General features: G+C 28.1%; 3 protein-coding genes across 3 annotated transcripts; 1 reads left to right on the top strand and 2 right to left on the bottom strand.

Moving 5' to 3' along the window:
- Positions 1 to 2,771: 2,771 nt before the first annotated feature.
- Positions 2,772 to 28,717, bottom strand: LOC122268224 (putative pre-mRNA-splicing factor ATP-dependent RNA helicase PRP1). Its single transcript, XM_087152110.1, has 15 exons — positions 28,516 to 28,717; positions 27,179 to 27,223; positions 26,584 to 26,622; positions 25,932 to 26,037; positions 23,076 to 23,243; positions 22,754 to 22,944; positions 21,084 to 21,285; positions 19,991 to 20,167; positions 17,855 to 18,109; positions 16,324 to 16,582; positions 13,909 to 14,100; positions 10,762 to 10,884; positions 6,801 to 6,991; positions 4,264 to 4,433; positions 2,772 to 3,070 (listed from the first exon to the last, which is right to left on the bottom strand). The coding sequence occupies exons 1-15, from the start codon at positions 28,563 to 28,565 to the stop codon at positions 2,950 to 2,952; spliced, it is 2,289 nt and encodes a 762-aa protein (XP_087008236.1). The 5' UTR covers positions 28,566 to 28,717; the 3' UTR covers positions 2,772 to 2,949.
- A 2,944-nt stretch (positions 28,718 to 31,661) lies between these two features.
- Positions 31,662 to 37,475, bottom strand: LOC107446882 (protein BCCIP homolog). The gene is made up of 7 exons (XM_016061658.4): positions 37,076 to 37,475; positions 36,849 to 36,926; positions 35,334 to 35,414; positions 34,613 to 34,714; positions 33,310 to 33,497; positions 33,072 to 33,216; positions 31,662 to 31,926 (listed from the first exon to the last, which is right to left on the bottom strand). The coding sequence occupies exons 1-7, from the start codon at positions 37,175 to 37,177 to the stop codon at positions 31,756 to 31,758; spliced, it is 867 nt and encodes a 288-aa protein (XP_015917144.2). The 5' UTR covers positions 37,178 to 37,475; the 3' UTR covers positions 31,662 to 31,755.
- Positions 37,409 to 78,985, top strand: Nup107 (nuclear pore complex protein Nup107). The gene is made up of 28 exons (XM_043042034.3): positions 37,409 to 37,553; positions 39,553 to 39,656; positions 42,638 to 42,685; positions 44,102 to 44,163; positions 46,355 to 46,390; positions 47,076 to 47,111; positions 47,925 to 47,994; positions 48,206 to 48,297; positions 49,318 to 49,379; positions 50,156 to 50,288; positions 52,359 to 52,427; positions 55,392 to 55,486; positions 55,566 to 55,683; positions 56,389 to 56,451; positions 58,722 to 58,901; positions 60,517 to 60,722; positions 62,986 to 63,034; positions 64,055 to 64,124; positions 64,463 to 64,614; positions 64,849 to 64,945; positions 66,664 to 66,821; positions 70,439 to 70,541; positions 70,635 to 70,720; positions 71,965 to 72,036; positions 72,166 to 72,342; positions 73,450 to 73,518; positions 75,550 to 75,717; positions 78,792 to 78,985. Coding segments are annotated over exons 1-28 (2,679 nt in total). The 5' UTR covers positions 37,409 to 37,551; the 3' UTR covers positions 78,894 to 78,985.
- Positions 78,986 to 124,438: the final 45,453 nt, after the last annotated feature.

Raw genomic sequence — 124,438 nt, 5'->3', positions numbered from 1 at the left:
ATCTGATGCAGACAGAAAATACCAATATATCTACTGCCGTTGAGCTTTGCCTTGATGCATTTAATAGTGAAAATCTTTGCCCTCATAAAAAGCAAATTGATAAAAGGATGAACCAAGCTCTTCTCCCAACTCATTATGGATCCTAATTATATAGTAAAAGATTAACCACTGATATGTTACAAAAAGCTGAGGAGTGGTTAGAAACAGAACACCCAAAATGTTTGATTCCCCTCATGAGCTATAAGCTAAAAAGACCCGAAAATATTTTCTTCAAGCATGTTTAATACTGATGTAATCAAAAAATCCAGTACACCACAGTGGTGGAAATTGGTTGAAATGCTTGTTAATGATAGAGATGACAGATTTTTGCAACTTTATGGTTGCCCTAAGCAAATGTCCAGATAGCTCTGTATTGTTGTATCTGGATGTGAAATTAACAAAATTATTAAGGAATCTTAATGCTGACATAGCGTTGTGTCAGTTTTTACAATTAATGTACTTTCATTTACCAGTTACAACAAAGTAAATAAGACTTATAAGATAAATTAAATTTAACTAGTACAATTACTATTTATAATATAACAATTTGTAATTAACTGAAAATTAAATATAGTTTATTTAAAAGAAATTAAGAATAAATCAAATATCAGATTACATTTAAGAAATAATGGTTACTGCCAATACAACTTACAAATCAGGTCTAACAATTAATCATAATTTTAAATTATTAAATATTATAATATATATATATACATATATATATTAAAAGAATAAAAAAAAAACTTATCTTAATTTTTTAACCATGGTTCGAGAGCGTGGCCGGCCATCACCTCCTGGGCAGAGTGTACTCTTGCTTTTCAGTGGCGCCATCTATGACCAAGAATCCGACTTCTGCCACATCATACGTCACACCTGTTTACAAGGCGGATCCATTCATACATCCACAGATCGTAATTTTGACCTGAATCAGAGAACGATCGCTCTCCAATCCAGTACCCCCCGAGGTATTGATTTGGTAAGGGAACATGGAGGACTTTGCGACTCGACAGAATTTTAATGTGCATCAGTCACCAACTTCGGCCGGCAGGGTTCGAACTCTCGGACATGGGCCCAGCGCCCTGCCGACCAGGCTATCACGGCCCAAGTAATGTAGTATTGATTATTATTTTTTTTAAGCATGAAAAAATTTTTCCAACTGTTACATTATTATTAAATATTAAAATCCAGCCAATCGTTATATTCTTTCAAGTTTTTTGTTGCATTGTTATTATCAATAATTGAATATCAAATACTTGTTTTCTTTCAAAATAAGATATATCCTCATTATCACATAAGCCATGGAGATAACCTGATAACTGGCAATGGGAGAAAAATTTAATAATTTTGAATGGATCTTTATGAATAATTCATTTCCATAATAAATGGCATTATTTATTTTGCTGAGTATTATTCAAGGCAGAATGGGTTGAAACATTTAGTGATTTTATACATGGAATGGTTTTTCTTTATTTTTTTTATTTCTTGCACTTTAAAACCTAATTTAGTTTTAATTATAACTTACTTTTGTTTATTTGCAATTTTCTTTCTTTTTTTGTGGTTATTTTAATCGTATAAATTATTTTCTTTTGTTGATTAAATTTGTTATGCGATAATTTTTAAAATTTGCATTCGGTAACTAATTTAGTTTTGAAAAATTTTTTTTTTAATTTTGATTATAAAATAGTATAATTTTTAAATATCTTTATGTATGTTGAATTTTAATTCTTAACTGTTTGTTTTTCTAAATAGTTTGTAATTTTATTAATCCCACAGCATCTTTTAACATCTGATTTATTTTAATTAGCTTCATTTAATTATGATGCTAAGCAAGCACGTAGGTATAACTTTTCCATGGGGGTGTTCAAAATTGACAAATTGAAGTGAGGTTAAATTTAAAATTAGGGTCTGATACTAATGCTTTATAGATATTTAAATCAACATATGTTGCGTTAAAATATTTAAAACTTAGAAATGCATTAATAAATTTAAAACTAAATTTGATTTCCAACTTGTAATAGAAAATTTATTAACGTTAGAAGATAATACTGAGAATATGAAATTGTTATACCCTATTTTTGTATAGTCCAGTAAAATTGGACTCGGAAATATATATGCCTAATATTTGTTTCAATAGAAAGCTTTTTTTTAAAGGTTATTATAAATGATAATTAAAAACTCCCTTACTTTCTTCTGTCTGCTTCCCTACCTCCTTTTTTTTTAAAAAAAGGAAATAGTGGTGATTTGTGGTGAAGAATTACCAAGCAAGTGAAGCATGTTTTCTAATGTATGTTCTTCCACTGAATATAATTGAATGAGACCTATCCCGGGACGATCAGGCTAATCGATAAGAAGTTATAAGGGTTTTATGTATTAAAAATATACTATTTTGTACTTGTACCTATTTTTGCTATGCAGCAGCCGGATCTATCTTGTAGGTCATTAGTTAAAGCATGTGATGCTAATCATCTGATGGTACAAAATAAAGGAAAGGGCCATATTTATTTAAAATTTTGAACTGAGTTGATTGTGTTAAAATATTCTATCCTACTTGTGAAATACACTTCATTGCAGTTACTGTATTTCTGATTATTTGAATAACTAATAAATACTGTACAATCTTCTGCACTTAAAGCAATTTGTTTTGCCGGAAGTTTTCTGGGTGAAAATTGGAGAACAGAAGGTAAACATTTAAAGGTGTAGAACAAAGAAGTCCAATAAAATAAGTATCAAACTAAATGTGATCTGCCTTTTAATGATAAAACAAAAATGTTCCCATAAGTCATACAAATTCAGAAATGCATAATTAAATAATGTACAAAAAAAGAAACACGTTATGATTCTATATTGTTACAAGTGAGTTCGCCATATGAGTTATTATCAATAAAAACAGTTCTTAAGAGACACAAAACATTAAAATCCTTCTTGGTAATTTCGAGTTGACATCTTGTTGACAAGGAATTCAAGCTGTCTCTTGGCTTCACAAGATGGGAAGCTATTCACATCATAATATAAGGATGCTATTTTCAGTAACCTTAAATAGAATTCACACACGTTAGACGCATAAATTGCAACAAAAGTGATTAAAATCAAATTCTAAAGCAACGGAAAGCTTTGTAATAAACTCAAATGTTCAGATTAAATTTTGTTCAGTTTGCTCACATAGATAAAAGAGAATATATAAATAAAAGAAATGTTTCACCACGCATCATAAAAGGGGGAAAAAACATCTGCAAAACTAATTTGTAAACAAAACGTAAATGAATAAAAGGAAAATAATTAATTATAATGTTTTATAAACTTATTTCGAGTAGATAGAAAAAAATACTTGGCAGAGCACAAAAACAAATTAAGTACATTACTTTCAAAAGACGTGGAAGGAATTTTTAGAAACATTAGAGGTTTATTACAAATCGATGTGCTTTCCTTTTTTATGCAAAGACTAACAATATTAATATTTCAATAATATAAAAATTAAAATGACAATTGCATAGAATCAGTTAAGTGTACTTAAATATTCCTTAACATTTTGAATGCCATGCTAATTTTACACGGCTTGCCCATCTGGCCAAACAGTAAATAACTACAAAATAAATTTGCAAATATTAGACAGATATTGCTAGTTTTTTAAAAGGTTTAGCATGACATATCTGAAAAAAGTTGAATTATATAAGCCTATGAATTGTTTAAAAATAGTGGTAGATAAAAATCTACTAAATTGAATTTATTAAATTAAGAATCACAATTAATAAACTACCACTTGAAAATATTTATTCGCAGTACGGAGCAAGTTGGCATCTCTGTGTATATGAATAAAACTATTTGTGTGTGTTCTATATGACGGAGCCACAATTTAAGTGCCCTACACGTAAGCTAGAATTTTAAACCAACTTTTCTTAACAAATCATGTTGGCTTTAAAATGGAGCAATAAATGTTATCTTTTCTAAAAAATGCCAGGTAACCTTTTAAATAAAAAAAAAATTAGATCACAAATGATTTTCGTAAGCACATGGCTTTTCTTCATTTTGAAGTTTTGTGCCATTTTCAAAATGAGCATAAAGGGCACTGGCTGAAGGTAGGCTTACCTTGCAACCATGAATAACTGTTACAAACGCAAAGCAGTTATGAAAATAGCATATTATTCCCCAAAGTGCGTAATTTCATATAAAGACAGACTTAGAAAAAAACAACCTCTTCAATTCAAAATTGTATTGAAAGACACATACCATTCTGGTTTAATATCTGTGACAGTTCGAATGTAGTTTTTGGTAGTCAAGACGAATTCATTATATACAACCCATTCTGGTTTGTGATCTAGACAAGTGGATGGGTGAAGCTGAACTATTTGATTATCTTTGATTGTAAGGTAATGGCCAGTTCTTTCAAGGTGAGCAACCTGAAAGAAGAAAAAAGAACCCATTAAAATATAACTATTTATGCTGGTTGCACAGGTTGTGCATCTGGGATGCACAACCTATGGCCCAAAAATGGTTCCCAAAGGTTTTTAATTTGGTCCCTGAACTGTCTAAATTATGAATAAAAATACAAAAGAAAAACAGAAAGTTACTAATTTAGTTTATAGCCTTTCTCAAATTATGAGAATGCGAAAATTTAAGATTCATTACGAAAGTTCTATTTATGCAATGGATTCAATGTTTACAGTGAATAATAACTTATAAATTTGTAAATTAAGTAAATAATTTCAAAATTCTAGCAACAGTCATCATATTAATTTGATACTATTCTGAACTATGGTGAAAGTTAACTTTAAGATTGAATGTAAAGTCCTTTTTTTCTTCTTGTAAGCCAATGCCTAGATAAATTTACCATAATTTGATCTAATAAGTATAATAGTTTAAATTTATGCAAAGAGAATCGAACTACTTCTAAACAGAATCTAAGTCTTTCTCACATGTTTATAGTTACAGCATTATCTTAATGTTGGCCCTCTGACTCTGTATTTTGTAGTTTTTACGGCCTACTACCCAAAAATGGTTGTGCTACTTTGCATAACAAGATTTCTAACATAAAATATGCCTCAGTTGAAAATTCAAACCAATAATAGAATTGAATTGATTTATTTTTTTAAAAAACTTTATGACAGTGCATGCTTATTAGATAGATAAATTTTATGGTATAATCACATGAAAATCCAGATTTCTTTGGGTATCATTACCATGAAAATTAAGTACCTGTATTATTTTTTTCAATATACTCTCAGCTATTATTACATTGTTGATTTCGATTATTTTTTCAAATTAAAATCCTAAAGTAAAGGCAGTATTTCGTTGTTATTCCTATGATATTACCTTCATTATGTGACATTTCATGATAAACATAAACAATGTTACAATGAATATAACTAAATTGTTTATTGTTATATTGTATTGTTATTTATGATTACAATTAACAATAATACAATATAAAAATGAACAAATAAGTTACATATTTTTTAAAGAATGCTTAGCCAATATGCAACAAATAGTAAATACAAAATTGTATAACATCATTAAGAATTAACTTTTTAGACTATTAATCATTAAACATTCTAAATTACTAATATAACAATATGATTTTCCCCCTAAATAACCAAAAACTACACAGGAAATTGTAGATGCAATTGTAGTGATATCTGAGTGAATTGATTAGGTTTAAACTTTATCCAAATCCTAACCTAACTTACCTAAATCTGCGTTAATACAATAAAACAGTTTGGGATAATTTAATTCAATACTTTTACATTTAGATGTAGCAATCTGTTTATATTTAAGTCCCAAAATTTGAATTAAACAATCTTGCAGATTTGTGAGCGAAACTCTTTAATGAACGAGGGAAAAAAATAGGTGAAATTTAGAATCACATCAAATTATGTTAATCATAAAACTATTAGCGTTTGCAGACACTATAAGTCAATTCTTACATCACTAACCATTCATTTAAATAACTATATAAGTCAGATTTAACATCTATAGGTTTATTGCATGAGTAACCAATATTAATGTTTAGAGTAAAGATTGTTGAAAAAGCTTTTTTAAACTTTTATCAGGAACAGTAGACTAGACAAATTCCTTAACAATGGAGAAAAAACTACTTTCTGCATTGTTTAAAGTAGGGGTGCACAACCTGTGCCCAAGGGCCACACGTCGCCAACCAACTGCTGATGTGAGCCCCGCAGAAGCTTCTTAACACAAAGAAAATTTTTCCTCCAAAAATTAAAAAACAAAAAAAAAATTATTGAGAATTTTAAATCTCTCTTTTTATAACTTTTTGATGTGCTCAATTTTTCCGCACGGTTTAAAGAAACCCAATATTTTTAGTATGATATTACAATACAAAAATTTCAATTCAAATTTCGTTTTTCTATTAGTCTTCTAGAAGATAAATTTGCAAGCACATTATATCTGCATATTTTACAAATATATTACTAAGTTAAGTCATAAAAAAGTTAGCATTTAGAACACTTATGTTTAATATGTTTGCCTCAAAATATCTAAATACGTGTGCGGCCCTTCGTTAGTTAACCAGCTGTGCACGTGGCCATTCACTGAAAAAGGTTATGCATCCCAAGTTTAAAGAATAAAACTGCTATTAATATGCAAAATATAACAGCATTTCTTAACAATCAAAGTTGCATTTTTTAACAATCAAAGTTCTTAAATTTCAATTTGTATTAGTTAAAAAATTTCTGAAATGACATAACTAAGAAACATTGATAACTAAGTCATCAACCAAAGTGTAGAAAATTATCAATTGAGATACTAACTTGCATGAAGAAGCCAGCAACCAGTGCTTTTCTAATATTAATGTAATAATCTTTGCTGCTGAATTCAGTAGATGTCCTTTTCAGACTGAATCTATCCATAATTCTAGATAATTGTTGACGGACATTATCAGCACTTTTCAAAGATCGATAATTGATGAAGTTGTCGTAGCACCATTGAGGATCCTCATGGTCTGAATTATTAAAAATATATACAATTAAAATATTTTAGAATAGATAAAGAACAAAAGCCGCTTTAATAAATTTCAACTTTAGGAACATTTACATAGTATATATACACATTTTTTCTACAACAAGTTTACATTTCAATTTTTTGACGAATTTAAAATTTTAAAAAAATATTAAACAAAGAATTAATTTTTCATAAATTATCAAAATTAACTACTTTAACAAAATTCAGATTAAATAAAAAAATAGAAAACAGAATAACCACAATCTGATAAATGATTGTAAAATAAATGAAAGTAAATTTTAGCCATATTGATATGAAATTATTAGTGTATAATACAGTAATTTTTTTAAAAATGTAATTAAGTATTGCTCTTTTCTGAAAATTAAAATTTCTAAAATGAAAGACTTATTTTGGTAGTTGGCAAGGCTGAAACCTTTAAACTAAAAACTTAAAATAAAATTATGGAAAAATGTGTTTTACTTAATCTAATAACGTAGAGCAATCCAGAAATGTAACAAATGTTGAATGAAATAATTGAAATTGTTTCAGGTATATTAATTGAAAAACTTAGTGGAAAAAAACAGGTGACATTTTTAGAATATTATAGTTGTAATTTATAATAATTCTTAATTAAGAACTTATAAAAGAACTATTTTAGAATTAACTATTTCAGAAATAAATAACTTCTAAGCTACTTCTTTATATTAATTTTTTTTCTCAAACAAGAATTGTTAATGAAATAAACTTTTAAAAGAAATAACAAATCTTACTGTTTGCAAAGATAATACGTACCACTGAAGGAGTTGAATAGGTATAACTTGTCAACCTTTTGTGTGCAACAAAATAGTTTTATGTGTTGTTGTTGTAAAAAAAACAAATATTAAGCAATACATATAAATAATTTTAAGCCAAATTGGAAATTTTCTAACTGCAAAAAGCCATAAAAAAGTTGAAATAACTAACAAGTGTGGCCATAAGATAAATTGTGAATTTCACAAACTCAATACTTGCAATGCTTTGCAATTATATGTATTACTATAAAGTTAATCTTGTTTATTTATCCTAGTCATGATAAATTTGCACATGATACATAAATTAAAATACAAATCAAACCATTAAGAAATTTTTTGCATTTTCAGGGGTCTATTTAGGTTTTTCTGAGAGGTACCTATTTTGTGAAAAATTAAAAAATTATATTAAAAAATCATCACAAAAATAGGGATTTATCGTTTCTTAAGGTATATAAAAATAAAATTTTAAGAAAGAGCATTTTGTGAAACTACCCTTTTACCTAAAGTTGAATTTGTGAAGCAGTGTTTTCACTACAACGCGAGAATCTCGCATATTTTTTCTTTTCTCGCATTAAAAAATGATTACCGCGAGAAATTCGCGCATTCTATAAACCAATTTCAAAATTCACGAATTTCTCGCATTTTGAAAAAAATTTCTCATTGCACAAATTTAGAATAAAATCCGTTACATTTTTCTTCCTGGATCTTTCATTATTTTCAACATCTGTCCATTATCTAGCTTCCCTATTTACCTGTATTGTTCAGAACCTTTAAGAACAACAGAACACCATCCCTCCGAAACACGAAACCTCTTTCAGAACGCATTTCTCTGCTACCACGCGTTTACCGTAGTTAAGGTTTCTCCATGTAAGAAGTTCAAATTTTTTGCCCATTAATGTAAGATGGACAAATGCCTTGTTAAGGCAATATCTTCTACCACGAAACGGACAAATGAAAATGAAACAAACGTGGGTAGAAACGATCAAAACGAAACAAACACTAATTTGAGTAACCTAATGAGAATAGCTGATGAAAAAGTAGATGTAGAACATTTTGCATATGATGATGCAGCAAAAATATTCAATCCTTAAAAATTAGAAGATGTTAAAAATGTATTATAATTAAAGAAATGATTTTTTTTCAAGTCTCTTTGTGCTTTTTATTTTTAGAAATCTCACTTAACTTTTTGAAATCTCACCCTGTTTTTGAGAAAGGGTGAGAAATTCTCACCCATTTTTTTTCTGCGATGAAAACACTGTGAAGGTACCGCTAAACGGTAGTAAATTCGGCCCGTACGAACCTCTGATTATATAATCATCCCCAAAAGTAAAAGTGTGAAGAAACATATAAAGAGAAAGCTATTGGACAATAAAAAAAGTAGACAGAAATTTCTAAAAAATTCAGAACAAATTTCCTTAAAAAGTTATTATACTGAACAATAATTTGTAATTTAACAAACTAAAAGAAAAAAAATCAAAAATGGAAGCATGAAGTTAGAGATAAATCGTGCTTCAAAATCGTGTGAATATAAGCTGCGAAATGCAATTCAGATTTGTAGTCATGAAGTCAGGTTTGCAATTAATTTCACTTATATGAATTGGAAATATTGTTTACTAATCATTATGTAAGAATTGTAATTAAATCATGCCCATATGAATTATAACTCATGCTTCACAATCATGTTATAACAAATAACAATATGCAAGAGGAGAATCTTATTAATTTGAAACACGATGAGATTCATAAATATGTTAGATCGCAATAATATTGTCACGATTCTGATTCCTCTCCCACGCATTAGATTGACCCCTGACCTGAGGGTCAGGGGGTGAGGGACACAGGAAGTGTCGTTCCCCTAGTGTGGGGGTGGAGTAAGGAGAAGTGAAGGACATTTTTTGTGAGAAAAAAGATTTGAAATTTAGATTGAAGGCTGAGACGAGAGAGACTGGATGCAGAGAGGGAGTAGGGAGCAATAGAGCTCCAGAGTTACGTTATGTAGTTTATGTACCTGTTGATATTTAACTCTAAATATAAAGACTAAATAAAATACTAAATTAAAATATTATATATGAAAAGCTCTTGTTATCCTTGGGAGTAAATAATTGAGCGAACAGAGGTTAAACCATCACACATAAAGGAGAGACGTCAGAAATATGAACTGCCAAGTGTAATTATGCTATCTGAATCGCAAACTCTGACAGTAGGGAACCGATTATCCGGAACGATCGGGACCATCGATATTCCGGATAACTGATTTTTCCAGTTTTCTGAATCGCTACAAAAAGCAGTTTTTTTTACTGTTAAACCCAACTAAAAAAAATAATATTTGGAAATAATCTTAAAAAGAAAAAAACGAAGTAATACACTAATCATTATTTCCAAAATGATAGTAAGGTAAACATCTTTCCAAAAAGAAAGAAAAATCCTAAAATCTTATGAGGAATTATTATTATTATTTTTTTAAATGGCGGGAAAATGTATCGAATTTCGTTCCGGTTTTTTGGTTTTCTGATTTCCGGATAACGGGTTCTGGACTGTACTATAAAATACAAATTATGATTTATTAATTTACTAGTTCTAATTTCAATTTCAATGACAGTCATAAATGCATTTAAGCTTAATAAAAATGGAGATAAAAAAAAGAGAAACATTAATTTACAGTGATAAAAAATGTCGAAATAGAAGCCTCAAGTTATTGTTGCACTTTGTGCAGTTGGGCACTGTACCCATTAAAAGAAAAGGTATTCACATCAACTGAGAATAGAAGAGTTAGCATGCTAATGAAAAAAAAAATTCCTTTTATACTTTCAAACGTTCATTTATACTTCCAGAAACGGGCACATTTTAAATATACATATTTTCAGAAAATAGATTAAACCATCAATTTTTTAGGCTGAATGTATTCCTGCCTTAACACTATAATAGTTAAATGTTTACTGTATAGATAAAAATAAATAAATACATAAAAGAGGAGACTTACTCTGCTTGAAGGCGTGATAAACATTTAGAAGAGTCAGGTGGTCTCCATCGATATGTGCAAATCTCATCTTAGCATCATCTGCAGCTTTCTTTGCTTCATTGGGTCTCACAAAGCACTGTGGAACTAAACAGTGTTGGGTGGGGGGGCCGCACAAAATACAAAGAGGAGCAGCCCCACATCCACTAAACTTAATGTGTATGTAAAGCAATACGCACATACCCTAAACAAGAACACTTGTTTAAGGTTTCTAGAAAAAGATGTCTCAAATAAATACACCTTTTTCAAGCAAACATCACAAAGTACTTTATCTTGAATTAACTCTTATCGGAACCCATTTTTGAGTAAGAGGGTAAAAATATTTTAAAAAATTAAAACATTAATGTGTGGAATGTAAAATTATCCCAAAGAAAAATTTGAGGTCAGATCTTTTAAGCAATGATTCAGAAACATACTTAAAACTTTTTAAAATGAATTTTCTAATAGCAAATCATGATAATTAGTTACGATAATTTTCCTAAATGATAAAATAAATGTATACTCATAGCACACTTAAAAAAAAAAATTTTTTTTTTACTATTATAAAAGCTATTTATATTTCTCAAAGAAAAACCTCGGCCTAAACCACAATTTCATATTAAATCTTAATGCAATCAATTTGTAACATATAATAAGTGTATAATCTAAAAAAAAAAAAAAGCTGTTGCATTTTTGAGTTTCAACTATCTTAACAAAAAAATTAAATGAACAGCCCACATTTAATTTTTAAAAAATGAACACTAAATACAAAAACATATGAACAATTTAATAAAATATTTTGTTTGAAGAAAGATGAAAAAACTAAATAACTAGATTTTAAAATGTTTTTAACATAATGGAAAATAAATCAGTAATTTTAATTCTTGTTTAAAATATTTATATTTATAATAACTGATATATATATATATATATATATATATATATATATATATATATATATATATATATATATATATATATATATAATTTTAAATTGAGAAAGCTGCAAACAATTTAAACTTTAAATGTAAAGTAAAATCTTTTTAACAGAAAATTTTCTTTTCTTATTTAACAATGAACGTTTAAAAAACTTTTGTCAGACAATAAAAAATGTTTAAAAAAAATTCTAAATCTGTGATAGTTCACACAAACGTGCATAAAATGTCACTTTTTAACTATGAAAATATTTTTATTAGTTTTAAAAATAATTGTTTCAAACATTATAAAACATTAAATTAGCATCAGAATTGAAAAAAGAAAAAAAATTAAATTTATGTAAACATTATAATTTTATCAAGTTATAAACACACTTTTACTGTAAGAGAGAAAAAAACTTTCTTCATAACAAAAAGTAGCATTTAAAATATAAAGTGGGATTATTTACACAATATGGAAACTAAAAAAGACATTTAAATAACTGATGTCTCTGGCAAAGCGATATCTAGGACTTTATGATGAGAGCTCTTTATGGAATACTTTAGAGGCTAGCCCATTCACAAGTTACTGATATCGGTTGCAATTCACAATTAGCTTTGACGATGATGTGTAATGAAATACTTTTACAAACATTAAAATAAAAAAACTATGAAAACATTAAATTCTTGGTAGTTAATAAAAATAATTTCAATTAAGCTGTAGACATAGCTATTTAATTTATATGTAAAACGGGAAAAACATGCAGAATCTTTTAAAACACTAAATACTCTAGCCACTCAATAAATAAAATAATATTTAAAGGCTGAAGTAAAAAACGGTAATTTAGGTTTAAATATAGGATGCTGCGGGGATATCTTTAACAAGAAGACCTTGGCTCACCTTAAGCTGTCGAGCCAAATGCGATGACAATGAAAGGTAAGATATATTGTAAATAAATATTTAGATTGTATAATATACATGTTATATTGCGTTAAACAAATCTGGAGCTAACACCAATTTCCATAGTTGGAGGGGGCAACTAATAACTTTTAATTGAAAATTAAAATATTTACATTCTTATAAAATGTAAATAGAGCTCAACAAAATATTTGCCAAAAAAGTAAGTAGAATAAGTAAGTGGGAAAAAATGAATAAAAGGGGGAACATTTTAGAGCAATCATAATCTACTGCTGCCGCAATTGTTTTTTTTTTTTTTTTTTTTGTTTTTTTGTGTGTAATGGTCAATTCTTACAAAAAACTGGAATTATAAACTACAGCTCAAACTGGCTTACTGGCTTCACCATAGTAAGCACCATAAGCAGAGGTTAAGTAACTTGCCATTAGTTTTTAAATAAAAAAATTTCGGTAAAAAAATCCAGATGCAAATTGAAAATAAGCCATATAAGCGCAATCCCTCACTCCGTGGTTCCACCTTGCAGTGGTGAGTTGAACCTAGAGAGCTAAGAGGAATAGAATCAACCATGACGGACAGGTCACTCGTTAGACACCTGTAGATATTTAGACTTTAACAAATCAGGACAAATCTAATCTAGTAATCTTTGAAAGGAAAATTTAAAAAGAATTTTTGGACCAATTCAAGTAAATAATAAGTTGAGAATAAGAAACAATAGTGAATTGACCATTTAATCAAATGAAAAAATATAATTTGTTTTTTTAAATTCAGGCATTAGGTATGGCTGAGGAATATTGAAAGATTATATAATAGAAATCTAAGAAAACTTTTAAAATGGAAACTTGAGAACAAAGGGAAAACCAAAAAAAAAGATGGTTGAATGATGCAACAAATGATTTAACCACCTTGAAGGTGAAAAACCTGGAAGTTGAATGCCAAAAATAGGAAAATTTGGAGCTACATTGTTCGGCAGTAAATGGATAACAGCAGGCTGTAGTGCTATACAATAAAATAAACCAATCTGATAATACTAAACAAAAAATTGTAAATTTAGCCAGCAAGTAGTATAGTATCTAGATAAATTATTAACAGAAATTTTTGCACAGCTTTTGCAAGAATTATGGTCTATTACAGATAGCATTTTCACCATTAATACACACTGTTGTTTAATTTAATGCATTCATAGTTTCTATACTAAAAACTCAACAATTTATATTGAAACTAATAATTAAAAAGATTACAAATCAACACAATACATTTAAAAATAATAAAAATTTTATTTTCTAAGTAAAATTCCATAATACCTGATAACATAGCAGTAATTGAAAGAATTTCATTGGAACAGTTAAAGTCACATGATGAGATAAGCATTTTAGCCAGCTGTGGATCTAATGGAAACTCGGCCATTACAGCTCCCAGATCTGTAATATCTCCCTCATCGTTTAAGCTTTGTAAGTAGTTCAACAGCTCTAATGCCCTCATTAATGTTTCAGGAGCTAAAAATTAAAGTAAAAGTTTGTTCCCATTACAGTGCAATTCAATCAATTTTAAAAGTTATATTTTACATGCCAGTACATCACATCATATCCATAAAGATAGAATATAAGTAGAAAATGCCCACTGCAAGATAATTCTTGTCTCCAGAGTAAAATCATGTGACTGGGGGATGAACTGAGAGAAATTTTCAACTCTCAGTTTCTCCTTATCATTTCAATGGACTAAAATCATCACGGGAATTTTAAACTTAAAATATAGTGGCATATTGTGCTGCACTTGCATACTTGACAACTTATAAAAACAGGTAACAGCAAAATTTTTTATAAAGAATTTAATGAAGCTTCATGGAAATAAATTGAAAAGCAGAATTACATTACAAATAAAACAAATACATCACAAAATTGCAATGTTATTAAAATAATAAGCAAATTCCTTTTAATTTGTTTAAATTTCAGTTATGTTTAGTGATTTAGAAAAAGTAAATAATAAAAATACATCTCAATCATTTCAATATTAGAAACTAATATTTATAAAATAACTAAGACTTATCAAGCAATAATTTCTAAGGAACAAAAAAAGCTTTTCCAATAGCCACCAAAGTTAAGAGCAGAAATTTGCCCTTTGTTGAAATTTATCATATCTTATCATATTTCAAGCTAATATTTAAATTATAAATTTATGAACTGAAAATCGTCAACTAAAATTATTATCATAGTAATGCTACTTTAAATAGGATTTTATATATTTCATAGATAAGTTAATTTATCGATTTTTGGAATTACAATTGCTTTATTTACTAAATAAAAACTTTCGGCATGTTCTTTTTATTCTTCTTTACAACATTATATGAATCTCAATTACTAAATTTTATCCATTCTAAAATTCAAATCTATCTTGCAAGTAAATATAAATGGATACAAACTTGTGCAACTTCAAAAAATGTGTAAACTTCAGCTACTTCAAAAAATTATTATTTAATATTAGCTTTTTTTTTTGAAAATGGACGACAATTTTACTAAAATAAGTTTTAACAAAGGTAACAATTTAACAAAGGTAGTTCAAGTTTTTTTTGTTGCTAACTTTCAACTTTTGAAGTTATCATAAACTTCTCATTTAAACTATTGAAGTTATAATAGGAAAAAACCTAGATATTTGACTTCAATTATAAATATGGACAGTTGTTTTGTTAGTGTAAATTATGCAAAACATTCATTTTTCGAGTGGAAAGAAAATTGAATTTTATTCCACATTAAAAACAAAATTACTTTTTTCCTGATCCAATATATGCTTAATTGATTGTAGTGAGATTAATTCAATGGAACATGTGTGTTTAACTTAAAATCGTAACACTTATCAAAAACTAACTTCACAATCATTATATAAAATGTATTAATATAACATACCGTATATTCCGGCGTATAACGCGCACTTTTAATGCGAAAAGTAACATTGGAATTTTCGGATGCGCGGTATACGCCAAACATAAAAATTTATAGATTAAAAAATTTAAATATAGAAAAATACTTTTATTTTAAAGAAATGACATACCTTTACCTATATACTTTATTGATTTTCGTTATTACGTAAATAGTTCATTATGTTCGTCTTCCTTTATTTCTTTAGGCACGTCATCACAATCTGTTTCGTCTTCATCATCTGTGTTACCCTCATCCATAAATAAACAGTCATCTTCTGATCCATCCAGATTATTTGAAATGTTGTATTTTTTGAATGATTTTCTAACCATCTCAGGCTTAATTTCATCCCATACATTTAATATCCACTGTTTCCAAACTTGCATGACGCATATGTCCTCCTTTCGTAAAGGTTTTCTTGCCCTCCAACATCCAAGTGTTCCACTGCTTTTTTTAAAATTGCTTTAAATGGTTTGCTTAAGCAGACGTTCAATGGCTGAACTAATGGTGTCAATCCGCCCGGAATAACTGCCATATCGGTGTTACATACTTTCAAAACAAAACATGTCCCACACAAAAAGGCTTTCTGGTTTTCTATAGATACTAGACGAGATATTGCACATGTACAATCCAAATTTTCGTGCGCGTTATACGAAGAGTATACCTTAAAATTAAAAAAAAGTTATTGGAAATTACGGGTGCGCGTTATACGCCGGGGCGCGTAATGCGCCGGAATATACGGTAATTAAAAATACTTAAATATGCACATCACAAATATTCTCAGATTTCAAATAAAAAAGTACTAACCAGGAGGGTCCATAAAATCAAAGTGAACCAAATCATCAATACCAAGCTTCTTTAATTGCAGAACAACAGTTCCGAGATTAGAACGCAAAATCTCAGGGTATGTTTGTTCCTGCATTTCAGTCTTGTATGCTTTTTCAGTGTATAAACGAAAGCATTTCCCAGGCCTAGTTCTACCAGCTCTTCCAGCACGTTGCTGAGCACTAGCTTTACTAATAGGTGATACTAACAAAGATTCTACTCTGATCCTAGGATTATACACCTGTGAAAAAAGAATATAAACATGGATTAACAATAGTTCAAATTTTTCAAAAGACAGAACTAATTTTTAGACGCCAGTGCATCATAGCAGTCGTTCATAATTTTCCAAATATGGAACCCCAAATAATCAATGTTCTTTCGGTGGAACCCTAACTTTTTGAACAAAGTATATGAAGACAATTGTGTATGCATTAACCAATAAATGACTATTTTATTATGAAAATACTAATTTAAGAGAAATTAAATTTCTCCATCAATTTATTATTAAATTAAGCTTTAATGTTAGGTTGCAATCCAAGAGCCGAATCTAGAATTTTTAACTGCAACTATAATAAAGGAATAAATTAAGAAAATAAATGAATAAAATAGTTTCTGCTAATATGAAGTGTTATGAACACTTGAAATGGTTATAAGGGAAACATATCTTCATTAATGAATTTAATTATTTTATTGGAATTTGAAAAGTGTGAAGGAAAATACTAATGCAATTTTTTTTCCATAAATGCATATCTTTAATATTTTTTCAATATGTTAATAGAAGAATAATATTTTTTCATTGGCATTTTTTAAATAATTTTACAAAGACCCCCAAAATATTAAGTAAATTATGAACTATTGAACAATCTAAATATAATAACAAGCTAGATATATTTTTTATTTTAAAAAAGGCACAATTTCTTGACACCCCTTTAACTCCGTGCATAGAACTGTAGGGTTCTGTGGAACATCATTTGCGAACCATTGTGTTTTAGAATGGAAAATAGAATTAATTACTCTTTGTCTTACTGAAATTACAAAAAAATTATTAAAGTGCTCAGATGTAGGAAATAAAACAAGCATGCAATTATGCATGCTTATTAAATCCTATTATATTCCAGCACAATACTCAAGTGTCTTTCAGTTATTGAAAACAAATATCTGCCATTTGCTTAAATGTTATGTTCGAAAAGAAAAATTAATAGCTCCCATAAAATATTTAAACTTTCAGGTTTGTATAAAAAAAATAATAAAAAAAAGGATATATATATATATATATATATATATATATATATATATATATATATATATATATATATATTATATGCTGTTTTAGTTTTATAGGGATATTCGGGGGGCCGGGATTAAAAAATTAATAGAAATTATGAAATATCCATTGCTGAATTTTACTGCAGTTTACTAACCAGTATAGCATTGTTATAATAAGACATTCCTAATGCTTATAACAAGGAATATATTTTACATTTAAAAAAAAAAAAACTAAAAATAACCATACCTTTTGTTTTGCAAATCCAGGATCAATCACAAAAACTACACCATCAATTGTTAAAGATGTTTCTGCTATATTGGTTGATACCACAACTTTCCTCCCAATTGCACCATTAGGTTTATTTGGAGGAGGAGGTTCAAAAATTTTCTGTTGCAGATTTGGTGGTAAAGTGGAGTATAGTGGAATACATTTTAATTCTCCAACTTCAGGACCCAATGTATCAAGCTCTCTTTTGATTCTCTTGCAAGCTTCTTCAATTTCCTAACATATACAAATTGTATTGATTTCAGAAATAGAATTACATGAATTTTCAGGAAATAGGTCATTTCAATGAAATTCTATATCACCTTAATAATGAAAACAAAAAATTATAAAAATGTTCCTTAAACCACTTTTTTGTTGCAAATAACAAAATTTCTGCAGGTGAAAAAAATATTCTCAATTGCACCTTCACATTATTTTTTTGAATTGAAAAAGAATAGGTGTCATCTGGGATTGATCTAAGTCTTATTTTTTTTGGTGCCCATCTTTGAGAAAAATGGAAATAAATTTTTGGAAAATTTCTTATTGAAAAATATTCAGTTTTAGAAATCCCTACTTTTTTTTAAATTCTGATTTCTTTCTTTGTTAAAAGCAAAACATTAATTTACATATAACAGTTTAATATTAGTGAAGCATCATATATTTATTTGGATTTAAAATTCAATGAATTCAATTTTAAAAACTGATATTGATGGTTACATCATAGAATTAGGATACTTTGTACTGATATAGTCAGGTTTATTTTTTAATTAGAAAATCTTAGAATTGTTTATTCCTATTGGTACTTTAGTAAGTTATCACAAATTCTTCAATTCCCAAGTTTGCTGTATATCTATTAAAGCAGAGAGCATAGCCAAATTTTTCAACAAAAAGTTAGCACCTTTTCAGCACTTTTCAAGCACTCAAAAAATATTTTTAAGGACTTTAAAAAATATCAGAATTAGACAGGGTTGACAAGTTTCTGACAGATGATGGTTTTACTTACAGTGACGAAGACAATGGCTTGTCACAAACGATGAAATTAACAGGAAAAGGGAAATTTTCTTTCACTAATAGAAAAAAATTTATAATGTTTAGTTGGTCCCCATAATCAGCAAAAATTCAAGAGATTTTTCGGTTCTATTACACAGGATTGAAAATGAAGTCTGGAATAGAGAATCTCTTGCAAAATGGAACAGGGTCGCACATGAGAGTTAAAAATCCTTACCACTGAATGCAGCTCAGTATATCAGGGGTGATTGTGAGCCCAAGTCAAAATTCCGGAAAATTTCTTGAGTTTTAAAAAAAAAAAAAAAAAAAACAGTAGATTGAAAAAAATTTAAACAAGGGTTTTTCCTTTTTCTCAATATTTCTCAGTTAACTTAAAATATATTTAAAATTTTACATATACCTATACCATTTACACATACCTATGGTGACCTAGAGAAGTAATTAAAATTTACAAATATGTCTTTCTTTCTCGAGTTTATGATTATAATAACTATTTACTGATAAAAATGAATATTAATCATGAATATAAGCTTATAAAGTATCTCTCTGGATCTCCCTTAGAAACAAATAAAATAAACTGTCATGATCAATGATTTTTTGAAATGTCTGGACCTTCGAGATCACTGTCAGCGAAAAATCCAGAAATCCGGATTTTTTCCGGAGCACAATCAGCCTACAAGTGCGGACCCACAAGTATTTCATCAAACATGTAAAACAAACGGTGTTTTAATACACTACTGACTGGCGGTACGCCGAAATAGATTGGGATTGAATTAATTGTGAAAACGTTGAATAGGAAAATGCGTTTTTGCTCCTTTCGGAAAAAGGAAAATTAAGTACTTTTAAAAACACCCATGGAAAAAAGCACCCTTAAGTCCTTTAAAAAACAAAAATAAGCACCTTTAAGCACTTTTTAAAAACACTACACACCCTGTAATGGTTTTAGTAATAAATCTCAACATTTCACTCCTATCCAAAACTGAATTAAATACAGATTTTCAGTTTATTTAGTCAATGCTTCAGAACAAAGCAGACTTGATATCAATCACAACAGTTTCAAAATATATCAGAACTACTTGCATATCATAAAATTAAAATAAAAAATACTACCTCTTGGCCTGTTAAAAATAGTAAAATATCTCCTTCTGTTTCTTCACACATATGAATTTGAATTACAGTTCGAATAGAGGCTTCAAGATAATCTCGTTCAGGTTCTGGGGTATAAAAGATTTCAACAGGATGTGTTCTACCAGGCACAGTCATTAATGGTGCATGATCAAAATAATTCTAAAATATTAAGTAAAAAAATATTTAAAACGAACTTACAGTGAAAAAAAAAAATTATATAACATAGTAAATTATAGCTAATAAAAATGACTTTTACTTTTTAATTAACATCAACATAAAAACAATTTAGAACTGAAAAACTCAATTGAAGTCTACTTTAAGTCAACTAACACTTTTCTTTTTATGATTCAACTACATAGAGAGAAAAACAAAGACAGGACAACTGGATTTATAACATTAACCATAAAAAAATTTTATAAATAGTTCTAAAATAGAATTTTGCAAATAAATGGAACAAAACATAAAGGAACATAATAAATTGGGCACCTGGCTGTTTTTTTTCTTTTTTTTTTTTTTTAATTTTTAGAAAAGTAATGGAGAGTATTAAAATACCATCTGCGATCAACTTACATAGAAAATGTAAACATTACTTACATAGAAAATGTAAGTAATGTTTACAAATGTTTTACAAGATTTAAGTTCAAAAGAAAAAAAATATTTGCAGTAATCAAATATGATTTCACAATAAATTAAGATCAGATTTACAACATGCTATCAGGTTACTCCATAAAAACTATTTGCATCAAATTTAAACTTAGCTCTCAAGCAGGATGGCAATGTCGAAAGTCATTGATAACTGGTGTTTGAAGCAAAGCTTTAATAATTTATAAGCAAAATGCTAGGTTTTGGAACAAATTGGACAATTATTTTTATTTAAATTTTTCAATCAGGCCAATTTTGTGGTAAAATATCTGCTTTTGCTCCAGTTTTAGTAAAGGCAATTGACGATTTTGAACAAAAAAAAAAATTTTTTTTTTTTTTATAAAACAACAATCATATTTGAAGCCAGTTAGTTGGCAGGTCCATAAAACAAATTAAGAAAAACATTCTTTAAAATAAATGACAAGATCCAAACCTGAAATTTTCCAGCATCAAGAGTTGCACTCATGACAACTATTTTCATGTCTTTACGTCTAGACACAACCTGTTTTAAAACGCCCATTAGAATATCAGTAGCCAATGTACGTTCATGAGCTTCATCAAGAAGTACAACCCCGTAAGCTTCAAGAAGAGGATCGCTCATGGCTTCACGGAGCAACATACCATCAGTCATGTATCTGAAAAATTAATAAGGCCTTAAATTAATACGAAACAAAATTTATTACTTCAGCTAAGAGAAGAAGGAACGCAACAGTCAGATTAATGTTTTGAAAACTCATGGCCGTGGGAAGATACCCCAATAAATAAACTTATCAAAAGCACAATAGCAAAAATAAAATCATTATTTTAATATTAATATCATACATCATCACTCAGATTAGTTGTAGAGATACAATAACTAGACATGGATAATAAAAAAATAATTAAAACTACAACTACAGTAGAACCCTGTAATTCAAGAAACAGACAAATCTGCCAATTTGAAAACTCCTTCCAAAAAATTATAAATGAGAAGATTCTTTAAAAAAATATACAAAACATAAAAAAAAGCAAAAACTTAGTGAATAATACAATGCAAAGACAAAAGAGGGACTTCTCAGTTATTGTTGATGATTAAGAAATACCATAATCTCATAAAGTTTGATATAGTTTAAATAGGTAATCAACACTGATTAGTGCTGCAATACAATATTGAAAATGTTACCATTCAAATGACTGAACCATAATTCAGAAGAATATGGAACTGCAATAAAGCATTATTTTATGTTTGTAATTTGTTTACCACATGAATAAGACTAGCAATACACTGTCTAGTTGAAAGTGATCAGCTAGTAACACACTTTTCTTTCATATTTTGAAACAATATGGGTAAAATCCAGGTGCATTGCAATATAACATGACTGGTAGACGAATCTTTGCTTTCAATTAGGGTAACAGAAATTGTGGGAAGGATTTATTACAGTTTAAATTTAGGATAATTCAGATTTTTTAATATTCAGAACAGGTAAGATATAAAGAAGTTCAGAGTACCCTGTTCGACTGCACTTATTACAATGGCTACAATTATTTGTTCAGCTTGTATTCATATGTTGTTGTAAATGTTAGATTGAAAACTAGATTAAGATTCTTTTCACACGAGACATTTGTGAGTAAAGTTTGAATCATTTATCCAAACTACCTTTAACACAATTATTAGAATAACATTTGAAAATATCAATTAATTTAAATGTCAAATGTAACATCAGATAAGACATCTTAATAGGTATTCACTTTTTCACAGGCAATAGTAATATAAGTATAATATAAAAATGTAAGTTATTTTGAGCAAATTCTCTTCAAAAACAATTAGAACCTTTATATTACAGTTAAAATTTAATGATTTTAAAAACCAATCAGTTAGGTAAAAGAAACCTACCGATGATACAACAACATACAACTTATAAAACTTTCTAAAATTGCAAGAATAAATTTCTATTTGGCATTTTCTTTACAAAATCTTTCAAAAAATTTTAAGAAAAACTCAAGACTAAACAGAAAATTCATAGAAACTAAAACAATCTAAAATTTAAATATACATGGAGTTTTCAGTAAAGTTAAAAGACAATTAGAAACTTAGATAAAAAAAAAGAACATTAAAATACATACTTTAATATTGTTTTCATAGATGAACAATCTTCAAATCGAATGCTATAGCCTACTTCTTGTCCTAGCATGACATCCATTTCTTCAGCAACTCGAGCAGCTACACTCATTGCTGCCACTCTTCTAGGTTGGGTACAAGCCACACCCTTTCTTATACCTTGTTCACGCAGCCATTCTACACACCATTGTGGAATCTGAAATAATGTAAATATTTTTAATTAATATTATAAACAAAATGTAGAAAATATTTAAAAAAAAAAGAACAGCTAAAATAAATAAAAGTGGCTTTCAAATTTAATTTAGAAAAGAAGTAAAAATAAACTACCTGTGTTGTTTTCCCAGATCCAGTTTCTCCCACAAGTACCATAATTTGATTTTTCTTCAACATCTCAAAAAATTTTGGTTTATATTCCCACACAGGTAAAGTTATTCGCTTTTTGAACAACTCATAGTAGTGTCCAGTGTGAGGCAAGCCATTAAATTGATTTATAGACTGAAAAAAAGACAAAATATCTAAATAATGCATAGTTTTCAAATTAATACACAATATAATTCTAACCAATTAACTACATTCCATTAATAAGCCTAAAGTTGATAAAAAAAGCTATAGTTTTCACAAGAAGAAAACTAATTATATCCTTACTCAAAAGGACAACTGTGAAATTACACAATATAGGGCAAATTATAATTGCCTGCAGAGTTTCAGAAAGCTATAATAAAAAACCTTGCTTAGTTTGCAAACCTTGCAATTCCAGCTTTAATTGACCATTAAATTGACCAATATGTTTTTAACAGTTAATAATTCTTGAAACTCCTTGACAATTTTTCAACACACCTTCATAATTTTAAGTTTATAAGTCAAAGATTTTAAGCAGCAAAGCAAGATGTAACGTAAAGTAAAAATTGATAAAAAAAATCACTTAAAATTGTAATAGCTCACAAATTGGAATTTTGAAAAAAAACATATGTTGAGTATGAACATTGCAGCAAATCAAATTTTAACAAAGTAGTTGCTTTCCTAAAGCCAATAGAAAAGATCATACGGTATTTTGAAAGAAAAGTTAGTTAATAATTCTCGAACTAAATAACATATGGTCAATTTTCATTTCATCTAAATCCCTGTACACTTTTCAACACACCATAGTATTTTCAAGTTTTGTAGTCTTATAGTTCTTGGCACAGTGAAACAAAATGCAATGTTAAGGTAAACACCTAAAACACAGTTGGCCTAAAACCTTCTTCAATACAGTAGTTCTTCAATTACATTGCATTAGAGCTGCACAAAGGGCTACTCGCGACACTCTAGGGAAACATAGCTAATGATAATTCAGAGATATGCTATCATAATTTTGATCATCAACAGAGTGGATGACTATCCTCAGCCTGACAACCTACTTGCAAAGCCTAACAATTCACGGTAGAACAGCTTGAGGAGGAATGGTAAGCAAAAACACTCAACGTTAAGTTCATAAGAGTACTTTCAGCAAACTAAATTTCAACACCGTAGCTGCATCCCTGCAGCGACATGCAAGTTATTTTTTCTAACAAGTTCAACACTAAGTAATTCTTTAATTATCAAATGTTTATTAATTTTTTTGTTTAATTTCAACTCAATATATATTTTTAGATACACCATAGTCTTTTTAAGTTCTTAAGCCATAATCTTTACACAGTTACACAAATTGCAACATTAAGATGAACATCCAGAACAGCATCGGCTTCCCTTATGATTTTTCAATATATAGACACAGAAATCAGTAAATGGTGTACACATTTATCCAATAACGAAAGGTAAATCAAGCGGATGACGATTGTCAAAGTTTATGATTCACTAGAGCAGAATAAACTATGATGTACACATTTTTCAGCAGCATGTAACATAGCTCGATTATATTTTTAATAAAACTAACAACTCAATCAAAATTTTTTAACAAAATTAACAGAACAGAAAAGGTACAGAATGAATTTCAAAAGCAGATTAATAAACATACAGAACAATTCAACCAATTCCCTCAACATAAATAAGCCTTTACTCCTTAATCTCAAACATCAGGAATAGAAAATAAGAAAATTTAGTCCAGAGTCCAAAGGACCAATAACTAAGATTTCATTAATTCATGCACCTGGTATTTTCATTGGTCTATTCACATGTCTCAAAGTTTTTCTCCCTTTTAAAAAAAACACATTTAAAAGGCATAAGACCAAAATCAATTTAACAAGAACACAATTGTAATTCTTGTGAACTATACTGCAATGGAATTATGTATATTTAACATTGCAATTAAAACTTTAATTCACATTAATAGAAGTGTTAAATGTTGCATATTTAGCACAAACAGATCATGCATTCAGTATGAAAAAAAATTTTTAACGTGAAAATAGCTGAAAATCATTAAGTGAAAAACAATCATACAGGAGTATGCTATTTCGTGAAAAATACTTCTTCAGCATGACAGCCCCTTACAAGCCTTGGCTGCCTCAACTACGCGTAGCCTCCAACGCCTCCTATCCATGGCGACTTTTTTCCAGTTGTAATCTTTGTTACTTTGAGATCTTTAGTAGTGCCATCTAGTTGGAGGTCTTCCTCTGGTCCGAGATCCATAAGGATTTTTAAAGGTGACGATTCGTAATGCATTGTTTTCTGGACCTTTCCAGATATGACCAAGCCATCTTAATCTATTGCTTCGGATGACCTGCACTATCTGTGGCTGTCCATAGAGTCTATATAATTCAAAGTTGTATTCAACAACAGCCTCTTTCCTGTACTTGGCCAAAAATATTTCTAAGAATTTTCCTTTCAAAAACACCAAGAGTACGCTGAGTGTATGCGTTTAGTGTCCATGTTTTACTTGCATAGAGCAATACAGGTAGAATAAGAGTCTTATAAATTTTAATTTTGGTTTTTCGACTTAGTAGGCTTGATCTTAATTTCTTTCTTAGTCCAAAGAAACTCTTGTTTGCCATTTTAATTCGGTTGTCTACTTCGTGAGAAATAGACAGAACAAAAAACATCATTTCTTTAAGTTAGGTCAATGGTAATCAGTTGCTGATACAGCAGATCATGAACAATCATTTCCTGGTGGTTCATGTTAAATTTTAACGGTTTTGATTCAATGGACATCAATAATTTCAAGAACATATTAAAATAAATACATATACATCAAAACCTTGCAATATTTACCTTTATAGTTTGCCCAGTAGGTGGAAGGGGATTTTCTTGGTACAGAGCACTATTGGGACTCTCCCTTCCTTTGTTTCTACCAGACTCTTCCCCATTGTTTTCCATCCTATCAGTAATTTATAAAAAATATTTACATAAACTTTTTAACAATTTACATATAATTTCACATTTACTTTATTTAATTATTCAAGATTTAATTGGTTATTAATGTAACAATATATGATATAAAAAAATTAAGAAATAACGTCAAACATTTCTATCGTTAACGAACTCTCTTTAAAGAAGTATTAAAAATAAGTATCAAACATCTCGTTAAAAGCTTGATGTTTTCTTATACTTAATTAGAATCTAATTAAGTTTGGACATTTTATGTTTACAAAGTTTACAAGTGTTACAAAGTTTATGACAGCAAAAAAAGAATGAAAACATTGCTTTAACTTATGAAGCATTAATTTTATGCTATTATATGCACATAAAAAAATAATATTAATGAAGTTTAATAAAGGCAAACGCTTGGGAAAAAAAAAGGAAAGCTAGGAAAAACAGCTTACAAATCTTAAATAAAAGCTGATATAATGTCTTACCTATATAAAAATAGTTATAACAATAAAGTTAATTACAAAAAATATTACAAAATACTTGAAAATCATACTTAGGTTTCTTGACTGCTACAGAATCTTCATCATATTTCCTGTAAATACAAAAATAATAATTAATTTTAAAAACCTATTTTGAGTTAAAATATAAAAAACTTTTCAAAGACAACATTAACCCATTGACGGTTCTGCAAGTAAAAAGTCTCGATTCAACTTGCAGTCGTCTCTACGTAGCAAAACTAGTTTTTCCATGTTAGTAGATAGGGGAATATTTATTGCTAAACCACCCATTTTTAAAAATGCTTAAATCACCATTTTTTAGCAAATTTTGCCCATTTGCTAAACCGTCAGCAGGTTAAAAACAGAATAATCAATTCCAGCTTATTAAATTTGCAGATTATACCAGCCTTTTCATAGTATTTGACAATAAATTTGATTTTATTTTCTTAAAAAAAATATCTAGCATTGTTAAATTTATTAAATATTATATTTTCATCAAGTACACACAGTCGTAAAAAACTAATTCCTGGGATTTAACAAAGCATTATGAAAAAATTATTGGTAGATTTAACTCATATGAATTGAAAGATTTAATTCATAACATTTAAGAAAATAAAAATAAATAAATAACAGAAAATTGATATCACAAACCTTTTAGCATCATCATCATTCTTTAGACTTGGACCATCATATCCTCTGCGATTAAAATAATTCATCATTAAAATAAATAACAAGGAATAAGATTCTTTAATAAAATAAGATACACTTATTAGAACTGTGTTTCCATAAGTAAAAACCAATAGAATAAGCAGCAATAAGTCTTAAATATAAGCATAATTAAGAACAAAGTTTCATGAATTTAAAAAAAAATTTAAACAATAAAGTTGGTATTTAAAATGGCAGTAGAATACAGAAATTTGTCAAAATGAACCTAAATCCGATCTTAATGTCCAAATACGTTGATGTAAAAAGAGAAAATTTCCTTTAAACATATCACTAATTTAAATAATTCTACAAAAAAATTAGTGTTGTAAAATAAAGGTATTTCATTATAAGATAAATTTAAGCTTAGTTTTTAACCTAAAAGTTAAGTTTTTTTGCATTTAAGTAAGTATTTATAAGGTCAATCAACATCTTTTACAATATCCATTCAACACTTGATAAAATAAAAGCACATCACTTAGAGTTAAAATATTCATTAAATTTTTTATTGCAGTAATAAGTTAATTACATTGCATTACTTTAGACATCTTTGAAGTATGCTACATCTAAATCTTTAGAACAAAAAATAAAAAACTAGCCTTACAAAGATAATTTTATAAAAATGTGTAAAAAAAAAAATAGGTAATAGTTTATAAAAAGGTATCCCTCGTAATTTGATAATTACTTATGTTTTGGCAGAAAACAGGAAAAATGACTAAAAGGTAAAATTTCTAATAATAAAAAATCTTGATCAAAGTGATATAGTAAGGGCTACAGTTCCCAATCTAAGTTATACCCCATTTTACACCTTAACCAAAAATTTTAATTAGTAGTGAAACAACCACAAACGTCATTATTTGCCAGAAACGTACTATTGAAACAACCACAAACGTCATGCTATTTCATGCATTTAAAATATAAATAAAAAAGTTTACCTTGGTTTAAGCCTGCAAATATACAATTCAAAACCATAAATACCAAACTCTTAGCTTAATTTGTTTTTTAAAAAAAAATACTACAAAATTCTGAAATATTATAAACATAACATGATTTGCAATCAACATATCGCTATAACCACAGCAAAATAAATTAAAATTTTATATTTCGGATATGTTTATCTCAGTGAATAAGAGATAATAGAATTTAGTCTATAATAATACGACGACATTCATAGAACTAATATTAAATTAAATAAAGAATGTTTCTAAGGCACAATAGCATTCCGGTGTCTAGCTTTTAAATGTCAACAATATTAAGCCTACTAATTTCATTTTATCTAAACTTACTTTCTAACAATTGGAGTATCAAGCTCAATTCGTTGCTTTTTTCGAGACATTGAATTTTCTTAAAAATTTTAAACTCTGCTGTTAATAACGTGTTCAATTTACGTAATAAATTAAGTTCTGAAATTTTTTGTCTACAATGCCCCGTCCATCAACATCAACAAAAATTTATTAAGTGGCTGTTGCCATAAAGCGTGGAGTGAACAAAAATAATAATCATAGTTACCACTTTTTAAGGATCATTCTTACTAACTGTACTCATCCGCATGCGAAGAAGACAAAATACTGAAATACCATTCTCGCTGTCCATGGACATTTCGCGTATGCAAATTGAATGAAAATTTGATGGGTGAAATACATTTACTTCTCTGAAAAAACAAACCGACCATATTCTCTGAATTGGGTATACTATAGCCTACGTAACAGATCGTGTTATTCCTACTAAATTTAACTAGTAAACAGCATTTTCTTGTTATAAGTCGCTACTCGCCAGGTTGGAATTGTATTAGTCTAGTTCCTTTGGAAATAATTTATATTGTTGTTTTAAAAACTTCCCTTTCTCCTATTTTCTTTTCCTTTTTTGCCCCTCCACATTAATTAATTAATCAAAAATATTTACAGTTCTACTGGCCTTGCATGCGATTGAGATGAAGACAGTACATCGGAGCATCCAGGGTTAAAGCAAGATTCTCACCCGCAATCACCACGCTTCAATGCATTCAGCGGAACAGAAGCACCGCTTAGATAATAAGGCCCCTAAATACAAGCTGTGGCTATAAATGTCCATGACTATAACAACGAAACTTTTGAGATCCTGGTTTTGAAGGACCAACAACATCCAATCTACAGAATGTACATCAATTCTAACATTGGCAAAGAAACTATCGTGGCTTGCATTTTGACACAAATCAACTCAATCGTGGCTTTCGTTTTGACCAATGTTACCAAAAAAAAAAAAAAGAAACAAATACTTATTGCACTCATATTATATAAAACATAGAATAAATTTGCTTGTTGTACAACAAAAACTGAACTGTCTATGTACGTACAAAAACACCGTAGCTTGCGATTGCTTTCGTACAACTTCTTTTGCGATGTTTTTGGCGCAAACCCTTTCTCTCTCCTATTGTTGCCAACACTACTGCGAAAGGGGTGGGAGCCGACTATCGATCAAGCATGTACTTTTTCTGAAAATGGACCCGGCATCCAGAACGAGAAATTCGTGCCGGAGCGTCATGTTGTTTAGAGTTATTAGCCCAAGATCGTTACCCGGTAACGTCTTTGGAGTTTGCTTCGACATACGCTGACTCAATTTTATCCTCCCATACACAAATATCGTTATTGTTCTGGCATATGGTCCATGGTATGGTGCTAGTAAATAGGTTTTCTGCATGAATAATGTCTCAAAAAGACGTTCAAGAAGAATAAGTTTCCCTGGATCAAAAATTGCTTAAATCGTGGATGTTTGCGAGGACTTCTAATGGATTTTTTGTAGGCCGAGGCTTGCATTAAGAGGTAACTCAAATTGACTGCTTGGTGTGTATTTATCAGTCCCGGAACACCAACTCTTGGTATCCACTCATGTAATAAGTGGTTGCGACAATTTCAGCAGTCATATGAGTGATGGGATAAGCTTCTGGCTATCTAGTATAACGATCAATGGCTGTATGCAATAGAGAAAATCCAAGTGAAGATGGAATCGGTTCAACGATATTCAGATGCCAGAGCCAAATTTAAGTTTAGTGGGGCCCATAAGCTATTAAAGATAGTACGGCCCTTAAAAGTTCAACGTCATTTTCCATATTTTTTTTTTATTGTTAATTACTAGACATCAAATTGCTTACTCGATAAAGCATTTGAAAATATTATCTTCTTAGATAAAAATTTCGTAAGAGCCATTGTCGCTGTTTTAATTGTTCAAGTCCGCATTAAACATATAAAATATCCTCAGAGAACGACGGATCATGGGTTAAAATGCCCTTTGCCTTCGGGTTAGTTCCATCAAAAAGTCATCCATGGACGCAAATTTGCACCAATGTCTCTTCTAGATTGGGTTTAAAATTACAAGGCTACGAAATTGAACACACATAGTCATAAACTCAGAATTTGGTCGCTGTTCAATGCCAGCTATGAAAGAAAAATATAAAAATTATGGTATATACAGAAAGTATGGGAATAATAAAAAAAAAATTATTAACTGTTGGAAAATGTAGCAAAAAGTAACACGCACACCGCAACAGTGAAATTAGACTTCGAATTTGACATACTGGAAGGCCATTTTTAATAATAAACTAAGCAAAAGCTTTTTTTTTTTCTTGTTGAAATTTTAATTTCCTCGAAAGTATTGATTAAGACTTATAAACTTGTAACTACGAAAGTAAAAGGAGTATGAGGAGATAAAGAAAAAAAAAATTCGATTCAAGAATAGTTAACCAATGTAAAAAATGACACATGTGCTAATTTACTGCTGGCATAAGTGCAACTGACAGTTTTATTTATGGACTTAAAGAAATATTTTTAAAACTATAATTTTCTCAAAAATTATTGCAAATTTAAGTGCTTCTTTTCGGGAATATATATAGATATAACTTCGTTTTTACTGTAAATAATGATTATTGATCCATTGTTGTTGAAAAATAAAATTTTTCTTTCTAAAGATATATTGTTTAAAAGCTCGCACTTGACTTGACATAAAAAAATTAAAAAAGAAGAAATTAAATGTTTTCAAAAATAAATCTAAATACTCAAGGAGCCTAATGGAAGAACCAGGTAAGTGACACTTACAGAGTATCTATAATCAGGATAAGAAGAAAAAAATTAGAATGTGAAATATTTTATAATAGACAATTTTGAAGGAAGCTAATAATCCCTTGTCTACTTTATTTAATACTATCTAATTTGAAATAAAAATCAAGCAAGTATACTTGAAACTCATGTGAATTAGTTATGTTATATAGTTTCCAATTTAATATAATATGGTTATTAATTTCACATAAATAATATAAGGTTATGATTACAAATAACACGTAAAATTAATTCTCATTTATAACTTTTCATTATGTCATACATTCCGTGTTCCGCTTCTCTTAAAATTAATTTTGTAAATTTTGTTACTAAATTTTAAGAGTTTCTAAAAATATAGACCAGTATGCATAATTATACCTTTTAGAATTGATAAATCCAAAAGGACAATATTTTTTATTTTTTACTATTTACAACAATAGGATTTTTTTACAGAGCGTTTTATGTTCCAAGCTCAGCAGTCAATTTGTGACACATCTCTTCATACTTAGAAGCAGGGAACAACATAACTCTTCGCTTTCTATGACCTTCTTTATCTTCATCTGTCCAAGCACCACTAAGACCACTGTCCAGTTCACTTGCCACAGAAAAATCAAAAGAAATAGTGGCTACCTGTAATTAGTATAAGTTTTAAATAAATATGTAAAACAGAATGACAAAAATATTTAATTAATAGTTTCACATTTTCAAAGGAGTACTCCACTGTGATTCAAAAAAACAAACTATAGCATTCTTTTAAAATATATAAAACCCTCGAACTACGTTTAACAAGCTTTTAAACTAAATGTGTATGGTTAAAGGCAACCAAAACCAATAAGTATGACCTCAGTTAATCATAAGAGTATACTTATATTCAGCCAGAGCATTATTCAGAAAAGTTACCTTTCTTTTAAACCTGATTTTGCAACTTAACCAATAATTATTATTTATTAATTAGCATATCATAATCTCTCTGAAACATTGAACGATTGAAGATTCCAAGTAGTATATAAAAATCTGATTATTAGCTCTAAGGTAATTAAGAGCTACAGTTCAATTCAATTTAGCTGTTGCTTGGTAGTCAGTAGTGTAATTTGGTTATAGGATTTGTTTTCAAGTTTTTGAGCGTTTTTTTCTTATGTATTAGTCTTGATTTTATACTTTTGTATTTGCTTAATGTATTTTACATTTTGTAATGTATTTCCTTTGGCAAAAACTTTGGGGTACAGAGAGAGCATTTAGACACTTGTCGTGCTCTCTCGATAGAAAAGGTTTTGTACTTATGGCTTCCGGAGCAGGTACCCCATGAAGACGTCAGCTTCGGTTGTCGTATTTTTTCATAATTTACACTTTTTATTGTTTCTTTAGTTTCAACTCCTCTTGGAATTTCTGCTGCATAGCGTATTTTTCCACTGGAAGTATAGTTTTTAATTGGTTTAATCATTTTGAATTCTATTCTAATTACGTAATTAAGAGCTTTTAATTCATTTTAATAGGCTGCAAAAATTTGTGATTTAACTATGCAACTAATTGTAAAATTAACAATAGTTAATATTTATTTATTTATTTTAAAAAATTGGTTGCACGTAATTCCAACTTTCAATTATTACTTTCCTCAAAAATGTGAAAATTAAAAAGATAAACACAGAAAAAAAAAAAATCCAAAAAGGATGAAAAATTGAGAAGATATATTCATGAAAAAATTTGTTTCAGGGAGACTCTTTTGTAAGCATGATATCGAGATTCAATGCTTATGTTTAAATATTGACATGACAAACCTCAGAAATGAGCTCTTCTTCAGCATTTGCATATACAACATTGTATGTTTGTTTAGCTTCCTTGAAAACAACTATTTTGCTGATCAGAATGTAGTAGTCAAATTTAAAGTTTCCACCCTTAGCTGTAGCTTTCTCCATGTCATAACTAGAGGAATAAAAATACAGAACTATGAAAACACACAAATATTTCAATGTACTATTTGTTAAAATATAATTACAACTTTAAATAGAATCTTACCTTAAGCCTGTATAGAGAGGAACAGCAATTTTGGGAGGAATGTTCAACATTCTTTCACTGATAATGAGACCAACATTCTTCTCTCTGTTTTCTAAAATATTTCTTAACAACTGGAATTGTTCATCTTTGGAGGACTTTTTGCAATGGCTCAGTAGGTAGGCGGTGATTTGCTTCACAGAATCTAAATTCTACAAAAAGAACAAACATAGCTTACTCAAGGGTCTTTTATTATACCAAATAATGCCTTTTAAGAAGTAGCTTGTTATTCATATAACAACAGTGGCTTGAAACAATTATGTATAACTGTTAGTCCAGGTATTATTGTCTACATCTAGTTAGTGCTTTTTATGTTAATAAGGTAAAGAACACAGAATTTTCAAGAAAAAAGGTCTAGTTCTTTAATAACAGGGTTCATATTCAAAAAGAAGTAATTTTTTCCAGGTCAACAGGAATAAAATATATGGTATTACATTATCTTTTAATAACAACTATTTTTTAAAAACTATTTTAATTTTAAAAGCTTTTGCGCAAGTTAACTAATATTACTTTATTTTTCAAGCATAAAAAGTAAAATATATCATTTTCGAAGTCTTTCGTCCTCTTTGGTAGTAAACTTTAAATATTGTCTGTTTCTATTTTTTGTTCAGATTGAAAAATTAGTTTTTCTTTAAGTAGAAACATGAAGAGGTTTTAGAAAATTCAAAAAATGTAATAAATTTTTTTTTCCGCCCACAGCTTTAAGGCTGGTAAACAACCTAAAATATGAATTGTCAAGCATATGATCATGAATATAATTTGAAGTTTGGGACACTAACAGCTTTGTAAGTACTGATATTCATAGGATCAAATAAATTTTTTAAAAGAATTTTTTAATTTCAGCTGATTCTTTTTTAAGAATAAATCAATCACACCAAAAATGACTGATACTTAGGAATTTTCTTCCATCCTCAAAGGTGGGAGCATTTAATAATGGGAGATAAAGAAGGAAATCCCTTAGGTGATATAAAAAATTAAAAAAAAACATTAACTTAATTTAATGATAAAATACAAAAGACTAAACAAACTCTATGCTATTTTATTTTTTAAAATTTAGAATTTTATTAGGTTTTGAATAATTAATAAAATACAGGTATTTATGCCACGAGTGTTTATCTGATAGCAGAAATGCTGCAGATAGGTGTAGGAAAAAAAAAAATTGTTTAATTACTTTTCTACATTTTAAAAGAAAACATTGAAAATAAAACAGAAACAAGAAATTAAAATGTAGATAGATAAATGAAATAAAAACACAGAATTTTCTTACTCTTTTATCAGTAAGATTAACTACAGAAAACACACCAAAAGTTACATCTAAATCAGAGTCATCGTCATCCTCATCTACATTCATGCCATCATCATCAGCTTGCTAGAAAAATTCAAGTAAAAAAAAAATTTTTTTTAAGCAAAAACACATCTATTGCATTGTACATTTAAACAATACAAAAAAAAAAAAAAAAAAAAAAGAAGATATAAAATAGCTTTTTTAAATTGTAAGGTAAAGTCAATGTGATTACATATTACTTCCTATTGAATCTTACAAGTATTATCTGGTGCAAAATAAATTTACTCCTTTTTTTTACATTAAAAGGTATAGTCAACACAATATTTATTTCCTTTCCTTATAGACTAAATGATGCATTAACTATGTAACTGAATTAACACATGCATAAAAAGTTAACAACAAGTAGTAAGGTACAATTTCAATGATTACCAATTTTCTATAGTCTTATTCAAGAATCATAAATCAATCAAACTGAATTGAGACAAATTAAAATACAATGGCCATAAACCAATTAATATGATGAAAAACAAAAAATAAGATACAGATACAATAAAAAGATAAGGACTACTTAATATACAAGAATAAAAGCAGTACAAAAGACACAACTATACACACCACAATTGCGACAGAATCGTTGACATACACAAATAATTGTGCACTTATTTTTGTAAACTGTAAAAATACTATTATAGTAAAAAAATACCTTAATAACTCCTGTTATTTTCTTTTGATGAATAAGCAAGTCAGTTAATTCTGATGTGTTGATATGAGCTTTCAGAAATAACTGGAACAAATATATTTTCATATTAAATAGAGAAAAAGTAAACATTGATGTGTTTTTAAATATTAGTGAAAGGGATGACAATCATCTTCTACAGTGGGGGAAAAAACACAGAAAATATTGCCCTGGAAGAAATACAATAAACCCAAGTAGATGAAACTTTCTAACAAAAAAAGATCACACATTAAATTAAAATTTGAAACAGTTCATAATTGTAATCAAGTTTAAATAATAGTTAAAATTCCAAGTCATTAAAGAATTTTTTTTTTTAAATAATTTTTTTACAGAATTGTTTAATGGTTGGAATATTATTTTAAATTATTAAGTTACTTTTCATCTAAATGCTCACAAAGTTCCTACATCAGGACCTGCACCAAAAAGTTGCCAAGCTGGGCAAATTCGTATAATAGCGTGCAAAAAAAAAGATCCTTGAAGTGACCAACTTTAGTGATTCAAAGTCAATCTTTAGGAAAACAACAGACATTTTTGTAAAATTTGTATAAGTACAAAGATTTTTTAGCTGTGGTGTTTGGTGGGAACAGATATCGATGCCAAGGAGAACTGTGACACAAAGTGAAAAACCCCGAAAATTTGTGTGCAAAAAATCTATATCAATTTATGTTCCAAACATGTTTTATATTTAACATAATTTTTTGAACTAGTATTTAGAATTACTACTGAATAAAACACAATACTTTAAACACTTACTACTGAAGAATATCACACCTTTCAAGTAACTAATTCAAGGGAGCCTTTTGGAAGAAGAATCACACGCATGTAAACCTCTCAACAATGGGATTTAGTAGAAGATTCAAAATTTCGCTTTGACATACGTAGAATTCTGTGAAACATTTGCGGAAAAATCACATACTCTGTTTCTAGTTTTAAGGGGGATATTACTGTATCTTGATCTATCACGCCAACTACAACAGCCAAGGTGCCAAATATATTTTAAACTTGCAAATTTAAAAAAAAAAAAAAAATTGAAACCTGTAGATATTTGCCCAGGGGTGGCAACAAGTTATACTTTTCGATTTGGTCCTTTTCTGTGGAGTTTTTTTTTAGTTTCTCACGGGCCACTGCCCGTAAGCTGCCCAGACTTGGCCATTATTCTGCCACAGAGCACAATATGGAAATCTCCTTGTTTTTAGACGCAGGAGAATTATAAGAAAACCCAAAATTCCGAAATACAATCACCTCCACTTAACGGAAACATCTCCCGATTATATCCGTACTAATAAGTTTCTAAGTAGATACTATAGGATAGTAAATTCAAAAATTTTTAACGTAGCATACATACAGTTACCAGGCAGCAGTCAATAAATTAAAATTCATATTATTTAAAACTATCACACAGTATCAAATAATTTATTCAATAAAAGTGTATCAAATAACTGAAATAAGAAAAATCAAACCATGAATAATAAAGATGTAAACCTGTGTCAAGAGATTTTTAATGCCATGGAAATCTGTCACTTCTGGCATTTTTACATCAAAATCAACTTCAATCATTTCCTGCAAACAAAATTTCCTTTATAAGTAAAAATATTGATAAACAGCTTTTAATAGAATTGCATAATCGGGGAACTGTTAATTTTTTAAGGAAATGATGAGTAAAAAATATTAAGCACATATGAATCACAACATTAAATAATGAAACTAACCATTTCCTCACTGCCAGTTCCATACATATCCTCATTTTCATCGGAACTGCTCATATTTTCATCTGGATCATTGTTGGGTCGTTGTTTTTTAGTTGGAGCCATAATTAACGATTAAATTTATAATTTTATCTTTATATTTTTAACACGTGAAACAAAACAGAAGAAAACAATGATTAGTTTGGTACGGTAACTAATTGAAAGTATTGTTTGAGAGAGAATAGTAGCATATAGCTTGCTATGAGAAAAAAAGTATTAAATCTGCGCCTAATAATTTTTAATTTTGCTGTGATATTCTTCTAAATTATTCTACACATTTTATTTTATGATTAATTAGATTAGTAATTTACAAATAATTAAAATCATGCGGAGAAGAGATTTGTTGTTAGGGTCCTTCTCCTCTAAAGCGGTGAATTTCGGTTTGTTTACCATTTCAATAGTCGGTATTTCAATCATTTCTTTGCAGGGAAATTTAAATAATGTAATGTATTGTTAATTATATTTTTTATTTTATCAATAAGTAAAAACTGTTTTCAAAATTTTGTTGTCTCTTTAAATTTAGTCTTGAGTTTCACGTTTTTTAAAATGAAATCTTCACATTTAAAGCAACAATCAAGTGTGCAATTATACTTATTTGCTTAAAATATCAGTATCTTTAAAAATTTATTATATTTCTTTCAACAATACAGCTGTGAAAAAAATCAAATATCTTTGCATAGTGTCTGTAGATGAGACTAAAATAAATTGTAAATTGAAATAAAACGCTTTTTTGGGGGGTCTAGTATGTTTTGTGTTTATGCAAATCTAAAAATTCGAATTTCTAGATTGATTTATTTCTAATCTAAGCTTGACCGATCTCCTTTGAAAACAAATCAAAATTTTGATAAATACAAACACTTTATTTTATTCAGTATTTGAAATAAGAGTGTTTGTTTATGTTTTTCAAGGCAAAATATAAAAGTGTTACATTTATGCCTTTTTTTTAGCATTTGTCATTGAAACACTTGATTATGAATGCATTACTTAGGGCATATTTCCGTATCGTGATCTGTCGCACCAACTATAACCGCTAAGGTGCCAAATAGGGTTTAAACTTGCAGATTTTTAAAAAAATAAACAACATGAAGATATTTGCCCGGGGGTGGCTACGAGTTAAGCCTTTTTGAGTTGGTCTTTTACTCTGATTTTTTTTTAAGTTTCTCGCAGCCACAGCCCAAAAGTTGTTGCTACAGATCATGATACGTAAATCTCTCCATTACTTACAGCTTTCTTAAATACAGAAATGTTGTTAATGATCTTGCGAACAAATTTCTTTTCTTTCAAAGAGACTTTTAAAACTTCGAAAAGTTGAAATTATAATGAAATTTTCCAGAACCAAATATTCTGTAGGGAAACTTACAAAATCTGTTTTCTTTCAAGAATTTTCTACTACATTTAGTGGTGAATCCAGCGGGGGTCATAGAGGTCATGGCCCTGCCCCCCCCTCAAAAAAAAAAAAAAAATAAATAAATAAAAATAATACTTTTTTTAATAGTTTACAAAAGAAATAAAATATTTAAAAAATTATTTTTAAGGGGGCATACATACCTAGATAGGTCGGAAAAATTGATTTTTTTCCCATCTAATTATGTTCTTCACTTTTTCAAGAATCTTAATCCAAAAGATTAGAACGAAATTCCTCATAGTTTCATTGTAAACATTAATAATGTTGAAGCTCCAAGCGCTCTTCAACAGGTTTAACCAAAGATTGTATAAAGGTGAAGATGGGAATCTTGCGAAACTCGACTAAATACTCGACAAACACAAAGAAATAATAACCAGACCCCAGAAGAATATTTTCGGAAGGCAATTTATATTCCTTTATTTTAACAGATTTAAAGGACAGACTTTCCCCAGATGTGATGAAACTTTGTAATCTACGAGTTTTTTTACTTCGTCAAACTGTTTTAGAAGATGATCTTATAGCCGTTCGTGAAACTGCCGAGTTTTTTAAGATTCTCTTAAATGCTTCCATAAAAGTTGTCGAAACAGAATTTCGTCTTTGGGTGGCAAAATGGCAGCGTGAAACAGAAGCAGGACTTTAAGTGCCTAACGATCTTTTCAAGATTATTAATGCCTGTGACATTGATTTGTACCCATCAATCAATATGTTGTTGAGAATTTTAATAATTCTGCCAGTTAGTGCAGTAACAGCAGAACGCTCCTTTTCAACATCTCAAGACTTGGCTTAGAGCAACTCAAAATGGACTCGCCTTATTAAACATTCATCGAGAAATTGATTTTGATGTTGAAAAAATCATTGACAGATTTGCCGAAGTCTCTAAAAAACGCATTACATTTATTATTTAAAGATGTTTAATACTTGAATTATTTATGTACTGTTCTATTGTTCATTATAGAACTTTTTTGTTATTCACTTTTTTTAAAAAAATAATTTATATGTAAGAAAATGATCTATCCATATTTTTTAATTTTTGTAGGGAGGAAAGTTTTGTTTCCCTTTTGGCAGAAAAAACACCTCAAAGGAGTGCTGCTAAATCATCATTTGTGCAAAAATGTATTACTTTTGGAAGTTCAAAAAAAGGTGATATTTTTTTGCTTTCCACAACATTTTTTAATTTTGCTCTGTATATTTTTTAAAATGTTTGAATAATTATCACAATTAAATGGAAAAATTTCATATAATGTTGAGTGTTTAATATAAATACATTTTAATCAATAAATGCCTTATTTAAATTCACCTGCTAATGGAATTGGAATATGTCATCCGTCATTTCCTTATTGGACTTGTCTAATTGACTTTCCAGATAAAATCTGATCGTTGAATTTAATAATGCTCCTTTTTCTTGATGTTATATTTGTCTTAAAGTATATAAGTATCTATTTGCTTTACTGAATTATATTACTTCTTTGACATTTGAATAAATATGTAAAATGTTTCTTTACGTGTTTGACTAATGTTTAAACATTTTAGAGTTTACATTTAACTTTAAAATTTTTATAAAAATATATTTTTTTAAGACTTGCATTTAAAATTTTTATATATATGCATTTTTTTTATTCTTGCTTGCATAGCAATTATTGACATATAGATGCAGGAATACACTTTGCATATTGACTTTCACTATCATTTCATTTCATTAATTAAGATTAAAAATATTGTTATAGAAATTTTATATTGCTATAAAAATTTTATATACTATAATATAAATATTGTGATTAAAACATGATTGCACAATAAATTGACATATTTTTTGTAATTGTTTTAAAGGCTTCATGTTTTACCGTTATTGTTTTTTCGTTTTTAAATTTTTTGTAACAATCTTTTTTTGCTTATTAAAATTTCATTAAAATTTTTTCAAAAAAATTAAAAAATTGTTTTTGTAATAATTTAATGTAGGGGTGCACAATCTGTGGCCAGCGGGCCACATGCGGCCCGTCGACTGTTGATGTGCGGCCCGCGGAAACTTCTGAATGCAATAAAAAAATTTCTTTTAATTTGCTTTTTGTTTACGCATTATTAATTTTGTTTAATTAAAATATTTAATTCAAATTTATATTACTCTGTAAAATGCGTATATTTTTTGTACTGCATTCATTCTGAAAGCTTCTTTTTGGTTAGAATGTATATCCCCCTCCCAATATTTATGTATATACAGTGCCCGCCGCTAATAAAATCACCGGATAATAAAATCAAATCGGCAAGAACCGAATCGTTACAATATTAATACATGTTAAAAACATCCTTTAATAAAATCAATGCCGCTGCTTTTTAAAATCAAAATTTTGACTACATAATAAATCAAAGGTGCACTATTTCAGCTTTTTTTGTTCTTATTTGTAAAATTTTATTTTTTCGAAGTTTAAAGATTTTTTTAGAAGAAGCAACAGTTTCTCACAAACCTGTGAAACAGGTGTGGTTAGCACTTTCCTGCTATATACATAGTGTAAGAGTTAAGGAAAAATGTGGGTGGTAAGCGGCGAGTTCATAGAAATCAATTTATCAATGTTAATTCCTTGACTTGAATGAAGTTTGGAGAAACCTATCTCACTCAACAGGGGGTCGAATTCTTATCTTACTTTTTATTGAATGAACCATAGAAGGGAGAGAAGTTTCTTTTGTAATCTATATTAACAGAGAACCTGAATAGATTTCCAAAAACTGTCTGTGCACAAGCTTCCTAAATGTAGTCAACGTGAAGCATCAATTGAGATGGGGCTCATAACTGTTTCAAAGAAATGATCAGCAATGAAGAAAATGAAATGGACGAGAATTTTTCACGTTACGTAGCTATTGACGATTACCTGCAAACATCAGGAGAAAAATCTGATTCTAAAATTGTTACAGACATCAAAAATTGCAAAGTTATTTCCCATCAAGAAATGGAGGAATCAGACTCAGAAGATGAAATAAAAATAAACTCATCAGTACCATCTTCAATGGAAGTCAGAAAAGCACTTAATGTATTGCGGCAAGCTTTAGAACAAAGAGGAGGAATATCGAAAACTATAAAAACTTCTATAAACTCTCAAATGATGTTGAAAAGTTAATTATAAATACTGCAACTAAAGCAACCATTAATCGGTTTTTTGCAAAACTTTTGTAAATTTAATCTTATGTAGGGTTTTACTTTATTAAAATAATTAAATTAGTTAAATTAGTTAAAATAAAGCATTAATGTGGTCATTATTTCAGCTTTTAAAGTGTGTGCATTTTTGATATATTGTAAAATGTGTTTTTTTTTTTGTTGTCAAATGTTGAATCACCTCTTAATAAAATCAGCCGCTTAATAAAATCAAAAGAGCATAAAACGAAAGTGATTTTAATAAACAGCGGGCACTGTATGTATACATTTATACCTTTGATAAATTAATTACTATGAAAAGAGGAACAAGTTTTTTTAAAAAAACGTATCAATTTCTTTAGTTTTAAATAAATTCAAAAAATTAAAAATATTTAATTTTCTGCAGATTTATAACATATTTGCAGAAACTGATAAAAATTGTTTACTGATAAAAATATTTAGTGCTTAGAACACTAATGTTTTTATAAAAATTATCATATTTGCTACTAACATGATTACGTATGCGCACGACTCTTCGTTAATCGGCCCTTAGTTTTATTTCTTTTTCATCTGTAAAGGATACTAAACACTTATGCCCGAAAAAAAATTTATGCAACCAAATTTTTTAATTGGAAATTAGAAGTATTTGTTTAAGAATTGTATTCAGTAAACATTACAATAATTACAATGACAGAAAAATATTATTATGTTCTTAAAAGAGTTTGAATACTTTGAAGTTTCATAAAAAAAGTAATAATATGTAAAAGTATTCCCAAAAGTATGAAATAGGTAAGAAGTATCTTTAAAAAATGTAGTATTGCACCTTGCTTAAGTGGATAAGCCAGTTCTAAATGACAAATATTACGAAATCACAATTCAAGAAATCTCTTTAATTAAAGTTAAAGAATTAAAACAAAAGTTTTATTTTTTTACTTTTAATTGCATATTACTAAATTTATTTTAAAATTTAAATTTGTTTTCAATTGATTTTTTTTATTAGGATTATCTTTTGATGAAACTGGACTTAGTGGCACTTTACCTTCTTCAAGTTAGTATATCATTTATCTTTATTAAGTTCTTCATGAACATTGTGTTGTATTCAATTGATAAGTTTTGGCTTGTGAAAACTTTTTTTATTTTTCATTTAATTAATTTTTAAGTATTGATATTTTTTTTCAACTGAAAAATAAAATTAAAAAATAGCTAAATATGGTTTGTTAAATATTGTTCAAATGCAAAAATATAGCTCAATGCAAAATATTGTTAGATTTCTAAAATTATTATCACCAGTTATAAAATGTGCTTTTAAAAATAAACATAGCAAGATTTAAAAATTTTTTAAACACGGATTCATTTATCTAATACAAATAATTATTACAAAAATATGGTATTATATGGTTATATAATAAACATCACATAAAATATTGTGATCATCCTGACCACGGCTCTGAAAATTACAATCACCATAGTACTGAAAATACAGTAACTGGCTTCTTATATTGAGTTATTTTAACAATTTCTTTTAGTCCAAAAAATCTGAATATTTTCGTTAAAAAAAAAACTATGTCATTGTTTACTTTGGGTTCTATCTTATGATCTGTTTGTTTTGATTTATAGCACTCATGAGAAATGTTTCAGTACAGAAAAACAATGTTGCAAAAGACTAAAAAACAAAATAAAAGTGTTCAACAATCGTGTATTGAACTTGTGCAGTAGTTAAGCTTATGAAAGAGAATTAGCTAAGTAAAATATAAAGAATGTAGTAATTTTTTGATTATAGTAGATTTCTTGGTAAAAATTTCAAAGCAATTTTCTCACCCTACTCTTGTTAATAATGTTTAAAAAGGACTAAAGAGTGATTATGCACATGAAAAGTGTAAGTGCAGGACTGTATATATGTAAAAATCTTTGTAGTGCAATGAAATAAAATGTGTGTTAAAAATGGTTGACTCAGTATTACAGTATAGGAAAGTATTATTTCTATAGCTTAATATAACAAACTATTTATAGACATAAAAAAAAACTGGCAAAATATTATAATCTTGATTCATTTTTATTTTCAGATAACTTTGAAATAAAACTAATTACTGTTTTGTAATTTCATAAAGCAAAAGAAAAAAAATGCTACTTTTCGTTCTATATAATCTTTAAAATGTTGAATTTTCGTAGAAGCTGTATGGAAGCCAATATTTTGTGTAATAAGTTTAATGATCTAAGATCAATTTTAAATGGATGAAGTTGCATTAAATTGTCAAAAATTTCTTTTAGGATGTTATGAAAAATCAGCTTTTGTATCAAAAAGTATTTTGGAACTGTTTGTATAACTATTTTGTATTGTTAAATAATTTTTGAATGCAGTATGAATAATATTTTTTAGGAAATATATATTTAACAAATATACATGTTGTATTTTTCCAATTTGCATACCATATTAATGACCAGTTAATTCATTTTCACATTTCAGGAGAACAATCACTATCTGTTTTCAGTCAAGGAAATGAATACAACATGAGTGGAATTTTTGAAGTATGTTATTTTCTTTCTTTCTTATCTCAATCCTAAAATTAGCCTCATCTATATTCTTTACTGTAATCATCTACACATTTAAATTGTGTGTACTGATATTATCTATTGTATACTGAGATAATGTTGTAAATGTATTTAGCATGGTAGTGGGTAACCCAGACAAGTGATGGTAGAAAAATAATTAAAAATTATAGAAAGTTTTGAAGCTTGAAAATTTCCTTAATTTTCATTTTTTAAAAAAGAAATTTAAACTAAAATTAAAGTCATTACATCATAAATGATATAAATACCAAGCTTTTAAACATTTCAGACTTTCAAGTGTAAAAAGTCTTTTATTCCTTCCCATTTTTCAGAAGTCTTTAAAGTCTTCAGTTATTCCAAAAATTATTATCAGAAATGTCATTTGAAATGCTTTCTTGCATTTGTGTCCTGAGTAAATCAGTTTTTATTATAGAAATTCAAGTAATTAGTTAAGAATTTTTGTAAAAAAATATAAATCATATTGGAATAGTGATTTTAATGTATAGTAAAGTTAAAATATTATAATTTTTTGCTGGATAGTGATAATAAATTTTTAGGCTACTGAATCCATGAATGTCTGGCTACTGAATCCATAATGATTATAAAGTATTATGCTTATAATAAGTTTTTAAAGAATTAGTTATATTTTTGTAACTTTGCATTATAAGAGTTGTCTTGTTACAATAATTTGTACATCGCAATTTTTTTCACTTTAAGTGACGATAACTTCTGTTATAAACTGAACTCATAGACTCAGGATGCTAACTTATGTTCTGTAGTTTGAACAAGCAGATTGCTAATGCCTCATCAATGTTTTAACTGTGGCAGGTGAAAACTTATGAGAAATAAAAAATGTTTTCTTCAGGAACTTTTTCACAAACTGTAAAAACCCTATTCATATGCTATTGAATGCATAAGTGTTTGAAATTTCCAATGAGCAATTTTTCAAATTTACACGATTTAGCTATCAGAAATTGTTGTAGGTTCAGATCAACATATGTTTGTGAGCAAATGTTTTTTAGTAAGAATGTAATAAAATCTAAATATCATTCACAGAGATAAGTTTTCTATGCTTTTTGGCGGAATTCCTCCCCCTCCCTTCAATTTAACTATAAAAAATGCTCTGCTTTTTGCAAAATTTTTTTCTTACTTATGTTTCCGTGGTTTATTTCATTCTTGCTATTTAAATCACACACCGTGATTTCTATTCTAACATTTTAAAACTACAGAACATGCTCTGTATTCACATGATTTAAAATTTTGCTTCAGGTGTTCAAGCAATTTGAAAATAGCATGTATAGATTCGTAGTCATATGTTTAAATATCACATCATGATTCATATTCACATAATTTAAAAATCACATATAGAGATTCGTATTCACTCAATTGAAAAAAAAAAGCTTATAATTTAAATGTTGATAATATTCTGTGAAACCTACATAAATTTTTTCTTACTTGAATGTTAGGCATATTTTCAATGAAAGTTTTTGGATTTCCATTTTCAGCTGTTTTAGATTTTTTTTTTTTAGCAAACTCACCTCTGCATTCAAACTTGACAGATATGCCCATAAAACACATAATTTTGTTAGAACTAATCCTAATATAAATTTACTTGGGGAAAAACAAAGTCAACTAATTATTGCCGGTTTGTAATTATTTTGAATTCATTGTTTCAAATTATTCATTTTCATTTTATACCTGCATGACTTAATTAACCAAACTGTTTAAAATTTTTAATAACAATAAAATCCAAATGTTTACCTTTATTTTATTTATTATATATTATTTTTACACGCGCACTACATGAAAAAAAGTGATATTTGCATCAAAATACTATAATCAGCTTAAAGATAACAGTCACTCACCTTTTTATCATTTTTAGTATGTCTGAAGAGTTGAAAGTGGCACTTATAAATTTTTCATTCAGTTAGTGGTACTTACCCCCAAAAAAGATGGATATTCTGTTCTAACAGGAAGTGTAGATTACTTCGTTTTAAAAAGTTATCTTATAGTTCTCTGTTATCAAAGCTATTTGAACATCTATAACCTGGTAAAATAACCTGGTTAACACTTATTAAATTACAATACTAAACTACTCAGAAGTGCAATGAAATTATGATTTTGGCTCAAACTGTATTTATATAATGTGTTTTATTATTTTTTTTTTTAGTTGGATAATAATCGTGAAAGTTCATCAGTTTTTAAAGTAAGCATATTTTTATAAATTTCGTCTGCTTTATCTTTTTTTAAATTCTTCTATGAAGTTCAAAATTTTTGTTTTTATTAGTTTGGTGTTATTTCTTAGTTTTCATGACGTATTTGCTAGGCTTTGGTCTACCAACCAACTCTTGTTTCATATTTATGATAGTATTTCATCTTTATAAGTATCAGTTGGATTTTATATCTTAAAGCATTTAAATTCTTAAACTTATTATGAAAATAAAGACAAATATGTTTATTAAAGTTAATTATTAATTAATTTAAACTGTGTAAAGGAAAAAATATACATATAAAGTGTATTAAAATATATAATGTCTAGTTAAAAATGTTTAATGTATAGTTGCCATTGTTATGATTTTATTTATATGTAATTTGTATTCCAAAAAAAAAAAAAAAATGAAATAAATTATTAACCAGGTTATTTTACTTGAAAGATGTTCAAGTAACTTTTATAACAGAAGGCTGTAAAATAACTTTTAAAAAGAAGTTTACTTCTTTTAAAAAAAGTTATTTTATAGCTATCTGTTATCAAAGTTATTTGAACAACTATCAAGTAAAATAATCTGGTTAACGCTTATGAAATTTCAATACTGAACTATTCTGAAGCGTTATGAAATCATGATTTTGACTCATAAATGCATTTATGTAATTTGTTTCATTATTCTTTTTAGATGGATAGTAATCGAGAAAATTCATCAGTTTTTAAAGTAAGAATATTTTTTTTTTTGAAAAAAAAATTAGTCTGCTAGTCTTTTACAACAGTCTCAAGGTTTTGGTCTACCAACCATATATTGTTTCATATTTATGATAGCATTTAAACTTTATAAGTATCAGTTGCATTTTATGTCTTAAAGTATTTAAATTCTTAAACTTATTGTAAAAATAAAGACAAATATGTTTACTAAAGTTTATAATTAATTAATGTAAACCTGTGTAAAGGTAAAAAGATACATATAAAATGCATTAAAATATATTGTGTCTAGTTAAAAATGTGTAATGTATAGTTGACATTGATTTCATGTGAATGTAATTTATATTTCAATAATTTCTGCTCCAGTGATTTTTCTGTTAAAGTCGTCATCATATTATGGCTTTACAAGATTGCACCTCTTATACGAAATATCTGCATTCCATTTGATTTAGTATTGTGACTACAAATTAATTACTTCATTAATGAAAAATAATTTACTAATATGCTAAAATAATGAATAGTATTTGCACACAAAATGAATAATAACTGATGGGAAAAAAATGGATATTCATATATTTATATACATAAAAAAAAAATGGGACTTATGAAAAACTTGAATATTGTTTTAAGGCTGTCAATTAAAAGATAATCTTGTTTGTTTCCCTTTTCTATTCTTTTATGTCTTAGCCTCAGACACAGTTTATAGCACTTTTTTGTACCTGCAGTTTGCTAAGATTGGACCTTGTATCATAATCAGCATTGAATTAATAATCTCAAATATATTTAAAATATTTCTATTAATCTGTATTTGAACTTTATTCTTTACCAGGATGATTTTATGACTACAAAGCTGGAAATTGACAACACAGTTCTCATTGATGTTGATCCAGGAACTTATTGTAAGTCCTATATGAACAGACCAATACTAATTTATCAATGATAAATGCCTTATACTATTTGATTTTCTTTTCAGCTCAAAAATTGTTTTTCCTTCTTCATATTAGATTTTTTTATCAAATTTATTCATTTTCCTTTTAATATTGATATTAAGTTTAATTCATTGTGTGATAAATTGCTTTTTTAAAAATCATTTTATACAAACTTTTTCAGTTACTGACTCACTTGGTGAAGAATTTTTGGAATTTTTCCTAAGCTATGCAGGAGAGCATGAAATATTTAGCTTATTGTTAAATTATGAAAATGTAAGTTTTTTAAAAAAATCTATGTATTTAAATATATATATATAATTTTTTTCAAAATACATATTTTAAAATCGTAAAATTGCTTGTTATATCTTATGTTACACACTGTTTGAACTTCTCTGTTGTAATTATTTAATGTTCATTAGATTAATTTAAATATGATATTTAAATACTTTAGTTGAAAACAAATATATGTGATCATCTTACTCATACTTATTATTTTAATTGAAGTGTATGTCAGAAAGAGAAATTTACTCTCGGTTTATAAATATACATTTCTATCCATAAATTTATAAATTGAATTTAAAAAATAAAAATAATTGTAGATATGTGATTTATAATAGAGTATATAAAAATTCAAAATGAAACAAGGAATTAGAGAATACCTATTGATATTTATGGCTACAGATTAATGCTGAAAAAGTAAAATAATACACACTGTATTTAAAAGTAGATTTTAAATTAAACAAGTTTGTTTTAATATACCATATAAATTGAAATAATTTTATTAGAAGAAATGTTTCTTGAACTAATACTTTTCAAACATCTAACAGTATTTAGAAATTTATATTTAACATAATAGTTTTTAACTAGCTGTTATTGTGAAGAGCTTATGTTCGATCTTCAGCTTTTCCAGCTTCAAATTTTTGAGTATCAGCTTGTCTGGGAAGTAAAGGCAGTTTGTGCACAATGCTGACCTCATTGCTGCACATTTATGACACTGGTCACAAAGTTGAGGAAACTCAACATGCTGTTATGGGAATGCTTTACTTGTAATTTAATAATTTTTGGTTTTATCTAGTGATTTTGATATTTATTTTTTTATTGTCACACTATGTTTGATTTTTTTAAGTAATATATGTGCCCAATAATGTAAATTATTCTATTAAAATATGCAAAATAATATTTAGTTGACCATGTATTTTAATAATTTGTTTTATTATATCATTTTACTATATCATTTTACTATATCATTTTAAATATATATGTATATTTCATTATTTTTTTCATTTCATTTAGCTTTGCTGTAAAGGAATTGAAACATTAGCTAAAATTTATTCTAAGAATGCTATGACAGAAAGGTATGACAAAATCTTTAATATTTTTTCATTTATATTCTCTACCTACATTTAAGATCCTTTTGTTTAATTTAGATATTTTAAAGTTTTAGAATGAAAGCTTAAAACAGAAAGAGGGACAAATTGTGTCTTATTAAAATCTAAATATAAAAGTTGGTCTATTAAATGTTAGCTCAAAAAATTTTGTATAAAAGTTGCAAGCATTTTGTATATTTTGATTAAAGTTATATGTAAAAATGTTCAATGTTTTATAATACAACAGTTGGGCTATTATATGTAGCTTTAAATGTGTGCAAAAAAAAAAAAAAAAATCTAAGCTTTCCGAACTTGAATATTTAGATTAAAATTATATTTAAAAGGGTTCTTTGTTTCATAAAGAATAGTGAAAAAGTGCTAAAGAAGAATTCAAACTTTAATTATAATTTTAAAAGATTTAGGGAAAAGCATTAAAGATTATTATTTATTGTCTTTATCGCGGCTTTTTAAATTTATACTGACCTTATGTGCTTTCCTGTTATTATTTTTTTAATTGTTAAATATTAAAAAAATAATTATTTTTAATCAAACTACTTATTTCCCAATTCAGTTAAATCTTAAACTATTAATTTTAAGCAAAATAATAATTAAATTCCTAAAAATTTACTTCTTTTATAGGCTAGTTTTTAGGATTTTATTAGAACCTTCTCAGTTGTAGTATGCAAACTGTCATTGCCTTTTAGCTTCTTAGTTTGATGCATTGAGATTTAAAGTTGAAATATTTTAATTGTTTACATTTATAGGCTTCCTAATGCGTTAAGAACTTTGAATGTTCTGCAATTGGAGCGTAATACCTGGCGACTTATGAGAATTTTATTTCAAGATCGCTTGGAGGGAGAAACAGTTGATGAAGGAGATTCGCTTCTATCGACATTGGTATCATTATTATTTTTTTAAAATTTATAATATTTCATTATTTTGCTGAATAGTACTAAAGTTCTTGTTTTATATCTTGATAGTACGAGTTATTTTAAAATAATATATGCGTATATGTGCCCTATAAGCTATTGTAAAATAATTCCATTGTCCCGACTGTATTAATCTATTGTTTACTTATGTTAATGTCATACAATTACTTGTAATACACTACATTCTTTGCATACAGTTTTTAATTTGATTTAGAAATTTTATTTTTATGATATCTTTTAGTATGTACAGTGCATTAGTGTTGCCCAGACGACAATTAGTGCATCATTTTGCTATTCTGTTTACATAAATGATATTATGATTTATATCGTATTCACCATCCATAATTAATTTTTAAATTTGACCTTGAATTAAATCCCTTTAATTTAGCTTTAATATAAAGCTTTTTCTAGTCTAAAGAAATTTTCTAGTCAACAAATTGGTCAATAATTAAAAGTAAATATCAATTTATTATTTTTTGAAAAGTGTTTTTTTTTATTTATTTTAATAACAGGGTGCATAGCGTTTTGAAAAAGTGCTTAAAGGTGCTTATTTTCGATTATCGATTTTTAAATGCCTTTAAAGGTGCTTTTTTCATTGGATGTTTTTAAAAAGTGCTTAATTATTAAAAGTGCGTATTATGCAGAAAGACTCTGTTTATATTGTTCTGTTCAATGTTTTCACAATTAATTCAACCCCAATCTATTTCGGCTTACTATCGGTTCTTAGCATATGAAAACGCCTTACGTTTTATGATTCAAAATTTCATGATTTTTGACAATTGTCAAAAACTATGCCTGCAGAACTAAATTTTTTTTTTTTTTTACATGACCGTTAAATCTGGATAAAACCATCAATTTTCAAGAACTTGCCAACCCTGCCTAATTATATATATATTTTTTAAAGTGCTGAAAAATATTTTTGAGTGCTTGAAAAGTGCTTAAAAGGTGCTTATTTTTTGTTCAAAAATTTGGCTACGCACCCTGAATAAACTTTCTCCTTTTTAAAAAATAAATTTATTGATCTATGTTTCTTACTTGACCAACAAGAAAAAATTTTGTACTTCACTTTTTTTTACTTGATGAAAGAGTGACTGAAATTTAACTTTGTATTGAGTTTGGCTGTATGTTGGCAAAACTGTTTTCTTTACATTACAAAGAATCATGAGAAAAAAATTATATGAAACACTTATGAACACTTCTTAGCAGGGATAGTATAAATTTCTATTGTATATTTATAGAATAGTTAAAATTACTTATTAATTCGTTATTTTATGAAAAGTGTCATTTTTAAAATAAATTTTTTTTATATTAAGAATGAAATTTGTTTGTTTTTTACTTTGATCTGTGGACTGAAATTCAATTTTGCATTTTGTTTGGCTTTATATTAAGAAAACTGTTTTCTTTACAATACAAAGAACTTTAAAATAAAATTATAAGAAGCACTTCTGAACACTTCTTAGCAGTGATGATATAAATTGCCATTGCATTTTTAAAGAATAATTAAACGTGCTTATTAATGTATTATTTTATAAAAAGTGCCATTTTTAAATTAAGAATGAAATTTGCTTGTTTTTTACCTTTATCTGTGAACTGAAATTCAACTTTGCATTTTGTTTGGCTTTATATTAACAAAACTGTTTTTTTTTTATATTAATAAGAATTTTAAGATAAAAATTAGGAGTAGCATTTATTAACATCTGTTAGCAGAGTAGATATAAATTGCGATTATATATTTATAAATTAAATTGCTATTTTTTTTCAATAAATTCTGTTTTGGTTAAGAAATATATTTGCTTGAATTTTTCTTTGAACTCTGAACAAAAATTCAACTTTGCATTTTGTTTGGCTGTAATTGGTAAAACAGTTTGGTTTATATTAAAATGGGTCTTAAATAAAATGATAGGTACCTGTTAACATCTCTTAGCAGAGTTGTTGTAAATTAGTATTATTTGCATTTTTATCTGTAAGTAAATATTGTTTGCATTTTTGTGTATTGTTTATTTTAATTTCCTTAAAAAATATGTATTATATTTTTCAGGGAAAAGTTTCTGACAAACAAATTGTGGATAATTTATATCAGAGGTCAGCATATATTCGCCAAAATCAGGTTAAGAATATTTTATTTAATGATTTTAATGAAATACATTTCTGTATACATATCTGATATAGTGTTTTATTAAATATAATATTGATATTTGAAATAACATTGTTATTAAATTGTTATGAACTAAGAATAAATAGTATGAGACCTGGTATTATGCTAGACAAAACACTTATGTTATATGCTGCTTATATTATTTTTATTTTTGATAAGATATTCTTAACTTTTGTTTGAGTTGCAATTGTTATCTAAATTTTAAAAACTTTAAAATGTTTTTGTGATTTTAAAATTATGTTATTTCCCTCTTAAAAATGCCTTACAATAAACATGTCTGCCAACTTGTACGGTTTCGCAGTACAGTGTAAAATATTTTATCCGATGATACGGCTTTACAGGCGCATAAAAGAGTTAAAATCATACGATTGCTTATTTGTTTACAGTTCTTAAGTTTTTTTGAGAATAAAAAATAACAACATGCTTATTTAAATCTTGAATTCAATAGTTTACAAAATTTTAAATACCAATTATAAAACTCTTCACTATAAAAATGAGTCCGAGGCAAGTTGCAATCAAGTTGATTTTGGAGGTCAATCATGTGAAGCATAAACAATCAGTAACCAATGAGAGTGAATATGCACCACAGCGACATGAGCCAGTAGTACCTCATATATTTATGGGATCATGTGACCGTGACTGGTAATATCGATGGATAAGCAATGCTAACTCATCTTACGCCAAGGTTAAGTAAAACTAGATTAAGTAAAACTAAATGCCAATAATTGTCTGATCTCAACTTATAATTTTTTTATTCTCAATATTTATTATTACTTATATGCGGAGGAGCAGAAAATGGCTGATCACATGAACAAGGTTTTAAGGGAAATTCGGAGAGCCACGAGGAAATGTTAGGTCTAAAAAAATTCCTGCAAAAATTTTTCCTAGTTAAAAAATATATTTTAATTTGTGTATTTATTAGTTTGAATTCTTTAAGTGTATAAGAGGGACATTAAGATCATTTTTATATATTATTACTATTTCAATTTCTATAGTGCTTAACACATATGCTCGTTTATTAAGAATTATGTAAAATCAAATTAATTTTTCTCTGATATAAATTATACTTATCATAAATATTTTGAAAAAGTTATTGTACTAAAATTTTGATCCGGTAGAAAAAAAATAACAACTTTGTTTCTAGATGCTTTTCGGCAGCGATGATGTTATTTGTGTTTACAATTTGGTGCGCATGGATTGCAGCATGATATCGTTTTAAAATTTGTAATAATGCCCTCTAAATTTTACAATCAGGCATTTTTAGAATCTTATTATAAAAGCTTTACTTGCATAATTAAGTCCAAAAAATTGCAGCACTATGTGTTTTGTAATATTTGCGGACTAGATTTTAAAATAGCACATGGTAGTAGAAGTGATATAAATGATCGTAAACGCACAAAGAGACTTAAGGGTTTAGAGGAATGTGTAAATAAAAATAAAAACGTCAAGTATTTTGCTTCTGGAAGAGTTGACGATGTAATACGGACCAAAGAGTACCTTGCGTTGTTCGTTGGAGAGCACAATCTAGCTTTTAGTTTTGCAGATCATGCGGGCCCTTTATTTAGGAAAATGCTCCCTAAAAGTGATGTTGCAAAGAAATATGGTGCAGGACGAATAAAAACTGCTGCTATTGTGTCAAAAATAGCAGATGTTAAAAATGCTTCCATTGTTTAATCTCTTCAGAAACAAATGTATGCTGTAGCTACTGAAGGCAGCACTGCTACAGATGCGCAACATTATCGTATAGTTGTGTCTTGCTTCGACACAAAAGCTACCGCAGTCGAGGTATCGCTGACCACAATTTAGATACACAATCTACGTATTAATGATGTAATATTGTATTATAAAATAATTAGTCAAGAATTAAAAAAGAGTTTTTTAATATTGCTTTCAAAATGAAATTTTTAAAATATATATATATATATATACAAAATTTACTAGTGTATTTTCAGAGGTTTTATAAATTTAGTAACAGATAGTTCTTAATTTTGTTTAAAAATGCCCTCTAATAACACTTTCTGTATGACACTATGTCTAGTAAAACACTTGCCCAGAATTCTAAGGCCATGCAGATTACAATGTTGGCAGGTATGGGTTAATATTTAGTTAATTAAAGGAAACTAATCCATTTGATTTTAGCCTAAGCATGTCTTAACATATGCAAGCGATAAAATGAACAAAAGGAGCACTTTTAGGCCCATGAGTAATCAACAGAGGGTGTATTTATAGTAAAACTTATTAAAAAAATTCCTCTTTAAAAATTGTTTCCATTTAAGTAGTTCTAGTATAGTAGTTTATATTCTGGTTACTGTTTTATGACTTATTTTAACAATACTAAGATAACCTTTTTTAAGAAATGGTGTTTTTTATTTATCCTGTGCTGAAGAGTTTCTTAGACTATCAACTAAAATCATCTGAAAAAAAGTAAACTTTTATAATTTTTACAAATGAGACTTATTGCGAAAATAACCTTTGCATTCATAAAAAAACTCTTGGCAGTCTTGAATTGTTCTTAAAAGAGGGATTTTTTACTATTAATTTTAATTTTGATAAATTATTTTTTGTATGTAGTTTTTTTAATAATATTTAAGTCTGTTAATATCAAAGTTAAATTTCAATTAGTATTACAGTGTATGACTGTATAACATAAAAAAGAAGTTCTGCAAACCTTTCTTATAATATACATTTATGATTTTTTATAAAAATAACTTTTGTTTACATGTTTAGAAAGCTTTACCTTTTAAGAAATTTTTCTTTCACCGCCACGAAAAGCTTCTTGAACAGATTTTATTGTACTTCAAAATATCATCAGAAAATTAAATTTACTCTTTAGTGGAAATGATTTTGTTGTTTTATTTATAACAAAGATACAGTTATGTTTTTAAGTACTATATTTAAGTATTTTATTTTTTATAGCTTATTGTTGATTGGCTTGAAAAGAATGCAGATGAAGATTATCAGCACAATCAATTTGATAAGTTTGAATATTTTACTGATGAATGTTTTGCATTGTAAGTGATATTTATGATATTTATAAGTTATGATTTTTTATGTGCATACATTAATGTCACTTTATTTTCATTATTATAGAGAACATACTATGAATGAATTGATTACTTCAAGTATCAATACGGGAAAATTTAGCTTCGAAATGGATCCTGATGCTCGTTACCGCCATGATCATAATATTTTACATGAAACTGATAAGGTAATGATAAGTTCTGCATGTGTGACAGTTTTAATAGTAATATATTTCTTTATTAATAATTAGAAAATTTAAAAATTAAAAGCTTTGTCTGTACACATTGTTTCCATCCTAAACATTGCATTTATAGACAAGGCATAGATATCTAGCACAGTATTTGCAAATTGTAATGTAGTTTATGAAGCTGATTTCAAATCTGGAAATGTTTTTGCTCTATCATGTCCGATAATTGAATTGGAATAGGGAACTTTCATGCACTGGGCACAAGGACTACATATTTTTGTTACAGATCCTTGAAATAGATTTAAGCAAAATTTAAATTTAGAAAAGTTCTACTGGTTTGCAATGATTGAGTATGAAATGAGGGATAGTAAATTGTAATAGTGTAGTTAAATCCTAAAAAATTAAAATTTGTTAAATTTATATTAGAATGAGCCTTTTAAGATTCGATGGTAATGCTGATTTAAATATTAACATACTTACTATATATTGGGAAAAATATGATTTGTGTTATTAATGTTTGCAATCTGGGATATGATTCAAGTTTTTCTACTAAGATTTCAACTTTCATGTCAGATAATAAGAAACTCATATTTATATTTAAAATTTGAATTTATTTTCTCTGTTATTTTTATTAAACATTGTATAAAAAATTTTGTTTACTTGTCTTCAGATTTTGTTAATCTTTGGCATTATTTTATTTTAAAGGAAAATGAAGATCGTCTGTTTAAATTTATGTTCATGTGTGTTCGAGCTGGAAAACTAGATGCTGTAAGCATTTGAATTTAACTATTATTTTGAAGAATTGATTATGTATGTTACGTTCTTTAAAATTTTCTCTGATATAGTTTTATGTAGTATAGGTTTTGAAGGCAAAGTTTGTTTTCAAGAAATGATATGGACACTTCAATTACCTTACCACAAATATTCATTTTTCTTCAGCTTTCATTGTAAGGTACAGCTTGCCTGATTGAAACTTTTATTGAGACTTGCCTTCTGACTGATTCAGATACTAAAATGGATATATCATAAAATTTATCATTACGTCAGAACATTTACATTCATGCATGGTTTTTATTTTTTGAAACTCAGTGAAACTGTTTGCAAAGAAAATATGCATTGGTCATCAATGCAACTATGCCTTAAACTAGTTAACTTAAACAAATTTATCTAATATGATTTGATAAATCTTACTTTTGTAAAACATTTATTAGTGACAGTACAGTAGAGAACCATTTATCCGGTATTCAGATAACCGGGAAAAATTTTGATCGGTTTTCCTGCCATTTTAAACTAGAACTATTATGAAAGAAAGCGGAAATGAACTCATCCTTGAAGTTGAGTAGAGGAAAATGTAAGGAAGGGAGAATTTTTCCCCCCGTTTACCCAGAGAAACGTCATATCCTCCGTGACCTTGAAGGCAGGGATAGGAGGAATGCTTTATTTTCTCCTTTAGGCCGTCAATCAAGCTCAAGGGTGTGGCATGCTGATTTCGTTTTCTGTTTAATTTACGAGGGGGATGGGGAAAATGCATTGCATGCATATCAGTGAACAGAAGATGAAAGAGAAAAATATATTTATCTATTTGACATCGACTAATAAAAATAAAATCTTTTTCTTCTGAATAAATTCAAGTGCGGTATCATTTGCAAGTTTTTATTGATGTGGAATCACATCTGCTGTAATTAAATATCGTGTTTTTCTCAACAAAAAAAAATAAATAAGAGGAGAATTGTTTTTAATTTTATGAAGCAGATTGCAGTTTTGTTTTTCTGATTCCACTACGCTTGATTTTTTTTTCTTTTCACGATAAATTTCGCACTCAATAAATTAATTCTCTTTATTCATAAATTTTATCATTAGGTTTTTTTTTAAAATTCCGTTGATCTTGCCTTGTTCCGGGTTTCAATATTTATGCTAGTGCCTTCTTTAACTATCGTTTCGGTTCGATAATTTTCAAGTGTTTTTATTTAGATTTATAAGTTTTCCTTTTATTTCATCGTTTCCCCCGTATAATTAGGTATGAAATCTATTGCATTATTTGATCATTGGTTTTGTTTATATTAGTTAATTTAGGAATTATAATTATTTTTAAAAAATAAATACGAAAATTTTGTATTTTTTAATCTTGTTTTTCTTGTCTAAACTTGCAAATTTTTTTATTCTTTTAAATGTTATTTTTCTACCATTTTTTTTCTTTTTAAAGTTAGGAGTACCTTTCTTTTTTCTCTTACTTTAAGCATTACACTTTTTCCTTGTAATTCGGGTTGATAAAACATCGATTAACGACATTTTTTGGTTGATCCAGAAAACCGGGAAATTCAGACATCCGGGATAGCGATGGTCCCGAGCATCCCGGATAATTGGTTCTCTACTGTACTTTTTTCCAGGAACGTCTTATTTATTTAGAAATTTTAACTCCTGTATATTGACTTTCACAATATAGTTTTGCAACTGTAAATTTATATTACGGAACATTCTTTTGCTTTAGATTGAAGCTCTGTAAACAGGACATCCTTACATCCATCTGTACATTTACGTTGAGAATTTTCTCAACTACAGTTTTGGTGCTATGTAATAGACAGTCACCTTTACATTTGTTTTCTTCCTGCTTTGAGAACTTTACTAACTGTTTACCTTTTAGTTAATGATATAAACGTTTCATCTTTACGTCTGACACCATTTATATTTCATGTTCATATTATGTTCCAAATTTAATTGTAGGGCATGTAACAACTGTAATTTATATTGTGCTATATTCTTCTGTCATAACTTGAAGCTCTGTATATAGCACATCTGTACATTTACACCTGCACATTTATATCAATGCAACCCAGGGTCACTCTCGGGGTTGTTTTATTTGAAGGTGTCCTTTGCTCATCACAATCTATTCGTTTTCTTGTACTGATAAGGCACAAGTGTGCATTTCTCGAATACCCCTATAGGTGCTGGGTTAAGTTAAAGTTAAAATACATAGTTTACTCTTTTTCATTTCTATGAGGAATAGTGTTTCAATGAACTAAAAACTTAACTTATTGTAGGCCCAAAACCTGGCTGAAAAATTCGGGCAACCTTGGGCAGCTGCAGTCCTGGAAGGTTGGAGGTTGCATCACGATCCTAATTTTGATACAGACGTAATGGATGGACAAGAACTGTTACCAGTTGAGGGAAATAAATACCGAGATTTGTGGAAAGGCGCATGCTGGGTTGCAAGTGAGCAGGTAATGTCCTTTTTTTAAGCTTAGTTTTATCTTTATTGGGTCGTGAGTTATTGATATATAATCTTGAAGTGTATGTCTGATTTGTACAAAGAATTTAATTTAGAAAAAGTTTGTGAAATACTAAAAAATTTTGACAAAATCAATACGAGTTTGAAATTTTCATGTTTTCTTTTAAAAGAATATTTATGCAATAGATTTATATTAAAAATTCTATTAAAAAAATTTGATATATGTTACATTTTTTAAAACACTAAAATGAAAATTTTTATTTTTTATGTCAGGTGATCTTTAAACATGATTCTAATTATGTTAATATTGTTGCAGAAAAAGTTATTTACATTTGTTGTTTTGAAAATATTAAAAGTTTATGTGCTAGCATTATTTAATTTTACAAACATTTCCTGTAACAATTCTATGTCATATTTGGGACTTGGTTCTTTATTTTTTTCATGATAGAGAATTACACATTCTGGGAAAGCGTCATAAGTTTTGTTTCATCTTCCTTATAATTTTTTTTGTGCATTTGATGCATTATAGAGCATAAACGGAATCACTGATCTTGGGTCGCCTCATCACTTTCTCTAAATAGCATCTTTTGATGCTTTAATATACTTTTAATTTAGATATTTTTTATACTTTTTATTGTACTTAATTTATGTACTTATTATAGTTTTAATATTTCTTAATTTATTTATTCTTATACTTTGAACCAAAAAATTTGTAGAGTATTGGTATTTTTCTCAAAAACTAAAAGGCATATGTAAATATAATACAGTCATATAATTTGATTTTAGTTTTTGTATTATTGTCTGTGCATTAAAATTGTACACCATACTTTTGACCACATCACTGGATATTAGATAACATCAAATTAAGAATAATAATTGTCTTTATGTGATTTTCAGAGATGCTAACTTTCCAAACTAGCTATCAGTAATCAAAAGTATAATAACACCAAAAGTATATCATTTCAAAATTTAAATTTAATGTTAAGGTGTATATATTTAATTTTATGTAGGCATTCTTTATTAAATTTTAAAATCTAGTTGATTACTTCCAATCAAAGTTCTGGTTTTTAGGTTAAATTAGAACTAGCCCTTATTGATATTTTATTATCCTGCATTTAAACCATTTACTCACAGCATTTCAGATTTGAGTTTAACTTCTTTTTCTTTTCTACAAGTAGAAAAGATTGAGCTTCATGATAGCTTGTTGGAAAGATGATATCTTTGCTTTCTTTTATTTCTTGTTTCTATCAAATTGTTTTTACGATTGTTTAAGGAATAAAAACAATTATCTTTGGTTAGTTGCAAATATCAAAATTTTTTAATTATTAGTATAACTTTTAATCTTTTTTCTTTGTCTAAAGAATTAAAAAAAAAAAAAAACAATATTAACAGATTATTACAGAAATTTTCAAAAATTCTAATTTTTGTTATTCCATCTTAGCAGCCATGATTATGAAATTGTAATAATTAAGGATAAATCATCATAGTTGACAATTCTAAATTTCATAAAGAGACTGTTATGCTGCTTTTCATTCCATAACCTATAACTCTGACCAATATTATTTGACGAAACAATTGTTACATTTCTATTTTCTTTATATTTGCAGCCTGTTGTTCCCATGCATGAGCAAGCCTTGTACGGATCATTATGTGGAAACTTAAAAGCTGTTTTGCCTGTCTGTAAAACATGGGAGGACTACTTATGGGCATATACCAAAACCTCTTTAGATAAACTTATTGAGCAGGAAATTCGTAATTCTTACCAATCAGATAGAAGCTTAGAAGACCTTCCTGCAGAATATTGGGATAACATGTAAGTTTTAGATTTTGATATTTTAATGAAAAATAACTTGTAATGAGATTGTTTAAGAATTTTTTTTTATCTGAAGCTTTAATTCTATGAGGTATCAGTTTCTATTTTCTTTTCATTTTTAAATTTTTTATTTCTCTATAGCATGGGTGTTGCAGGGCCCCAATTTTTGAGGAGGAGGAAATTAAGTAGTCATAATAGTTCCCTAAATTTCACATATAAGAAAAAAATTCTTAAATGTGCTTTTTATCTGAAAAAATATTAAGTTTTTTTTATGTCTGTTTTTAACTTAAAAAGAATTTAAATTAATGATTATTTACATATTTTTTTATTGGTTCAAAATATTGAGGGGAACTTTTAGAGGTTTCTTATTGAGAGAGAATGATACACCCCTCCCATTAATGATCCTGTCAACCATTAATGAGCCTAATCAACCATTTTAGTTAATGTGTTGCATTTCTGCACCAAGAAATGCGTAATTTAACAGGCCGTAAATCTTTGTAAATCTTTTATATTTATTATTTTTCACATACTAATAAATTGAATTGTAATAAATAATTAATAATGTTTTATTATAATTTTTTTAGTTTCTACACAAAGAAATGTGTAATTTAACAGGACAATATTTGTAAAGGTTTTATCTTTAATACTTTTCTATTATTAATAAATTAAATTGTAATAAATAATTAATAAAATTGTTTTTTAATGTTGGTGATTATTTTATAACGAGCAAGTCTTAAAATTTAGTCTTAAATACTTTTGTTTTACAGAATTGGGCAAAAAACAATAATAGCATTAAGAGATTTAAAATTTTGACCACTCTTGACTAAATTAATGGAACTAATTATTTTCTAGATAAAGATTACATTCTCTTTATAAAGGTTTCAGGTTGCATCATTATTTGCTGCAACTACTATAGAATCTCTATAGCGTCAAAAATATTTTCCCTGACAGTAGTAGATTTAAAATTTTATCTTTTATAACTTATATTTCAAAGAAATTTTTCAAAAATCTATCACTGCAAATCACTGTCTATCACAACAAATAATTAATTTAAACGGATATATAAAAGTTTAAATAACAGATGTTGAAATACTCAAGATCTGATAAAAAGTTTTAAAATTTTTTATTTGTTTTAAAACTTTTTGTTTTTGTTCAATACGACTGGGAAAAAATACTTCACAACAACCTCAAATGCAAGGGCTACCAACTACTAGACCTTTTGTAAAATATCTTAAAGAGTGCTAAACAATTAGAAACTATAACTTTTAGAAGATTTTGTAATCTTGCCTCCTCATGAGAGAGGTGGAACAAAGTTGCATTTTATGTGAATTTGTAAATTATATACACGTAGTAGCATGGAAAATAGCCTTAAATCAAATTTACAAAATAAAGAATCATATGTTTAAACTTAGCTTCCATTAGAAGAATTTTTCACCAAAAGCGTAGAAAGTTGACAGCCCTGCAAATGTTGGTGTGTGTGCAGTATTAAAATCTACTCAGATTACTCTATTAAAATTTTGAGAAAAAAAGTTATCTTTATTTAGAAAAATATGCAATTTAATGACCCAGAATATATTACGTGTGAGGACTACAATTTCTTAATTGACAATAATTTTTGTGATGTATTTAAATTAGTAAAATTTGAAAAGACTTTATCTTCTTCTAAGAATAAATTTTTTTATTTTATTTTAAATACAAGACATACATTACGTACAAAAATCTAGTAAATAAAAGAATGTCATCGCAATAATAAAACATTTAAACACGAGATTTTAGAATATTTTTTATTAAAAATATTGTAAAATCTGTATAAAGAAAAATTTTTTAAGTAATTATATTTATGAAATGAGTTGATTTCTTACATCGTGACTATCTACAAAAAATGAATCATATTTAAAATAGAGCAATCAATCATGTTATTAATAATTTTATAGAAAAATATTAAACAAGACAAATTTCTATGACTCTAAACATTGTTTAAATTGCTACTTCTTTCATCATCTAAAATATATATATTTAAGAATAAGTCATTTAATTTATAAATAGTTTCATTATTAATGTTTATAATTTAAAAAATTGATATTTGCAATTAAAAAACCCTTTAGCTTTCTAATTATGATAAATTTTATTTAAATATTCATATATTCATTAGTTTAGTTTGGTCATTTAGATTTTATTTTTATTATTTATAAATTAGTTGTAGAATTTATATACTTGTGTTGAAATGAATTATATTTATACTTTTTTTTCTTATGTATTTCAGTTATGATACTGAATATATATTTCAAGAATTGGAAGCTAGTAATCTTACTGTAAGTTTAGTTGTTTAGTTTATTTTTAGTAATTTAAATTATAAGATTTAATTTATAATGGTTGTTGAAGAGGCAACTCATTTTTTGGAGAAAAAGACTATTAATGTTAATTTTTCAACCCTTGTAATTTTGAACTCAACCCAGAAGATAAAATATGCATCAAGCGTAGGAAACTTTTGATCACGATTTTTTTTCACGAAAGTCTTTTTGATCTAACTAACCTACTTTTGTGTAATATGGAGAAGAAAATCACAAAGAGATTTCATGGTTTGTCTAACGGCAAGGGGGCTCTAACCCATGATCTGTCTAAAACTGATGACATTTTACGTTAACACTGTGGTTGGTACCACTGGGGAGCAGAATATGTATCAACCAGACAGCTTTGGGATTCGAACCTGGGTCACCTTATTGGGAGGCAGGCACAGTATAGATTTTGTGTAGGGTAATAATTAAATGAAAAACATGTTAGAAAACAATCAAATTTCAGGTTAATATTATGTCATGATATGTAAACATCATTTTATAATGGAAGTATAGATCTCCATGGATGATGTCATTTTGAAGGAAAAATCTATAACGTTTTATTTTTATGCTTTACATTCACTGAAGTATCTCTAAATGTGAATCTTTGAATCATGAATCTGAACCGATTTATTATTTATTTCAAGTACTTTCCTCAATAGCTCTTTACCAGATTTTGTATACGCACAAAGAGATTAAAGGATTTAGCTGAATGTGTAAATGAAAATATCAAGTATTTTGCTTCTGGAAGTGATGACGATGTAATACAGACCGAAGTGTACTTTACGTTGTTCGTTGGAGAGCACAATCTAGCTTTTTTTTTACTTGCTTAAATATTAATTTGTAACTCGCACTCTAAAGAATTCTAAAAATATATAGCAAGTTTGACTCTTGGGCAGCATCTGTATTTTTTTAAAAATATTTTGTGAGTGCTTTATTATAGAGTAATTTCTGATAAGTGATTTATCTTAAACTGCAATGTAACGCTTGTTTTTTTAGAAAGTCAAACAAGACTGCAAAAACCCTTATCATGTGATACAGAAATATATTATATTGTATGATTTAGGCGGTAAGTTGAATATTATTACCTTATGTATCTGTTTAATTGTTATTACATAAATTTTTACTCTTTGATCAACTTAATGGTGTTTTTGTGAAATTACTTTTTAAAAATACATTTACAGTAGTTTCTCTTTTCTGCTCTTATTTATAAACTCTTATATTCTTGTGTATAATTCTTATATTTTGTATAAATCTTATATTCTTTTGTATAATTTTTATATTCTTATGTGATAAATGTGTATGTAGATTGGTGGAACTTAACATTACAATTTATAGTGTGAATTTTGATTGCAATTAATATTTGTTTTTGTGAAATCTTACGAAATTTTCATATTAAATTTTTAGGTCTTATTGAGGAAATGTACAGTTGGTTAAATAATCGTGCTTTAGATGGTCATATATTGAGGCTGATGGCTCATATTATCCTCTTTTTGCGAGTCATTGGACGATCTACCAAAGAAGAACTGTGCATTCCTATATTAGAAACTTATGTTCAGGTACCAAAATTGTAAATTTTTTTTGACCTTACATAAAATCATGCAGAGGATTTTTATTTAAATTTCTTTTCATCATTTTATTTGAGTTTCATTTTGTTTATGTGTAGAATACAAAATTATTGAAATTTTTTTTTAAAATTTTTACTAAATTTATTGAATTTTACTCCATTTATACCAAATGTTAAAGTCTTGGTTATGTTAATTATTTCTTTTTTTTATTTCATATTATTAAAGGAACTTATAAAATCAAACAAACGAGCTCTTGTGGCCCCATATACTTCAACTCTACCTAAAGAACAACAAATAATGTGGTACGCCAAATTCCTTGAAGGTAAGGATTCCTTTTCATTCAATTACTAATAATGATGATATACTTTTTTTGTTTTTATAAAATTATGAATACGATTTTTAAATAAATTTGATGTCTTAATTTTAAATAATTTTACGATTTTTAAATAATTTTGATGCTGTAAGGATTCATTATCTGTGTATCAATGCATGTAGACCAAAACATTTATATTACTGATTGTACAAGATAAGTAAATATATATTGTACAAGTTAATAACAATTCCTAACCTTTAAATGAATGTTATACAAGAAGCAAAAGTAAGATTTATAAGATAGTATTTGATAACCTGATCATTCATATTATTTTCTAATTCTTCAATCATTTGATGATATTATTTCATTATAATTATAAGCTATAATAATCTAAATAGTTAAGAAAATAAAATTAATAATCTAAATAATCAGAGTTGGCAAGGTTTAGGACAGAATGGATTAAACCATGGTTTAATCCAGGGTTTAAACTGTCTTGTCTAAAACCCCTTTGTCCAAAACCCTTTTATTCAAACTATGTCATAATTTAAGAAAAATATTGTGAAAAATAAAAGGTTAATTTTTGAACAAGAAACAAAATGAAGACAAATTTTTATTTTGTTAAATTAATTTTTATTTATTTTATTATTTTTTTAATATTCCATTATTTATCCTTATACAAAAATATTATTTATCATTATTAAAAGAATATTTATTCATATTGATAAGGTATTCACTTTTGTTGCTCAATAAATAATCCTCCTAACATGAATTAAACTAATATGAGCCATTGAATGGTGAAATAAAACTAAATTGCTAAATTAAACTATTTATTAAAAACTTTAAAATAAGAACTGAATTAGAACATACTTCAAACTTCCAAAATAGTTGGAGAAAGAAAAGTATGCACCCTGAAATTCACATAAAATCCAAAGTAAACATGCTGTAGCGAAATCGCTAATCCAACTGACAAGCAGGCAAAATATTCTAGTTAGCAAGAGTTTCAGAGCGCATGCGTTACAAATCAACAAATAATAAATAAGAAAAGATTTCTCCTAACACGTTATTGTTAGATTATTCATCTACGGCTGAGCATCCTTTAATGAGTTAAAGCAAAGTGTATAAAAAATATCAAATATTTATTAATGTATATAATTATCATGTGTACAATGATTATACATTTTGCCTTTTACCACTTGTTCAAGGTTTTGAACACTTTAAGACAGTAAATTCTCGTATTCTGTCCAAAACCAGTCTAAGGGGTCCAAAACCCCAACCCTGTAAATAATTAATTGATATGTTAAATGTAATACATTTTTGGGATTTCAAAATTTGCATAATGAGTAAATTGATTAATTGTAAAGCCATTTATGGAATATGATTTTCTGGATAATAAAATGCTAGAAAATAAATAAAAAGTAATAATGATGTGATCCTTGCAAAGGGTACAGGGGTTCGAAAGGACCCCAATTTAACAGAGAAGTAACATGACTTACAATGAAAATCACCAACTAACCTAATGATGCATATTATTTTTTAATTTTTTAATCATATGATTTTGAATCATTTAATCATATGGCAAAGTGATCTACAAAGTCCAGTATGCGACTTCTATGCCCTGGGGCTTTTAAATAGTTTTTTCCTTTTTAATTTTTGGTTGAAGAAAAAATTGCTTTAAAAGCATCCTTCTAAAAGGGATTTATAAATAAAACTTTTTAATTTATTATTAGGAGTGACTGACAACAGTGAGCGTCAAAAGTGCCTTCAATATGCAGAAGATGCTGGGTTGGATGTATCCCAAATTACAAAAACAGTTGTTAAAAACATTAGAGAGAAAGAAGTTATCAAAAAGGATAATGATTCAGATTTGACTGCTGCAACGACGGAAGTAAGCATATTAATTACTATGCAGGTATAGTTTGTCTAAAGTAAGAATTGCCCCAACCATTCGTCTGGTGGTGACTATGGCTACAATGTCCAACTATTTCAAGTAGCGGTGTGGGGTCATTGTTTACGACAGGTTTTGATTCTGTTGGCGTGAGGATGAGAATTTTTTTCTTCAGTGTATTGTGTTAGCCCTAGAGTGAAGAGAAGCTACCCTCCTCGAAATGTGCTATTCTTGTTCTCATAGCAGCAGACGCCCTCATATTTTGTGGCGGGGGGGGGGGGGGGCGGTCTTACCGTAAACAAACTATGGCAATTACGTATATAAATAAATATTTAACTGAGAGTCAAGTAAAAATGTTGCATTCATTTTTTTTATATTTTTTATGTTTTGAGATTATGGTTTTGTAGAGAATTAGGGGGAGTTGATAACTAGTTTTATAAAGTAGTATAAAATAAAATATTTACTTTTATCTTCAACTCTTTTTTTAAGAATTACTCACAAAAGAGTTTGCTTATTAATTTGCCTTGTGCAATTTAATCTTATTATTGTGGATAATTGTTATAGTTGTGAATATTTTTTCCCTCCAAAATGTGAATCTATTTAGTGAAAGTAGGGATTACGAAATGTATTATTATTATTTTGAGTATGACTTTTATTATTCTATATAGATAATGATTCAAGCTTTAAATAATGTTCTTTAGATGAATAAAGATACATGAGCTCAGGGGCGTACGCAATGGAGGGGTTTAGGGCTTTAAACACTCCCCTTGAGCTCAGACAAAATGGCAAAAATAAAAATTTTAGCAGAAATTATGCGGGCTATTATTTTTTAAGACTATATATTTTTATTTGCCTTATGCCTACTTTTTTTTTTCTCACGGTATTTCTCAAAATACTGAAAAAACATTTACTATGATAGAGTTGTACTATTGAAACCAAATTCGCGTGATACTGTTATGGACTGGTTCTTTTCTGTCCTGCCAGTCGCGATAGTTTTCGAGATTGGCAGTCATTTGCGAGGTCTTTACGCGTTGATTCTGGAATCATAGACTTTCTGCCGTCTTTGAGACAATTCGAGAATTTTGGAGATGCGGTGAAAAATTATATAAAAGGGCGAACGGAGTACATTGGAGTTAGCTAGTCAGACTAAGAGTTATCTCTGCCGCTTGTCTTTCGGAGCTCGTCGCTAAATCTGTTTCGTTTTGTCTTAACAAAAAGTTAATTCAATCGCCGAACCCGTCGTCGCCACTATTTCGACTAGTGAAGAAATCAGTAACAATACCATTGGAGATACTGTGCTCGTTGAAGTTATTCATTCCAGCTCAAAACTTTGAGATCGTAGCATAGCGGATATTTCTATGGCAATAAATATATGAATATATTTGATGTTCTTGGATCTTTAGAATGCCAAAATGCAGGAATTTAACAATTTTTAATCATTTTGAGAAAAAATCACGACCTGAAATTAGTGAGGTGACAGCATCTGGTACCAATGTAAGTTTTTCTATTGAACAGAAATGTGATACTTCCGTTGAAGAAAACGTTTCTAGCATAACAAAATCTGATGAACGTAAAAGTGGCCTTCAAAGTGTTACTTCCCACCCATATGACATTGGAATTTTTTCAAAAGATATTACATGTGAGAAGATATTACACTATGTTCTTAAACTTAAGAAATCAAATCAAAATTTAACTAAACATTGCTGTCTAAATAAAAAGTCAAAACTGTTAGCTGTCTAAATTAGGGAAGTAAAAGTGCTTTATTACATACTCGAATTTCTTTTAGTAATTTCAAAAAATTATGAACACCCCCCTTGAAAAAATTCTGCATACGCCACTGCATGAGCTTGATTTGCTTTAGTGTGATCATTCTTTCTTTGCCTCTCTCCATTTTCTCTTTGTATCAGACATAGTTTTTAGTAGTGCTTAGTTTTACTTACAGTATGTAATATCATTATCTTTTTGCATGGTATATTTTAGTAGTGCTTTGTTTTACTTTCAGTTTGATATATGTTTCCATTAGGCTTAGTTTTTAGTAGTATTCAGTTTTACTTTTTGCACCTTGCATAACTTTTAATAGTGCTTAGTTTACTTTCAGGTTGTAATATTTTCTGTTTTTGCATCAGGCATAGTTTTAGTTGTGTTGAATTTTACTTTCAGTCCATAATATTACTAATTCTGTATAATGAGTTTGGCCCAGTATAGTTGTTCCTGATTCTCAAGTCATTTAATTTTACATTTAATCTGATTCTATTTTTAATGAAGACATTGAAAATAAATGCTTTTGGGTGTTCTGATACAGAATTTAATAATTTTGAGTGTAATTTTCTTCATCAAAATGAACCATGAAATTTTCAACAGATAAACAATTTTTGCATAAAATATAAAGAACATTTATGTGTTAATTTTAGTTTTAAATAATGGTCCCGAATTTGGTTTTTTTTTTTTTATGAAATATTTTTTTCTATCTTTTTGTTTTATTTTATGCTTCTTGTATTTCTGTTATTTTATTAATTTTCTTTAAATTTCAACCAAAATTTAATATGAGGATTATAATATGGCTATGTTTTGTTTTGTTGAAATATTAAAAATAATCTATATAATTTTTTTTTTAAAAAGAAGAAGTTTATTTTCTTTTTTTTTCTGGAACATCGCTGAACTTGATTGATTCTTGCTTCAATTTCATAATAATTTATAAATATAATTTTATATTCATTTTTCTGTTTTACTCAATTTTGTACAATTTTCTTGCATTTATCAATAGAAATTCCTCTAAAGGCCATATTTTTCATGATTAAGCTTAACATTTTATAGAATTCTTAATTTTTCTGAAAAATTTCATATTAGTTTAAAGGTTTCTTGTACCCTTAATTCTTTAAATTGTTAATGATAAATTTAGCTCCTAGTAAGCTCTAATTACTTTTCCACACTGTATACCACTTTTTCTTTATGTTGCTATATAATGAGAAAATTTGAGTCATGCAGCAAAATCTTTCTTCAAATTGAAGTGTTAATGAAAGTATGGATTGGAAATTAAAATTTATCCTTTTACCGCGTACAATTCTTTTTAAATAATCACTCCTAATGATTAAAATTTTTTTTTATGTCATTTGTCCTTATCAGTACTAGAATTATATAAAATTTTAAGACTAGTCAGAAGTAGAATATCGCTTAAATCCTTTTGTACACATTTTATGTATGTTCATTGTTAAATTTATTTAAGAAATCATATTTATTGAGGAAAATTGAATTGTATCATGAATCACGCTAAACTACGACTGTGTTTAGCAATGAATAAAGGGACCCAAATAGACAAGATTGTGAAACAAGGTGATGGGGATTCTATGGTAGAAAACATTATTTGTATATTAGACATAAAAGCAATAAAATTTAAAAGTTAATTTATTTAAATTTAATAGAACTACTATTAAGATGTAAGTTTAATTATTGTAGTTAATTGTTAAATGTGAATAAATAAATATTTCAACATTTTAATTACCCAAAGTAGTCTCGATCCAAGTAACTTCAGATAATTAATGTTTGAACTGTGCTTTTAATTTCTTATTATTTCTATGGCTGTATTTTAGATATTTTTTGATACAAAGTTTAATTTTCAGGAAGATTTTCAAAAAATTCATGCTATTGACTGGTTGATATTCAATCCTAATCAAAGGTCTGAAGCTGTGAAGCAAGCTAATGCTTTATTGAGAGTTTTTATCGGTATGCAATATTACTTATTGATATTTTCAATCTTGTTTGATTATGTTAAGTACTTGTTCTGTAATTCAAATGTTTTCCCCCCCTTAAATGTAGCCCAGAGAAAACTTGATGCTGCTAAATTGTTGTTCTCCAAAATACCTGAAGATTCTTTGGCTCTCATTATGCAGCTATCAAAAGCAGTATGTTTACCTTAGATTTGTTAGCTATTTATTCAAATGATAGATCTGAAATTATATCTAATAATTAAAAGCTAAACTAATGTCTTTTTTTATTATTGTTTATTTTTTTAATTAACTTAGTTTTTAATGGCTTTAATGCCTGAGTAATGCTTATCTAGTGTATAAGCATATTCATTTTTTCTTCTTTTATATCCAGTAAATTTTAAATCAAGTATTTTACAAATGTTTGTTGTGCATGCTTGATAGATGATATTTAAATGTTTTCCAGACATCCAGAAAGATTTGAATTTAGTAAAAAAATAAATAAATAATAAGTAAATAAATGTTTGTATTTTTTTCACTATTAACAATACATATTAGAAAATTTTCAGTTCTTATGTGGCCTCTGAATTATATTATTTATTATTATTTTTTTTAATAGAGACATTTAGAAATTAAAGAATTATATTTTTACTACAAGTGAAATATCTAAAAAGGTGTTATTACACTGATCATTAACCGTTTAGTATAAAGCATCAATTTTTTGTTTTGTTATTGATTTTTGACCAGCCTGCTAATAAGATACTTTTATTATTTTCTTTTAATTCCTTCCTTTTTTCATTATAATAATGCATATTAGGAAATTTTCAGTTATAATTTCAGTCATATTATTCGATAATTTTTTTAATAGAGAGCACTGTTCTTAAAAAAGTAATCAATATATTTTTTTTTTTACATATGAAGCAACATAAGTGAAATGGCCAAAAAGGTGATATTACTCTGGCCACTGACAGTTTAGTTTAAAATGTTAATTTTTTTTGTTTTTGTTTGGTACAGTCTGCAATAAAGAAATTTTTTTTCCTTTCTTCAAGAACAAGGGGGAAGAATGGGTTATGTAAAATTTTCACAAAAATGATGATTAGGTCGCCTCCTATTGCATTTTGAAGATCAGTTTTGACAAATCAATAGCGTAAAAAATTGGTTATCCCCCGAGAGTTATTACCCAGTGAAGATCAGTCATTCTGCAATAAAACCGTTCCTTTTTGCACAAAAAATGGTGCTTTCTCCGAATCAGTTTTTATGAACATAAATTGTTCTTCCCCAATGGCTCTTACTTGTATTTTATATCTATTTAATTTTATGCGTTTTTTTATTATTTGTGTTTTTTTCATTGAATATTATTTTATAGATTAGTATTTGGTTAATTTCCTATAATTAATGATAAGTATTTAAATTATGAACAGGTTTTTTTGAATTTTTTTTAGAAAGGTTATGAAGAATTGTCCGCTGATGATGACAATACTACCAGAGAGTATCTTTGCTTCAAAGCTTATTTGGTTAGTTAATTTTTTTATCATGTGAAATCTTATTGAATAATTTTTTTTTGAAATTTTAGTTTCCTTTAAAGATGTTTACAATTAGATATTTATTGGTGATGTAAGTTGTTACTTTATTAATTTATTTAGGAGGCCATGGATGCTTTTAATGCTTGGTTTCACCACTCGCTCCATGCTAAGCCTAAAGAACCTCAGGGTCCTGGAGATCATGTCACTTTTAAAGAAAAAGTTGCTCATGAACATGAAATGCAACAGTATGAAAAGGACTTGAAAAGGTGGAAAGATGTTGTTAGCATGCTTGGTTCTGTAAGTGTAGATATTTGTGTCATGGTTTTCTTTAGAATTTTTTTTTTTTTAAATAAAATTTTTATGTGATAACAAGACATAGATATTGACAAGTTTAACTTTACAGAAGTTATTCACACAAATTAGCTGTTGGTAATTAGTTTATAGATAGTAATTTTAATCTTATTGTCTTGCATATAATCTTATTGTCAATGCTAATAATAATTATTCTTATAAAATATTTGAAAAAAAAATTAATTTATAGAAATTTGTTTTAAGATTTAGCGTTATGATCCTTATCAAATCATACAGAAATAATTCATATAAAATGTATGATTCAAAAAATTATTAATTTGTTAGCTATGCTATAGCTTTTCTGCAAAAGCACTTTAATTAATGTAATGACATTCTTGTAATTTAAAAAGATGTTTAAAAGATAATTAAATGTAACCTCTTTCATAAATCAGCTATTTTTATGTTCTGTTAAGGTTTCTAAATAGGTTTGTTGCATAAAATTGTCTTACATAAAAATATATAAAATCTGGTTTGTTTGAACCATAATAAAAAAAATTCAACTTCTATAGAAGATAAAAGTTACTTAGTTTGAAATATTGCCTTTACAAAATACTGTTACTTTTGTAGTTACTGTCTATACACAATTTGCTTTTCTTCTATTTCCATGTTGTAAAGGTGAATATTGTTGTTAGGACTGTTATTTACTTAACTATCTTTGTCTTTAATTTTCTTACAAGAAATGATTTTATGTGCAGCGTTAAAATTTATCAAGGAAGGGGTAAAAAAGATTTTTTTTGTATTTATATACGACCTAGGCACATGCTTTTTTGTCGTATGAATAAGGTTTTAGTAATTATAATTTTTTTTCAATATAAAAATATACTTTTTTTTTATAAAAACCAAATTTGTTTATTATTTTTATATTACTAGTTTTAAAGTTTTGTACAGCTATTAAATGCTGTTCAGTACAAATTACAATCGAAACAATTATGTGCATATCACATTTTATCTAAAAATTAAGGAGGTAAACATAAATTAAAAGCATTTATAAATAATATTGTATAATATAATAATAATATATATGTAATGTAATATAATATTTTTTCTCAATAGACTGCATCGGAATGTTTATATAATGTCCTACTCTTTGTGAATGGAGGATGGATGGTTGATCAAAGAACAGTAAGTGGAAATTTTATTTTTAATTTTACACTTTGGAAAAAATTATGTAATATTTTAAAAAATCAACCAAATCTAATCAACTTAATTAGTTTGATAATAACGACATGAAGCAAATTTATGATTGCTAGTTATACTTTGAAAACTGTTAATTCGATTTTTTGTTTATATTTTTTAATTTTTAAAAATTCTTTTAATAGCACATCGCATAGTTTTTTAAAATTTTTTAAAAATTAAATGTATATTGAGTATTTAAAGTGGCTGAACCAAAATGATGTTTTTATGAAGTGCATGTAGAAGGGAAACTTCCCATTGAGTTAAGGGTATTTCATAGCATTTATAATGGAACCTCGATCGATTGTTTCTCAAGGTACCATACATCGTCAGTGTTTTCACAACAGCGCGAGAATCCTCGCATATTTTTTTCTTTTCTCGCATTAAAAAATTATTACTGCGAGAAATTCGCGCATTCTATAAATCAATTTCAAAATTCGCGAATTTCTCGCATTTTGGAAGAAGTTTCACTTTGGAAGAATCCGTTTCACTTTTCTTCCTGGATCTTTCATTATTTTCAATATTTGCTCCGTTATCTAGCTTTCCTATTTACCAGTATTGTTCAGAACCTTTTCGAACAACAGAACACAACCGAACCACGGAACCCCTTTCAGAACACATTTCTCTGCAACCACGTGTTTACTGTAGGTAAGGTTTTTTCATGTAAGACATTCAAATTTTTAATGCACTAATGTAAGATGGACAAATACCTAGTAAAGGCAAAATCTTCTATGATGATGCAGCAAGAATATTCAATGCTTTAAAAAATAGAAGACGTTAAAAATGTATTATAATAAAAGAAATGAATTTTTTTTTTGATTTTTTGTTGTGTTTTTTTAGTTTTTAGAAATCTCACTTAACTTTCTGAAATCTCACCCTGTTTTTGAGAAAGGGTGAGAAATTCTCCCCCATTTTTTTTCTATGATGAAAACACTGATCGTGAACTATAGATATGGGAAAACGGGAAATTTCAGTTCACTTTTTTCAATCTTTCAGGTTAATTCGTAAATACCAAACAAAAGCAATATTGAACTAATCAGTATTAAATAGCTGGTGGAGAAGTACAATTGTTTTATTGTTTTGGCAATAAAATTTACTTTTTCTATTTATAGATGATATTTTTTAGTTTAGCAGTTTCAGTTATAGTTTAGGGAAGTTCTTGCATATGTTTTAGACTTAAATATCAAATTTATAATTGTACTTTTTTTTAGAAATATTGAATATTGTAATTATTGAAAAAGTCTTTCCTTTTATTTCCCTAAAAACTGAAAAAGCTTAAATACTATAAATCTATTTTTCTCCATAAACACTAAAGCCCACGTAGAGTTTGTGAAAAACTGAAGCATAAAACATCACAATTATTGCTGCAAAAATTATAACAATTTATCAAGTATCCATTTTAGTTTATTATGTTTTTGTTCTGCCATTTGATCTTTTTTTACAGGAATGACCTGCAATATATTTAGTATCAGGGTGCATAGCATTTTTAAAAAGTGCTTAAAGGTGCTTATTTTTGATTTACGTTTTTTTAAATGCCCTTAAAGGTGCTTTTCTATTTGGGGTTCGTAAAAAGTGCTTAATTTTCTATTTTTTAAAAAGCCATTTTTTCCTTTGCCATGTCGATTGTGGTTCTGAATTACAAAAAAGGCACGATTTTCACATTTTTCTCCGCAATATTTATCAGAAACTAGTTATTTAATCATGATTATGTAAAGTTTCTGAATTTTATTGAATTTATGTTTCTAAATTAAGAACTTTAAATGATAGAGAAAAAAAATTTTTTTTTACTGCACAGATCTTAATTCTGTTTTTTTTTGTTTGGAAAATGATTAAAAATATTTTTTGAGCTCTTGAAAAGTACTTAAAAGGTGCTTAATTTTTGTTGAAAAGCCTATCTACGCACCTTGAGTATTTTTAACTTTTTTAAAGAATTAAATTTCTGTTTAGATCTAAATTTGCTATTTGTTTTTGCGTTTACAGGATGGCACTATTGATGAGGGCCGTACTCTCCAATTAGCTCATCTCCGTAAACAATGTATACCACATGTTTCTCATTTGTTACAAGATCTTTTAACTTCAGAAGAGAGGTACAAGGAAGCTATTCAATTAGCAGACATTTTATCTTCTGAAAGATATGAGCTCTATAAGGTAAAGGCAAATAAGCATTTATTTCAATTTTAATCTATTCCCTGTATGATAAAAGCAGACCCTTTGAGATTTGAATTCTTGATCTAGAAAAAGAAAAACAATTAAGTTTTTTCTCCTTATTTTTAAAGTTTTATATTTATATAGTTGTTTGTATACATGTTTATTTTTTTATGTTGCTATATTTGATGCATGGGTGCAGAGCCGGATTATACCTTTCGTAGGCCCTAGGCATAGCCGTTTTTGGGCCCTCCCCTCCTTCCCCTACTCCTCCCCTCTTTTCAAAATATATGCTAAAATTTGATAAAAAATTATTTGCGTTCAACTTTGAATCAAGATCGTTTGGCATCGCTCGCACTTATGTTTATTGAATATGACATTTTGCGTAGTTTGGAATTCGACAGCATAATACAAGATTTTGTTGAATCCAAAAATCGCAAAAAAGTAATATATTAGATCATAAGATTCTGCAAAATAATTTATTACCGAAAAATATGATATTTTTATTTGTATCTTCATAATTTTGTGCAAAATACACTTGTTGTTTTTAAAGCTAAATTATTTTTGTCAACAAATTTTTTCTCCCAAGTTTTTCGTAGGCCCTAGGCACGTGCCTAGTGTGCCTATAGGTTAATCCGGCCCTGCATGGGTGTCATGCTGGTTGGAATTAATTTTCGTTGAACAAACAGTAATACACAATATGCAAGATTATGAAGGGAAAATAAAATGTATTAATTCTTTTTTAAACTTAAGATATATGTAACACATTAATATGTTTTAATTTTATGTAAAAATTATATTTTAATTGTCCTCCATTGTGTAGTATCTTTCAAAGCAGTCTTTAATATGAAGCCCTGGTTTTTGAGAACTTTTGTCGCAAAAATAATTAGTTTGGCAGCTTCTGCCTTTAATTTTTCTGTTTGAACATACGGAACAATCTTTACTCTTTACATCTTCACAGTGCCGCAATATATATAGTTTGCCATTAAGCTGTGGCTAACATCTTTGCTGTGGTGGCTGAGAGCAGACATACAGCCAGAACGGTTTTCGTTTTCGGCAAAAACTTTAGATACAAAATCAGAAAATGGGGAGCTAATTTTTTGTTGCATTTATGCAAATACTTGATATTACCCAATCAGGGTGTAAAAATTCGTTTTGCTCCTAAAGCTACAGATTTTTTTTTATTTTTAAGCTATTTTTTGTGGAAATGCACAAGTTTAGAAACATATATACAGTCAAACCCCGCTATAGTGAACACGGTTTATAGTGAACTCCCGGATATAGTGAACAAAATTTTCGGTCCCGTGTCTTGCTATACTCGGATAATGTTATTTTTTGTGGATATAGTGAACCAAAAAAGTGAGGAAGTTGGATATAGTGAACTTATTTCTGTCTTCGACTGATTTTTTTAAAAAAAAATTTGTAATAATTTTGAAATTTTTACTTCAAATTAAATACATATACTGATTTTCAAAACCATCTATAGAGGGGAATGTAGCAATAAGCATATTTTCTTGTTTGCTTCTTTTATCTCACTTTCCCATCCCTAAACAAACCAAGCAGATGTTTCCAACCCAGGCAGCGGGATCAATATGCATTTTTTTCAGAAGGAATGAGTAATTATTCATTATTGGTCAAAGAGTTGGACACTAATATGTGTTGATAAGGCCATCATTTCAACTCCTTTTTGCTCTCAGTTAAAATAAATCCTGCAAACAAGTGTCTCAAATTTAACTATGGCGACCAGTAAACGTAAAACGTTCTCCATTGATGATAAAATGGGCATAATCAGAAAAATTGAAAATGGATGCAATCAAGCTGATATTTGCAGGGAATATAAACTATCCAAATCTGCAATTTGTAACATATGGAAAAAAAGGCAGTTAATAATTTCTGCTCATGAAAAAAATTTAAATGGTGGAAAAAAGTTGAGAAGAGCAGATTACAAGGATAATGAAGAAACATTGCTGAAGTGGTTCACCAATCGAAGAAGCCGCAATCTTCCAGTATCTGGCAAATGTTGATGAATTTGCTAAGCGATTTTATGAAACTACATTTATGTGCTCGAATGGCAGGTTAGACATGTTTAAAAAGCGGAATAGCAGAAATTCAGGAAAAATTATGTGAGAGTTGGGAAGTGTTTCCATATCTGATGGTGAGGATTGCTCATCAGCTAAAGATTACTAATTTTTTTGTACGCAAGACGAAGAGTAATGAAAAATAACAAATTTTTTGCCGCTACATAATATTTTTCAGTCATTTATTTGAATAATGTGTAATAAAAGGGAGGAGTTAAGGAACCATTAGTTAAATTGACTGCGTAACAGATATAGTGAACTCCCGGTTATAGCGAACCGAAACTTCGGTCCCTTGAAGGTTCACTATTGCGGGGTTTGACTGTATAATATGGGGTCATGTCAAATCTGTGACAAACTTCTAAGGGAGTTAGGCAACATTTTTAAAATTTGAACATTTTGACAAAAAATAGATTGAAAATAAAAATTTATAAAAAATTTTTTCTCCAGTGTAATAATTTTATGAGTTTTTGATGAGAACCAAGATAGCTTAAACATTTCTACAAAGAAAAAAAAAAAAGTATGTCATTAAAAAAAATAAAAACAATCTGATGCTTGGAGAAAGAAATCAATAACATATTTGAAATCAGCGATACGAAAGTAAATATCCTGCAACAGGGAAAAAAAAATTCCCCTAGAGTTATCTGAAAGCACGATTCACTTACATTCTTAAAAAGATATAGCATCAAAAAAAAAAAAAAAAAGGTTAAAAACGTAACACATCTCTTTGCATAGTAAAAAGTGAACAACAACAAATCCTGAAGCTCCAATGTAGCACCTTTTAAAGATGCTGTTTTTTCTTTGATATTGTCAAACATCAATTACAACTGTAATTTTGAATAATCTGAATTTTTGATAATCAAACAGGCATCATTACCAATTATTTTGTATTAAGGAGTTGTGCGGTTTTAATAAATTATTGTTAAATGCTCTCTTCTTAAAAAAAGAAAGAAAGAAAAACGTTGTGATTGTATTAATGTTGACATTTATGTTTATTTTCAGGAGTTTTCTAATGAAGATATCAAGCATTTTCTACGCATTACTCTTAATGCATCCTTTTCTTTACTAGATACAAATAATGATCCTCTAGGATATAACAGCTGAAACTATATTTTACTTTTTTGAAGACCCATTTTCATATTTTTTGTATTTATTGTATAAAGTGAAATGTTTAAATAAACAATGTTTTTATCATAGTTTTGTATTTTATTTATTACATTTTGAAACTTTTTTTCAATGGTGTAAAATATGTTGATTATAAAATTAAGTACATTTCATAATCTTTGAGTCTTTAAAAATAAAATTTTGTGTAGTGTATTAAAAATTTCTGTTCTGAAGGTTTATAAATTTATTCTACAAAATGAACGATATTTAATGCACAATATTTTTTTAAAAATTATCAGTGATCATTATATAATTTTAAAATGGAGTCAACCCCAGCATTTAAAGCACATTTTAGAAGGAAAAAGCAAATGAATTCACCTTTGCCTTTAATTAAGGTGGAGATTTTGAATGTGTATAATAAATTTGAGTTAATTTTTTTCAGGATTTTGTTAAATGCTTTGAATCATTAGCGCGAAAAGAGTTGTGGGTAATTTACACTAAATCTAAGTGTTAAAATAACTGTGCTTTTTTTACTCACATTTGTTAAATTTATGCAAAGGGAATGTGTAAAGAGTTTTGCAGTTTTCATGCAAATTCTGTTTAAGATATTAAATTTAAAAACTAACTTTAATAAAACAATATCAAGTTTTTGCATCAAGTTTTATCTTTATTTATAACTTAATAAATTTAACTGTTTTTATTTTTATTATAAATAACTGTTTAACTGTTAACTATAAAACATATTATTTTTTATTTTTATTTCTTTATTATTGTTTAATTGTGGTTACTTATTTTAGACTCTTAAATAATCTTCTCTAAACTCTATAGTTTTTAAAAAGGTTTATCAGCCTGCAAAAGAAGGTTTAATATTTTATTACCCATTTTCATCAATAATTTTTTTAAAATTGATATATTCGTCAAAAATCATTTATCAGTTAATGCATTGATAATGATTTATCAGGAAATGAGCATTTTGTGTTTGAGTAAGTTTGCACGGAAATTTCTTCACTGTACACAATCTTCTAATTGAAGTATTGTGTACTGTAAAGAAACTATTGCGTACTTGAAAAAACTGATTTTTTACAAAAAACCCAGGTGAACAGGCATCTTTAAACATCACAAATACTAAGTTGCTAAATGATACTTTCTTTAAAAATCTGTTTATTTTAAGAATTTGTGTGAAAATGTGGTAATTGTTAATATATTATAGAGTTTCGCTTTTTAATATAGAAACTTATTCCAATATATATAAATAAATATAATATATAGATATAATATATAAATATCATAATTAAATATAATAAATAAATATAATAAATAAATATAATAAAGAAATATAATGAAGAAATATAATACGCTCACCAAAGTTATCACTAGTGATGATTCTTTTAAACCACAACCGGAATCTTAATTTTGAAGAAGTAACCTTAATCAGAGATACTCTTGATTTTTAACGAATTTAACATAAATTAAGTGAACAGATCTATATATCAGAAGTTATGAGCCAATGAAAAATTTCTCTCTGGTTTTAGATTTTCTTTCTCAAATTAAGTTTTCTGAATACAGCAATTGCAGGGTAGACACAAAACAGGGAAATTTTAGGGAATTTAATTAAAATAGCTAAAAAGTCATTAAAAATGATTTAATTTGAGTTTAAGATAATCAAAAGTATGTTTTTTTTCCCAAAGAAATCGGTTTATTACTTTTAAAAAAAAATTATTTTTATCTCTCATAGCTAGTGTAAGTATTTTCAGAGCTGATTGTGCTCCGGAAAAAATCCGGATTTTTCGTTAACAGTGATCCGGGAGTTTCAAAAAATCTTTGATCACAGAAGTTTCCGGAAATCAAATTTTCAAAGGTGGAACTTAAAAACACAGTTTATTTTATTTGCTTGTAAGAGAGCCAGAGAGATACTTTATAAGCTTATATTCATGATTAATATTAACTTTTTATCAGTAAATAGTTGTTATAATCATAAACTCAAGAAAGAAAGACATCTTTGTAAATTTTAATTATTTCTCCAGGTCATCATAGGTATGTGAAAAAATTTTAAATATATTTTAAGTAAACTAAGAAATGTTGAGAAAAAGGAAAAAACCTTGTTTAAATTTTTTTCTAATTTTTCAATTTAAACGTTTTTTTTTTTTTTTTTAACTTAAGAAATTTTCCGGAATTTTGACTTGGACTCACAATCACCCCTGTATTTTGCAATATTTTTATGTATAATAATAAGGCATAACTGATTTTTCAATCATAAAATTTATGGTTACCAAATTCATGGAATTTTAATGAAATCAGTTAAAAATTAGGGAATTTTTTTTCTTCTGGGTAATGAGGAGGAACTGATTTATTGCCGCTGCAATCGGTCCTGATGCAGCATCGGTTGTTTAAACTTATAGAGCCCTCATAGTAAAACATTATCAAAATTTAACGAACATTAGCAAGGTAGGCAAGAATTAAACAGAGACATAAATAAAACGATTATTAGAAACAGTGATTATTAATTTTTTTAAAACTTTTTAATTATTAATTATTTTTATTTAATAAAAAAATCAAGTATAGCTTTGTTTAGATATTAAGTCATAAAGTCTCGACATTAAATGTAAGAAGTAAAAATAGTTTAAAAAAATTTAAATAAAAAAAAAAAAGATAAATTTTTATTTATTTAAAAATAAAACGTTCTTAATATTTCTCTTAAAAAGTATGTAGCTTTCGAATTCTACAATTGAGTATATTAGGAGTGGAATTTCTAAAATACAGCGAATTGCGTCAATTATACTTGTTCTAATAAATTCGCTACCGCTCTTTTATTTCATCTCTTCATCAATTCAACTCGCTAGAATGTTTCACATATTTTAGAAAATAGCGAAGAACACATGCTTTACGAAACATTAATTTCATTCACAACTCCAATCTTCTCCAATTTCTCCGAACAAGTCGTCCATCATATTCTTCCCGTCGCTGAAGTTCGCCGCACCAGTATTTTGAAAAATGAATAATGACAAAACATCTCTACCACTGGTAAGTGTAAATGACGTTTACCAGATGTTCTGTGTTCCGCGAAGCATTAACCCTAATTCCTTTTCTAGAAAGTTCGTAATTCTTCAAAATACTTTCCACATCACAAAACCTGAAATTTTCTCACCTATACGTACAGTCTCTGAAAATGTTCCGAAATAAAAGTTTTGTTTCATTCGTGTCGCAAATTTAAAGTTTGTTTCGTCGACGAATATTGGTACTCCACGAACGCTTAAAATTAAGAATTAGAGGTTTTCGAAGAAATTTGTATTATATGACGAATGTAATTGGACTCTTTAAGCTACAGCTGAAGCACTTAGAGGATGATGGTTCTCAACAACGTATCGAAAAAGCGCGAAGTTTTGGTTTTAAAAACATAATCAACTAATGAATAGAATTTAATATTTGTCTGCCAGGTTTATTAAGGCAACTGTTATTAAGAAAATGTTTTTCGTAAACAGTTCTTCGCTGTTTCTAAAGCCGTTGTTCCTACATTCACTAAAATCTTTTCCCACTATATCATTAACTATATTGAAAGAATTGTAATTAAATTGCATTTTTTTACAACGTTCTGAATTCTTCAAAATACTTCTCACATCACAGGGCAGAAATTCACGACACCTATACCAAAGATGCCAACTTGCTCCGGACTGCAGACTGCAAATATATATATTTTAAAGTGGTAGTTTATCAATTGTGATTCTTGGTTTAGTAAATTCTATTTAGTAGATTTTTATCCACCATTATTTCTAAATAATTCGTAGGCTTATATAATTCTCCTCTTTATAGTAGTTATGTCATCTGGGCCGGATTAAGACCTCTTGAAGCCCTAAGCACTGAAAATATTTTGGTGCCCCCCTCTCTAACAATTAAAAATATATCCACTATTAAGTCACGTGTTAATTCAAAATATAAAATGAAACTTTTTTTAAAATGAAATATTTAGAAGAAGGAATAGAAGGTTAATATTAAGAATTAAAGGTTGACAACGGAAACCAATTGGACAATTACTATGTTCTGAAATTGCTCGACGAAAAATTCATAAAAGAAATACGGAAGGTTCGTAGCCTTCTGTTTAAAAAACAAGAGAACTTGTTCGAGTTTCAAAATTAGTTATAAAGCTCGTACACAGATCAAAATGGTCAACCTAATTATAATTTAACAAATATTAACCTAATTAATATTCCATTCCGCTTTTATAAAGCAATTCTTTTTCCAATGACAACCCTTTTTTTACATAAATTTTCCTTCATTTGTTTACAGTCGAAATTTTTTTCTTCAAAAACTCAAACTCTTGTTACATTGTAGACAATAATGAAGTAATAAATAAATTTAAATTAACTTATGATTACTAGCCTTAGTTTTATTTTTGAGGACATGGCACAACATTTCAAAATAGTATATGTTACACTTGTAACGGAAACCATTCGCATCAAATTTAATGAGACAGCATTTCTGGTTTTAACTCTTTCCCCTTCAAGATGGATCCTTTTAATTAGAAGCGGGGAAGACAAACAATCGCAATAACAATGCCTCACTTCAAGCAACGCTGAGTTTTCTAAAGTGTCACTTTGTGTTACAAAACGAGGGAAGGAATAATTTTAAATGTCACGAAATTTAGTAATTAGTTGATACATTTTGGTTGCGAGAGGGAGTGTTCGCGTTGTATTAGTTTTGAAGTTTTTGATGATTGCAAGATTTAAGAATCGTTTTAATGGGTTAAATTAGGAAAAAATCAGGAAAATATAAATTAAACTTTTTAAAAAGTGTTCTTAAATTTGAAGTGTTATGAAAAATAAAAATGGCTCCAACTTTTACGGTAGGAATCTCGCAGTTTATAACTTTTGAAGTAGTGGAATTATATTCTTAATTTATGAAATTTTTTTTACCATAAATCATGAATAAACTATTTATGATAGATATTTGAATGTAGAATATAATGTAGTCTTGTTAGCGAAGTATCAATTAAGTAATGTTTTGTATATCTAATGATATATAGGGTTCCCTTATGATCTCCCTTAATTATTTTTAGAATCACAGTCAAAATTTCGCGTTAAAAATAATACACATTAATAGTCCTAAATTTATATTTAAGGGAAGTTAAAACAAAAGAAGCTAGCGAAATTATTATTATTCTACACTGCTTTTCATCTACCGAACTTGATTTCTGGGAATCATTCTATATTTTGAAAAATTCTAATACTAATAATTAAGTTTCTGATTTTACTAGCATCCCATCGTTTCCCAATGTTTGGAAATCTATTCTAATTTAATCTTTTGCAGTCTGGGGTTCATACCAACCCCCCCCACATGTTTCTTACTTAGCTTCTTTTATTGTCTTGTTCAAACTCGTTCCCCTGTCTCTATTGGTTAAACCCTTTTGCAAGTGTTTGTTTTTTCACTTCTCTGTTATTAGTTGATGTTTAGACACTGAGGAAAGTTCTTGTTTACAGAACCAAAACTATAGTATGTCAATTTTTGCTTTATTTACGCTTCTTGTTGTTGCTTTAATCTGCTTATAGTTTAGTCCATAAAATTAGTTATTCCTTCTTCTGTTTCTTATTTAGTTTATCAATTTAATTATTATTTGGTTTATCAACTCATTTCTTACTTAATTTATCAATAGTATTTAACTTCTCAGTTTCATTATTATCTATTTTAGCAATACAATTACTATGATGCCCAATTAATATTATATTCTGTTCTCTTTCACGAAATTCTTTTTACCATTTTCCTCTATTCGTTTATCTATCGAAATTTCTCATTTCGAAAACTCAAACTTTTGTTACATTTTAGACAATAATGAAGTAATAAATAAATTTAAATTAACTTAATAATGATTACTAGCCTTAGTTTTATTTTTGAGGACATGGCACAACATTTCAAAATCTATGTTACACTTGTAGCGGAAACCATTCGCATTAAATTTAATGAGACAGCAGTTCTGGTTTTAATTTCTTCCCCTTCAAGATGAATCCTTTTAATTAGAAGCGGAGAAGACAAACAATCGCAATAACAATGCCTCACTTCAAGCAACGCTGAGTTTTCTAAAGTGTCACTTTGTGTTACAAAACGAGGGAAGGAATAATTTTAAATGTCACGAAATTTAGTAATTAGTTGATACATTTTGGTTGCGAGAGGGAGTGTTTGCGTTGTATTATATTCGAATTTTTTGATGATTGCAAGATTTCAGAACTGTTTTAATGGGTTAAATTTGGAGAAAATCAGGTGCATATAAATGAAATTTTTTTAAAAAGTATTCTTCAAGTTGAAGTGGTTATGAAAAGGATAAATTTAAATTGCTTCAACTTTTATGATAGGAATTGCGTAGTCTATAATTTTTAAAGTAGTGGAATTACATACTTAATTTATGAAAAAATGTCACTATAAAACATCGATAAACTATTCATGATAAATATTTGAATGTAGAATATATAATGTAGTCTAGTCAGTGAACTATTAATCAAGGGCTATCAAGGGCTGTCTTGTATTTCTAATAATATATAGGGTTCCGTAATGATCTCCCTTAATATATATGTCACGAAATTTAGTAATTTTGCGAGATGGAGTGCTTGCGTTGTATTAATGTTTACGAGAGTTCACATTAATAAAGTTTTTATTGATTATGAGATATAAGAACTGTTTTAATGAGCTAAATTGAGAGAAAAATCAGGAACATATAAAGGAAATTTTTCAAAATAAATTTTAGACTACTTTGGAAATTTTTAAAGAGGAAGTGTTGTTAGTATAGATTTTAATGGCTCCAACTATTATGCTAGTGATCGCATATCTTATAATTTTTTAAATAATGGCTTTACATACTTAATTTATGAAAAAAATATCACTAAAAAACATCGGTAAACTATTAATGTTAGACAGTTGAATGTAGAATAGAATTTAGTGTAGTCAGTGAAGTATCAAGTCATGTCTTATATCAATCAAGTCGTGTCTTGTATATCAAATAATATGTAGGGTTTCCCCCTATAACTTCTCTAAATGTATACTTTAAAAAGAAAACATATACATTAGGGGTCCCAAATTTATTTTTAAGAGGAAAAAACAAAGAAAAATCAAAAATATTATCCAAATTCAACGAATCATTATCGAGGAAGGTAGAAGTAAAAACATTAAAATCTGTTTGATTTCTAGAAGAAATTGGAAAAATGATTGACTAAAAACCCTTTCAAGTTCCATCTGGAAGAAATTTTTCAAAAGCGTTTTTTAGAAGCTGCATTTTATAAGTGTCAAATTTTTAACTCGAACATATCTTCGCCTGTTGACACTAAGATTAAATTATATGTTTAAAAAGATGATTTAAAAGAAGTACTTGGAATTTTTTATTGTTTAATTGTCATAAATTTTCTGAGGATTTTTTTTTCTACAGAAATTTAAAATTTTCCCTATATTAAAAATTATTCTCCCTATATTAAATTATTCCTATATTATATTATAAATATAAAAATTATTCTCCCTATATTAAAAAATCGTAAGCTGATACGTTGTTTTGGGTAACGTAGCTGTTACGTAATTTAATGTTACATTTTATTTTGCAGCTCAAAAAATATGAGACTTAAAACTTTGAATTTAAGAAAGTGTGTAGAAAAATGTAAAGAGATTACCATGGAATAAACAAAAATAACATTCGATAATTATTTCGAGAATTAATAGCTTTTAAACTAGTAGTAAAAATCACAGAGTGGGCCACTCTGTAGACCAGAGGAATGCAACTGCAGACTGGAAACTTAATATGATGAATGGGTCATGTTTGTTTAAGGAATTAACTTCTCTTGAAATTCTAGTTTCTTCGAAAGTTGCTGCAATTTCAATTGCTGTTTTCCGTTTTTTATTACGTTATCATATGTTTTGTTGTGCAAATTAGAACTTAAAATTACGAATGTGTTTAGAAACATTTTACAAGAAAAACGATGGAATAAGAGAAAAGTTAATATTCGTTTGTTAGTTCGTGAATTTTTTTATTATTTTTATATAACTCATGATTGTAAAGGGTGCGCCATTTGTTATTCTCATAGACTAAACCAAAAATTCTTCTAAGAATCTCTCTCTCAAAAATCAGAAATTTGTTCTCCTCTTTTTTATTAAGAGTTATTACGGCAAATCGCATTCGATGGCTGAGACGCCTTTATAGATCTGAAGACCAAAATCCACCCCGCAAGAAAAGTAATTTTTTTTAAACCAGAAGGTAGAAGAAAAAGGGGTCGTTCACCGACTAGGTGGCTGGACGCAGTTGAGATTGACCTAAAGATAACAGGAATAACTAACTGGAAGGCCATGGCACAGAATAGATCAAGATGGCAAGAACACGGCCTAGGCCTGTCATAGGCTGTAGTGCCCAAGAAGAAGAAGAAGAAGTTCGTGAATTATTAACTGTCAAATTTGAAGTAAAAAAATACCAATTGAAATCGCTCTGCAGTTTGTATGAATGCAATTACTGACTTAAATTTTGAACCTGCTTAAAGGGCCATCTTCAACTATCTTCACCTATCACCTTAATGCGAGTTTTCTTCAAATTCTAATTCGTTTGGAAGTTATATCAATGTTAAGGTTTTTTTTTTTTTGCAAATATAATAACTGTGACCAATAAATATTTCAGATGATCTCAGTCTGGCGTCTCTTTGTTTTTTGTACCTGTCATACTACTTTCCCATGTCATTTTCGACCATGGGTGCTGAATCCTTGTGATGTCCCCATACCTCCGTTTACAGTTTGTCCCAACAATCCTAGGACGCCATGTTTATGAATAGTTGAATAGTTAATTTGTGTTGGAGAAAAAAAGTATATCGTAGATATGGATTGCTTTAGTGCTTTTGTAATACAGATATATATATATATATATATATATATATATATATATATATATATATATATATATATATATATATATATATATATATATATATATATATATATATATATATATATATATATATATATATATATATATATATATATATATATATATATATATATATATATATATATATATATATATATATATATATATATATATATATATATATATATATATATATATATATATATATATATATATATATATATATATATATATATATATATATATATATATATATATATATATATATATATATATATATATATATATATATTTATATATATATATATATATAATTACAAGTTTTAGTTTAGTAAAATAAATGCAAAAAATAAACAAAAATAAGCGTAGTAAATAAACAAAAAAAAATAATACCTCTGAAAGTGTGAAAGAAAATGAAAATTGTATAAAAATTTGACCGAAAATCTAAAAACAAAATTAAAAACTAGGAAAGATGCTTAATTTACCAAATTAAAGTGAACGGAAGTTTCTTTAGTTTCTGTTTATTACAGTAATTTAAAAAGTCTCGTCAATAGTTGTTACAAATGTTTTTTTTAATCTTAAATTAGTTTAACTACCTTTCGCATGATTTGAATTTTATTTTATTTTAGACATAACATAAAAGAATGATCAATTCCTTTAATTATTTTAAAAATATAGAGGGTAAATTATGAAAAAAATTAAACTTTTATCTGGGATTCAGAATAATTATTTAATTAAGCAGTGTATATGACACAGAATTCGTTTGAAAATTGCGCATCATTTTAAATTTTATATTTTCCCTTATTTCTAACTTCTAAACCTTCGTCTGAGTTATTTATATTCAGATTACTTCTCTGGATTATTCATAGCCGAATATATACACGTATAATCCTGAAAAATGTATTGCTGCAAAAGTGTAGATAAAAGCTAATATAATTTTAGTTTACTTATTTCTTTAATTATGAAAACCGCAAAAGAATACAGCTGCGCTGAAATTAAAAATAAATGTAGGAAAAAAGATAAACACCTAATTCAATTTAGAAGAGTGTTGAAAGTTGAAGGTATCTTGAAAAAATAAATTCTAAGTAATTTTTTTCTGGAGGGGAGATTGAGTTCGTGTAGAAATCATGGATGCGTGTGCTTGCTCGGAGAAAACTTGATAAATGCCACTTAAAAAACAAAAAAGTGTGTAAATAAAAAGAAATAAAACACACAAGTAATTAAAAAAGCATTGATAAGTTGCTTATTTATAAAACTTTAAATTCTTATTTTCAACAAATTTTTTTTCAAAAATATAGATTGAAATTTGATTTATTGCTGATTAGATTTAAGCATACGAAAAGACATTTTTTAGAAACAACAAACAAGCGAATTTACTATTACAAAAATTTGGAATGTTCACTTTAATAATGATAAATATGGTGCAATAAGAGAAAGTTTTTTAGATTTTGTAAGACTGTACGAACGTACAAAGTGCGTTCTCGTTTGTGAAGGATTTCGGTGCCTCGCAAGAGTCAATAAAAATATGTTAAATAAATGTTAAATCTGAATAGAATAACAACCCTAAATAAGCTAGGCAATATTTTAAAGCAGTTTCTGTACCATAATTGAGTGCTTTTTATTTTAAATATTATAAAGAAAAAGCAATCACTTTGAATGCTAAATATTCACTAAATCACTATGACTCCTTGAATATTATTATCCAAAAATCTTAGAGTAAATGGTTCCAGAATGTATATTATGTATTCAAGAATGTATGCAAGAATAAGTCATGAAATCTTTTACAACTGCAAGTCTCATCCTACTGAAAATAAAGAGCAAACTATATCTCTTGTATCAGAATATTTATTGACCTATCATTCCTTGCATAATTCCTCGTAGAAAGAGATATTAAACTATATGTATTCTAAGTTATCAGATTCGCCAGTTTCTTCCTATGTGGATTTAAATGTTCCAGAAGCAATTGTGAATTTTGTATTTACCATACTTTAGTCTTTATATTTCGAATAAGAGAATTATTCTCGCGTCTTATCATAAACAACGATTTCTTGAATAATGAAGCATAGAATCTATTGAATATTATTTCCTTTCATTGAATATCCTTGATTTTACATTTGCGAGAACATTTAGTGTTTCTTCTGCTTATATTCCATTTATAAAGGTTTGTTTACCATTCTAAATTGACAAGAGTTTTTCTTTTAGCGGGTTATTTAATGAGGTGTTTAAATAATATGTAAAGATGAGCTTTTTTTTTTTTTTTAAATAATATTAAAAATATTGCATTTTTTGGGATTTTCGATTTATACACAAGAGTATAGTTTTTATACTGTCAAAAATTTTAGAAAAATACTGTTTAGAATGTTTAAAGTAAATAACAGTAATAAATTTTCTTTGAAAAATTAATCAATGTTTAATAATTTATTAATGTTTAGAATGTTATGCGCTTAATGGTCTAGAGTTTGCATTTATCATATTCAAATTTCCTTAGTAATTTGGCGAATTCATAAGTTTTTTTGCAAAAATTTAGAATTATTAAAATGTAGCTATTCTGAAATTTTCTTATTAAAACAAACACGTTTGTTTGAGTCACGCTTCTCAATTTTTTGGTTTCCTAAAATAATTAAATAAAAAGTAATTATAATAATAGAGAAATTTCACAGTTTTACGTATGATCCGGCACTCTCCCGTTCATATGCTTTAAATTAACTACGCATGCTCCGAAACTTTTTTTTAACATTTAATGGGCTCAATTCACTGACATAAGCTCATGGGTATCTGAAGTACACATGCGCAAATGTTTCAAAACTCAATGAACCAAGGAAACTTGCAGAATGATACGTAAAACTGCGAAAATTTTCGATTCTCCCACAAGAGTCGCGATGGCTCAGGGGATAGAGCTCAGGGGAGAGAGGGGGGCTTGCACCGACCACGGTGCTGACGTGAAATATCCTCAGTGGTAGACGGATCATGAGTTACGAGTCCTCTTGCCGTCAGGCTAACAGTGAGAGGTTCTCGTGGTCTTCCTCTCCATGTAATGCAAATGCGGGTTAGCTCCATCAGTAAGTCCTCCGGGAAGGTAAATTTCTCCCAATACTCGATTTAGGAGTTCTCTTGTCTTCTGGATTGGGTTCAAAATTACAAGGCTGCAGAGTTGAACATTAGTTGTCGTAAGCGCATAAAATTGGGTCGGCTGTTCAATGACGGTTATAATTATAATACATAATTATAATATTCTCTCACAAGTCACGAAGATGGTCTCTAATTAAACTTTCATGCAAGATTGGCTGCCACAGAAGAGCCTCGGCGTTTACAGATGCCTCCAAAAAATCTCAAGAGCTTCTTTTTGTTAATTGTTTTTAACAATCATAGCACATTGTAATTTGCTGTAAAAAGTTGTAATTATGCATACAAATTTGACATGTTAAGTTTCAATTTGAAAATCAGGAAATTTCATTTTAGTTTAAGGGGGACCTAATGCAAGGGGCTGTATGAAGGTTGAACTTTTTAAACATTCTCGATAACTCAATAATTGGAAAATTATGTTGGTAAGAGATGATCTATGTATAATTTGCTGAAAGGTACAGCTGGGCTTAAACTGCAAACAACTGGATCGATTTTTTAAATGCTTTTATGCTCTAATTCAGAGTATTAAAGTGTTTGCTTAAAATAATGCATGCTTTATTAACATTTTGTTGCAATTTTAGCGTGTTAAAAAATAATTAAAATATCTTTTTCTATTCTTATAATTTTTTTTCTTCTATTCCTTTGGTTTGATTATCTTTCCCTCCTATTATCTTGTATTTTTTTCAAATTAATTGAAAGTTTTTAATACTATTTATAAATTAAAAAAACTTATTTTATTTTTGTATTTTTTTACCATCTTCAAGAGTTAATATCAGAATAAAAAAGTATATTTTTATTAAGTTTTCTACCGTGACACTGTTTTGACGAGCGTAAAAAGAAAACTATTTTAATGGAATAACATGGAACTTAGTTTTGGAACATGTGATAAAAACTAATAAAATTTTTTTTCATGAAATCTTAAAGAAAAAAAAATAATATACCTAATGTATAAAAATAAATATAACATAATTTATTATACAATCTTTGCTAAGCTTGAATAGATTGACGCAGACGATAATAACCATTATAATTTTTCTAGTTTTACTATTGGCATCATATTTAAAAAAGTTTAAAATTCGTTTGGAATATTTTAAAACATTTAATTTTCTCACTGATTTCAGTTTGGAACTTTCCTTCTATAGCTGCTCAATCATACTCGTTTCTTTCATTCGATGCAATTTAATATTGTGACACTGTGAAAATATTAATATGCAACGTTTTACTTTTTTCAATTTAATTTAATATCTTACTAAATTTATCTAGAAAAGAAATCATCAGTTTAATTCTGAAAGTGCTGTACATTCAATTTGGAATCCAATTGTTAAAGCATTGAAGTTGCTACTTTTTCAAACTCATTTTGATCTTATTAGATATTCAACAAGCAAACTTATAAAAATTTTAATAAAGATTGCTATATCTAAATTAGAGAAGACAAAATAATAAAAAAATTGTTAAGCCGATGGAATTCCAAATTACAACGAGTTAAATGCATCAAATGTAAGTACTGAATTTAGATTTGATTATTATTTAGTAAAATTCAAATTTAATTTTATTTTACTATTGAATATTAGTTGAGTGTTATTTCAAGCTTCGTATACTTCAAATAATATTTATAATGTTTAGACTTCATATTGATTTGAATATTTTTTATTATCCATTTACAATTTGCGTCAATTATTTCTGCTCTTATGAATGTTATTATGTGTAAAACAGTGTATTCTTAGCTACTTTAATTTATTTTAAAAAATTGTTAAATTCGGGGCAATTCAATAAATTAAAAACAATGTAATAGAACAATGGTAGTTAAATTGCTATTTATTAGAACGAAAAAGAGGCATGTCTTTAGTCACAATGCAATTCTATATAAAATAATGATTTACTAAAAGCGGTTTGTACTTCTGCGAATTTTTATTGCAACTTTTTTTTAAAAATAAAATTTTGGTTCATTATTCGAAGTTGTTTAGCAGTTGATAGCAGTTTAGGTGCAATTAAAGGAGACATTATTTTTAGACAATAAAAAAAACTGGAAAATAAATAAGTAATTAAAAAGTTGTAAAAAACGGTGCAATGGAGATATTTTTGTTTTGTTTTATCTACTTTTTACATCTTAAAATCCTAGGTCATCTCAGCAGTATTGGGGTACTACTTGTGGATAAGCTCTCTCTCTCTCTCTTTTTATATATATATATATATATATATTACAAAAAAAATTGCATGTTAATTAGATTTAAAATGCAGTGTTATTATACATATTTTCACTCATTAAATACAAAATAAACTTTCCATATACATGTAGATATTCAAGCAAGCGATCAGCATACTGTTGTAGTAGAATTTCGAAGCAAATTTGCTATTTTAAAATTTTTCAATTTTCAATGATTTATTTATAAAAGAAGAAATTATGAACATTTTATTCAGATAATAAGCTTGCATACTGCTAGGTTTAAACATATACATTTAAGCAAAGTAAAGGAATAGTTATATTTGAATAAATAGCAAACATTAAATGTATACTGTGAGTAACCTGTTGTAACGCTTCACCAGCAGAGTTACCCAAAACAGCGACGAGAACTATTCAGATTTTACTCTTATTGCTAAGCCTACAATAATGGCCCCCTAAGAATATCCTCCGACTTTAATTATTTAAGATGAGAACGCGCCTTTAAAACAAAAATAATAAAATTTAAATTGGAAAATTGAAGCATATTTGATTAAAAGTGATAAAACTAAATCAATAAATGTCAAACATACTTACTGAATTTCGCGTAGACTTTCGATTGTCAACACACATGCCATTCGCTGGCTCGCATGGAACTTTGGAAAGTGAGATAATTTATGTACTTTAAACAGCCTCAAAATAAGCTTAGGTATAAATAAAATGTGTGTGTGTGACTTCATACTCCTCAATAAATACCTGACACTCTTTGGTTGAAATAAGGTAAAATTTTTTGTACCTCATAAATACCTCTTTTGTTACAAGTGTCAGAAAAACAACCAGGTTTACCCATAGAGTTGAAATAGTAGAAATAGTGAAATATAGAACTCTATGGGTTTACCTTGGAAATCATCTTATCAGTCTGGTTGATATGGAGTTAATTTAAAGCAACCTCAAAATGGTATTTGGTGTAAATAAAATAACGTTACACACCTTACTCTCTTTAGTAGAAAAATGGTAAATTTTTTTTATACCTCATGAATACCTTTTTTGTTATAAGTGTCAGAAAAACAACCTGAATACCTTGAAAATTACCTCATCAATATGGTTGATTAGAAGTGAATTTTAAACAACCTCATAATGACCTGAAGCAAGGGCGCCGTCAGAATAATATAAAAGGGGGTGCATCCCTCTAACAAACAACCTACCCCCCCCCAAAAAAAAACTTTTTTTTTTCAATATTCTGTTATTACATTTTGTTTTGTTGTTACATATACTTTCATCTGTTAATTTTTTTCAAGATACATTTCTTCATTGTTAACAAGATATTTTAAAAAAGTACGAATTTCTTGTAATTGCAAATTTTGCCACGAGAAACTGTATTGATGGCGCTGGCATAGCTACTGACTTTGAAACACAAATAACTAAAAACAGTAGTTTCGTATGCTAACGTGTTTGTGTACGCTTAACATTGGTATTTATTGTGTTGATGAAGTTTTACAGTTGAGAGAAGTCAGTTTGTGTTATACACCTTTGTTAAACTAAATAACTAATGGAAAATATAATATTATTTATCTTTTATTAAATGAAACTTAAAAATATAGCTTAGATATCTGCCAAGTTTGTGCATGCATGCTCAGTGTGCATAAGAAAAGAATCAAAGTTTACTCAGAATTCATTGAAAAAGTTATAAACAGATTTGGACAGCCAACAGGACTATTACAATTCTTGTTTGATTAAACAATTTTTTAATTGTTTTATATTATTAATTACTTAATTATTTGTTTTTTAATAAAATTTTTTTTATAACAAAATTGTTTTTCTGTATCTCTTTAATTGATTAAAAAAAGGCCAGGGGGTGCAAGTGCACCCCCTGGCACCCCGCTGCCGGCTCCTTTGACCTGAAGTGCATGTAAACAACCTCGTACATCTCAGTTACAACCTTTATGAGGTATAATTTTTAGGTTTGTTTTTTTACCAATTTCAATTATACCTAAAAATAACCTCAATACTTCAAAAATACCCCAAAACAGCCTCAAAAATTCTTTAAATTTTCGTAAGGGATCTGCAAGTGACGTAGTAAGGGTATCTCGATCCTGATTGGTTGTTGAAACGTGGCATTTGTTTACATAAGCAAATGTTCTTTCTATCCTCTTTCAAGTGTGGCGTATCTACCACTATAAATATTGAATACCCATTCACTAGTATATAAGATATGCTAACTTGATTCTATCTTGAGGTACTTTTTGATAGATGAAGGTTGACATAGTCGATTTATAATTCCCCTCCTTGGTGACTTCCGGACGTGATAGGAAATTGCCAATGTTGATGGATGATCCACATTAAGCAGTTGATTTGCTTAAAAATATACTGTTAAAAAAATCCGGTGAAGTAAATAAACTCTCCCGGTCAATAAACAAAAAAAAAACGAAGAAAAAAATTATATATAATGAGTAAAATTGATATAAATATATAAACAGCATGAATCAACTAGTGATATCCGTTCATCGAATTCGATCATGGATAAAATTCTGGAAGGGGAGTAATGTGGTGTATCTACGACTATTAATATTGAATACAAATTCACTAGTATATGAGACATGTTAACTTGACATCGACTTTATCACACGATGAAGGGGTAAAGGGCCGTTCCGGCCTCAGGCATCCCGAACCACCTAACAGAACAGAACTTGATTCTATCTTGAGGTACCTTTTGATAGATGAGGCTTGACATAGTCGATTTATAATTTCCCTCACAAGTTAACCAAGCCCATCAAGAATCAATTCTCTTAAGTGACACATTCTATTTTCTTTCACAAAGATTCTTTCACAAATATTTCAAATCTTTCACTAAATATTTCTCACTTAACACAAAGACAGGCATGAAGTCGCGTTGAACGCAAACGAACTAATTATGCATCGAAGTTGCCAGGTGCACAAAACAATAATATATCACGGTTACAAATAAATAAATAAATAATAAATCTAAGTTAAGTAAAAGACTTTGAGGATAAATAATTATATTTTAACGAATTCGATGTGCTATACGGTACTGTCAGGGCTCGAAAAAACTCAGAAATTTTACCCGTCCCCGAGGACGGCTTGTCCAACAATGCACCCGTCCTCCGTTGAAACTAACCCGTCGCTTTTAAATAAATAAAAATATAATTTTCTCCTATTTATAGCAAACATTTATATAAATTGCACAATGAATTAGTCGTTACTAGGATTACATTATACAGTAATAAAAGAAATACTAGGTTACTGATAGTAACCTAGTATTTCTTTTATGAAATAATTTAAATGACAAGGGTCAAGTTATCAGGAATGTCAAGTTATCCGAGAGTACTGTGTTTTTTAAATGAATCAAATATGACGTTTGCCAGTTCTACAATCAAGCCAATGATTTACAGATGTTTCTGAACAGAAATCTGAAAGGGGTTTTCCATTTAGGTAGATGTTCATAATTGCTTTTAAATCTTCTTGTTTAAGACAAGTACGTATTGTGTTTTTTTGTAAGTTTATTGCTGCAAAGCCCCTTTCAACAGCTGCAGTACTCCCAGACAGAGAAAACATCAATATATGCGCAGTATGTTGCTGTATTGTGGGTCATTTTGCTGCCTTGTAACTTACAAGACTCTTGTAAGATAACAAAAATTGAAAATGTATCACGAACATTAACGGGAAAATGGCCGTCCGCGCGGACGTCGGATTCGAGAAATTCGTTGCCCGCGGAGAATTTTTGACCGTCGAGGACGGGTGGAAGGGCTGTTTTTCGAGACCTGGGTACTGTATTTAATTAACTTCACGCTAATTAACTTATGTGTAGAGACTTAGCACGCCATCATGTCTGTGAACTATCAGCGGGCGCTGAGGTCATAGGTCACGTGACTGGGTATCACTGATCTTCCTTTTCTTGAAGTGCAAGTACTCAGTAATTTCAATTCGAATTGATATACATAATTATTTGGTAATTTTAATTATCATTTTCAAACCTTATTTTTTAAATAAAAAAAAATACTTAATATATTCTCGCTTCTTTATCGAAAGCCGTTACAACTTGTTCTTCTACTAAAAAAAAAAAAAAAAAATTAAAATGATCATGGGAACAAAAGAAAATAATGTTAAAGAGGAACAAAAAAAAATTTTTTTTTCAAAATGATTTTTCAAGCTGCATCAACTGGAAGCAAAAACGTGGGAATATCCTGGATTCGTATTAAGAAATTTGTGGATTCCAAGCAAGCTGGATTTGCTGAGAAACCAGAAGCAAAAAAGATTTCAAAGAAACTTGTTGAAACTGGATTGATAAAGAAAGTGAACAAGGGTTACATCTTCAATGCTTAAAAAAAAGAGGTAAGAAAATGTGAGCTAAAAGAAATTTTAAGAAGATTGGAGCTAAAAAGAACACGAAAATCTCAACCAAAAAGGACACCAAGGACGCATCATCAAAAATAGATGAAACGAAAATGTCAACTGAAAACTAAGCTGAGAAAAAAGGTATTTTCTGAAGTAAACAGAATTCATTCAATGACAACAGAATCCAAAATATATAATTATTAAAAGTTATTCATAATATTGAAAAAACATTTAAATAAATTGATCACATTTCAGAAATGTGTTTTTGAATGAGTATAAGATCTTGCTTATGGTAATCGCAGTTTTAATTCAAAAATGCAAATCACTGCACTATTCCATTTATTTCAAAGTGATATTTTTTCACCTCGAGTGCTTAGTTTTTTTAAAAAAAATCTTATTTGTAACCAATTAACAAAATAAAAAAATTCTTAAAACTTAAAAAAAAAGTTATCTTCTGGGACAAGAAATTCGATTTTATTAGCTTTAAGGTAATTTTATTAATCATACTGTTACCAAAACTTTCAATTAAAAAATGCTTTAATATAAATAGAGTTTAAGTAAAGTTTATAATAGGGTTTCTGCGAATAACACTTTAAAAGCACTAAATTTTTGAAACTCGTTATCCGATATTCAAAAATGATAACCAAAAAGTGGTTTATATAATCAAGTTAAATAATCAATATAATTTTCATAATCAAGTAATATGTAATTAAATGTAATCAATATAATATAATAATCAATAATAATCTTTTCAATAACAACTTTTCTGATAACAATCAAACTGACTGATAATTTATAATCAATCAATTTTTACAATCAAGAAATAATGGCTTTAACAGAGCGGATTCCCATAATTATGATGAGTTTCTGCACTTTAAGAATTACTAGACTACTATAAATCTCATTTTTGGTACTATGATACCACTATAACTATTTTAATAAATGTGATTTTGCCATCAACAACTGTTGTTATAATTCTTTCATGATGCTCCATTAACGCTTTTTTTGGTACTTGTGATTTCTTTAGCGATTAAGTGGAAACCAAAGAAAATATTTTTAAACTAGTGGGCTGCGCCCCCTGCTCGCTAACGCTCGCCAACCCCCGAAAATTGCTACGCAATCTTATATGGTTTGCTTCGCAAACCAAGCTCGCTTCGTTCGCTACTAACTTAGGTACATTGTAAATGCACAAAACTCTAAGAATTCAAAACAATCATTCATATCCATATAAAAACTTCTTTATTTAAAAAAATTAAATCTTTTTCGTAAATACTAAGTCATTAAAATAAATTTGAATTCAAATAAATGACATGTAATTCGTTAAACCTACTAGAAATGTGCTTTAGTATAATTCGTGATCTAAATCAAGAATCGTTAAATAAATTCGTAATATATAAATTCGTGAAAAAAAGCGCTTTCGACAAAATACTAAAATAGAGATCTATCGACAAAGACTACTCACTTCTGCCTAGCTTAATAGTATGAGATTGCCGCAGCTGATGCTCTCTGGTTATTTCAGTTTCCGTTTTTAAAAGCACCATATGTTGAGCCATCTCAGTAGATTTGGCATGTGACATTTTTAGCGGCAATCATTGGTCGATTCGCCGTGTAATAGAAATAGTAACGTAAACAAAAAAAAGCAAACGTTGCCACCGGCGGAAAAGAAATACAGCCAAAATTTGGGAGCCACGTAAGAGAATTATATGTATTAGATTCCTGTCAAGCACAATTTTTACCATTGCTAAAGGGATAATAATGATTGTTTAAATTAAATTCAGCAAACTAAAACAAACATGTTCGCTAATTTGTTGTAAGAAGTCTGTTACAGGAGCTGTAAAATACCACCTAATGATTATGTGCGGCAATGATGCTTAACTAATTGTGGTAATAGGTATTACTAGTATATTGGTAATAAGTATTACTGGTATTCTGGTAATAGGTGATGAAGTAAAGGGTAATCAGTCTGATCTAGGTATCTAATGTAGGTACTTAATATAAGTACCGTGGTTATTACTAGTTAAAATGAAAATTTTTTGAGAATATATTGCACTAGTTGATTACTTTTAATAATTACTTATGAAGTTTGGCTAGTGAGAAATTTTAGCTGAATAGCTGGCTGTAATTAATAATTAACTAATGCAATTAAGTTACTGGTTATTGTTTAATTCCAAAATATCTGAAGTATAAAAACTCTAGAAGCAACGGAAGATCTCGTCAGAAGAAACAATTGAATTCAATTTCAAAGCAATCGTCAAATATATAGTAACTAGAAAGGTGTCTAGGATAACAATTATTAAGATATAAAAAGAAAAAATTCAAAATCTATTTGTTTCAAATATTTTATGCAAAGTTTAACAGTAACTATACATATATTTGGATTTAGTTTAAGAATGGCTCGAGATGCATGCCATAAATAGTTAGGATGCAGGAGCAGACGAGTAGCAAAATTCACTGAAATGCCTAGGCATCGATAATTTCAATGATTTCCTGATAGGAAGATTTTGGAAGGAAACTCCTTCTTTAATTTTGACACTCAAAAATGAGTCACACAAGGGTTCAGATCTGGAGAATAAGGTGGCTCTGTTGATCGATATACGCTCAGAAACGTCGTTTTCATTGGAAAATAAACAACAACAAGAGAACGAAAATAAAGTAATAAATGACTATCACCCCATTAGAAAATACATATGAAATTTTTTTTAGAATAAAGTCTAAATCTGAGCATATTTTTTTGTTACATAACGTAAATTAGTTAACTTATTGTCAGCATATTGTGATATATCGTGTAGTCTGTGTAATCAAGGGATTTTTATTGAAAGCCTGCCTCTCAGAGTTGGCCGTTGATTACAGTAATCGATTACAACTGTAATTGATTACAGATAATTACAGCTATGTAATCAATTACTTGTAATCACGATTACAAGTAATCAATTACTTGTAATCGTGATTACAACTTTCAAAAAATTTTGATTACAGCTGTAATCATGATTACAATTTTGATTACAGTAATCAATTACTTGTAATCACGATTACAAGTAATCAATTACTTGTAATCGTGATTGCAACTTTCAAAAAATTTTGATTACAGCTGTAATCATGATTACAATTTTGATTACAGTAATCAATTACTTGTAATCAAGATTACAAGTAATTACGATTACAAGTAATCACAACAAAAACGATTACAAGTAATTATGATTACAAGTAATCAAAATATATGATTACATGTAATCATGATTACATGTAATCATGATTACATGTAATTTTATTACATGTAATTGTGATTACTTGTAATCAAACTATACGATTACAAGTTATTACGATTGTATACTATAGTCAAATTTTTTATGTAAGTATTCATGTGTTTACATATTTATGTACATAGAATGTACGCACGCATAAACGTGCGATTCCTATACATACAATGTATGCACAAACGTTGTTTGTACGTACAATATTCATAATTATATTGTAATATACTTAATGCAATGCGCATATGCTTAGTACATATAATTATGCATTTATGATACATGTACGCATGTATGTTAGTTTGTACAAAAAGGCAATGTTTTGTATCTTTGTATACATCGACAATGTATGTATGAACGTATATGAAAATAATGTTTATGCGTTTGCATGCTTTTATGTACTTAAGTGCATATATTGTATAAATTTACGATAATAGCACGTATATACAATGTACGTTTGTATATAAAATTGTACGCATTTCGTTCAATATGTAAGAATGTTATTTAAAGGTACAATATATGCACATAGTTGCGTAAATAAAATGCGTACATGTATACATGCATATTTATAAGTACATCGATAGATGTGCACGCAAAGTATGTACTTATGTACAACTTACGTATGTACTTGTATAACTACATACTTTGTTAATACTTATGCGCATGTAATGCATGGATATACAAAAAAATAGTTATATGCACAATGTATGCCTGTGCATACAACGTATACATGTACATAATTACAAGTAATGCACAAATACATGCGTACATTTAAATATATGTAATTACAATATACACATACATTGTGCATACATTAAAAAAATTTATATGAGTAAAGGTATTAAAATTTGTTTTAAAATTTATTCTAAGGCATATGAAACTCGACCTCATATTTTTTAGAAAGCAAACGATAATTTTATTTGGAATTTCTAAATATTAATTCCACACATAAAATTTACCGTTTTTCTTACCATTTAAAAAATTTCTATGAATCATGCATTATTTCATAAAAAAAATAAATCTGTATTGTCAAACATTTCATGAAAATACCTAAAAATAATTTTTTATTCAGAGAATTTCAAAATGATATAGAACAATTAAAGCTGAAAACTAAATTTAAATATCGTTTGATTTTGTCATTTAACTTGCTTGAGTCATTAAAAGTTAACTTACATGCATTTTATTTATTGCATTGTACACATATTTAGACCTAAATGTAATGTACATATGTATACGTGTAATGTATGTACGCATGTACAATGTATGTACATACATTCATGTATTGTACGTGCATATATAGTACATATGGATATGCATACATGGAACAAACGTGTATTGTACATGTGTGGATACATTCATTGGACATATATACATTGCACCAAATACATAGATAGGGATAGCATGCATATACAAATGTAAAATTTGTACGAAAGAATTATGCCCAATATATTTATGCACATATGTACTGTATATGTACACACATATGTACATTATATGAACATTATATGTTCATTTCATCATAAGTACATTATATCAATATACATCTGTACGCTATATGTATATACATCTGTACGCTATATGTATATACATCTGTACGCTATATGTATATACATCTGTACAATATATGCATCTCAAATGTGTGTATGTACGTACGTCATGCATGTCGAATGCATGTATGAATATATGTGAAATATAAATACGCCCAATGTGCGTACAATCGTACACAAATGTATTATGCATATTTGGATACTTACATTGAGCATGAACATATTATGTACATGTACATAAATACACTGGACATGCATATCATGTACATGTATACATACATATATTGTACATCCTACAGATATACCTATATTGTACATGCATACATATATTGTACTGTTCATAAATAAATTGCACATACATGCATGGGACATACATTGTACAGACAATGTATGTATGTTCGTACAAACACAAGTACTTGTATATACATGCGTACATGAACATAGATATACATTTTACATACACAAATATTTGCATAAAATGCATATATTCATTGTGTATAAATGTACATGTCTACATTGTTTGCACATACATACGTAATTATTATCTATATACATACGTACATATATTTTATACCTACAATATAAGTGTATGTACATGTGTGTGAAACTAAAATGTCTGAACATATGCACTAGATAAAATCATATGTACATACATTTTAGTTACATTCATTTGTACGTATACAAATACGTACAAAATGCAGTACATGTTAATACGTGCAAAATGTATCATTATAAAATACATTCTACTATCTACTGTAAAATATACATTTATAAGAATACAATAGTCTTGTAATCGTGTAATTAGATTACATGTAATCACAATTACATGTAATCAAATTACATGTAATCATATATTTTGATTACTTGTAATCATAATTACTTGTAATCGTTTTTGTTGTGATTACTTGTAATCGCAATTACTTGTAATCATGATTACAAGTAATTGATTACTGTAATCAAAATTGTAATCATGATTACAGCTGTAATCAAAATTTTTTGAAAATTGTAATCATGATTACAAGTAATTGATTACTGTAATCGACTATGTAATCATGATTACAGCTGTAATCAAACTTTGTAATCACGATTACAAGTAATTGATTACTGTAATCAATATTGTAATCATGATTACAGCTGTAATCAAAATTTTTGAAAATTGTAATCATGATTACAAGTAATTGATTACTGTAATCAAAAAATGTAATCGATTACATTTTTGGCCAACTCTGCTGCCTCTAACCTCTTACCTTTAATCAATTTTAAGTTTGTAATTATATCTCTTAAAGAATACAAATTAAAAAAAAAGTAGCGTAAGCAGAATTTTTATGAAGCATTTTACGCCTAATTGAGCTTAAAAACAACATTGATGGCTCAGATATTTTTTTCAAAGTATAGGAATAAAAGCATATCTCCCCTTCGATGTTTAAAAGAACAGGTGCATTCACCATTTTTGACAAAGACCCAATTCTCACGTTTTAATCTGTCTTAAGACAATAGATAACACCCTTTCCCCCAACATAGTTTCCGTGTGATACGTTAATAAACTAAGAAAAAGAAACAGGGATAAATTTTTTTTATTTTTAAAAATGAATAAAAATTAATTAAAAGAATTACCGATTAAAGTAAGGGGATGATGGTTGGTATTATTAAGAAATGAGCATTTAATTTCGCATGACGGGTAACTTTTTTTCACTGCTCTGATACTATTGGAGCAACATCAGAGTAAAATAAAATCAAATTTTTTTCCCCTTTCTTTCATGCATTGTAACTTTTGAGAATTTTTTCATAAAACTATACATCGAATTTCAAGTAAATGAGAAAAATGCAACCTATTTTGCATTGGAGCGCGTGTAGATAAAATAAGCTTAAAAAATGAAAACATTGAATGATCACAAAAAATTGTTTTTCATCCTCGCAGTAACTTAATTTTTTTCATTTTTTTAGCGAATACATTCGAAGTTTAACATTTGTACGCAAGTAATCTTCGATGCACGGAAGATGAAATGAAAACTACTTAAGAAATACACATGTGTGTGTAGTTTGTTTTTACTAAGGTCTCTGCCACCTGTTACTCAAATTTAATTTTGTTAACAGGTAGAGAAACCTGACTTAACCTGTTAACAAACTTAAATCTTAGTCTTTTTTATTTTATTTTATAACCGATATTGAACAGCCGACCTAATTTTTTGGGTTTACGACTACTAATGTTCAACTCAGTAGCCTTGTAATTTCGAATCCAATCCTGACTACAAGGGAACTCTTGGATCAAGTATTGGGAGAAATTTGTATTCGTGGAGGACTTTTTGATAGAACTAACCCGTATTTGCGTTACATGGAGAGGAAAACCTCACACGGCTTTCTTAACGGTAAGGAGACTCTAACCCATGGTCCATTTACCACTGAGGATATTTTACGTCGGCATTGTGGTTGGTGCAAGTCGGATGCGGAATTCGTATCGACCAGCCAGCGATGGGATTCGAACCCGGTTCACCGCATTAGAAGGCGAACGCCTCCCCCCCTGAGCCATTATAGCTTAATCTTAGTCTTTGAAAGATAATATTAGTTTTCATAATCGCTGGGGTACATTTGACACATTCTTTCCCACTGCGACCTTGGCTAAATTGGATAAACTAGACGCCCTTTAATATTTAGACTTAAGGAACACGATAGATATGTTTGTTATCATGACGAGAAATCATCAATTGCTGCACATTGTTGGAATCTTGGGCATCAATCCAAGTCCGACAATGTCAAAACTGTTTCCACCCCAGTCACGTTAGCACATCTTGATGCCCTGAAATCTTGTTTTATTCATATGAATGCTGATTTCTTTGTTGACGTCATTAATTTCGCACCAACTCTCCACAGCGTGTGGAAATGCGTTTTACCTTGATTTGCCTATCTCAGCCACAGTGTTTTTTCTTGTTCTGTTTTTTCATATTTATCTTCATTCTCTCTCGGCAACTGATGCTTTTTTAATTTTTGTTTCTCGCCTTTATTTTCCATTTTTCGTTTGCAACTTTACGCTTTTTTTTAAAAAAAATTTCAAATCACTTTTGTTTCTTCTCATTCACGTCTGGCAAATCTTGAAAATGGGAGCCTGTTTTTGGGCGTTTGAAACATGTCGACTGTTGTTTCCAATCGGTATATTTTTGAGGCAAATATAAATTTTTAAACAAGTAATACCTTCCATTATGCTAATAATATAATTTTAAAAGTGGGAGTGTCAAAAATTATTCTGTTTTAATATGAAAAGAATAATCGTATTCATAATTCGGATTTTAGGAACTATTTATTTAACCTAATACATTTTTTTTTAACCCGTAGTTTGAAATCACGTAATCCAAGACTATCGAAATTTATAAATCTGTTCTGTATTAATCAAGTCTTACCATTTCGAAATTTGAATCTAAAAATTATTAAGTTGTGAAAGTATTGTTGAAATCTTATGTAATTGAAGGCTTTTTACTTTATCGTGAGACAATTATAAACAATAAAAAGGAAAAATTGAAAAAGTTTTGGAAAATTTTGATTAAGCGTGATGAAGAATTTCTTATGCTACGAATTAAAATGAAAAATTACTAAAATTTTCTGAAAAATAAATATATATCTCATTATAGGTATATCAGAAGAATATTATTAAAACATTAATAAAATAAATTTTTTAAATCAGTAAACTGTAAAGTAAAAATTAATTTTTTTATTAATTCTACAGTACTTCCATAACTAAAGTAAATTTAATATGGAAAGTAATTTTTTTTTGTTTGAAACGGTTTGCGATTTTACTTCACCAAAAGCTGATAAGTACGAAATTTCTCAACCAAGTTTTTATTTTTTTTAATTCACATAAAAACATCAGGAACGCGGTTAATCACTCATTCACTAGTCAAATATTTATTTTTTCTTACCACAAGAAAATGTTTTTTGAATTTTAAATATGTACCAATATTTTCAATATTGTATTTATATAAAAAGTACATAATAATGTTATTAAATAAAAGTTGAATTTCGTTTCAAATGCTTAAGCATTTTTATGAATATTTTCAAAATGTAAACGGCAGTCATAGTATCTTTTGGCATATTCATTTAAAATTCTGTTTTTCTAAAAACTTTGCCATTTTTTTATGTTGGTATAAATGCTTTTTAGAAACTAGTTGATATTTTGTTTCTTCCTAATAATTTTGTTTTAGGCATGCGTAAAAATAATTAATTTATTCAAATTTTTTATAAATGTTCTACTTCTTTTACCTTTATGTAATATATCATGCATTTATTTATTATATATGTATTTATTTTAATTTTTTTATGATTTTTTCAAGTAAAAACTTTTTAAGCGTATTGGAAGATTATTTTTCAAAAACAAATGCTGATAAGCAGCACACTTTAAAATATTTATAAAAAACACTTAAACATTTGATATAAAATTTAACTTCTATCGAATAACATTAGCAAGTAATATTTTCAAATACAATATTGAAAATATTGAAATATATTTACTAGTGAAAAACTACATTAACGACTTACTACAAAGAATTGTTTTAAGAATTTTTAAAATGACAGACAATAGAAAATGGAACATCTAAATTTCTAACTTTTATTGATGACTTTTCAGAGCTTAATCTTCCACGAAATTGCCTTGAAGTTCTTCAAAAAATGACCCTAAGTAGAAACCCTCTTTGAAATTATTGTCCTGATTTTTTTTTTACCCTTAGAAAAGTTTAAACAGTGGAAAAGAAGTCATTTTATTCGAGTAGAATGATTTTATTCCTTTTAGATTTTCCTAAAAATCAGTAAAATGGGAGAAAATTTGGCTGTCTCCCAAAGAAAAAGAGTTATACAGAGTGGCAGATTTCAGAAAAGTATGTTTAGCTCTCTGTAGCATGGCTAGAACTAACAACTTTGGTTTTCGTTAAATAGTGATATTTAATAGAATTCAGAGAGTTATATTTAGAGTTTATATCGAAGAAGCGTGCTTAATTTGAGATAGTTCCCTATTATATGGGTGCCCCTATTATGGGCAAAAGAGACGTTTGAATCAACAACAAAAAACAATTCAAAACATTGTTAAGGTTGTGTGAAGACAACGACGAAAAAAAAAAGGAACCTAATCGACTTAAGTGCGAAAATGGGTGGTTGTGTAAAATATATTTTCTTGTTTTAGTTTTTAAGTTTTTCAGTGAAAGGAAAAGTTCTTTCCCCAAATTCGAGTGAATATTCTGTTTTGTTTTTTGTTCTGTGTGTTTTTTCTGTTTTGTTTTGTGTTTCAGTAATGTTCCTTTACTGTTATAAATGACTTTTCAGAACTGGTCGAATTGTTTTTAACTCAACATTTAACTTTGGAAAATGGCCTTATTTATGTAATATAGTTGGTTCCTAATATGCAATACCACGAGTTGCTTAATACGAGATGCTATCCAATGCTAAGAGAAGACGCTAGTGAAATTTTGAAATTTTATCCATATTCTGCAAATGGGGATAGACAAATAAGCATTTTCCTTTTGGAACTTCAGAAACAAGAAACACAAATTTACGTGCTGGAAGTTTTTAATTAAATATTCTAATGAAGAAACCCAAACAAAAAAGGGACTAAAATGTTTTAAATTTTTTTAAAAACTAAACCATTTGGTACTCGCGGTGCTTCGATACTATCTTGCTATTATCCAATATTGTGACCCCTTTTCCAGATTTTGAACATTAGCCAAAATTTTTATTTTTTGAAATAACATTTCGGTGCTTTTCTGAGTTTTGCAAATCTGTCTGGTTCCTAATAATTTACAATTGTACAATTTTTATTAGATGCAATATTATTGAATATAATACATAGTTATTATAATTAAATCCCTATTTTGAAAAAAGTGCCTTTTATAAGGAACTTTTCTACAAAGGACACGAATGCTATTCTTAAAGTTGAAAATGCAAAAAGGTGATTGCCTGAGATTTTATACCTTTTGTGACACATGAAATTAAATAAAGATTTGTTAAATATTAATATTTTGTAAGCATATGCATCTATGTCTGAAATATCGTAGTACTAAATTGAAATACATAATAATAAATTTATTCATACTCATAAAAACTCACAAGCCGATTTAAATAGAATAAAAAACTTTCTGAAAAACACAAAATCTCAATTAAAAAACTTTCTGGACAAATTGATTAACTTTTGTGACTAGATTCAACCGTTTCGTTGCCACTTCAGTTCGGTGAAATTTGTTTTAAAATTACGGATTTTTTTTAAAATATTTGATTTTTGTAGAACTTTATGTTGATTCTTGCCACAGGGATGAGTTTGGTGAAAAACTAAAAAAGTTGAAAATAGAAATCCGAAATTTTTAAGTGCAAAAACTCTTTTTAAATAATTGAAAAAAAAAAACATGAAAATTTGAGAAAAATGAAAGTATGCATTAAGCATTTATCCACAGAATGTAATTAACGTTTTAATAAAAGTATCGATGCGAGCACTTTATTAGTTTAAATTGTGTGAATAGGTGTCTCAACGTGTGATTTTTAAATCACGGGAATGCAAAACCTCAGCATTTAATTTTAAAATCGCGTGAATACGTATCTTGATGTGTAATTTTAAAATCTCTATAAATCGAATCTCGATGTTTGACTTTAAAATAGCGTGAATACGAATCTCTATATTTGATTTCAAAATCGAGTGAATACGGATCTCGATGTTTCATTTTAAAATCGCAAGAATACGAATATTGATGATTCATTTTCAAATCACGTGAATACGAATTCCGATGAATAATTTTTAAGTCCCTTGTACACGAATCATAACAGTGGCTTTTAAATCACGTGAATACAAAACGTGATATTTGGGAAAAAATTGTGAAAATATGAAACACGAAGCAAGATCTTAAATCGCGATGTTGTGAGTTTAAATAACGTAGATGTAATTTTTTAAAAAAAAGTTTGCGTTGGTAGGAAAAAATAAAAATGAATATTTTTTTCCTCGGGAATTCGAAAAAGACAAACTTTCTTTGAAGATGCGGATTATTTGCTTTTTTAGTTAATAGTGAAAATTTTTTCGCGAGCGCTGCTCAAGCTCTTGTGCATATTATACAAGTTTGAACACGAGTAAAATTATAGTTCTGATTTTTCATTTTCCGTGAAATTGGTCAAAGAAACTTAAAAGATGAAGCGTAAGAAGTTTTTAATTTAGTAGGTGAAAAAAAAATGTTGAAAGGAAGTCCATCAGAAATTATATTCCTAAATTAAAAACTCCTACATTTTAGTTGGCGTTTAAAAAACAGATGTAAAAAGCAGCCGATAAATGAATGGTTCAAAAGTAACACAGTATATGGGAAAAGTTTATTTTTCGCCTGCGGATCTTCACGTTCTAGGACTCAATCTTAAAGGTTCGAAGGGGTGACTTCAATTATGCTGATTAATTAGGGCAGACGGTATTTTAAGTTACAGAATCAAACTCTAAAACGTGTTTTCTTTGGATAAACATGCCTTTTTTTTTGTTGACAGATTCGGATTTCGGATTCCCGAAATATAGGCTGTAGCCGCAATAGCAAACATGGCCTCCAATAGTTTGGTCTGGAGAGCGGTCCGAAGTTTGAAACCCTTAATTTTAATTTTATTTTTTGCGTATTTTACCATATCTTGAAGGCTTAAAGTGAATTGAAACATTTTTGCACAAAAATTATAAAATTCGTTTATCTAAAGATATAATGGGTACCGGAAAATAACGTCATTTCGGTGAACTTGATATTTGTTATCAAGATTTTATTTTTAATCAATAATGTTGTCACTTTCGTTAGCAGCAACCTTTCAATGACGGATCGAAAATGAATCGAAATGGATTGAAAAAAATGAATTGATTTTTAAGACTAACGAATATTCAATGCACCGAAACGGCATTACTTTCCGGACCCTCTAATAATTCCAAGCAAAATATAGCTTTTTGTAAATATTTATTATATTTTATTATTTTATTTTATTATTTATTATTTTATAATTGCAGAAAAAAATTTGGATTACAAGGTATAAAATTTTATATAATTTAAAAGTATCTGATTTCTCATAGTAAAATAAATTTTTTTTAACGAAATTGGTTGAATAGTTTCTGAGAAATCGAATTTAAAAAAAGCTCATATTTAAAACTCTATTTCTCAGTAATAAATAAAATAATAAATAAATAATGAATATTTACTGAAATTTATTTTTTGCATGGAAGTTTCTTTGGATAAACGAGTTTTATAATTGTGTGCAGTAATTTTTCAATTAGCTTTGAGAACACTCGAGATGTGGCGAAATATGCAAAAAGTCAATCTATTATTAAAGGGTCAACACTTTGGACAGTTCTTAACGACTGAGGTCACCATCTCAAACCATTAAGATGGAGTCCATTAGAATGTGAAGATCCACTTATTAGTTTAAACGTTATTCAGAGTGATCTGTTTTTTTTTTTACCTATGGAGCACTGTTTTTATAAGCACACTTTTATTATAACGTAATTAAGTCCCTGAAACTTAAAATAGCGTTTAGAAATTTTACTAAAATAACTATCAACTGTATAACAGTCAATTTTATTTTATTTTATCTTCGCTAAGTTAATTATTAATTTTAGGGGCAATTGAATCTTACAATTGAATCTTAGTTTTAGCACACAAAATACTTTGATTTCGCTCTGAAAAAAATGTATGGTGAAAATTACCAGAATATGGCAAAATTTAGTGCGTTTCTGGCTCTATGGGAACATCAAAAAGCTCATCAGTTTTCTTCGAAGCGCTTGGTGAAGAAGTTGGTAGAATTAACAATGAAATATGGTTTTATTATATGTGATACAATTTTGTAAATGCTGAAAAAATTTCTTAATTTTATTAGATCATGGCATAGAAACCATTTATTCGATTTAATTTGCTTTTCAGTTTTGTATCTCTTACTAAATGAGAGGTAATAGAAAATATAATTTTGAAAACCAGAATTTTCAGTAAACTATTACCGTATGAACAGGAAAATTGCCAAATGAATGGTTTAAATATCGTATATTTTGGTTTCATGAACCAGAATTATTTTCTTTTCAGCAGAAATGTCATTACCATGCAGTGCGGTAATTTTACCAGAATTTCTTTTTAAGTGTGTTTTTCTTTTACAATAATATAAATGTTAGATTTATAATTAAAATTTATAAATATACGGAGAGAAATAACGCATTAAAAAATTCCAAAACAAGTGCAAATCTATGAAATCTTAATTCATTTAAATTTAAGTAAGTTTCTCCAGGAAAGTGCCGTGATTTATTTAACGAAAGCGAATACTTCCTAATTCAGCGAACAAACAGACATGAGAGTAAACATAAGTAGACTTTTGTCCAAGCCATCGACTTAACTTTATTCTGCAAACAATATTGTCTTAGAGAATACTGCTTTGTTAAGAGATTAAATTATGGCTACTCTAGAGACTTTGTTCATAAAAATTGCGACAATTTGAAATGTAAGTATGAGTGCTAGAGATTTCTCATTTTATTCTCTTGTTCGTAAATGTTTCTGCAAATACATATGAAGTATGTATTTAATATATAACGTAGTTTACATGTTTGAATTTCGAATATTTATTTGCGTGAGTGTATATGTACAGAACCCTAGTATTTATTTCATTAGTATATTGCATTGTATTATTTGCGCATAAGTAACAAACTAATTTAAATTGATTTTTTATTGTAGTTTCTACTCATCTGTTATTTTTGATGAATTTTTTATAACTGTGATATTTATTCAATATTTGCGGAGCAATTTTATTAAACATGCATTATTTTTTTTTCTGAAATTATTGTTCTAACGTCTCTAATTACATTTGTAACAAATGTTTCAAAAGTGTTATTCCTTTGCTTTGTTTACACTTTAAAATGTTCAAATATGAGCTATTTAACTGCCGTGGTTCAGTTATTCTTTAATTCTTGCAGTACTCTAATTCTTAACATGTATAGCATTATCTTTTATCTACTTTTCAGAAGCATACCATAAACATTACAAAAACAAAATCGTTTAAAATGGTTTCCAGTGATATGACATAGAGAGTATTAGGGTACTACCTATTAATAAAAGATTACACTATATTACAGAACAAAAAAGAACAAAAGGAAAGAAAATAACAGTGATAATCTGTTCTTCTCATTTCACAACTTGCTATTAAATAACTTGAAACTACTCTTTGAACAATACAACAACTTCGACAACAACTTACAATACAACAACTGCTCTTTGGAAAGCGGAATTTATTTAAAATCTCGAAAGCTTCTTTCGATATCTAAAAAATAGCCACTCAGTAGTTCATAGAAATGCAACTATAAAGTTGAAACTTGACGTATTGAAGGAACCATTTTATTTAAGAACTTAATGCAATTTAAGATTCTAGTTTGTGTTAAAGTCATTGCTATTTTAATTGCAAAATGTATTTTAATAATAAAATTTTATTCATTATTTTAGAAAATCTTATTCATTTCTTTTAAGATGTTTATTACATAAGCTCGCGCTTGAGTTGATGTTGAAAATAACAGAAAAAAGAAAGAAAAATAAGTGATTAAATGAAAAAAAAAACTTAGCGAAATTTCTAAAAATATAAAATAAATTAATTCAAGAGAGATGTGAAAAACGCTTCCAATTTTAATTAATAGGAGAATAATAATGCTCATTTTAATAATAATTTGATAAAGATACGAGGTTACCCTTTTTTTATTCGTTAAAGTGAAAAATACTCCTTTGATTGTCTCAAGCACTTCGTATTCCTAAGTTTAACTTTTTTTCAAGTACAGCTGAATATTCTTTTATTCTCATATCATTCTTTTCTTTACGATTAATGTACAAAAAAGAATTTTCTTACGCAAACTCATAGTAATTATATACTTTATAAAAATAAAACAACTATTTCTTTTTAATTTCGATTTAAGGAAGGAATAAGTCTGATTGAGAAGCAATCATGGGAGTTGGTGTGGAAAACGAGCGGATGGCAGTTTCTAGTGTGTTTTAAACTCTCTTTGACTTGTCCAGTTTTATTATATCTAGGTATAGGGGAGAGGGGGATAGTGTGGACATCTTGAATTTTAGTATTTATTAGTAAAATTTTCTCTAAGAGTTATCGTAGATTGTCAACACTAATTTAAAGTGCTCCAAAGAAATAAAATAAAAATCGACTACCCTGATTAATTGTCTGTTCGATTGATTTAATGATCGGATCTTTACGTCCCAGGACTCAATCTTAATGCCTCGAGAAGTGACCTCAAATGTGCTAATTAATAAGTACAGACGATATTTTAAGTTACGAAATAGGACACAAAAATGTACTTTTTCTGAATAAACATACTTTTTTTGTTGTTGACTGATTTGGAATTTTGACCCTCAAAATTTAGGGGATCTGGAAAATATGGTCCCAATAGTTTTTGTCAGGCGAGCGCTGCAAAGTTTCGACCCCTTAATATTAAGTTTACTTTATGCTTATTTCGCTATGTCTAGAAAACTTTTCAAGTGAATTAAAATTTTTTTGCACACAATTATAAAATTCGTTTGTCCGAAGATTAGTTCGTCAAAAATAACTTTTAATAAATATTTATTATTTTTCTATTATTTAAGAATGGCCGAAAAAATTTGAAGTTCTAAAGTATACGATTTTTTTGCATCATTTTAAAGAGTATAATTTTATATGCAAAATACAAAATCTGTGCAAAATTGGTTGAATAGTTCATGAGAAATTGAATTTCAGAAAAGTCAGATATTTGAAATCCGATTTCTCAGAAACTATTCAACCGAATCAGCTCAAATTTCGTATTTTGCCATGTAATGCCATGTTCTTTAAAATGATGCAAAAATTATATACCTTACAATTCAAAACTTTCGACCATTTTTTAATAAAATAATAAAAAGTAATAATATTTGCATTAATTAATATTTATTACATTTATTACAATGATAATAAATGTAATAAATATTACATTTATTTTCATTGTAGGAAAATAAATATTTATTTTTTGTATTGAATTATTTTTGGATAAACGAATTTTATAACTGTTCACTTCCTGGGGGCTAGTGTGGACATGTCCACACTGGCCCCATTGAAATTCCAATGGAAGAAATTTGAATTATTTATAAATGTAGCACACGTGATGCTATTTATTTTCTAAATTAGAGTGATTTTTTGGAATGATAAACCTAGCACTAAATCTTCATATTTATCCACTCTTTAAGGCTTTTTAATAAAATTCAAAAGTGATATTTTATCAAGTTTGTTAAAGGAATATAATTTAATATGGATGAATTAAAGACAGAAAGTTTTTAGCATATATTTATTTTTTGTCATGAATCAAACTAAAACAGAAAATCATCGAAGGGTCTCCTTTTTTACGAGTTGTTCACATTGTTCCAGTAAGGGATATATCACTGAGCCATACACTCAGCATGTTGTTCATTGACTATTTCATCTTTTCATCTATTTCATCTTGTGTTGACTATTTCATCTTTTAGGGCTTAGTTCCGATACATATTTTAAATCAGCACTTGAATTTTTTTGGTAAAATAAAACACAAAATTTCGAAATATTTTTCAACTGAATCAATTTGAATAATGGTTCTTAAATGAATTAATTTGCATTAAAATGTCTCTTTTAGTGTAAGTAAAATGCTCCATTAAAATTAGTATTTTATGCAAAATATGCCAATATTTATTCTCTGCTAAGGCTTAATTCAGATATACCTTTATTACCTGTAACAAACGATTATTTAATAAGTTTTCGAATAAAATTTTTCACACTAGTACCATTGCTTATCCACACAGCAGTCCAGTATAGTAGGGCTAGTGTGAACAAAACTACCATTTTTACCAATAAAACTACCATTTACCAACTACCATACCAACAAAAATATTATGGAAAAACTAAAATATTTTGTAATTCCAGATATTAACTAGAATGCAGATGCACGCTCAAATTATTGTTGAAAAACTATATCATGAGATAAAATTATATTAAATCTAGTTCTTTGAAAAATTCGTCAAAAATGTCCTGGCCAACTTCCCTAAAAAAGTATGCTCACATTTGCAATAGAATGCATTACAGTCTCTTTCACAGATAGTATTTCTTTTCGCCAATCTTACAAAGCCGTTTCCCGCTAAAACTACATCAATAAGAAAAAAAAGAGGATAGAATATAAATAAGAATAAAATTTGTTGAAGCGTCTTAAAAGGGAGTATGAAGAATATCTTTAATTCGAAAACGACAAATAAATGAAACAAAAGCTTCCCGTTAATGGAAATTATGATTGTTATTGATATTTAGATGTTGTTGGGTTTTGATTTTTTTTCTCAAAAAAGTTATTCATTTAAGCATATGGTTTGGTGAGGTCAACTGAATTCTAAACTTAATTAAGAGTTAGCAAAAGTTCGAATAATTCATGCATGAATTTGTTTAATGGAAAACAATAAAGAATTGTTGGCATTTTTACCGCATTTCCCTTTTCTTCGATTTTTCTTAGAGCTCACAGATTTCCACTTTCTGACAAAGTATTGTCACCCGAAACATAAATTATTATCAATAACAAAAGAGAAGAGAAGGGTAATTACATATTGATTAGCACTCCAGGACACAAAATCTGAAACCGAAGCTATCGTTTAAAGAAAAGAATAAGAATGGCGATTTTTTTGCTAAAAGGAGAGGAGCGTTAATTGCTTCTGTTTCAAGAGTTTGAAAAACATAGGAAATTTTTAATGCATATTGTCTTAGTCTAATAAGGTTAATTGATATTAAGAGTTTAAAGATCCAATAAATCTGAAATTTGATAAAATATTTTACCTCTCTTCCTTTCACGAACATATTCGATTTGGGTTTAAATATGTTTTATTTTTTGACCAGTTGACCTTTTAGTAATAATTAAGAGTCCTTGCATATAGATTTGCACAAAATCTGCACACACAACTATCGTTCATCAAAGAAATATATGGTGTTTTTTTTCTCAAAAAGAGGAGGGAATTATTACCTTATTTATTATTAAATTTTAAGAGTTATTATTAAGGATTTATTATTGTAGAGGAATTATTATTAAGTTTTAAGAGATATATCAATTATATGAATATTTAATGCATGTAGTTTTAGTCTCTAAAAACGAATTGTTATAAAGTATTTGAAACAATAATATCTTATAACTTGTTGTAAAAAGATATTCTTTCTTTGCTCTTTCAGACAACGTATTCCATTTTGTTTTAAAAAATATGTTTAATTTTCGTCGATTTTCTTAGAGCTTACAAAAGTATTGCCATTCAAATTATAAACAATTATAGAGAAATTGCTTATTAAGAAGAGTAATTACATATTAAGAAGGGTGATTACATATTAATAAGGAAAATTACATATTGATTAGCACTCCAGGAAACAAAATCTAAAACCAAACCTAAAAAGCAAAGAAGAAAAACGGTGATTTACTTCGTTAAATGTTCACGGCTTAAGAGCCAAGAACTAAAATTATAGGAATTGTTTAATGCAAATCTTTTTAATACAATAAGGTGAATTAAAAGCAACCAAATTAAATTATTAGTCACTTTTAAAAAGTTTTCGAAAAATACAAAGAAAATATGTTTATCTATTTTTAAAGAAAGGAAACATCTGTTTTATATATTTTTTTATTAATTCGATTTTCATTCTTTTCTATGTCCTAAGAGTCTGCATAACTGCTGTCTCCTAAAAATAATTATTTCTGAAACATAAATTATTTGCAAAGGAAAGGTTATTCGCATAATGATTTAAACACTAGGAATCAAAATCTGCTACGGGTATTATCCCTAATTTTTTTAAAAAAACTTTTTGTTGTCTGTTGAATTTGAAGAAGACAAAAGCAGTTGCCGGCAAATAAAAATTTTATTAAAACACGGGTAAACATCATGCGCACACAGTGTAATGTGAAGTACATTACTCCCACACAGTGCTACCTAAGCACAGGAAAAAGAAACTAACAATACCACCCTCTCAGGGATTTGCATAGTTGTTACATAGTTGATTCCCTTATCTGGAAATATAAACGTCGTAACAAGCGCAACTGAGAAAAAAGTAGGATTGTTTGTATATTTGCAACAGCTCTCCCTGTGAATAAACGCATTTTTCAAAAAATACAGAACATAAATTTCATGAACTCATTTTTTGTGAAACAAAAATTAATGCACTAAATTTATTTTTAAGAGAGCTCAAGTGAGCTTGTCAAAAGTCACAGCTTTAGTTAAAAAATCTGCGATCATTTAATCTATTTCAAAAAACTCAACTTTCATGATTTTTTCTAATTATATCCTTGACTAAATGAAGTTTCAAATTTATGAGTCTTGTGAGAGATGATTGTGCATCACTCAAAAAATCAATTGCAGATTGATTGTCACAAGAAATGATCACAGGTTTCTGTACTAATATAGATTGGTTTTTGTACAAATATTTGTTTTTATAAAAAATTAATAACCACATTGATGTTTTAGAAACAACACCTGCTAAAGAAACAAGTTCAGCCTCAAAAGTGGATAAAGCCATTTTTTGTATATATGTAGCCAGTTTGCCTCCCATAAAATTAAGGAGTCTTCTACAATTATTACAATTTTTCATGAAAAATATTTTGCATTTATAATATTACACCGACCTGAATCTGCACAAGCCTTTAAAAGTCCTGATTTATTGCTACAGATAATTTTTTATTTTTTGTACTCTTGAGACACCTTAACACTTTTAGCTAAATTGAAGTCATGTTTATAAGGTTTATGATTAAATCACGATAATTAACTGATGACAAAATTCAGGACGAGATTGATTAGATAAATACAAAAGTTCTCCAATTAATTCCGGATATTTAGTTGATCAACAATTTCGTTTTAGCCATTAAAACTATTATTCACCCCTCGTAAAATTGGTATTTTTATATGTTTGTAGTCAAACATACCATGTTTTTACAATAAATAGTTTATATATTCAGTTTGAGATAAAGTTATGCCGCTTTGATATTATTTATTTCGATAAGAAATTTGTTATGTGTATTTTCTTTTACTTCAAATGTTTGAGATAGTATTTCAACTACATTATTATACATTTGTAAATCAAAATATATGACTATTATGTCATCAACATATGTCTCAGTGCGAAAATACTTAGAAACTTCTATTTTATTGAAAACACAATTGTCTGGAGCTAGTTGTTTTAAACCAAGTTTTTTCTAATTCTCGTTTAAGGTGTATGTGCTAATTTCGACTCGATTGGGGTAATCCATAAAGATTACGTTTTAAGTTACATACTTTATTTTAGCCGTAAGAATGATTAAAACCTAGGGGACTCGGCAATTAAACAGTTTCGATACAAAAAGGTTAGATCGCGGTTTTTTTATTAAATAAAATCTACTTCTATAAATCTGTCTTTGTATTTATCGTTTACTTTCTTCGTATTAACCCATATACTTATAATAATTTTAACATTTTCTTGCTTATCACAAAATGTTCTACAATGTCCCAAACATCGCGTTTCCTGATAGAATTCGGTTTCTCTTGCGTAACTTTTTTTTATTTCAACTGATTTTAACTAAGTTTAGCTTCAACATAACTATTTGGAATGTCTGATACTAGCTTTGAACTTGTTTTTACTTTTATTCTATCAGATCGACTCACACTTAACTCTAGTAACCTATGTTCGTCCTGAATTAGTCATTGTCCATTTAATTTCCTAATTTTTTTGGTTAGGCGAACCAATGAAGCGACCACGAGTTTTAGTTTGACTTAAATCTTGGCTATTACTTAACTCGAAGGGAAAGTCCAACCTTGTGTTTTGGTCTTCGATGCTAGTTTGAATATCGAAGAATTTTATGGTGTTATCTTTAAGTTTATCCCAATTGAACAAACAGTTACTTCTCAATAACTTTTCAATGCCAAATAACTTCTCAATACCAATACCAAATTTTACAGAACTTTTTTCTATTCTTTAGTTTGAATTAGATTTAGCATTATAACCTTGCTCCATTAAACAAGTAACTGACAGTAGATTCCGGAAGAAATTCCGGAACATGTAATATACTACTTTTAGCAATTTTTATATAGCTTTAACAGATCCAGTTCCTTCAGTATCTAATGTAAAAGTCTTACGTGCTTGATGTATTTTAACTGTCGTTCAAATTAAGAAATTCAATTTAACATTCGACTTTACATATGTGAGAGGTAGCCCAGCTGTTCAAGATCCAATATTCATCCACTAGTCCTTGTTGCACTGAGAAAAACATAGCGAAGTTTTCTGGAGCCCTTTTGGGTACCAAAATCACTTAAAAATTAGATTATCTAAGAGATTTTATTCGGCTTATCTAAAGTTTGCAGTGTCTTTCAATCTCTACTTCTTGTATTTTAGAACAAGTTTTCGCCTGGCTGTCTACAAATAAAACCGTAAAACCGTGTGTAATATCCGTGATAAACTCTTTTTCTAGGGGGGCATACGCTGCTTCTTTTGTTCACGGGATTTCAGCAGCAACTCTTTTTTTTCTCTTCCCGTAAAATTTATAAAACTTCTTCTATCGAGTTTTCAGGACTTGCTTTTATTTTCTCGTGTTTTCTAGATAGACTTCTGACTGGTTAAAGCATTACGTAAGGAAGCACATTTTGTCTCTAGTCCTTTGGCTCGAAGAATTCTGTCGCGACTTCTGAATTCAGCATCTCTAAGCACTTAAGTTCGTTACCAGAGTCAATTTTTTTATCTCCTTCAAGCCCAGTGTACGCAGTTTTAATTCTAGCCCATGACACTTTTGTACTCTTTTATACGTAAAGCTTGCTCATTGGACAGTCATGACTTTATATAACAAACTGAATCGTAATTTGCAATCCCCCAAATGGTTGATTTAGTTGGGTCAGTCGTAGCTTTGTCTGTTAATGCCGTCACTAGTCTTTCCAAGTTCAAAAACGCTTTCATTTTTAGTGCCCAAAGACGATAATTTGTCGCTGTCGATTTCAAAGCATCAACACAATGTTACATCAAAAATTTATTTTTGATGTAACAATCTGTCTATCGAGAAGAAGCAAAAATGATTACAAAGTAATCCTATCAAAGAGAAAAGGTGTAGAGCTCATTACTTTCAACATAATAAATAGTTATCAATAATTAATTTTTATATCTTAAGTTTGAAACATGTTTGCAATTAAATACGTTAAAATCTGACTATTAAATCAAAAGTTATACACGCTCGTGATTTTTTCCTTCATTTCATTAAATTAAGCAACTTAATTAGCTATCAACTTTGATTGGCAATTACTTTAATTAGCGAAAAATAGATATTTTAATTAATGATTCGTACTCGAATTACAGAGACTGATTTGTAGTTATTGTAAAGTAACGAAACGAATTACATGTGAAGGGCAAAATGTCCGGAGAGCAAATTGCAGGAGTGATTTACATGGACACCATTTTAATATATTTTTCTTTTTCTAAGGACAAGTTATTACGCATAGTTCTCTTTTTCTAAGTGAAGATACAAGTTTTAAGAATAGAGATAAAGTAAAATAAACACCATCAGATCTTACTCTTTGTTAAAAGCGGTAAAAATCTCACTAAGTATTGATTTTCAATAAAACTTCAGCGCATTTTAAATGTTGTATTTAATTATCTTTTCTTTACTGCCTTAACGATATCTTCTAAAAATTTTATAATTGAGACAAAAGAGCTAATAATTTTCTTTAATTATTTAATAGCTTTCGTTTAAATGTAATTGTTGAAATATAATTTTAGAATAAATAGTTTTCTCTTACTTTTAAGAACTTAGACCCAATTATTTTAAACGATAGAGAATTAAATGATATACTTTTAGCTATTTTTAAATGGAAAATATTGTTCAGAAGTAATGATTTTGTAGGATAATAATTAGTATTCCACTATTTGAACACTCTAATAGTTTTTTTAATGCATTTAATAGTTTTAAATAAAAAAATACTGCAAATATTTGCATGCTTTAGGAAAGCGATGAATTTTTAATCAAGTACTTATTTATTAATATATTTCTGTTATTATTTAGAGATTAAAAAAGGTATAGTTGGATACGTTATCATGATTTTGTTTTAAGGGGAGTTGTAATTTTCTTTTGATGCACAAAAAAGAAATCAATTTATCTTTTTTTTGTTGCCCTAAATAATATATGACCTAAATGAAATTTTTCGTATTAGTATCTGGCTATCCTTAAATATGAAAATATAATTTAATTAAATCTTTCGAAATCAATAAAACAAGGCGGAAAATTGTGTCATTTCTTAAAGATATGTAGAATTTTTTTCAAAATTTTTTCAAATAACTGAATTTCTGCATATTCACCTATCATGTTTACGAATGTGAAAATTAGCAGTTTCAAAGTTTTTTTAAAATAAACAATAGTAGATGCAAACATGAATGAACGATGAAGTATGCTGTAGGAATATCAACTTCATTGCTTTTCAAAACAAATAAATTTCTCAAAAATATAACCTTATAACAGATGATAAAAACAAATAATGAGCAGACAGTAATGATAAGTAATGCTGATATTTGCTAGTGCCACTTCAAACTATTTGGAGCAGCTTTTGAAGATAATAGTATTCTTTAAATGAAAAAAACATACCACAAATTAAATCTTGATGCTCTGATATTTGACTTTAGTCAGTGAGTTGCGATACTAACTGTGAAATTGGCCGAAACAAAGAGCGTTCCCCTTTCAATGAGGTGAACCGGGGTTCGATCCCGGCGATGGCTGGTCGATACGAATTCCGCATCCGGCTTGCACCGATCACAGTGCTGACGTGAAATATCCTCAGTGGTAGACGGATCATGGGTTAGAGTTCCCTTGCCATCAGGCTAACAGTGGGAGGTTTTCGAGGTCTTCCTCTCCGTGTAACGCAAATGCGGGTTAGCTCCATCAAAAAGTCCTCCACGGAGGCAAAATTTCTCCCAATACTTGATTCAGGAGTTCCCTTGTTCTCTGGATCGGGTTCAAAATTACAAGGCTACCGAGTTGAACATTAGTAGCCGTAAACTCAAAATTGGTTCGGCTGTTCAACACGGTGATAAAATAAAATAAAAAATAACGCCAGGGATTCTATACAATGATTAGGCATCTTCTACAAAGCTTGCATTTCAAACATCGACGATACACAAAACTACACCCTCATATTTCTTGCATTATCTTTTTCCTAGAGGTTCGCAGAGACTTAAAGATATTTAAACGTATTCATCAGTTAGAGTGTTAATTAAATGGATAAAGCAACTTTTAGTTTCCTCATTTCGTATATTATCAGAAAATAAAACACAAGTTGACATAGAAGCCAATATTTAGATGCCCGAGTTTGTAATTGAGTGAAAACTTCTGCTGCAAAAAAACACCTTGACTAAGATTGAATACGTAAATAACAAATGTGTTTGACTCAGTTGAGATAAATAGCTCAGCTAGCTTAAATAAAGTGACCCCATTATTCTTTCAGTTTGTTGCCAAACAATACTAAAAAGAAAAAAAAAAGCTACAAACTTCTGATTTTCTCCTTTTGTTTTGTCTCTTTTTGTTTTGATTTCTTCCATTTTCCTAACTCTAATACAAGATAGAAACTCACAATCTTTTGTTTATTTTTTGAATAGTTGAGTGAATTCACTCACGCAAGGATTTAAGTATTTGACTTACAAACAAAACTATGCAGATTGCGTTCAGAAACGACTTAGTATGATAATTTGTTCTTGGAAGCATACTAAAAATGTTTAGGGAAATGGGCTGTTATTGAATGAACTAATTTGCTTTTATTCCTACTTATTAATTTTTACTCAATTTTTTAAACTTTATTTGATCTGGGGATCTATCTTTTAAGTTCATAGCAATCTTAAATTCTTCCTGGGTGTGTTTTTTCGACGTCAATACAATAACTTAAAAATTAAAAGCTGAAATAAAAGTTAAAAAAAATCAAAACTTACAATTCTCAAAAATTAAAACTTACTTAAAAAATTAAAACTTACTTATTTACATTCGGAGCTCTCCAGATCATACAAATATTGATGTATTAGTCTCAGAATTTGAAAAGTGTGTTAGCACGTTGAATGCCATGGGGGTCACCGGTGACCGGTATTGAGTTTGTTCGAAGAGCCACGGGGGTCACCGGTGACAGACGAAGTCAAGATTATTAGAAACACATAATTCGAGTAAATTTTTAATGCTTTTAATTTTTTTAAATATTATTATCGTTACTAAAATGCTTTGAAGAAATTAATGCAGTACATACTGAGAAAATCATTTTGACCAGACGGGCAAGCCATGTAAAATTAGCGTGGCATTCAACGTACTAAAATATAAATCTGTTTTGAACTTATTATAGGTATATGAGATTTCACTGGAAGAATTTTTCTTATAACAAAGGGAGAACTCAAAGCGTCTTTTAAAATGCAGAATCGTGTTCTACATTTGTACTCATTATTAATAGCATTTTAAAAGAATAAAGTGATTCTTCAAATAAAAATCAGCCGAAGTCTCTCCAACGATTTCGTAATCTACCTTAAGAGGTTCGATTAAACAATTTTTTTATACTTCTTACTTTGTATGCTTCTCTCTATATTATGAAATAAGTTCCACCGACGCTATTTTGGGTGTTCAATTTCTCGTCCAATTTTTTTTTGCTACTCACAATTTAAAAAAAAAAAAGACTAAGAAACTTAAAAGTACGAAAGTGTTTAGAAAAATTTACATGGAGTACAATGGAATAGAAAATGAAACACTCGATAATTAATTTAAGAATTGGTAACAGTTAAGTGTACAAGAAAAAACAACACGCTCGGGCCGCTCTGCAGACAGCAATAAAGTAATGACACTATTGATATATGACTTGCTGAAAGAGGCATATTTGTTTATGAACTTAAAGTAAATCATTCCTGTAACAGCGCATTGTGAGCTAGGAGGGTTATGGAGGTTGAGGCTCCACAATTAAGTGACCAATGGCATGAGTGTGTAATGTGATCACCATTGCGGACAGGCCGTCTTTACTTCTCTGACAAACTGTTACAAATCGATCTGAATCTGGGTTTATAAACTTAACATGAGCTGTATTTTTTTTTGAAATTTCAATTTGTTCGAAAGTTATTGCAATTTTAAAGTGATTGCTTGCTAAATTTCCTCACTTATTTTTGCTTTGCATTAAATTTTAACTTTCTGACAAAATTTATAAAACTTAGAAACTTGAAATTCCGAAGGTGTTCAAAGAAATGTATCAAGAATTCGACAGGATAGAAAAATTTAGGATTTGATTATTACTTCG

This window comes from Parasteatoda tepidariorum, chromosome 9, assembly GCF_982258835.1.
Source record: "Parasteatoda tepidariorum strain Cologne lab strain chromosome 9, Ptep-v5.0, whole genome shotgun sequence".
Classification (NCBI taxonomy): domain Eukaryota; kingdom Metazoa; phylum Arthropoda; class Arachnida; order Araneae; family Theridiidae; genus Parasteatoda; species Parasteatoda tepidariorum.
This window is presented reverse-complemented; position numbering and strand designations above follow the sequence as displayed.

Bases quoted from the DNA above. Each gene is read 5' to 3' on its own strand.
- LOC122268224 (XM_087152110.1), bottom strand. From the start codon at position 28,565: ATGTCTCGAAAAAAGCAACGAATTGAGCTTGATACTCCAATTGTTAGA. The intron at 6,992-10,761 runs GTAAGTCTCCTC...TTAATAATTCAG, and splicing joins TTATCACGCCTTCAAGCAGA to ACCATGAGGATCCTCAATGG. The intron at 4,434-6,800 runs GTTAGTATCTCA...TTCTTCTTTCAG, and splicing joins TTGCTGGCTTCTTCATGCAA to GTTGCTCACCTTGAAAGAAC.
- LOC107446882 (XM_016061658.4), bottom strand. From the start codon at position 37,177: ATGGCTCCAACTAAAAAACAACGACCCAACAATGATCCAGATGAAAAT. The intron at 34,715-35,333 runs GTATTTTTTTAC...GAATTTTTCTAG, and splicing joins AAATAACAGGAGTTATTAAG to CAAGCTGATGATGATGGCAT. The intron at 33,217-33,309 runs GTAAGATTCTAT...TTATTCCTCTAG, and splicing joins CCTCTCTATACAGGCTTAAG to TTATGACATGGAGAAAGCTA.
- Nup107 (XM_043042034.3), top strand. The intron at 55,487-55,565 runs GTAAGTGATATT...TCATTATTATAG, and splicing joins ACTGATGAATGTTTTGCATT to AGAACATACTATGAATGAAT. The intron at 63,035-64,054 runs GTAAGTTTAGTT...TTGTTTTTTTAG, and splicing joins TGGAAGCTAGTAATCTTACT to AAAGTCAAACAAGACTGCAA.